Here is a 121282-nt window from a genome sequence, read left to right as displayed (position 1 = left end):
CTAATCAAAACAAAAGGTCCTTGAACGTGGGAATATGCCAGGCCTATTGGGCCAAAATCAAAGATGGCCTATTGTGTAGATAATAAAATAAAAATGAACAAAATGTTTAATGAGATCTGATTTTTAGTTTATAAATACTTTGCTACAATGACACACTTAGTTATCTACCCACCTTGTTCCTTTATTTTAGCATGTGCACGTATCATGCTGTTGGGATCTATTTCAATGTAAATAGTCCGGGTGGCCATTTTATTAATTATTCAGCAGTCTTATGGCTTGGGGGTAAATGCTGCTAAGGAGCCATTTGGACCTAGACTTGGCGCTCCGGTACCGCTTGCCGTGCGGCAGCAGAGAGAACAGTCTACAATTTGGGTGACTGGAGTCTTCGACAATTTTTTGGGCCTTCCTCTGACACCGCCTAGTATATAGGTCCTGGATGGCAGGAAGCTTGGCCCCAGTGATGTACTGGGCTGTACGCACTACCCTCTGTAGCGCCTTACGGTCGGATGCTGAGCAGTTGCCATACCAGGCGGGGATGCAACCGGTCAGGATGCTCTCGATGGGGCAGCTGTAGAACTTTTTGAGGATCTGGGGACACATGCCAAATCTTCTCAGTCTCCTGAGGGTGAAAAGGTGTTGTCGTGCCCTCTTCATGACTGGCTTGGTGTGTTTGTACCCAACAGTGATTGAGAAGTGATCATGTTATCAATGTTCTATGAATAATGAACCTTTCCTGCATTTCAAGAACAAGACGTTTCATTCTGTACTACTGAGTGAATACAATTGACTGTAATTGACGTACAGACAGAGTGTACTGTTCTTCTTATCCATGTGCGTCCCAAATGGCCCCCTATTTCCTTTATATTGAGCAAAGTAATACACTATATATGGAGTAAGGTGCCATTTGGCACACAGGCCATGTTTCATCTCCAGCTTTAATACCTCAAAACACTAATCCACTGTGTTGCTAGTCCAAGTGGCACAACATCAAAGCACTTTAATTACTGTTCTATTTTTCACACTTTCTCCACTAATATCTTAGTTGCCATATTTGATCATTAGGGCTTTTTTTAAACACAGTGGTCGGTCTACATTTTGTAAATATTGAACTACTGTGTTTCATCTGCATCTTCTTCGCTACTTCAGTGGCTTTCCATCTTTTCTCACCATGTTAGCTAAAATATGGTTATTATTAGCACTGTAGTTGTATTTGTTAAGATGACTTCTTCTTGTTTTTCATTTATTGACCCATGCTGTTGTCAGATAAAATGTCAGAGAGAGAGAGAGAGAGAGAGAGAGGGAGAGAGACCAATCTGGTCAACAAATTCAGAACTCACGTGGTCTTAAAATATTATCCAGTGTTAAGACAATTAGATCCGGAAGGTTGGAGTTAAGATCAGAATGAATGGTGGATTGGTCGCTGTAGGTGAAAGAAAGAAGAGCACTTGAGGAAATTAGGAATATGCTGTATGTATAATTATTTAACTACAGGTACCATAGATGTGAGTGAAAAAAACTGTAAGTAAACGTAGAAGTATTGTTGTCTGTTAGTTTACTCCAATCAGGGTAGGGATGGTAGGGCAGGAAAGGAAAGATGAAGAAAAAAGATTAGATCCTTCATACAGTATCTCCCTATGATCAGATAATGGTTGGCACCTTAACCCTGAGAATCTGCAGTACACAGATGTTAAACAGGGTTGTGTCCTAAATAGCACACTATTTCCTATAAGCCCTACATAGGAAATAGTGTGCCATTAAGGATACGGACTTAGTCGTATCATTATAATGCATAGCTAGGTGAGTCCTCATCATGGTGGATGTGTCGTGAGTAAGAGAGTCTCTGGTCTGGTGTCTTGTCAACCCCGCTATGTCAGACAAACACGCACAGTGGCGGATTTAAGTATAGGCGACATGGCCCAGGGTGGCATCTTGCCGGGGGCGGCACAGGGCGCCCGCACCAAAAAATTAGGAATGGTGACATTTGCGCGATCTGTTTTCTATCGCTCATTTGCACGTCACGTCAATGATATCATGTCACGGTGTGGGACTGTGGGTCAATTAACCTTGTCGGAGTGGGCGCCCTGATTCTAGTTTGGGAGCTAGACAGGCTACTGCCTGGGAAGGTCTCCCACTCAGAAGTACGAGATGGGGAGGGGGGCGGGGGGTAGGTTGACCTCAGGTCTCCCAACTGGAAGCCTGAGGTAGGGGGAGCGGGGGAATTGATCAAATAGAGCACCTCTAACTTTGTATAGTACTAATGCAATTAGTAAAATCAGTCACACTACGAAATGATACCAAATATTCATTCATAATACTGTGAATATATAGTTTCACAGACATATTGTTGCATTTTTTTCTGGTTTGTGCGAAATGGTTAAGAATAATATAAAACCAGTCAGCACACCACCAAGGTGAATTGGTTTAGTCTTGACTCTTGGTTGACAGTGTTGGGGGATGGGTAATGTATTGCTGCTCGAGTGCCAAATCAACACAAATTTGTTTCTATTTGTCTTTGCTACTTCTTTTTGATATTTATTTGTGTTATTTTTATATATATTTTTATACTTATATAGTTTTAAATGTTAGGATTATTTATTTGTGTTGTTCCAAATGTCTGAATAAAAATTACAGTTACAGGGGGTTCGCCCAGGGAGCCATACAAGCTAGAACCGCCACTGAACACGCATACACATTCTTAAGGGAGGAGCACAGCACAGTACTCTCCATGCATAATTGAAGTAACAGGAGACAGGTCAGGGCTAGCATGCTATGAAAACTCAACATTACACGAGGAGAAAATCATCTCCCAGCTACAATGTTATTCATCATGACAGACTGACCCTCTGTGTGTGGAGCGGTAGTGTATCGCTAATCCATTTCTTTGTTACTGCAGGGGGAATAGTCATCGTTACATAGCCAATGCGTATGAATTGGGGACAGAATACAGGTTGTTTCAGAGAAGAATATCTCACAATAAGATGGAAAACTACTTTGTAAGGTATAAAGAGGCTGAGCAAACAAAAACAATTATAAAATCTCTCTAAAAGAGATGAGTCACAAATTGCATTCTTTGATTGTGTTCAATCTAAATTCTCTCACTTTGGAGGCTATTACAGCGTTTTATCCATGCTACCTATTCTATTAAAAATAGAAAACTATTCAATAGAACACCCAGCCACTGAACCAACTCAGCTGTAGAAAAATCTGATGAAGATAATGAAAGACTGTCTTTTCTCTGCGATATGGAATGGAATGGGACACTAAAGTGTTTCCAATATAGTGCACTACATTTGATCACGGCCCTGGTCAAAACAAGGGCACTATTTACAATAATAATATTAATAATAATATTTTTGAGGGTGTTTATATTTGTCCTGTTACACACAACCCACTGGGCACACACTGGTTGAATCAATGTTGTGTCCACGTCATTTCAAGGAAATTACATTGAACCAACGTGGAATAGACGTTGAATTGATGTCTGTGTCCAGTGGGAGGTGTGTCATGGAAATATGGTTCTTGCATATCCCAACTCCCCCCTGAGACACTGCAGGAATTGGGGTCACGGCCAGGGTCATAAGGGTCACTTATTATAAGAGCTAACCTGATCATTGGTAAAACATTTATGGCAACTTTCTTGCATGCTACGTGCAAAAAAAAATGTTTAGTGCCTGAAGTGACTTCATAATATCTACAGATTTAAGTAGTCTCTTTCTCAAAAAAATATTAAAAGCTTCAGACAGTAATACTCCCAATCCATGTGGAAAGATTTAATTGGATCACAGATATTGAGGAATAGTGATTGAGTTTGCTCCCTGAAATCACATTCATGTTGATTCCATATCGTTCCAACATGAGAGGAAACGCCTGAATCTGAATGATAACCGTTAGATCTCTAAATTCTGTCTTTTCTTGTTAAATAAAGTTGTGCACTTTTTCAATTAATCACGATAAGAGGAGTGTTATCATATTTTCTTGTCAGTTTGATGTAAATGTACAGAAAGGATGATTGTCAGTGCTTCTACTATACAGTGAGGGGGAAAAGTATTTGATCCCCTGCTGATTTTGTATATTTGCCCACTGACAAAGAAATGATCAGTCTATAATTTTAATGGTAGGTTTATTTGAACAGTGAGAGACAGAATAACAACAAAAAAATCCAGAAAAACGCATGTCAAAAATGTTATAAATTGATTTGCATTTTAATGAGGGAAATAAGTATTTGACCCCCTCTCAATCAGAAAGATTTCTGGCTCCCAGGTGTCTTTTATACAGGTAATGAGCTGAGATTAGGAGCACACTCTTAAAGGGAGTGCTCCTAATCTCAGTTTGTTACCTGTATAAAAGACACCTACCTGTCCACAGAAGCAATCAATCAATCAGATTCCAAACTCTCCACCATGGCCAAGACCAAAGAGCTCTCCAAGGATGTCAGGGACAAGATTGTAGACCTACACAAGGCTGGAATGGGCTACAAGACCATCGCCAAGCAGCTTGGTGAGAAGGTGACAACAGTTGGTGTGATTATTCGCAAATGGAAGAAACACAAAAGAACTGTCAATCTCCCCCGGCCTGGGGCTCCATGCAAGATCTCACCTCGTGGAGTTGCAATGATCATGAGAACGGTGAGGAATCAGCCCAGAACTACATGGGAGGATCTTGTCAATGATCTCAAGGCAGCTGGGACCATAGTCACCAAGAAAACAATTGGTAACACACTACGCCGTGAAGAACTGAAATCCTGCAGCGCCCGCAAGTTCCCCCTGCTCAAGAAAGCACATATACATGCCCGTCTGAAGTTTGCCAATGAACATCTGAATGATTCAGAGGACAACTGGGTGAAAATGGTGTGGTCAGATGAGACCAAAACAGAGCTCTTTGGCATCAACTCAACTCGCCGTGTTTGGAGGAGGAGGAATGCTGCCTATGACCCCAAGAATACCATCCCCACCGTCAAACATGGAGGTGGAAACATTATGCTTTAGGGGTGTTTTTCTGCTAAGGGGACAGGACAACTTCACCGCATCAAAGGGACGATGGACGGGGCCATGTACCGTCAAATCTTGGGTGAGAACCTCCTTCCCTCAGCCAGGGCATTGAAAATGGGTCGTGGATGGGTATTCCAGCATGACAATGACCCAAAACAAACGGCCAAGGCAACAAAGGAGTGGCTCAAGAAGAAGCACATTAAGGTCCTGGAGTGGCCTAGCCAGTCTCCAGACCTTAATCCCATAGAAAATCTGTGGAGGGAGCTGAAGGTTCGAGTTGCCAAACGTCAGCCTCGAAACCTTAATGACTTGGAGAAGATCTGCAAAGAGGAGTGGGACAAAATCCCTCCTGAGATGTGTGCAAACCTGGTGGCCAACTACAACAAACGTCTGACCTCTGTGATTGCCAACAAGGGTTTTGCCACCAAGTACTAAGTCATGTTTTGCAGAGGGGTCAAATACTTATTTCCCTCAATAAAATGCGAATCATTTTATAACATTTCTGACACGTATTTTTCTGGATTGTTTTGTTGTTATTCTGTCTCTCACTGTTCAAATAAACCTACCATTAAAATTATAGACTGATCATTTCTTTGTCAGTGGGCAAACGTACAAAATCAGCAGGGGATCAAATACTTTTTTCCCTCGCTGTAAATCATGATTATTCCAACAGTGCAGAGCTTTAGGCTCAGCTCATTTTATAATCTCCTCGTCCCCCCTGAAATCTTCCCTTGATTGGTAGTCCATTCCCTGCATGCTCTTATTACTGCTACCCAGACATGAATAAAAGGCTGTTTACACATTTGCTGTCATCTTCAGCTTTTGAAATGTTCTTGACAGACGTTAATGTACCACAAATAAACCCTAGTAGAGTGCTTGTGTAAGAAGTGGTCCAGAACCATGCTTGCCTGATGACTAACCTTGCCAGAGATTTGAGGACTCGTATTAGCTCCCGTGAGCTAATGCCTAGGCTTCAGCTCAGCGGGCTAACTCAGTGTTGATGCTCAGAGGACTTGCCACTTACCAGTTAATTTGCATGTAAATGTTAAAGTTAATCATTGCAGATAGACATGGCCCTGAGCCACCTGTACCTCCCTCTTCAATCTGACTCATCCTCTGCCATTGGGCCACTTTGTCATTTGGCCTCAGATAAGAGCAACATTTTAATGGTTTTAAAAAAGCAATGACCTCCACTTCTCATCTCTGATCTTCAACTGGCAATCATTATTTATTGTCCTCTTTTATTATTTTCAATCTCCTCCGTCATGTCTTATTTTTCTATGATCTGTTTGCCAATGAGTATGTATAAGCCTTTCCACAAAAGTGGCATTTTAGTGGATCTATTTACCAAAACTAACATTTAGTCTTTTAGGGGAGAAAAAACACACCATCAGACGTAACAGAAATAAGGCACAGCCTTCAACCAAATGGAATGAACTGTGTTTTCAAGCTTAGTCAAGCTTAGTCCTCACAACAGAAGTCTCCAACGTGTTTCCTGAGCTTGTAATTCTTTTTATGGAAACCTTTCAATTAATCATAACTAGGGGATTAACTGTCATAAACACAGATATTGTGATTACACACACACACCAGAGAGAGAGAGAGAGAGAGAGAGAGAGAGAGAGAGAGAGAGAGAGAGAGAGAGAGAGAGAGAGAGATGCTTTGAGGTAATTATACTATTTTCTGGCTCTTGGTTTTTTCCAATGGTCTTTGCTTTGTCCCTCACTTAGACTTTTAACAGACTCCACTCTCTCTCTTTGCATTGGGGGATTTAGTATTGGCACACCACCACGTCTTATTGATGATGATGTCTTTTGGCTTGTTCCCTCGGCATGGAGGTGAAGATGGAGAGATGAGGAAAAGGTCATGCTGGAACAGAGGGAACGAAAGGAAAGGAAGGGAAAGCAAAAGGAAAGCAAATGAAAGGAAAGAATAGCAAGAAAAGGGAAAGGAAAAACCTCATTCCCTTTCTATTATTCCAGGTACAGCTAAAGTTCACACCCCTTGACTTTTTCCACATTTTATTGTGTTACAGCCTGAATTTAACATTTATTAAATTGATATGTTGTGTCACTGGCCACAATGTGGAATAATGTTTTTAGAAATGTTTGCAAATTCTTTAAAAATGAAAACTGAAAAGTCTTGAGTCAGTAAGTATTCAATCCCTTTTATTATGACAAGCCTAAATAAATTCAGGAATAAAAAGGTGCTTAATAACAAGTCACATAATAAGTTGCATGGACTCACTCTGTGAGCAATAATAGTGTTTAACATGATTTTTTAATGATTACCTCTTCTCTTTACCCACACATACAATTATCTGTAAGGTCCCTCAGTCGAGCAGTGGATTTCGAACACAGATTCAACCACAAAGACCAAGGAGGTTTTGAAATGATTTGCATAGAAGGGCACCTATTGGTAAAAATATAAAAGCAGACATTGAATATCCCTTTGAGTATGGTGAAGTTATTAATTTCACTTTGGATGGTGTATCAATACACCCAGTCACTACAAAGAGACATGCGTCCTTCCTAACTCAGTTGCCGGAGAAGAAGGAAACCTCTCAGGGGTTTCACCAGTCACAATGGTGACTTTAAAATAGTTACAGAGTTTAATGGCTGTGATAAGAGACAACTGATGATGGATCAACAACATTGTAGTTACTCCACAATACTACCCTAAATGACAGAATAAAAAAAAGGAAGCTTGCACAGAATGAAAAATATTCCTAAACATGCATCCTGTTTGTGGCAAATAAATTAACTTCATGTCCTGAATACAAAGCGTTATGTTTGGGGCAAATCCAACACAACAAATCACTGAGTACACTCTTTATATTTTCATGCATGGTGGTGGCTGCATCATGTTATGGGTATGCTTGTCATTGGCAAGGACTAGGGAGTTTTTTTAGGATAAAAATAAATGGAATAGAGCTGAGCACAGGCAAAATCCTAGAGGAAAACATGGTTCAGACTGCTTTCCACCAGACACTGGGAGACAAATTCACCTTTTAGCAGGACAATAACCTAGTTGCTTACCAAGACAACATTGAATGTTCCTAAGTGGCCTAGTTACAGTTTTGACTTAAATCATCTTGAAAATCTATGGCAAGACTTGGAAATGACTGTCTAGCAATGATCACCAACCAACTTGACAGAGCTTGTAGAATTTTTTAATAATAATGTGCAACTATTGAACAATAAAGGTGTGCAAAGATCTTAGAAACTTACCCAGAAAGACTCCCAGCTGTAATCGCTGCCAAAGGTGATTCTAACATAAGTATTTACTCAGTGGTGTGAATACTTATATGAATGAGATATTTCTGAATTTAATTTCCAATAAATGTTCAAACATTTCTAAAACATATTTTTACTTTGTCATTATGGGGAATTGTGTGTAGATGGGTGAGAAAAACAATCAATTTAATCAATTTTGACACAACAAAATGTGGAATAAGTCAAGGGATATAAATACTTTGTGAGGAAATGTACCCAAGGCTCTCTCAAGTCGGAGACTGTCTGTGATAATAATGAGATAATCTTTACGGCTCCTCTCTCAGGTATGTTGCTGTAATGATGAAAGGTGCATTGCCATAGCATCATTTACAGCACCTTCTTCAGGCTGGTCTCAGGTGTTCTGCTAATGAACATGTCAACATGCATGTTTTTGAAACTTCTCAGGTGTGCTGTGGGAAAATATCAGGTGTGGAAATGAAAACCAACTCAAGCTTTCAATATCAAGTCCTGAACATGGTTTGCACATAAACCAAACCAGGCCACAAAGTGTTAATTGCACTACTTCTGCTATACAATTGTTAGCAGCATATTTTGTCAAAATAACCTTGAGTTTACTATGAGGATATTATTGTGATATTACAGAGGAAATGTATTGTATACTGCAGCACTACATTATGTTGTGTGCTAAATCCCCAAAGTCACCTTAAAACCTGTTGGGGGTAGGGGGCAGTATTTGCATGGCCGGATAAAAAACATACCCGATTTAAACTGTTTACTACTCTTGCCCAGAAACGAGAATATGCATATAATTAGTAGATTTGGATAGAAAACACTCTAACGTTTCTAAAACTGTTTGAATGGTGTCTGTGAGTATAACAGAACTCATATGGCAGTCAAAACCCTGAGACAAATCCTAACAGGAAGTGGAAATCTGATGTGTGGAATCACTTCAAGCCTTTGCCATTGAAACACACAGTGAGTTAGGATTCATTTTTCACTTCCCAAGGCTTCCACTAGATGTCAACAGTCTTTACAAAGTGGTTTGAGTGTTCTCCTGTAAAAACTGACCGAACGAGAAGGCTGTAAACTAGGTCACAGGCGGATGGCCATGTCTACTATGACGCGCATGCGTGTGGGGACCCTTTCTTTCCAAAACGTTTTATAAGACAATGCAATCGTCCGCCTTGAATATTATTGAAGTTCTGATTGAAAAAGGCCTTAAAGATTTATGCTATACAACGTTTGACATGTTTGAACGAACGTAAATATAATTTTTTTTGCTCTTTCGTGGCGACAAGTCCCGCGCGCTTCGGTACATTTTGAGTAGCCTACAGAACGCGCTAACAAGGAGCTATTGGGACATAAATTATTAACTTTTTCGAACAAAACTACATTTGTTGTGGACCTGGGAATCCTGGAAGTGCCTTCTGATGAAGATAATCAAAGGTAAGTGAATATTTACAATAATATATTTGATTTTAGATGGTTCCAAGATGGCGCTAACCTGTATCGCCTTGCCTATTTTTCTGAGCATAGCACCTCGTTTATTGCAAAGTGTGATTTCCCAGTAAAGTTATTTTGAAATCTGGCAATGCGGTTGCATTCACGAGATGTTAATCTATAATTCTTTGAATGACAATATTATAATTTACCAATGTTTTCGAATAGTAATTTTGTAAATTGTAGCATTGATTCACCGGCAGCATTTGAGGGAAAATGTTTTCTGAATTTCACCGCCACTGTAAAATTCTGTTTTTGGATATAAATATGAACTTGATAGAACAAAAAATGCATGTATTGTCTAACATAATGTCCTAGGAGTGTCATCTGATGAAGATTGTCAAAGGTTAGCATTAGCATCATTTTAGCTGGTTTTCTGCTTTTGGTGACGCCTGTCTTTGCATTGAAAATAGCTGTGTGTAATGTTTTGTCAATGTACTGTCCCAACATAATCTAACTTTATGCTTTCGCCGTAAAGCCTTTTTGAAATCGGACAACGTGGTTAGATTAAGGAGATGTTTATCTTTCAAAGGGTGTAAGATAGTTGATTGTTTGAGAAATTTAAATTATTCGATTTATTCTGTTTTGAATTTCGTGCATTGTATCTTGTCAAGCAATCCCGTTAACGGGATCCGAACGGGAAGGGGTATCTCCAACAGGTTCCTTTACTAAGCAGTTCAAAGATAAAACACAGAGAGATGGAAAAGCTGCATTATTTTGAGTTCAAAGCAGCCTTGAGTAGCTTTCCCTTTTGTGTATAGTCAATGAGACATAACCCTGACTTCAAAAGCCGGCAGATTAATCTTCTCCCCTTGTTTCAGCGTTGAGTCATTTCTGCAAATATAAAAAATACTACTGGTGAGTAACTGCTCTCTTTTGGAGGAAAAAGAGCCACTGGTTTAACCCCATCTGAATACAAATAAGAAAGACACATCCATTCCCTCTGCAGTCGGACACACAGGTCTACACGAGCAATGCAGTAGCTGCTACCTGCCAACTTCTGACTTCCCTAAATAACATATTTTGCACGTTGAGTGGCTTGGCTTGAGTGAGGCTCACTGGTGGGACCTTGAGCAAACAAAAAAAGAATACATTTCTACACCCAGGCTAGTCCTTTGTGACCAGCTGATTAGATACAATGCGGCTAACGCCCTTATATTTAGACTGACACCAAGTCTGCATCGATAAATGGCTTTCCAGAAGGTGTATCCCCACTGCGGCTACCATCACATTAGGCTCGCTTGCTGCTTCGCGTCATGGGGAGGGAGTAGAAGAGAAGAGTCATAAAATGTTGATGATGAGCATCATCCCACAAATCATATAGTCACACTATATGTTATGTCTCTCCAGCTTGCTTTTACACTGGGTAAGGTGACAAACTCCAAACTTGAGTTTGAATGTTCTTCATAGCCACTGTGCGAGTTCTTCTCATTCTTCCTCCATTACAGCCATTCACTCAGAGGTTGAGTCCAAAATGGCACCCTATTTCCTACATAGTGCACTACTATTGAGCAGAGCCCTATGGTCAAAAGTAGTTCACTTTATAGAGAAAGGGGTGCAATTTGGGACGCACACTCATTCTGCTATGCTCTGCCACCCGGCACCCCCCTGCCACTCCTCCACTCTAGGGGCAGGCCACTGTCACTTACCCCTATACGTCGGTGCTGCCCATCTGGGCTTGTCAGAGCGCATCTCATCTCCCAAGCTAAGCTGGCAGAAAATAGCCCCGTGGAGAAGAGGGAAGGATGGGAGGGAAGAGAATGAGGGATGCCAGGAGCTGAATTGTCTTCCAAGGGAAATGCAGGTAGTCTACTTTTCATAGGACAATGTATGATGATGAGACCAAGAGTGCATGTACTCACTTTCTGTCTCAGATGTTTGTTATAATTACATTTTGATGCAGTACAGTTTGTTCTGGGGGGCATGTGTAACTAAAAAACCTGTATGTATGGCCAAAAATATCTTTAGAGCCCCAAAAAATGAACCAAGGCAATGCCCTTATTTAGAACCTAAAAATAAGCAGGTAAATACTGCTTTGAGTTTGACTCAGTCTAGGAGTATCAGTTATAGAAGTTATCTAGGTTGCTCTTCTTTTTCGTGTGTGCAATTTACTTCTCAATCAAAAATGATATTGATTACATGTGTAATATGAATGTAATTGCTTAGAATGATTATTCTCATGAGATGTTTTCCAGAGCTATGAAAAAGGACAAAATATACAGTACCAGACAAAAGTTTGGATACACCTACACATTCAAGGGTTTTTCTTTATTTTTACTATTTTCTACATTGTAGAATAATAGTGAAGACATCAAAACTATGAAATAACACATATGGAATCGTGTAGTAACCAAAAGTGTTATACATATTTTAGATTTTAGATTCTTCAAAGTAGCCACCTTTTGCCTTGATGACAGCTTTGCACACTTTTGGCATTCTCTCAACCAGCTTCACCTGGAATAATTGTCCAACAGTCTTGAAGGAGTTCCCACATATTCTGAGCACTCGTTGGCTGCTTTTCCTTCACTCTGCGGTCCAACTCATCCCGAACCATCATCTCAATTGGTTTGAGGTCGGGTGATTGTGGAGGCCAAGTCATGTATGCAGCACTCCATCACTTTCCTTCTTTGTCAAACCCAAAATCTCAAATGTGGACTCATCAAAGGACATATTTCTACCGGTCAAATGTCCATTGCTCATTTTTCTTGGCCCAAGCAAGTATTTTCTTCTTATTGGTGTCCTTCAGTAGTGGTTTCTTTGCAGCAATTTAACTATGAAGTCTCCTCTGAATAGTTGGATGTTGAGATGTGTCTGTTACTTGAACTCTGTGAAGAATTTATTCGGTCTGCAATTTCTGAGGCTGGTAACGCTAATGAACTTATCCTCTGCAGCAGAGGTAACTCTGGGTCTTCCTTTCCTGTGGCGGTCCTCATGAGAGCCAGTTTCATCATAGCGCTTGATGGTTTTTGTGACTGCACATTTTCTGGATTGACTGATCTTCATCTCTTAACCTCTTACATCTAGACGTTCCGCTAGCGGAACACCTGCTCCAATATCCAATGATGGGCGTGGCGCGAATTACAAATTCCTCAAAAATACAAAAACTTCAATTTTTCAAACATATGACTATTTTACAGCATTTTAAAGACAAGACTCTCCTTTATCTAACCACACTGTCCGATTTCAAAAAGGCTTTACAGCGAAAGCAAAACATTACATTATGTCAGCAGAGTACCCAGCCAGAAATAATCAGACACCCATTTTTCAAGCTAGCATATAATGTCACAAAAAACAAAACCACAGCTAAATGCAGCACTAACCTTTGATGATCTTCATCAGATGACACACCTAGGACATTATGTTATACAATACATGCATGTTTTGTTCAATCAAATTCATATTTATATCAAAAACCAGCTTTTTACATTAGCATGTGACGTTCAGAACTAGCATACCCCCTGCAAACCTCCGGTGAATTTACTAAATTACTCACGATAAACGTTCACAAAAAACATAACAATTATTTTAAGAATTATAGATACAGAACTCCTTTATGCAATCGAGGTGTCCGATTTTAAAATAGCTTTTCGGTGAAAGCACATTTTGCAATATTCTGAGTAGATAGCCCAGCCATCCCGGCTAGCTATTTAGACACCCACCAAGTTTAGCCCTGACCAAACTCCGATTTACTATTAGAAAAGTTTGATTACCTTTGGTGTTCTTCGTCAGAATGCACTCCCAGGACTGCTACTTCAATAACAAATGTTGGTTTGGTTCAAAATAATCCATTGTTATATCCAAATAGCGGCGTTTTGTTCGTGCGTTCAAGACACTATCCGAAGTGTAAATAAGGGTCACGAGCACGACGCATTTCGTGACAAAAAATTTCTAAATATTCCATTACCGTACTTCGAAGCATGTCAACCGCTGTTTAAAATCAATTTTTATGCAATTTTTCTCGTAAAAAAGCGATAATATTCTGACCGGGAAAGCGTGTATACGTACAAAGAGAGAGAAAATAAAAGCATGGGATCCCCTCGTGCACGAGCCTGAGTCTCACAGTACTGTGACCAGCCACTATCCAAACGCGCTAATGTTTTTCAGCCAGAGCCTGCAAAGCCACGATTCAGCTTTTTGCCGCCTTCTGAGAGCCCATGGGAGCCGTAGGAAGTGTCACGTAACAGCAGAGATCCCCTGTATTGGATAGAGATAATCAAGAAGGGCAAGAAATGGTCAGACAGGGCACTTCCTGTAAGGAATCTTCTCAGGTTTTGGCCTGCCAAATGAGTTCTGTTATAGTCACAGACACCATTCAAACAGTTTTAGAAACTTTGGAGTGTTTTCTATCCAAAGCTAATAATTATATGCATATTCTTTTTTCTGGGCAGGAGTAATAATCAGATTAAATCGGGTACGTTTTTTATCCGGCCGTGAAAATACTGCCCCCTAGCCATAACAGGTTAAAGTAATGATGGACTGTCGTTTCACTTTGCTTATTTGAGCTGTTCTTGCCATAATATGGACTTGGTCATTTACCAAATAGGGCTATCTTCTGTATACCACCCCTACCTTGTCACAACACAACTGATTGGCTCAAATGCATGAAAAAGTTAATTTGTGGAATTTCTTTCCAAGGCATACCTGTTAATTGAATTGCATTCCAGGTGACTACCTCATAAAGCTGGTTGAGAGAATGCCAAGAGTGTGCAAAGCTGTCATCAAGGCAAAAGGTGGCTACTTTGAAGAATCTCAAATATAAAATATATTTTTATTTGTTTAACACTTTTTTGGTTACTACATGATTCCGTATGTGTTATTTCATAGTTTTGATGTCTTCACTATTATTCTACAATGTAGAAAATAGTAGAAAATAAAGAAAAACCCTTGAATGAGTAGGTGTCCAAACTTTTGACTGGTACTGTATATAAAATAATGTTTAATTCAATAACTCACAATTACTCAATGCGCTTATTTTTTTATCATTATAGTAAACATAATACATGTACACTAGTTTCTGACACACTTCAGTCTTAGCAAATATAATTTATTTACTGGAGGTGGTATACACAACCTAACAAGCATTACAAACACACAAAACACAACATCACATTGAACAACAACAGTTCAAAATAATCTCTTGAATCCCAACATTGACAGAACTGCATTTGAGAACATATTCTTGAACAACAGTTCAAGTTTTGACTTTCAAACTGAAACATATCTCAATCAAAAAGGGACAAATTCCAGTTAATGAGGAATTTAGTTAAATCGGTAAGATACCTCAATGGGTACAGCACAACGGGTAGGATATTCACATACCAGCCAGTCAGTACTACATTTAAATCCCTTGATTATTATGACACCATTAATGTCCATTAAATTATTACACCAATACACGCATTGCAAAGTCCATGAATTGGCACTGGCAATCTATGTGTCACTCGTGCTGTTTTAGGGGAAGAGAGAAACCCAATCCAATACTATTGATTCACAGATTCCTGTCACCACTCTCAGTTGCCTCAAAATCCGTCAAACTAGTTTCAAACCTGTGACCTCTGCTGAAAACTCAACCCTGGAACAGAAAGATCTGGGGCCGCATGTTAAGTGTCTCAGAGTAGGAGTGCTGATTTAGGACAGTTTAACCTTTTCGATCACAATACAGTGCCTTCAGAAAGTATTTACACCTCTTGACTTTTTCCACATTTTGTTGTGTTACAGCCTGAATTTAAAATGGATTAAATAGAGATTTTTCCACTGGCCTACACACAATACAGCATAATGTCAAAGTGGAATAATGATTTTCAAAACATTTCTAAATTATACTGAACAAAAATATAAACGCAACATGTAAGGTGTTGGTCCAATGTTTCATGAGCTTAAATAAAAGATCCCAGAAATGTTCCTTCCAATTTTGAGCACACATTTCTTTAAGTCCCTGTTAGTGAGCATTTAACCTTTACCAAGATAATCCATCCACCTGACAGGTGTAGCGTATCAAGAAGCTGATTAAATAGCATGATCATTACACAAGTGCACCTTGTGCTGGGGAAATAAAAGGCCACTAAAATGTGCAGTTTTGTCACACAACACAATGCCACAGAGGTTTCAAGTTGAGGGAGCATGCAATGAGCATTCTGACTGCAGCAATGTCCACCAGAACTGTTGCCAGATAATTTCATGTTAATTTCTCTACCGTAAGCTGCCTCTAACATCATTTCATTTTTCAATTTGTCAGTATGGCCAACCGGCCTCACAACCACAGATCACATGTAACCATGCCAGCCCAGGACCTCAACATCCGGCTTCTTCACCTGCGGGATTGTCTGAGACCAGCCACCCGAACATTATGAAACTGAGGAGTATTTCTGTCTGTGATAAAGCCCTTTTGTGCAGAAAAATGTATTCTGATTGGCTGAGCCTGGCTCCCAAGTGGGTGGGTCTATGCCCTCCCAGGCCCACCCATGGCTGCGCCCCTGCCCAGTCATGTGAAATCCATAGATTAGGGCCTAATGAATTTATTTAAATTGACTGATTTCCCTGTACATCAGTAAAATTGTTAATTGTTGCATGTTGTGTTTATATTTTGTTCAATATCATTAAAAGTGAAAAGCTGAAATGTCTTGAGTCAATAAGTATTCAATCCCTTTTTTTTATGGCAAGCCTAAATACGTTTAAAAAATATATAAAATAAACAGACATTGAATATCCCTTGGAGCAGCTGTGAGAGGTGAAAACTGAGGATGGATCAACAACATTGTAGTTACTCCTCAATACTAACCTAAATGACAGAGTGAAAAGAATGAAGCCTGTACATAATTAAAATATTCCAAAACATGCATTGTTTGCAACAAGGCACTAAAGTAATACTGAAAAAATGTGGCAAAGCAATTCACGTTTTGTCCTAAATACAAGGTGTTACATTTGGGGCAAACCCAATACAACATATTACTGAGTACCACTCTCCATACTTTCAAGCATAGCGGTGGCTGCATCATGTTATGTGTATGCTTGTAATCGCTAAAGACTGGGGAGTTTTTCACGGTAAAATATAAATGGAATGGAGCTAGGCACAGGCAAAATCCTAGAGGAAAACCTGGTTCAGTCTACTTTCCACCAGACACTGGAAGATTAATTCACATTTCAGCTGGACAATAACCTAAAACACAAGTCCAAATCTACAGTCGTGGCCAAAAGTTTTGAGAATTACACAAATATGAATTTTCACAAAGTCTGCTACCTCAGTTTGTATGATGGCAACTTGCATATACTCCAGAATGTTAGGAAGAGTGATCAGATGAATTGCAATTAATTGCAAAGTCCCTCTTTGCCATGCAAATGAACTGAATCCCCCAAAAACATTTCCACTGCATTTCAGCCCTGCCACAAAAGGACCAGCTGACATCATGTCAGGGATTCTCTCGTTAACACAGGTGTGAGTGTTGACGAGGACAAGGCTGGAAATCACATGTTCATGCTGATTCAGTTCGAATAACAGACTGGAAGCTTCAAAAGGAGGGTGGTGCTTGGAATCATTGTTCTGCCTCTGTCAACCATGGTTACCTGCAAGGAAACACATGCCATCATCATTGCTTTGCACAAAAAGGGCTTCACAGGCAAGGATATTGCTGCCAGTAAGATTGCACCTAAATCAATCATTTATCGGATCATCAAGAACTTCAAGGAGAGCGGTTCAATTGTTGTGAAGAAGGCTTCAGGGCGCCCAAGAAAGTCCAGCAAGCGCCAGGACCGTCTCCTACAGTTGATTCAGCTGCGGGATTGGGGCACCACCAGTACAGAGGTTGCTCAGGAATGGCAGCAGGCAGGTGTGAGTGCATCTGCACGCACAGTGAGGTGAAGACTTTTGAAGGATGGCCTGGTGTCAAGAAGGGCAGCAAAGAAGCCACTTCTCTCCAGGAAAAACATCAGGGACAGACTGATATTCTGCAAAAGGTACAGGGATTGGACTGCTGAGGACTGAGGTAAAGTAATTTTCTCTGATGAATCCCTTTGTTTGTTTGGGACATCCAGAAAAAAGCTTGTCCGGAGAAGACAAGGTGAGCGCTACCATCAGTCCTGTGTCATGCCAACAGTAAAGCATCCTGAGACCATTCATGTGTGGGGTTGCTTCTCAGCCAAGGGAGTGGGCTCACTCACAATTTTGCCTAAGAACACAGCCATGAGTAAAGAATGGTACCAACACATCCTCCGAGAGCAACTTCTCCCAACCATCCAGGAACAGTTTGGTGACGAACAATGACTTTTCCAGCATGATAGAGCACCTTGCCATAAGGCAAAAGTGATAACTAAGTGGCTCGGGGAACAAAACATCTATATGTTGGGTCCATGGCCAGGAAACTCCCCAGACCTTAATCCCATTGAGAACTTGTGGTCAATCCTCAAGAGGCGGGTGGACAAACAAAAACCCAAACTCCAAGCATTGATTATGCAAGAATGGGCAGCCATCAGTCAGGATGTGGCCCAGAAGTTAATTGACAGCATGCCAGGACAGATTGCAGAGGTCTTGAAAAAGAAGGGTCAACACTGCAAATATTGACTCTTTGCATCAACTTCATGTAATTGTCAATAAAAGCCTTTGACACTTATGAAATGCTTGTAATTCTACTTCAGTATTCCATAGTTACATCTGACAAAAAAATCTAAAGACACTGAAGCAGCAAACTTTGTGGAAATCAATATTTGTGTCATTCTCAAAACTTTTGGCCACGACTGTACACTGGAGCTGTTTACCAAGTAGACAGTGAATGTTCCTGAGTAACCGAGTTACGGTTTTGACTTAAATCTGCTTGAAAATCTAAGGCAAGACCTGAAAATAGTTGTCTAGCAATGATCAACAACCAATTTGACAGCGCTTGAAGAATTTAAAAAAGAATAAGGGGCAAATGTTGCACAATCCAGGTGTGAAAAGCTGTTAGAGACTTGCCCAGAAAGACTCACAGCTGTAATTGCTGGCAAAGGTGATTCTAACATGTGTTGACTAAGTGGGTTGAATACTTATGTAATAAAGATATACTGTATTAGTGTTATTTTTTACAAATGTTAGTATTTTTCTTCCACTTGACATTACAGATTATTTGTAGATGGATTTAATTGTACATTTTTCCAACCATTTTAATCCCACTTTGTAACAACAAAATGTGGAAAAAGTCAAAGGGTGTAAATACTTTCTGAAGGCAATGTCTATACGCTTAGTAGAACAGGAGGGCTGCTGCTGATCCTACATCAGCACTCTTACTCTGGGGGCTTGCTACATACTGGGAAGCTAGTCATTACTTTAATTTTGCACACCACAAGGCAATGAAAAGTAACAGGCAGCTTTGCACACCATCATATAGACTTGGGCTGAGTCCCAAAATGGCACCCTATTCCCTATATAGAGCACTATTTTTAGGCTCAGGTCACCTTTATAGGTCTTGGTCAAAAGTAGTACACTATAAAGGGAAGAGGGTGCCATTTGGGATACAAACCCTGCATCACGTATGGTTAGCAGCACTGATGAGCCATAGAATGGGTTATTCCTCCAGCTTGATTTGGGGCAGAGCAGTAATTACCACCCTTTCAAATTAAAAGCATCACAGGCTAATTATAGCACAAGTTTATGCATGCATATAACCTGCGAAAAATGTAAATGATCACAATCAGAAATGGTACCCATTAATAGTAAGTAAGGAATTCTGATCATTTTCTGTAACTGTGTGGACTGAATAAAAAAAGAATAGGACAATTGAACTCAGAATTGCTGTAATGGGGACACTGAAGTGACATGAACCTTTTTGTATTTATCTTTTGACACACAGGGCAATGACAAAGAAACTGATTGAAGAAACTCCAGTTTTTCTGAAAGAAATAGAACTACCCTCGCATATCTAGTGACCGCACCGCATAGCAACCTTTCACATAAATACATGATAATAGATTCTCTTAATTGTCAGTTAGAGGAACCCTGTTCTTAAACGACTGCTACATTTGAATGAATAATGCATGTTTTAGTCAGCATCTTTAGAAAACTGCCAACATATTTTCCTGGACACACTCTTTGAAAGTTTTATCTGCCTTGAATTAATATCTCAAATAATCTAGAAGGGGAAGAATTAATTATCCATGGGCCACAATAGTTCAAAACGATAAATGGCAAATATTAAAGCCTCAATGAAGCACAAGATAATCCAAATCACAACTAATAACACATAATTAATGGTACTGTAGACTGGTGACCATATTTTCAAATTCACTTTGGTTTCTCTTAAAGGGATACTTCGGGATTTTGGCAATGAGGCCCTTTATCTACTTCCCCAGGGTCAGATGAACTCATGGATACCCTTTTTATGTCTCTGCGTGTGGTTTGAAGGAAGTTGCTAGCGCTACTAGTGTTAGCGCAATGACTGGAAGTGTATGGGTATCTGCAGCAAGCAGGCCTGGGCAACTCCAGTCCTCGGGGGCCTGATTGGTGTCACACATTTGCCCCAGCTAACGCACCTGACTCCAATAATCAACTAATCATGAGCTTCAGTTAAAAACGCAATTAGTTTAAATCAGGTGTGTTTGCTAGGGATGGGGGAAAAGTGTGACACCAATCAGGTCCCCGAGGACTGGAATTGCCCAGGCCTGAAGCAGATACCCAGCTAGCAGACACCCATAGACTTCCAGTCATTGTGCTAATGCTAGTTAGGATTGGCTCGCGAAACTACTTCTAACTTCCTTCATACTGCACGCAGAGGCATAAATATGGTACCCACGAGTTCATCTGACTCTGGGTAAGTAGAAAATTGCCAGAATCTCACAGTATCCCTTTAAGGTTTTGGCAACATTCTGCAATTATGTAAATTGCCAATTAGAAAGGCAACATGACAAAGCTACAACTTTGTGCAGGAGGGTAGGCTAAGCCACAAAGGTGTGATTTATCAGATAACTGTATAACAAATCACAAACCAATCAAATAAGTATGAAACCAAGACCAAGTCATCCTAAAGTCCCACCTGGGCTTTGCTGAAAACCTACATGACATACTCAAATAAGTACAGGTATAGATAGGTTCAGTGTTTAAGACTAATAAAAAAACATACATTAATTTATACTATACATTTTTGCTCAGAAATAAGTATATTAAAGAAATTCCTATATCTCAAAAATACATGTTGTATAGCACTTTCTGCAGGTACAGACAATGCATCCTTAAATCGTGACTCATGTATTCCTGCATCCCATGCTAAATGCCATTGAATGTCTACTGCATTCCACTCTCCTCTGTGTGAGGACATGGTTGTCTCATCAAACAGCAGTCTCTCATCCTAGATACAGATTACATCATATCAACTATCCTCAAATTGGAGACTATCCTCAATCACAGATGTTCCTTTTAAAAAGAGATTGAACAGGATCTTAAGCACTTACAAATTCGGAACATATCATACGAATTTCAGGAAACATACATTTATTGTGCAGGACGTAACATATCATACAAAATGAATGACGTCGTATACAATTGTGCACCATTTTCTGGGACCCATTTTGGCTCGTGAGCGCTACTTTCAAAACTACTGGCTGAAATTATACAGAACCTTTCTAGCATCACCTTCAATAATCCACAGCCCCAATATCTGATCATCCGGAACAAGCAGTCACATACTTCAAACTGTAAATATCAACTCAAATTATGTCCTGCACGTGAGTACATCTGCAAAGGGCCCCAGGAGGTTTTTATTAAAGATGCAGCGCACCCACACCAGGTACGTCGTAAAGGGTTTGATGTTTTCAGAAAAGGTATAGTTCTGGTGGGGGAGAATATAAGGCATGTACGTGTTCTCTCCTTGCTCCTGGATCCACACTTCATACTTCACCTCCCTGACCTTCAGGTACTTGAGGTTCCAGGGGATTTGCCACGACACAGTCAGCTTAGCCTCGTTGGTGGCCTGGACCGACGTCTGGCACTGGGGCTCTCTGACCTGGCCTGGGTGGACCGTGCTGGCAGGCTTGGCCTTCTTCAGGTTGGGCTTGGTTTTCACTGTCGCTCTGAGAGCCTCTAGTAAAGAAGGGATGTCCACTATGGTGTCCTGGTAGATGCGATAGAGCCACTCAGGGTTGCGGCAACACAGGTGTCTGGGCACTTCCTTACTGGCCAGGATGTGGTCCTGCTCTTCCTTATCCAGGTGGGCTATACCTCCCTGCTCCCAGGGCCTCTCTGGGTAGGCCACAGAGTTCTCCTCCACCATGTTCCTCCAGGCCACATACTGCAGGTCCATGCCTGGTAGAGAGGCCAGGGTTTTGTAAGGGGTGTACTGCTCTGGGTTGACCGCATAGGGGAAGAGCTCCACTACGATGGCCCCCCGTGAGAGGAAGAGAGAGGAGACCAGCTGGGCCCCGTGCATGCTGACCAATATGGAGGCCCCGCTGATGACCTTGACGATGCTGGGGAAGGTCTGCTCCTCCAGAGACACCGTCACAGCTCTCATCTGGAACTCCTGCGCTAACGCCAGGATCAGCTCTGCTTCGTTCAGGATGAGTCTGTTGATGGAGCGACTGAACACTACGATGTACTCATCCTTTTCCTCCACTGGGCTCTCCTCTCCTCCTAGCGTGGTGATATTGAGCTTCTCCATCAGCGATGAGGAAAACTGACGGATCTCGTTCCCAGAGACCAGGATGTTGGCTTTGGGGCCCTGTGGCTGGACAAAGCCGTACTGGTACCATGTGGTCATCTTGGACAAGCCCACGTAGGACTTTGTGAAGCACATAAGTTTGCCAAAGTTCCTCAGCTGTTCTTTGAGAAGTGGCTGCTTGCTGCTCAGCAGGCGGTAGAGGTCAAAGTGTGCGCCCTCACTCCAGCCCTCCATGAAGACCAGGCGGGCCTCATCGTCCAGGTCCGAGTACTGCTGCATGGTGTAGAAGATGGGAAGCAGGTCATCGTGGAACACGTGCATCAGATTATCCGGATTGAACCGGTTGAGGATGAGGGCGACGTCAGGGACGAACACAGGCTTGGGCATGAACTTGAGGGCAGCTGCGGGCAGTTCCAGGAAGTTGAAGTACTGGGTGTTGTGATCCTCCACAGAGGACAGGTCCAGCAGGGCCGGCTGGAAGCGCCGGGGCCCCAGGTTGGGCAGCATGAAGGAGGAGTTGCTGTGGAAGAAGACAAACTCTTCGGCCTCGGTGCAGTAGCACAGGTAATCGAAGCGGCAGATGCGATCAGTGTGCATCTTGCCGGTGCAGACCATACGGGTGCCATACTCTTGGAGGGCCAGCAGAGCAGTGTGGTAGTCTATCCGGGCCTGGGACAACTCCTGGGACTGGCGGGTCAGCTGCAGCTCCTCCTCCAGTACTGCAGCATGCTCGCTTAGCCTCACGTACTTCCAGAGCAGTGCTGCCACCACCGACACCAGTAGGCCGTTCAGAATGGCCGCCACATTCATCCTGCAGCTCGCCGCACGCATCACAGCTCCACGTTCAATTTGATCTCTGACCTCACACGCATGCTCTGTCTCCCGCTAGCCAGGTGCTGATACACCTGGAGAGGAGAGAGAGAGGGGGTGGGGGGAGAGGGAGAGAGATTATTTTTAGCATATTACTGATATCATGTTTCCAACTGAACATAATATATTTCAGACTTTCCAAATTCAAATTACATTCAAACTCAAAGTAATCATATAAATAATATCAAACAAAGCGCAAGACTATTATTTAAAGTGCTATTTATGAAGGTCTACATACCGGTAGAACAATTTCAATTTTAGGGATCAAAGCATGGCTCAGAGCCCCTTCCCTTGGAGAAGCCTTTGTCTGTGTCCCAAATAAAGGGATACTCTGGGATTTTGGCAATGAAGCCCTTTACTTACTTCTCCAGAGTCAGATGAACTCGTGGATACCATTTTTATGTCTCTGTGTGCAGTTTGAAGGATGTTTCTCACTAGCGTTAGCTCAATGGCTAACTAGCGTTAAGGCAATGACTGGAAGTCTATGGGAACTAACAACACTAGTTAACATTGGCTCGCAATACTACCTCTAACTTCCTTCATACTGGACACAGAGACATACAAATGGTATCCACAAGTTCATCTGACTCTGGGGAAGTAGACAAAGGGCCTCATTGCCAAAACCTCAAAATATTAATTTTAAGTGCACTACTTTTGACCAGGACCCATATGGCTCTGATCAAAAGTACTGCACTCTATAGGCTAGGGAAAAGTGTGCCATTTGGGACGTATCCTTTGTTTACCTTGGTGGATAAGCACAGGCTTTCCTAGAACCTCAAATCACACTCCCCTCCTGGTTATGTCTTGATGAATGACATTGTGAGGATAGAAAGGGGAAAAGAAAAGTTCCTCTTAAAACTACACTAATCTGCATATTGAGAGAACAAGTGAGTCATGTGGTGAGACAGACTCTCTGAGTCCCAAATGCTATTCATTAGTCCAGGACCCATAGGGCTGCAGTAAAAAGTAGTGCACTATCTTGGGAATACAGTGCCATTTGGGATCCCAAGCAGCTGCTTCCAGACTAAGGGGGTAAATAGTCATCTAAAGGTTAACTGCTACAAGAACAAATGTTTCTATAGGCTAGCCTCTGCCTGGGATACTATAAATATCACTTTTCATAATAGAGATAAAATAATAGAGATTAAAATAATATAATTATTCCAGTATAAAAAAATTGAGGGTGTGTAAATAACATACAGGTTTGAGACTTAAATAATTAATTAAAAATATGCTTTATATCACCATAACTTAGCAATACTCAAAAAGAAGAGTCAAGAGAGTTAGCGTAGTCATTGGCATCTATAATATGCATCAGAATCTACAGACTATCTCCCTAACCTTCAACTTTGGGCTGCAGACACTAAATACACTTCCTTCCTCTCCCTGGAGACAGAATGACTGTCTGCAGTAGGCTTGGTCAGTATACTGTATATGCCGTATTCCAGAGTATTTGGTAATAGCCACAGGATGGTTTTTCAATACCATTGAAACTATTTATTTTTAATATAAATTTGAATATTTTTAGCTACTTTAAGTAAATACCTGCAGTCAACTTGTGCAGTAGGTTAGGAAATAAAGCAGATCACGTTCTTCATTTCACCTGTCAGATTATTTTTCATTATGAAGTTTAGGCCTACCGGTAGTCCCCAGTCACGTTTGGTTACAAGCACACAACAAGAGATCGGAGCTTTGTGAGCACGCGCCAGGTGATCTAGTTAAAGTATGGAATTCACAACTAAATGTTTGCCAGCTAGATATCGTATAACTATTAAAGGACAACTACACCCAAAAACGATCTTTTGGTATTTGTTTCATTAGTCCATTGTTGATATAGTCCCAAAATGTTTTGCATGTCAGCGATCAAGGTTTCAAGATATGTAACTTTCAAAATACAGAAATCTGGCCCGTATGATGAATTTTGCATCATTTGATGCTGCGATTTGCAGCGCTAAATGCTCTACAGTTGTGCATTTGGTTTTCTAATTTAGTAGTTCGTTATCTATTAAAATGGAAGTATTAATGAACATGATTGTGGGAAATTAATTAATACTCAGTTTGTCAGGCGGGGTACCACGAACCGCTAGCAGCATTTTAGCCACAGACTTATGTGCTAGCCATCTAGTCTATGTTTTATAAATGTGCAATGAGCATAAAAATATGCATTTATATAAGGAATTGGCAACTCATTTTCATTCTGAGAATAGGCATCTTACAGGTAGGCCACTATTTATTATGATTTTTTTTATTTCAACATCTAAACTAAATGAACAGGATGTTGTTCAAACAGTTGGAGGCGGACAGGAGAGTGTATTCATAAAAGTTCAACTGTTCAACAGTGCCTTCGGAAAGTATTCAGACCCCTTGACTTTTTCAACAACAAAAAAATCCACATCAATCTACACACAATACCCCATAATGACAAAGCAAAAACACCAGTCTCAACGTCAACAGTGAAGAGGCGACTCCGGGATGCTGGCCTTCTAGGCAGAGTTGCAAAGAAAAAGCCATATCACAGACTGGCCAATATAAAGAAAAGATTAAGATGGGCAAACGAACACAGACACTGGACAGAGGAACTCTGCCTAGAAGGCCAGCATCCCGGAGTCGTCTCTTCACTGTTGATGTTGAGACTGTATGTTCATCTCTAGGAGACAGAACGCAACTCCTTCCTGAGTGGTATGACGGCTGCCTGGTCCCATGGTGTTTATACTTGCGTACTATTGTTTGTACAGATGAACGTGGTATCTTCAGGCGTTTGGAAATTGCTCCCAAGGATGAACCAGACTTGTGGAGGTCTACAATTTGATTTCTGCGGTCTTGGCTAATTTCTTCTGATTTTCCCATGATGTCAAGCGAAGAGGCACTGAGTTTGAAGGTAGGCCTTGAAATACATCCACAGGTACACCTCCAATTGACTCAAATGATGTCAATTAGTCTATCAGATGCTTCTAAAGCCATGACATAATTTTCTGGAATTTTCCAAGCTGTTTAAAGGGACAGTCAACTTAGTGCATGTAAACTTCTGACTAGAGGTCGACCGATTATGATTTTTCGGTACCGATTAAATCGGCCGATTTTTTTAAACATGTATTTATTTATTTGTAATAATGACAATTACAACAATACTGAATGAACAGTTTTATTTTAACTTAATATAATACATCAATAAAATCAATTTAGCCTCAAATAAATAATGAAACATGTTCAATTTGGTTTAAATAATGCAAAAACAAAGTGTTGAAGAAGAAAGTAAAAGTGCAATATGTGCCATGTAAAAAAGCTAACGTTTAAGTTCCTTGCTCAGAACATGAGAACATATGAAAGCTGGTGGTTCCTTTTAACGAGTCTTCAATATTCCCAGGTAAGAGGTTTTAGGTTGTAGTTATTATAGGAATTATAGGACTATTTATCTCTATACCATTTGTATTTCATATACATTTGACTATTGGATGTTCTTATAGGCACTTTAGTATTGCCAGTGTAACAGTATAGCTTCCGTCTCTCTCCTCTCCCCTACCTGGGCTCGAACCAGGAACACATCGAAAACAGCCACCCTCGAAGCATCGTTATCCATTGCTCCACAAATGCCGCGGCCCTTGCGGAGCAAGGGAACAACTACTTCAAGGTCTCAGAGCGAGCGCCGTCACCGATTGAAACGCTATTAGCGTGCACCCCGCTAACTAGCTAGCCATTTCACATCAGTTACACCAGCCTAATCTCGGGAGTTGATAGGCTTGAAGTCATAAACAGTCCAATGCTTGAAGCACAACGAAGAGCTGCTGGCAAATGCACGAAAGTGCTGTTTGAATGAATGCTTACTAGCCTGCTGCTGCCTACCACCGCTCAGTCAGACTGCTCTATCAATATCAAATCATAGACTTAATTATAACATAATAACACACAGAAATACGAGCCTTAGCTCATTAATATGGTCAAATCCGGGAACTATCATTTCGAAAACAAAACATTTATTCTTTCAGTGAAATACGGAACCGTTACGTATTTTATCTAACGGGTGGCATCCCTAAGTCTAAGTATTGCTGTTACATTGTACAACCTTCAATGTTATGTCATAATTATGTACAATTCTGGCAAATTAATTACGGTCTTTGTTAGGAATAAATGGTCTTCACACAGTTCGCAACGAGCCAGGCGGCCCAAACTGCTGCATATACCCTGACTGCTTGCACGGAACGCAAGAGAAGTGACACAATTTCCCTAGTTAAAAGAAAGCCATGTTAGCAGGCAATATTAACTAAATATGCAGGTTTAAAAATATATACTTCTGCATTGATTTTAAAGAAAGGCATTGATGTTTATGGTTAGGTACACATTGGTGCAACGACAGTGCTTTTTTCACGAATGCGCTTGTTAAATCATCGCCCGTTTGGAGAAGTAGGCTGTGATTCGATGAGCAATTAACAGGGACCGCATCGATTATATGCAACGCAGAACACGCTAGATAAACTAGTAATATCATCAACCATGTGTAGTTAACTAGTGATTCTGTTAAGGTTGATTGTTTTTTATAAGCTAAATTTAATGCTAGCTAGCAACTTACCTTGGCTTCTTGCTGCACTCGCGTAACAGGTAGTCAGCCTGCCACGCAGGCTCCTCGTGGAGTGCAATGTAAGGCAGGTGGTTAGAGAGTTGGACTAGTAACCGGAAGGTTGCAAGATCGAATCCCCGAGCCGACAAGGTAAAAATCTGTCGTTCTGCCCCTGAACAGGGCAGTTACCCCACCGTTCCTAGGCCGTCATTGAAAATAAGAATGTGTTCTTAACTGACTTGCCTAGTTAAATAAAGGTAAAAAAAATTAAATATTTAAATCGGCCACAATCGGTGTCCAAAAATGCAGATTACCGATTGTTATGAAAACTTGAAATCGGCCCTAATTAATTGGCCATTCCGATTAATCGGTCGACCTCTACTTCTGACCCACTGGAATTGTGATACAGTGAATTATAAGTGAAATAATCTGTCTCTAAACAATTGTTGGAAAAATGACTTGTGTCATGCACAAAGTAGATGTACTAACCGACTTGCCAAAACTATAGTTTGTTAACAAGAAATTTGTGGAGTGGTTGAAAAAGGAGTTTTAATGACTCCAACCTAAGTGTATGTAAACCTCCGACTTCAACTGTAGATATTCCATTTTTTTTAAAATCAGCCGTTTCCAGCTACAATAGTCATTTACAACATTAACAATGTCTACACTGTATTTCTGATCAATTTGATGTTATTTTAATGGACAAAATGTTTTGCTTTTCTTTTAAAAACAAGGACATTTCTAAGTGACCCCAAACTTTTCAATGGTAGTGTATGTAAACGTCATATTTCAGTTCATTTTTATTCTAAAAACCGTTTTTTTTTCTGTCATTATGGGGTATTATTGTGTGTAGATTAATGAGGAATTATTATTTTTAAATATATTTTGGAATAAGGCGGTAACGTAACAAAATGTGGAAAAGATCAAGAGGTCTGAATACTTTCTGAATGCACTGTAGATCCAAGTTGGCTGACTTTAAATATAAAAGATTCACTGGCTACTCACTAGCACGTAGGCTTGCGCTTTAGAGATTTTTTATGAAACCGTGTTAATTTTCTATAATGCCTGCTGCCTGCTACCAGAAGTTGGTCATTATTAGTGGATGTGCATTGTACATTATTCTGGTTAAATTTGTAACAAAAAGGGCATTTTCGCTTTGAAAGCCAGATCAGTGACTTTTATACCAAAAAAGCAGGTTAAACTATTTTGATAAATAAACCTACCATGCCTTCTAATATTCGTTTTGTGCGTGCAGAAAACTGTGAGTAGCATTTTTTTGTTACTTTTATAAAACTTTATGAGCTGTGATATCTGTCCTGCAAACAGTTTGTCAGAGACTGTATAAAATGTTTGCATGCGCTAGTTTGCATTTGACTAGCAATCGCTATGGTATTTTCCATGTACTTGTTAGCATTGCTAACCTTGGGATTAGAAGCTCGGTGGGGTTTGAAAATAGTGCCCCTTGTGTGCAGTGCCGGTATTACCGAATATCCCAGGATGGCACAAGGTTGGTTTGAAGGTAGGTCAATCTGGATACCACCCAAGTCTACCTTGCAGCCAAGCCTATCCATCCTTCAATCCCAGGTTAAGTAAAATAAGTTTAACCCTACCTCAATGCCTCTAATGCTTTGAGCAGCAGACATTATGGAGCACAAGATTCATACAGCAGACATCATGGAAACATAATGAACGGTCATTGCCACTTCCAACACACATTTGCACAGACACACATGCACCTCTGATTTCTTCATTTTTTCCTTGGGTCAAATTGCTCTATCCTAAAAACTCCTTGAGAATCCTCCTTTGCCACTAGCATCCCCAGAGAGTAGCCATCCCCCCACGGTCTTCCTGTCTCTCTCTCTCCTCTCCACACTGAGATCATAATGAACTCCTGTATCTCTGGCCTGACTGTCTAAATCCCAAATGGCACACTATTTTCTATTTAGTGCAATACTTTTGACCAGGGCCCATTGGACACAGCCAACCTTACACTCTCCTAAAGCCCCGGACTCTATCTCCTCTAACAGCCAGCCAAGCCAAGGGCCCTGGAGGAAGAAGCCAGACTGAACAAAGACATAATGGCTCCATCTCTCCCTCCCTGCTCTCTCTTTCACTCTCTCTCTTGCTGCTCTCATTCTCTCTTTCCAAATCTGCTCTCATATGCTGCAATAGAGGCAGGCTAAAAAGTCCTCAGGCTATTTTGACATCCAAATACCTAGGCTACAATATGTCAGTGGTAGTAGTAGGCTCAGTCTTTGTGGCAATACCCTGCAGTTTTAGCTAAGTTACAGGAAAAAGATCAGTTACACAAGAGCTTTTTCCACTTGTTTTCATAACGACTTGAGATTTAGTTTACCAAAAGAGCATGATACTAATTCAGGTGAGAAAAGTCTTGGGGAAGCCCTTATCTCCATCTATCGATACAATATGATAGCAATGCAGACGTACTGGTACTCATAATACTCATATGTGAACTGCACTACATTTGAAGTTAAACTGAGTGAAGCCCATCGTTCATTTGTCATCCAAACTCGGGCCTCCTTTTTTCTCCTCTCCTCAAATGTTTGACTTGGATCGCCATTCCCAAAGGGCACTGGCAGAGGAGACAGGTTTGGTTAACTCAACTTTGCCCACTGATCCATATTGTACTGACAGGGGGCTAAAGCCCATAATTAGACACTGCTGGTGACCTTGACAGTTGGGCCTATAGGCTTCATGACCTGGGTGTCATCAGGAGGACAAGGTTCTCCCAAATGGCACCCTATCCCCTTTACAGTGCACTACTTTTGATGTGACCTGATCAGAAGTAGTGCACTACAAAGGGAATAGGGTGCCATTTGGGAAGAAACCTCTGGCAGTCCCTAAAAAAATTAATTACCTACATGGTTCCTCTAAAGTTTGACCAAGCCCCCTACATGGGATTTAGGTCCAGAAATTACTTCTAAGATTTTAAATGTACCTGTATAGGCTGATAGCACAAACTCCTCAGCTTTCCCAAACCCCTCGGCTTTCCCTTTTAGCCTACCCATTTAACCAATTCCTACAAGTGTTTAAGTTGGTATGCCATTCAGACAATACCACTTCATTTTTCTAATAGGCTAATAGTGCTCAATGCATTTTTTTGCTGCTTAAATGTCACAGCATGAAGACCTAAAGCAGCATTGCCCTCCAATCCATGAGGACAAGGGCAATGGTGCCAGTGCCAGTGGTGAGCGTTAATTCTCCTCGATGCACACAGGCGGCCCACAGGGATACGTGCAGGGCCTATTGCAATTCCACTGTGCCAAGTACTGAAGGGCATTCCAAAGGTCAGCCTGCCTCTGTGATAAATTAGCAGGCAATTCCATGGCAGCATCTTCAGCTAACACTGCACCAAGCCGTTGAGGTTTCAGGCTTGAGATTGAACGTTTTTGTGAGCGAAAATGTGAATCAAACTCCACTGCTCAGCTCTCCAGTGTTCTCCCTACAGAGCAGGGATGCAATCGGGTGAGGGACATAAAAGTTTGTTTTTTTGGCACTGCTTGGGGGAAATGCAGGTTTTAACTAATTAAACAACAAAAGAATATGATCTACATGCTCATTCTGTGTGTGTAAAATAAAAAGTGGTTAATGTGAACCTAACTCACAGCAAAAAAATGTAAAGAAAGCAATCCAAGGTTATTTGTTGCCTAGACTTTACTGCAATGACACTCAAGTCTTGAGAAAAAAACAATACACTAATATTGCAGTTAGCCATGACAGCCTTTATAATAGAAGGCTTGTGACCACACACATCTAAATATTGCACTTGGGAAAACAACATCTTGAAGTAGAACTAGAATGAAACAAACAGGCATTCTATTTTTGCTCAAAAGAATTGCCCACTATAGTAGACATCGATCAAGTGCACAAGGCTACATGTGTGCAAAAATAACGTTCACTGAGTAAAACAAGTAATAATCCCCCTCACTCACACACACAAGTGTTACTGTAAAGTTCATCACAACAAAAGCAATATCTTTGGGCTACACTGCACATTATTACATTTTACACTTTCTGCTTTTGGACATCTGTTCTACAATGTGCCAGGAGAGCATAATACCCTTTGTTGGCATAATTGAGCTCTTTCAGGCAGAGAGTACACCTGGCATACCCCTTTTATCCACTGTATTGACGAAGTGAGAAAAAGGGAAAGTGTGTGGTGTTCCTTTCACCTCTATAGCGGCATCCAGCTTAAGCCAGGCCCAGCTCCAGCAACACTTGATCCCTGAATCCACTTGTTTAACAAGCAATGCCTCATTTTCACCTAATTCTCTCATTCTGAACATTAACCACATATTGTAGAGGGAAAACATTAGTTCACAGATAGTAGTTAGTTCATTAGCTTTGCCAGGGTCCAGTAAGCAACTAACGGGTTATAACTTCAGGAACAGTGTGCTGAAAAGCCCCCCCCCTGCCAGAATCCCCCCCCCTTCACATGAACACGCACACACTTAGTTCTTCATTGCTGCGACTTGCTTGCTAGTTGAGATTTCTGATCACGTTCGGCTGCGTTTCATTAAATTTTTTATGTCGGTTTGATCGCGGGGGAGGCACTAGTAATGTCTGCCGGTTTCAGTTTGGCTATTTGTTTCAAGTGTGTTAGTCTATAAATAAATCTCTGCCAAAATTTGTCATCTCTCCCATGTCTTATTCGACTAGTAGTTGTTCTGAAATGTTTATTTCTTGCCTACATTTTACTCCCTCCTCTATGTTTAATATAACACACATACATTAATTATTAATTGGGACTGCAAGGCCTGGCACACTTCAGAATCATTTTTGGTGACCTATCATGCCCTCTGATGTGTACCACAGGAATTATTAGACTCTAGTCACAAAAGGAAGTGATTATTTCAGCAATAATAGTTTTTCAGAGCCCTCTACTGTTCTCTCTACCCATCCCTCAATCCCCCATCCCATCGTGCTTTTCCCTCTTATGGCTTTTCCTACATTGTTTTAAACTTTTTCTGTTTTAGTTTTTAAGAATGTAGGTACAATAATAATAATACAATTTGTACTCTGCGCGAAAAAGTTCAAATATATAAGTCAACATGCATGCATAATCACAGTAAACTGTTAAAATAATAGAAAAAAAGAAAAAAGAATAAATGTATAATAATATAATAAACAAAACTATGACAATGTGCCTCCATGAAGAATCCCCTCCCCAGCACCTCCACCATCCCCATCAACCTCCCCCACCCCTCAACCACAATAATGATAATAATAGAAATTAAAAATATATATATACACATACACAGTACATATACATATGCACAGGACACTCAACGTATCTCTTATCTCTTTTCCTACATCAGATATACACGTGACATTTTCACCTGGATGACAGCACATAATCAGCAAGATGGAGATGCTCTTCATCCGAGGGAATGCCTGCCCATTCTCAGATGTTAGATAATGATGATCACATAATTTACATTCCAGCCCTTGTCAGCTCCAGATTTGACTACTTCAACTCACACCCTGCTGGAATCCCTGCCTTCTCAGATTCCCCTCTGTTATTAATCTCTATATTGTAATCAATAAAGTGTTCCAAAATGCTGTACTTTTATTAACATATATGTTCAGATCATTCCTGAGAGAGAAGGGGTGTAATATCTCCAGATGGGCATGTGGTACCCTTCCTCACCCATGCCAACAAGATGTTACTTCTTGTGGGGTCTTTGCCTTGAAAGTAAGTATGAGAGTATAAGTAATGTACAATTAACCTACTGAAAGTATACTGACTAAAAGGCAAAACAGAACTGTCAAATTATATTATAGCTGTGTCGTTGTATACTTGCGAATTAGAATCTTAAGTGTAACATAATTTTGTTGGGGAAAACTGAAATGCCCACCAAATTTTTTCCCCAGTATGCTGAATGTGTTCTGAAGGAGGAGTCGATTGTCTTTTCAAATATGGACAAAGATGTTAACATCATGAGAGACGAAATAGCAGTCACTCTCCTCCAAAACACCCATATGTTCAATTTCTAATTTAATATAATTGTAGATTTTAAAAAAACAACTTATATGGATCTTTCAAGGTTATCTGTGATCCAACTTCTGACTAGATGTCCACGAAAACACATGTATTTAAATAATTATTTTACAAGAAACCTACACTATTCCCTTGTTCCCGTTTTCTCAGAAAAATACATGTAAAGATGTATAGACTACTTGACATGTTTTGCTAGATGACCTGAGCCAACTGTGCCACTTCTGTGGGGAGGTGGACAATAATGAGAAAGACACTAACTGGGCAATTGATTGTTCACTTCTAAAGGCACATTTTTAGGAGTACAAATTTGTATAAGCAGTAATATTTCTAGAGGTAGCATCATCCACTTTGTCTGATAATGAAATAATTGTAATTCAAGAAAATGTATTTAATGTTTAATATATTTACATTTTTCATCCTAAATTTCAGATTGGTTGTGACCGCTGCCCACGATGGTTCCACCAGTCCTGTATGAAAACCATCCCATCATTGGAGGATTATGTCTGCACTGCCTGTCAGGACTCGATTAGGCTTGAGTTAAAGTGGACTAAATGTTCAGTCGAGCTGTTGCAGCTTTCCAATATTTGTTTGTTATTTGTCTTTTTATATTTGATTTATCATCATTTTATATCTTATTATGCAAATCGACATTTGTATTTGTTATTTAATGTTTGTTAACAAACTTACACATCAGAGTCAAATACTTTCTATAGAACAAACTTCACGTCAGGATAGACAACCGAAATTAATAATTAATATATGCGTGTTATATTAAACAGAGGAGGGAGTAAAATGTAGGCAAGCAATACATATTTCAGAACAACTACTAGTCGAATAAGACATGGGAGAGATGACGAATTTTGGAAAAGAGAAAACGGCAGACATTACTAGTGCCTCCCCCGCGATCAAACCGATATAAAAAAAAATATTAAACGCAGCCGAACGTGATTAGAAATCTCAACTAGCAAGAAAGTCACAGCAATGAAGATTTGAGCGTGTGTGCGTTCATGCGAGCTTTTCTGCACAAGGAGTCGTATGCCAGTTAATACTGTAATGACCTGACTAGATCATAAAGGAACAAGATTCCAGACAGAGGATTGAGTTTACGAATTTACGGTTTATTAACCCAACTTCACACAGGCTACTGTTTGGCCGTAGCCCACGCCAAATAAATGAAGGATACCATATAAAACAACCGTGACCTTCTCTTGTGACGGCGAGACCCGGTCTAAAACCCAATGCTCCATCCCCCTGCCCAACCCCCCTCAACGCCACTCCGCCAACCACCAGGATGCCCGGCATCAGAACATTCGAGGCATTCCCGTGATTGGCAGATAGCAGGTTGATTGGCATGTCGGACCCCGCGAACACTGGGTACTGGTAAATACAACACAACCAACCCATAGCCTAACACATAGCACACAGCTGTCCGTGAGGGTCGCTACAATACTATAGCGAATTGGTTAGGTTACTAATGTTAGCATATCTGATGGTGTAGCGTCAGCTGTCTGACTTTATTAGCTAGTTAATTTTCACACCATAAACTAAATTATTTGTTCAGTTAAGTTGGCTAATGTTGCTCAACATTTCTCTGGCCAGCTAACGGAGAATTCGATCCATCTAACAAGATAGCATTTTTAAGTAAAGTTAACAATACTTGTTCCACCACACTTTCTCCCTCACCTCAAACTTTCCAAATGCCAATCGTTTTTCGGTTACAGCTCATGAAGTACGCTTCCTCACCCCCATCTCCGTGGTCAGGTTTCTCACCTACCTCTTCGTTATCGTTCAAGGCCAGGGACACGCTGCTGTAAATTAACTGGCAGTCTGCCATTCCACTCTCCCGCAGTCTTTCCAGAGCGCGCGCTGATGCTGTATCTAGCACATTGGTTGTCTCTTCTCTCTTCAGTCGTGTGCAGCATTCTGTTGTTATGTGAATGATTGGCTGAGCCTCGGATACAGCCAGTATTGCTCCAAACACGCATCACTCGTTCGCATACAGCCAGTAGTCATCCAACGCCCCCCCCCCACCCCAAAACGTTTCTCATCGGATTGACACGAATCACGTAGGTCGCATATTTTGGATTCAAAACGGCGAATTTCGCCGAAAGATGACTAGTATGCATCCCTGTACAGAGGCGCCCCATGATGCTTTCCATATTAAAATATCCTTTTGTGTAATAGCTTATTTCAATTCTGAATTATACAGATGTATAAAAAAGTATGGTAGGATGTATTTGGAGATGCTAGCACTCAGGACAAAACAGAACACTGTCTCAATTTAAGAAATTGATTATTAATGATTACATAGCGTAATGGAAAGTCTGCAGTTTGACAATAAATCTGAACTTTCTAAGAACCGTGACCAGCATGCAGAAATTACAGAACAAGTTAAAAAGCTTGGTCATCCTGTTACTAGGAACACAGAACTAGAAAGAGATTCTATATAAGATTTGTTGCACAACCGTTCAGTCATAACCATTCAGGCACAATGACTTCAATTAGCCTACATTTTGGTGCTCCAGATAATATTGCGGTACACACACTACTAAGAGACAACCTTGAAGTCCATCAAATGTAGCTAAATACATGTTCTAATGTAAAGTGTTTTTGTGAACAACTGACAAAGTAGGCTATATCTAATCTAGCTAATCTGACTAAATTTTCAACATGGGGGGAGGGGTCTTTTGGGTGATTTTATGTGAAAACATATTTTATTAATGTCACTAGCTGCAACAGAATACCACCATGGCAGGGTTTCCGTTAGGAGAATGTGACACCTGACATTTTGACCCGCAGCATTTAAATCTACCGGAAATTTGAGAAATTTACCAGACCCATATGCATTGGGTGCGTAACCTGATATCAATGCTGAGAATGACAGATCACATTTAGATGATGGTAATTCATATTAACAGAACATGCAAGTCGAGGATGCAACAATGTGTGGTCCTTCTTACCTAATTCTGTTGCGCACTTTGAAGATGTTAGAATAACTGTCCAGGGCTGATATAAATACTATGCATGCCAGTCTCTCTTGTCTAAGAGTTGAGAGACTGACTACATCACTTATTTTTATAAGAAACATTCATGTGTTGAAAATCGCAAATTGTTTGCATAGTCAATTTACACACAGCTCTGACACACACACTTAGCCCACCACACATGCCACCAGGGGTCTTTTCACAGTTCCCAAATTCAAGAAAGCGTACAGTATTATATAGAGCCCGTATTGCATGGAACTTCCTTCCATCTCATATTGCTCAAATAAACAGCAAACCTGGTTTCAAAAAGCAGATTAAGCAACACCTTGTGGCACAATGCCTCTCCCCTATTAGTTTGTGTGTATCCATTGATATTGTGTGTATCCATTGATATGTAGGCTACATGTGCCTTCTAAAAAAATGTATGTAGTTCTGTCCTTGAGCAGTTATTGTTTATTGATGTTCTGTATGTCATTCTGTATTGTTTAATGTTTTGTGTGGACCCCAGGAAGAGTAGCTGCTGCTTTTGCACCAGCTAATGGGATCCTAATAAATACCAAAATACTACATTTACTTTTCCTCAACCAACAAGACAAGTAACGAACAGCAAAATCACTAGCCTATGTCAATCTACTATCCCCCATAGTAGAACAGTTTACCTATTCTATTGGTCAGCTTGTTGAGAAAGAAATAGCCTAATAGCGTGAATGTTTGTTCCATAATGCAATTAACAGGAAAACCTGTCAAAAGTGCTCTGCACATCCAAGCGGTTTCCTATGGCAGAGATTCAAATATCCATCAGAAATGTAAAAAGAGGGGAGATGTAATATGCAACAACTAGCATGGGCTGCCAATATGACTAGGATTGTGCCTTTGGCTATGGACAATGAAAGAAAGTTGATATAAAATAATTGCCTCCATGGATATGGTCTGATTTTGGCTAGGCTACTTTGAAGCAAGGTAAGACCTGCTCATCATAATATGTATTTAAACTTTCAGGTTTCAAACAATTAAGTATATATGTTTTCAAAATGCATACCGTCTTCAGCTCATTGCAAAGTGGTGTGTGACACGCTGATGAAGCCTGCCTTCTTTTGCCTATGCATTTGCTGTTTGAGATGCTGTAGCAGCAGCTCTCGCGCTGTCTGACAGATTTCCGCTCAAAGGCTCTGTATATGTATGCTGTACGAGTGTGATAAGATACATAACAAATATACTGTACACACGCCAATTTAATTCCACTAAATTATGCAAAATAACAGACCGATATGCATGACCAGTCAAATGTACACTGACCAAAAATATAAAATGCAACATGTAAAGTGTTGGTCCCATGTTTCCTGAGCTGAAATAAAAAAATACCCAAAATCTTCCATAAGCACAAAAAGCTAATTTCTCTCAAAGTTTGTGCACAAATTTGTTTACATCACTGTAAGTGAGCATTTCTCCTTTACCAAGATAATCCATCCTACCTGACAGGTGTGGCATATTAAGAAGCTGATTAAACAGCATTATCATAACACATGTGCTCCTTGTGCTGGGGACAATAAAATGTCACTTTAAAATGTGCAGTTGTTACATGACACAATACCACAGATGTCTCAAGTTTTGAGGGAGCGTACAATTGACATGCTGACTGCAGGAATGTCCACCAGAGCTGTTGCCAGATAATTTAATGTTCATTTCTTTACCATAAGCTGCCTCCAACTTCATTTTACAGAATTTGGCAGTACGTCCAACCGGCTTCAAATCAAATTTTATTGGTCACACACACATGGTTAGCAGATGTTAATGTGAGTGTAGCAAAATGCTTGTGCTTCTAGTTCTGACTGTGCAGTAATATCTAACAAGTAAACTAACAATTTCACAACAACTACCTTATACACACAAGTGTAAAGGAATTAATAAGAATACGTACATATAAATATATGGATGAGCGATGGCCGTGCGGCATAGGCAAGATGCAGTAGATGGTATAGAGTACAGTATATACATATGAGATGAGTAATGTAGGGTATGTAAACATTATATCAAGTGGCATTATTTAAAGTGACTAGTGATACATTTATTACATACAATTTTTACCCCGGTATGCGTTGGTGAGACCTCACTACCCTCTGGAGAGCCTTACGGTTATGGGCGGAGCTGTTGCCGTACCAGGTTGAGATACAGCCCAACAGGATGCTCTCGATTGTGCATCTGTAAAAGTTTGAGAGTGTTTTCGGGGACAAGCCAAATTTCTTCAGCCTACTGAGGTTGAAGAGGTGCTGTTGCGCCTTCTTCACCACGCTGTCTGTGTGGGTGGACCATTTCAGTTTGTCCGTGATGTGTATGCCGAGCAACTTAAAACTATACACCTTTTCCACTACTGTCCCATCGATGTGAATAGGGGGGTGCTCCCTCTGCTGTTTCCTGAAGTCCACGATCATCTCCATTGTTTTGTTGACGTTGAGTGTGAGGATATTTTCCTGACACCACACTCCGAGGGCCCTCACCTCCTCCCTGTAGGCCATCTCGTCATTGTTGGTAATCAAGCCTACCACTGTAGTGTCGTCTCAGTTGGACACATGCATGGCCACGCAGTCATGGGTGAACAGGGAGTACAGGAGAGGGCTGAGAACGCATCCTTATGGAGCCCCAGTGTTGATGATCAGTGGGGTGGAGATGTTTCCTTCCCTCACCACCTGGGGGCGGCCCATCAGAAAGTCCAGGACCCAGTTGCACAGGACGGGGTCGAGACCAAGGGTCTCGAGCTTAATGACGAGTTTGGAGGGTACTATGGTGTTAAATTCTGAGCTGTAATTGATGAACAGCATTCTTACATAGGTATTCCTCTTGTCCAGATGGGTTAGGGCAGTGTGATTGCGTCGTCTGTGGACCTATTGGGGCGGTAAGCAAATTGAAGTGGGTCCAGGGTGTCAGGTAGGGAGGAGGTGATATGATCCTTGACTAGTCTCAAAGCACTTCATGATGACGAAAGTGAGTGCTACGGGGGCGATAGTCGTTTAGCTCAGTTACCTTAGCTTTCTTGGGAACAGGAACAATGGTGGCCCTCTTGAAGCATGTGGGAACAGCAGACTGGGAGAGGGATTGATTGAATATGTCCATAAACACACCAGCCAGCAGGTCTGCGCATGCTCTGAGGATGCAGCTAGGGATGCCGTCTTGGCCGGCAGCCTTGCGAGGGTTAACACATTTAAATGTTTTACACACGTTGGCTGCGGTGAAGGAGAGCCCACAGGTTTTGGTAGCGGGCCGTGTCAGTGGCACTGTATTGTCCTCAAAGCGAGCAAAGAAGTTTAGTTTGTCTGGGAGCAAGACGTCGGTGTCCGCAAAGGGCTGGTTTTCTTTTTGTAATCCGTGATTAACTGTAGACCCTGCCACATACGTCTTGTGTCTGAGCCGTTGAATTGCGACTCTACTTTGTCTCTATACTGATGCTTAGCTTGTTTGATTGCCTTGCGGAGGGAATATCTACACTGTTTGTATTCGGTCAACTGTAGACCATGTGTAACCACGCCAGCCCAGGACCTCCACATCCAGCTTCTTCACTTGCAAGATCGTTTGTGCTGGGGAGTATTTCTGTCTGTAATAAAGCCCTTTTGTGTGGAAAAACGAATTCCGATTTTCCCCCACAAAAGTGCGTTATTACTTGGCTGCAGGGCCTAATGAATTTATTTCAATTGACTGATTTCCTTATATGAACTGTTGAAACTCAGTAAAATCTTTCAAATTGTCGCGTTTATATTCTTGTTCAGTATATTTCCATTGATTGGTATTTCCATCAATGAATAAGCTAAAAAGCATTACTTCGCAATGGGATTTTTTTATTCTTCTCCAGGATAATTGGCCGGCACCAATTTTAATTATCGCTTTTCTATTATTATTATGTTTTTTTGTTTTGAAATGGGCAAAAAGCCAGCTATTAACGGATAATGGAAACCCTGCGCCGTGGATACCATTTGTGCCTTAAGAAACTATTCAGACCCCTTGACTTTTTCCACATTTTGCTACGTTACAGCCTTATTCTAAAATGTATTAAAATTAATGTTTTTCCTCAATCTATACACAATACAATATAATGACAAAGCAAAAACAGGTTTTTAGAAATGTTTGCAAATGTCTAAAAAATAAAAAACTGAAATACCATGTTTACATAAGTATTCAGACCCTTTTCTATGAGACTCGAAATTGAGCTCAGGTGCATCCTGATTCCATTGATCATCCTTGAGATGTTTCTACAACTTGATTGGAGTCAACCTGTGGTAAAATAAACTGATTGGACATGATTTGGAAAGTCTATATAAGGGTCACACAGTTGACAGTGCAAGTCAGAGCAAAAACCAAGCCATGAGGTTGAAATAATTGTCCGTAGAGCACCGAGACAGGATTGTGTCAAGGCAAGGTCTAGGGAAGGGTATTACAAAAATGTTTGCAGCATTGAAGGTCCCCAAGAACACAGTGCCCTCCATCATTCTTGAATGGAAGAAGTTTGGAACCACAGGCTCTTCCTGGAGTTGGGCGAGCAATCGGGGAGAAGGGCATTGGTCAGGGAGGTGACCAAGAACCAGATGGTCACTGACAGAGCTCGAGTTCCTCTGTGGCGATGGGAGAACCTTCCAGAAGGACAACCAGCTCTGCACCACTCCCCCAATCAGACCTTTATGGTAGAGTGGCCAAACGGAAGCCACTCCTCTGTAAAAGGGAGCAAAGTACATTGAGATCCTTGATGAAAATCTGCTCCAGAGCGCTCAGGACTTCAGACTGGGATGAAGGTTCAATTTCCAACAAGACAACGACCCTAAGCACACAGCCAAGACAACGCAGAGGTGGCTTTGGGACAAGTCTCTGAATGTCCTTGCGTGGCCCAGCCCGGACTTGTACCCGATCAAACATTTCTGGAGAGACCTGAAAATAGCTGTGCAGCAACGCTCCCCATCCAACCTGAGACCTTGAGAGGATCTGCAGAGAAAAATGGGAAAACTCCAAATAAATCAAATTTTATTTGTCACATTCGCTGAATACAACAGGTGTTGACCTTACACTGAAATGCTTACTTACAAGCCCTTAACCAACAAAGCAGTTTTAATAAAATACCCCCCCAAAAATGTAAAAAAGTAAGATAAGAATAACAAAAAATTAAAGAGCAGCAGTAAATAACAATAGCGGGGCTATACACAGGGGGTACCTGTACAGAGTCAATGTGTCAATAAGCAGGGCACTGGTGATGTACTGGGCCATACGCACTACCCTCTGTAGTGCCTTGCGGTCGGAGGCCGAGCAGTTGCCATACCAAGCAGTGATGCAACCAGTCAGGATGCTCTCGATGGTGCAGCTGTAAAACCTTTTGAGGATGTAGGTGAAGTTATTAAAATGACTATGCATAGATAATAACAGAGTAGCAGCAATGCAAATAGTCTGGGTAGCCATTTAATTAGCTGTTCAGGAGTCTTATGGCTTGGAGGGTAGAAGCTATTTAGGAGCTTCTTGGATCTAAACTTGGCGCTCTGGTACCGCTTGCCATGCGGTAACAGAGAGAACAGTTTATGACAAGGGTGGCTGGAGTCTGCGACAATTTTTAGGGCCTTCCTCTGACACTGCCTGGTATAGAGGTCCTGGATGGCAGGAAGCTTAGCCCCGGTGATGTACTGGGCCATATGCACTACCCTCTGTAGTGCCTTGCAATCGGAGGCTGAGCAGTTGCCATACCAGGCAGTGATGCAACCAGTCAGGATACTCTCGATGGTGCAGCTGTAAAACCTTTTGAGGATCTGAGGACCCATGCCAAATCTTTTCAGTATCATGAGGGGGAATAGGTTTTGTCGTGCCCTCTTCACGACTGTCTTGGTGTGCATGGACCATGTTAGTTTGTTGCTCCACTACAGCCCCGTCGATGAGAATGGGGGAGTGCGCGGTCCTCCTTTTCCTGTAGTCCACAATCATCTCCTTTGTCTTGATCACGTTGAGGAAGAGGTTGTTGTCCTTGCACCACACGGTCAGGTCTCTGACCTCGTCCCTATAGGCTGTCTCATCGTTGTTGGTGATCAGGCCTACCACTGTTGTGTCATCAGCAAACTTAATGGATGGTGTTGGAGTCGTGCCTGGCCGTGCAGTCATGAGTGAACAGGGAGTACAGGAGGGGGCTGAGCACGCACCCCTGAGGGGCCCCCATGTTGAGGGAAATAGTACAAATAATACAAAACCCTTGAATGAGTGTGTGATATTTATACACACACACACACACACACTTTATTTTTTATAATACCATCTTTGAGAACTAACAATAAAAAAGCTATACAGCCAAGGAGAAAAGAAACTGGGCATTCTGGGCACATGCAAAATTCTCTACGCCGCCAAGATACCGTTCGAGCTAATAGACTATGTTAGTTTACATTTCCTCTTCCAATGAACTGTGGGGATGTCAAAACAATAACTGTCTACCAAATCTCTTCACTTTTAAAAATGTTGATTACTTCTACTTGCCATTATCATTCATTCACCTGATAAGACGTGATTTTATATTTTTGCTAACATATGATGAGGGTCCCTGGTTTGCCTGGCCGGGGGTCTCTGGGCAAGAAAAGTTTGAAAACCCCTAGACTAAATAATAAAAAAAATTATATATATATTTATATATACATACTATAGAACTACACTTCTACTAAACAAATGATTAGGCCTAAATAGACATTGACAGCCTAGGTTGTTTGAAAACGGATGTCCTCACATAGCAATAGAAGTTAGGCTATGGGGAATAACACAATCTGAATGGAGAGTAAACAGAGCGCTTTTTGCTTGACATTTTCTGTGAGAGGAAGTAAATGTTGCCTTAAGAGTAACATGATCCAATTGGAGAAAGGTCAGCATAGTTCCCATCATAATCATATGCATGCATGAACTCGGGCTACAACTGGGAATGCTTCACATTTAAATTATATTTCTGTCTGGCGTAATGTTACCGCTCCAGCTCCACTTCATCAGTATTCAGTCTCCCTAGAGCTCCCACCCACCCACCACATTTCTCAGTCAACCACCTCGCCCACATCCGCTTTCCCCTAATAGTCCCAAAATCTTTGTTATACTGAATACTGCTTATAAATAATGAAAAAAGCATTAAGAAAAGTAAATATTCCCTTAGAAGGCAGCAGGCAGGCAGTACAGTAAGTAAATATGCTATGGGTAGAAAAACTGTTAAACAAGCCAGACTGGACAACACATTTCTAGCCTGATGTTTCACCTGACTTCTCGCTATGCTTTTACAGTAAAAAAATGGCTTTCTGCTTTGTCTCTCTGAGAAGACAAAAAGCCTGGAGTAGTTCTGTCTTTTTGAGATGTCCCTGGGTGACCTAGTAATCCCAAGGCTCTTTCTCAATTGTCCTCCTGATTCCTCACATCCTCTCTCTTCACCTCCTCAAAATGCACAGAAGATCCTAGGTTCCTTTGTCTAATCTTCTCCTCCAATGCATTTTGAGGAGGCGAAGAGAGAGGACGTGAGGAATCAAGGAAAGACAATTGAAAAATAGCCCTTGTTTCACGGAAGCTGAAAAGGTCTTTCAAATAGTAAAGACAATTCAGCATCTGGGCAATTCCACAGTAGAGCTCAGTAGAGTACAGCACAGCAGAGTGCATTTGAGTACAGTACTATAGTGTATTTAACTCTAGTGTGCTCTACTGAACTATACTCTAGTTATTTACTGAACAGTACTGCCCAGTGCTATACTTTTCTGTACTCTACTTTGCTGTCCAAACTTGTGAACCCAACTGTGGTTTGTGACTATTATGATTTCCACCATTGTAGCCAATAAACTGCAGAAATTCAGTTAGTGAACAAGTTATCGTCACAATAATTCATAAACAAAATTGATATCAGTAAAACACTGACTAATTAATAGATCTACCTTTATTTGTTATTTCTGAACATTCATTATCCTCCCCTCCAAATGAGGGAGCGCAATTAGAAAAAATCTTAAATATATGTGGGTTTTTGGTAACAGAATTTTAAGGCACAAGGCAATTGTTCTTCAACATACAGAAGGCAGACAAATATATCCAAAACTAAATATAAAGTGTTGATATTTGTTGGCAAGGGGTCTTTTACTTCAATATGAGTGTTATGTATTTCTAATACCTTTAAAAACTATTTCTGGTAGATGTTTTCCAAAAAAAGACCCCTTTTCCATCTTTGCATATTCCTACATTTTAAGATGGAAAATTGTAAAAACAATTATATACCCCATAATAAAAAAAGACAGCTTAAATTTGACATGCTTCTATGAACTTCACGTTGCTGCTCATGGGTTCCTTTAGATGGAAATCACTATATCCTTTTCACATAGTCACCAATCTCTTACATCTATACATGATCACACCTCTGACATTTGTAGTGATGGGAGCAGGAGACAGTTTCCAAACTGCTCCTATATGGGTTTGGTTACAAAAGGGTGAGCAGTAGTAGCAGTAACCAAGGAGAATGTTATTAAGCCTCTCTCTGATGACATCACAGCTGTAGCAACTGAGCTAAGGCCGAGAGTGCCAGGTCTCTTCTATCAGGACTTGGCTGACAGGCCTTGCACGGCTCCCTAGTGTTTTGTATTGCCGTTTGCCTTGGAGACGATAAGCACCCTGATGATGGGGATGGGAGAAGTAGCGTAGAGCGGAGCAGCCTGGAGATTCTAATGCATTTTAATAAGGCTCCCGCTCCACAATAGGCAAACAGCGCTGTTAGTATCTTACTCTGGCATTTCTCCTCACTGCCTGTCGCTGGCTTGTCCCTTCAGGATCACCTTCGAGATTCTCTCCCTGCTCTGTATCCTCATCCTTTTGAAGGACAACTTGCTCACCTCTCCGCTCTCACAAAGAACCACTTAATAGCCCTCTCTTCTCGGCTGCTTTATTGCCTGTGTCCTCCAGGCTTGTTATTTTTATTCCTGGCCCAATTGTGGCATGTCAGGTTGGATCAAGCCTCCTAGCGCTCATGTTAGCTAGAGCTACAGCCCAATGCATAACATTAGTGGCTGTACCATACTCTCCCTCTCTTTCTCACTGCTGGGGACACACTGTCAGCCTGCCACAACAACCCAGATACAGTTAAAGCCACTGTAGTCTGTAAGGGTTCCAATCATTTAAAATGCACCCCTTGAATTCTAAAATAACTTATAGCCTAGATTATTCTCCTTAAAAAAAAAATCTTCCAGTTTCCTTAAAGTTAACAGTACTTTGTTTATTTTAGAGGTCAACCAATTAAATCGACATGGCCGATTAATTAGGGCCGATTTCAAGTTTTTATAACAAAATCGGTAAATCGGCATTTTTGGACGCCGATTATGGCTGATTACATTGCATTCCACGAGGAAACTGCGTGACAGGCTGACCACCTGTTACGCGAATGCAGCAAGGAGCCAAGGTAAGTTGCTAGCTAGCATTAAACTTATCTTATAAAAAAAACTATCAATCTTCACATAATCACTAGTTAACTACACATGGTTGATGATATTACTAGGTTAACTAGCTTGTCCTGCGTTGCATATAATCAATGCGGTGCTTGTTAAGTTATCATCGAATCTCAGCCTACTTCGCCAAACGGGTGATGATTTAACAAAAGCACAATCGTTGCACGAATGTACCTAACCATAAACATCAATGCCTTTCTTAAAATCAATAAACAGAAGTATATATTATTTTAAACCTGCAAATTCAGTTAAAATAAATTCATGTTAGCAGGCAATATTAACTAGGGAAATTGTGTCACTTCTCTTGCGTTCATTGCACGCAGAGTCATGGTATATGCAACAGTTTTGGCCGCCTCGTTCGTTGCGAACTAATTTGCCAGAATTTTACATAATTATGACATAACATTGAAGGTTGTGCAATGTAACAGCAATATTTAGATTTAGGGTTGCCACCCGTTCGATAAAATACAGCACGGTTCCATATTTCACTGAAAGAATAAACATTTTGTTTTCGAAATTATAGTTTCCGGATTTGACCATATTAATGACCAAAGGCTCGTATTTCTGTGTTTATTATAATTAAGTCTATGATTTGATATTTGATAGAGCAGTCTGACTGAGCGGTGGTAGGCAGCAGCAGGCTCGTAAGCATTCATTCAAACTTGACTGCGTTTGCCAGAAGCTCTTAGCAATGCTGTTAATGACTTCAAGCCTATCAACTCCTGAGATTAGGCTGGCAATACTAAAGTGCCTATTAGAACATCCAATAGTCAAAGGTATATGAAATACAAATGGTATAGAGAGAAATAGTCGATGCGTCATAATTCCTATAATAACTACAACCTAAAACTTCTTAACTGGGAATATTGAACCACCAGCTTTCATATGTTCTGAGCAAGGAACTTAAATGTTAGCCTTTTTTAAATGACACTTTTACTTTCTTCTCCAACACTGTGTTTTTGCATTATTTAAACCAAATTGAGCATGTTTCGTTATTTATATGAGACTAAATAGATTTTATTTATGCATTATATTAAGATAAAAAAAAGTGTCAAATTATTATAATTTTTTTAAAATCTTCCGATTAATCGCTATCAGCATTTTTGGTCCTCCAATAATCGGTATCGGCGTTGAAAAATCATAATCGGTTGACCTCTAGATTGTTTCCAGTCGTTGCCCCAGGGGCCCATGAGAAATGGGTGCTGATGCATCTATTCTGCAGGGGGTGAGGAGAAATGTCAGACACATGGGAGGACAGATCATCCTATGGAAATATTGCAGCATAGCACAGAATCCAGCCACATGAAGGCCAGAAAATTAAATGCAATAGTATGAAATAGTAGAGAAGAATATAAATCTTTTTTTTTTACCTTTATTTAACTAGGCAAGTCAGATAAGAACAAATTCTTATTTTCAATTGCAGCCTAGGAACAGTGGGTTGTTCATGGGCAGAATGTCAGATTTTTTCCTTGTCAGCTCGGGGATTCGATCTTGCAACCTCCCGGTTACTAGTCCAACGCTCTAACCACTAGGCTACCTGCCGCCCCATTTATAGGCCTAAGAGGAATTGTGTGCATTACACAGATCTTCCTAAAAAGCAGAAACTGAGTATTGTCAATAACACACCAACGAATTAGCTGATAGCAAATAGGCTACCTTGCTAATATTCAGATAGACACTCAGAGACACACACACACACCTCTCATAGACTCCCCCAGACTTCCACTTCATCTACCTCAACTACAGGCTGCCGGCTGAGCTCCCATTCATTATAGATGACCTTCCTAACAGAAGTGCCAAGGCATTGAAAATTAGGCATTCATATTTAGGACAGGTTGGCTGTTTGACACTACCATGCTCCCCCACTACATCATGATATGTAGGCTATAGCAGCACCCACTCATCTGAAACCAAGAGCAACTGGTGAAAGAGGTCCATATTGCAGAAGAAGTCACGATAGCCTACTTTTTTAAATAAATTAATCATTAATATTGTTGGCTAGGCCTATTTGCGAAACTATAAACTTCATGTGTATTCAAAAGGGGGATTCAAGTGGGTCTGGGCAGGTGTGATGTTTGTAGGATGTAGTCGTGTGTATGTGTTGTATTGTTTATAGGAGATCAAATAAAATCTCATAAAAATAAAGGTAGATTCAAAAACTATATGAAAACCTCAAGGTAATGCTCAGTCAACATGGATTTAGGTAATTCTTGAAAATCTAAGGGATTAATTACTTGGTGTGTGATTGTCCTAGTGTAGCTAAATCTCTCCAGGATGAATGATTTGAAGGAAAAACATTCAATCCCAGACAATACTACCTGACCAAACTGTGTTAGAAGTTACCATTTAAGTCATCCAGAATTGAGATGAACACAGATAACCCTTGTAAAGACAGATGAGTGTTTACTACTTCAGTCTTGTTTAGGCCTAGACAAAACTGTGTTCATGAACAATCGCGATTGATAACAATGTCGTGGTTCAGATTACCATAGTTATGATTGAACACGTATAGCCTAGCATTGTAGGAATAAGCTTGATTGATATTCATAAAGACTCCATGGTCTACTTAGACACAACAGGTCATGTTCATATTTGAAGCCATGACGTAATTTGTCAAGGCAAACTGTTAACGTTACATTCTTGCGTTAAAATAGTGTCATGCCCATGAGCAGAATGCATTGATACAGTAGCGTCAAGATCATTTGCCAAGAGTCACAGTGCTTTTGGATTCGAAACTTTGTCCTGAAACTAAAAGTTTTCAAACAAACACCACATTGAACACATGACATGCCCCAATAATAAAACGTCTTTATTATTCTTACCGGGGAGTTTCGATAAAACGGAAAGGTATTTTCTTCACTGCAGCTGAAATGTTTCAGCTAAGGCAGCATTACTAGCTCCAGAGCATACTCTCCGCAGAAACGTTCCAGAAGATTGACGTGATAGAATGAACCTCCTTAACGATATGCCTCAATGTAGGTGCAACTGTACGAAATACCAACGCATTCATTCAAGTTTAAAGTTGGACAGTATTTTTTTTAAAATGTTAGCTGTCAAAAGGGCGATTTCGATTCGACTTGCTATCCTGTCTCCACCCACTGCAATGTCAAATCCCATATCCAAACCTCGCGAGATGTTATCGGCGCTTTCTCCACACTCCCTGATGATGTGACCATAGAGATAACATAAGAGGATATAAAATGAGGTCCCAGAATTTGTACGATTTGATTGTATAATTTATGGCGAAAAAAGTATGTCAAATGAATCCTTCTCATTTGTATTATGTTTATCTTGCATAGACCACTAGTTAAAAAACAAACCCATTTAAACTGGTTACTACTCTTGCCCAGAAACGAGAATATGCATATTATTAGTAGATTTGGATTGAAAACACTCTAAAGTTTCTAAAACTGTTTGAATGGTGTCTGTGAGTATACCAGAACTCATATGGCAGGTACAAACCTGAGAAGATTCCAAGCAGGAAGTGGCCTGTCTGACAATTTGTAGTCCTTCTGTTGCATCTCTATCGAAATTACAGTATCTGTGCTGTACGTGACACTTTCTAAGGCTTCCATTGGCTCGCTAAAGCCTTCAGAAACCGGATTGACGCTTCTCGTGTCTCTGGGCGAATAACAGTAGCAGAGATTGTCAGTGGACTGCCTGGTGACAGAGAGACTGGAGATGCGCATTCACGAGACCTCGCCATTTTTTTCTTTCCCTCTTTGAATGAATACAACGTTGTCCGGTTGGAATATTATCGCTATTTTACGAGAAAAATAGCATAAAAATTGATTTTAAACAGCGTTTCACATGCCTCTAAGTACGGTAAAGGAACATTTAAAAAAAAATTGTCACGAAATGCGCTCGCGCGTTACCCTTTGGATAGTGACCTGAACGCACGAACAAAACGGTGGTATTTGGATATAACTATGGATTATTTGGAACCAAAACAACATTTGTTGTTGAAGTAGAAGCCCTGGGAGTGCATTCTGACAAAGAACAGCAAAGGTAATCCAATTTTTCTAATAGTAATTCTGAGTTTAGTGAGGCCCCAAAGTTGGCGGGTGTCTGAATAGCTAGCCTGTGATGGCTGAGCTATGTACTCAGAATATTGCAAAATGTGCTTTCGCCGAAAAGCTATTTTAAAATCTGGCATAGCGATTGTATAAAGGAGTTCTGTATCTATAATTCTTAAAATAATTATGTATTTTGTCAACGTTTATGATGAGTAATTTAGCAAATTCACCGGAAGTTTGTGGTGGGTATGCTAGTTCTGAACATCACATGCTAATGTAAAAAGCTGTTTTTTGATATAAATATGAACTTGATTTAACAAAACATGCATGTATTGTGTAACATAATGTCCTAGGAGTGTCGGCGTTCGGGCGCTTTCTCCACACTCCCTGATGATGTGACCATAATGATAACATAAGAGGATATAAAATGAGGTCCCAGAATTTGTTCAACAATTTGATTGTAAGATTTACGGCGACAAAAGTATGACAAATGAATCCTTCTCTTTTGTATTATGTTTATCTTGCATAGACCACTAGTTACAATTCACTCACGTGCAAACTACTTTGTTATTCAGGACAAGCTATATACACATATAACAAACTGCATGTAAAATGTTTATATAAGAAAACATTTGCACATACTGCATTTCTCCACTCTCCTCACAACTCCATATTACCTTTGGCATTTCATTAATCACAGCTTGCACCCTTCTGACTGGTGGTTAGGGGACATTACTTTTGCATTAATCATGCTCAATCTCTAAATAAATGGAATCTATGGATTTCACATGACTGGGAATACAGACATGCATCTGTTGGTCACAGATAACTTAGAAAAAAATAAAAGAGCACACTTTTCCAGTGTGCCAGTGGCCATCAAAGGTGAGCATTTGCCCAATGAAGTTGGTTACAATGCCGAACTGCAGTCAGGTCAAGACCCTGGTGAGGATGATGAGCACGCAGATGAGCTTCCCTGAGACGGTTTCTGACAGTTTATGTAGAAATTCTTTGGATCTGCAAACCCACATTTTCATCAGCTGTCCGGGTGGCTGATCTCAGACGATCCCACAGGTGAAGAAGCCGGATGTGGAGGTCCTGGGCTGGCGTGGTTACACGTGGTCTGCGTTTGTGAGGCCGGTTGGACGTACTAACGAGGGGAGAGTGAAACAAATGCTCAAGTAGGACTGCTTTCCTACGGCCATATACCATAATACATTGATCTCTGCCAGAAAAAGATCAATGAAAATAAAATGCAGAAACAAAACAAATCTGTAGTGGTGACATGATCAAATACAACGACATCCACAGATTCCACACATTCATCTCATATGTCAACATTGATTGCATTGGTCTCTCAAGCGAGGCCCTTCCCCCGGGGACAAAGCTCCACACACGCCCCACCCCGGCTCCCGATCCAGGCATTGAAGATGTTAATAAAATATCTGTTTGTTATCTGCCCACAGGTGGCACAGTAGGCTACTCTGGCGAATTTCAATGATGTCCTGTCTGTCCATCAAATTGTGCGGCGTTGAATGATCATTGAGAAGCAAAATAACAGTTGTATGTTGTTAATACGCACATTGTTTTACTCCAATGCAATGTGTAGACAAGACTGCACGTTAGGCTACACAGGTTGTCACGTAGGCAGTGTAGTGCTGCTGGAGCACACGTCAGCCAGGGCAAAACATATGACCCCTCAAGGAAGGCCCCAGCGTGATCTGAACTCACAACCCCCTGGTTTACAAGAACATCGCGCTAACCATTGAGCTATGGAGCCATGACTGAAGCCATAAAACCCAGTAACTCGCCACAAAAATTCTCTTCTGGATGTTCTTCTGGGTGTTGGTGTTAAATGGTAACATGTTAACCTGATAGATGTCATTTCTGTGCTGGCTGTTCTGTTGACACGAGACATAAGCTACTACAACAACAACATAATTCTTCACAAGGTATGTATACATTGGGAGCAGAATTGAACACACATCGGGATTGTACTGACCTGGATTAAAACATGTGACCCTTTAGTCAAGGCCCCAGCGAGAATTGAACTCGCGACCCCTGGTTTACAAGACCAGTGCTCTAACCACTGAGCTATGGAGCCTTACCTACTCACACCTTGAGACAACAGGTCATTTACATATCACAACTGGCTCTTGCCAATTCACAGACAGAAGGCCACACCTCATGCCACTCACTCCACCACACAGCTGCTAGGGCAGTCTGGCCCAACCAGCTAAACAGGCTGTTAGCATATGAAGCAAAGTCAACTACTCTAGGCTTGAGTGTCTGCTGGTTTTTAGTCTTCCTGTTACATCGTGATCTACATGAGATTTAGACCAGAGAAACACAATACACATTTTTACATGCCAATTGGACCTGCAATAAAACACACACACACACACACACACATCTGTGGCACTGCCAGGACTTGCCACTAGAAGGCAGCAACATACCATCAAATGCATTAACATTGACAGAAAACAGCCTACAACTGATCACTGCAATTTTATTGTCTGTTGCTGCGCTCTAGTGGCGAGTCCTAGCAGTGCCACAGAGAGTGTTTATTAGTCACATGCGCAGGGTTGCAGATGTAAATGCAGGGTACAGTGAATATCTTAAGCTACTACAGTACAGGTCAAAGGGAACTGAATCATACAATAGTAACATAATAATAATGACATATTTACAACTAACATGATAAATGTCCATTGGGTGGGGGGCACTATCTGGCAGCACTTCTACCCAAGATCTGCAGGGCAGCGGGAACAACTACATACACAAATCACAGCATCAGGACCACGACAGTCCAGAAACTGGTCAATGCTGGTTTAGATGCGACGGAGATTATGTCAGTGAGTGGGCGTCGGTACAGAACAAAAAGAGTGGGTCGCGTCCATAGATACAGAACAAAAAGAACGAATGACTGGGTCGCGTCTCTAGCAACCCTAGATTTGTGTCGGGACTATATCTTGTGGAAGGATGAAATAGTACGAATAAATTAATCAAAATAACATTTATAATGAAAATATGTCTAACATTATTTGAATATGTTTGTAACCCGTTGTATAAAAGTGATAATGTCCTCGAAGCCAGTGTTCGGCAGATATATTGGGACGGTTTGCCGGCCCGAGTCGAACACCCATGCCAATATATCCTCCAATCACTGGCTTCTCGGGCATTATCACTTAAATGTCCTACACAGTTTTCGTGTAATTTTATGATTTCATGTCTATTGGCTGTTTAGTGATGAACAAAACTGGAAATTGCTTCTCTGATGTTTTCAAGTAGCATCCCTGAGATGACTAATACAATAAATTATGGACAGTGTAGCTCACACATGCATAATCTATGAGAATTACTGCCTTACCTCAATTAGCCACAAAATCCCTAGTTTGAAAGCGACTGTTTTCTGGAAGCTGTGCCATTCCATTTTCCCTAGATTTTCCCCCCACGTGGGCCAGCCCCCTATCAATTCGTGTTCCAGTCAATGAGTTCAGCCCCTCGCTACTTGAGTGACAGCTAGCAAGAATCAGAGAAGAGCGAGAGAGACCGCAATGACGTGGTGCACACATGTGATGTAGTACGCAATTGTCGGGGACAACTTTTGGCTCATGAGCGCTACTTTCAGAACTACTGGCTAAAAACTAATCAAAGTACCGGAAAATCCCTTTAAACTACATGTACAGTAGCACCAAATGTTCCAATACAATAACATTCTAAATGTTGATACTGTCGGTGCTTTTTAAAATATTAAATCTCAATCTAGGTTGCCAAACTCACACAGAAACAAGCCTGGGCAGGATAACGAATAGCTTTAACACGGGAATAGTGTAAAACACAAAAACAAGTTGAATTTTACATCTAATGAAGGAATGAATGAGTCATGGGGGTTCTGGTCCTCAAGGAGGGAGCAGTCGTTTTCCCCCGTGTTGTCACAATTAACTGTCACAAATGTATTAACTCACGGCCTGTTTGCAATTATATGGTGTGGTTTAGTATGGGTATATATATATATATATATATATATATATAAGTGATTTACTGTCTACATTGGTCTGGGTTTAGTTCTGCTGTCCTGATGCACTTACCCAACATGACCACTAGAGGGTACCAAACATCCACAGGAGTGCCCGCTTTCTCCACCACACACTGAATACAGAAAACACAATGTTTTAGGTCTGAAAAATACAATTCTACCCCCCAGGGGGAGAAAAGTTGGAAACGCTTCCGGTTATGCGTGTCATCCTTGCGCTATTTGAAGGGCATTCTTCTCTGTTCCAAATGTTCTTAATTTTTCCAAATGTCTCCTCCAGTCAGAGCTTCAGCTTGTTTTAAATATGAGAAAGAGAGCAAAATCCACCAATGGAAGCCTAGCTTGTTCCAAATGTTTTTACCCAATCATCGTCCTACAAAGTTCTAGTAACGTCAACACATCACAAAAATCTTCATCTGGCAGCCATTGATTGATCATACCGAGTATCTGAGGTAATTTTACTTAATTTGCAGCCAAGTTAACATCAACGACTATAAATGTGGTGAAATATGACTATAACACGTGTAGCCAACCGATTTTTTTTTACTACAAGGGCTATCCGAACTGTGTAATTTAACAACGTCTGTAGATCGCTAGCTACTGTATCTATAGTATAGTGTGCTGAATGTTGCGCACAGACATTGATGATACCTGGTGAATATATGAGGGGATTGTGTGCTTAGTTGGCAAAGAAATAAAAATAATCGTCGAGTAAGTGTGGTGAAATATGACAACAAGTTTAGCCAATCGAATTGTTTGACTACAGGGGCTACCCGAACTGTGTAATTTAACAACGTCTGTAGATCGCTAGCTACTGTAAACAAGGTTTACAAAGCTCACAAACCTGTAAAATCGTAGCTAACATTTATATCAACTCAAAGTTGGAATTCTATACTATTTAATTGTCTATTTCCCTTCGTTTTTTCATGGCATGCGTTTGAAGTGTATGCAGTTGAATGCATTGTATGATATGTGTCTTTCTATGAATTTAACTCAACTGAATTTAAATGCATATGAGTGAATAATCAACCTAACCCTAAGCCGGCACCCCCCAAACCATACCACTGATATCATCCTATGCCCTGTCCTCCTCCTAGGAGACCTATCAAGCAAACGTAAGTTCCTTTATATGTATCTAATACAGTTATGCTGTCACTTGTCACTGCACTCATCAGTCATGATAATTGTTTTGTTTTTTCTTGCATCCTAAGATGGAAACTCCAAAGTTCCGGTTCACGCCCTCACAGGAGTTGGTCCTCAAGGCCACACCTCAGGCAGTGAAGGTGGCCGCTGACGGCCCCCTGCTTCGGGTGCTCAGGGCCCTCCTGTGAGGGCTAAGAAGTGGGAGGAAGTGGAGGCAGAGGCTCGAGCCCGCGTCATCTCCGAGGGAGGTGACCCCGGTGCAGAGATGGTCGTCCTGAGCCGGTGCACGGTTCAGTTCGGCAAGTACCGGGGTCAGACCTTCAAGTGGATGATGGAGAACGACGTGGGCTACATGGTGCACGTGGTAACAGTGCATCAGAAGGAGAGGGCGCGAGAGCGCAGTGTTTCCCAGCATCCCCTGATGGCCAACAAGGACGCCTTGACTCGCTACTCGTGCGCCTATCCGGCCTTCGATGAGATGGTCAGGTTCAACCGGGCGCACGAGGAAGCTAAAGTCCTGTCCTCCCAGCCAGGTGAGTTTGTTTAATTCTCCTCATTTTATGTAAGATGTAACTCTGTTGCTCTGACAGTTAATTGGTTCCCGTGCTGATTTCAGGCCAGGAGGGCAAGGCCCTTGTTGGCATCGGGAAGTACAAGTGGGACACGCTGCAGGACCTGTATGAGGCTACGGGTGCGGACAGGATAAAGTAAGGGGCGCGTGTCTTTTGTGTTTTCTATGTTCATCTCTTTATTTTTTATGCAACATTTTACATCTGAAACGTTCCCTCTGCTTTGTCTCACACACAGATATGTCAGGAGCATGAGGACGCAGACACCCCGTTATCCTGGGAGTGCGATGGCCGCCTTGATTAGCTACATCCAACGCAGAGACCAGGAGGGGGTAGCTGCTGTGGCCAGGCCCGCCGCAGCCAGCACCAGCCCCACCAGCACCACCCGGCCCAAGAGTGCGGCTACGTAAGTGTTACATATCATCTTAAAGGAAAATATAACTCTACTTGTTGCACACAGTTGGAAATGATGACATATTTGCTATGTTTTGTTTTCAAAGGCATCTTGGTCCTGCGATCTCTGCGTTCCTTTCAAGGCGCACTCTCGCCCCTGGTGAACTGCAGGCGAAGATGAAGAAACTTATTGCTTCTCAGCCTGCAGTTCAAGGTGAGTGTGAAGTTACACATGTAAGATAAATATGAACTTTTTGGATAAGCTGTGTAGCTCACAATCCTTTCTCTCTCTACGTGATATAGGGGTGTCTTTCCCTCGACCAGCACTGCCATCGACCGATCTATCGGACGCAGAGCTGGTCAAAGCAGCTGCTGACATAGACACATGTATGTTTTTACGCCACTATTAATTGACATAGGATATTCTGATACGTTTTGATAAGTATTCAGTTGAAGTTTGCCGACATATTAGTGTTTTAAATATTTTTTCCTATCATCAGCCCAAGGAAATGTATTGGTAAGAGTCATCTGGGTTTAGAGGAGAGTCACTGCATGTATGCACTATTTAATATCTTACCTTGTCATTGTAGCTGTCATCCTGCATGTAGCTGTCATTCTGTATGTCACTTAATCATGACTTCTCTTTCTCTTTTCCATTTTAATCACTAATTTCATTTCAGTTTTACACTCAAACTTGACCAACACTCATTTAATATTTTAACTGAATCACTGTTATCTACATTTGTAATATGTCTGTCAATTCATGCTTGCATTTATTTTATTTATTCATTCATTCATTCATTTAACCAATTTATTTCTGTGTCACTGCAAAAGCCGTAGCCCCACAGGTCCCCCGATCGCTCCCTCGGCCTCTGCCTCTAACTTCACAGGTCCCGGTCCATGCCCCGGTCCATGCCCAGAGCGAAGAGGAGGATTTGCCCCGGCAGTCCTTCCTGCCTCCAAGGCCCTCCTCAAAAAGTGCTGAGGTAAATTCATCAACTGTAATTACTCCACATTGTTAAGATATTAAACACTATGCCAAATTGGACACCAATTTGATTACCATCCCTTCTCCCCGCCCCATCACTCTCTCCTCTCACTCAGCTGCTGCTCCCAGAGAGTTGGCGTTCATCTCTCACCAAGGAGCAGCAGCGGTGGATCGGCCACACGCTGTTCACCAGGAACAGTTTTGGGAGGTCGACACTCGCCACCGACCTGGTCACGTGGTGGACGCCTCCCCAACCGCGGCCGATCTACAATCAGCCACCCGCATCCCCTGACCCCTTCTTCGCATGTCAGCTGTTCCTTTGGATGCCCGTACGTATATGGGCATACAAGCTGGCATGTCCCCAGTCTGGGTGCAGAGGCACACTCTGCAAGGCTGGGCTCTACAAGACCATCCGGAGGGTCTTGGACATCGACCGCTGGTATCTCATGGCCACTGAGTACCTGGAATGCGGTCGGTGTAAGAAGAAGGTCGCGGGGTGGTCACGGGACCTTGTCAGTCAGCTGGACGCTCGGCATCGCTGCCAGTTTCCAGCAATATTGACATACAAGTAAGTTCACAAGATTTTGTTAGTTAGTAATAAAGTAAAATGAATGCATGTCATTCATATGCTTTATATCTCTCTCTCTCTCTCTCTCTCTAGGCTGTCCTGTGACCTGCGGGTTGTGAGGATGCTGAGGTCGCGCACTTTGGGGAACAGTGCGTCACAGACCTACAGCAAGCTGTGTGAAAGTCACAGCGAGTCGTGGATGCGGAGTTGTATACGGTACCTCGGGGAGTGCGAGCAGTTTCTGGCCTTGAGCACTGGGCGGCAGTTCACTTATCCACCGGAGATGCCCCCGGTGCCCTCACCCGTCTGGCTGCTGACAGTCTACAGCCATGACGTGCTGTCGCGGCTGGACGAGGTGAAGGCCAGGGTCACCTCCATCTTTGGGTCCATCTTAAAGATGGACTCTACAAAGAAGGTGAGTTTTCACTTAGAAATGTAAAGATAAGTCATGTCTGATTTTGTGTGTGTGTGTGTGTGTGTGTGTGTGTGTGTGTATGTATATATATATATATATATTAATTAATTAATTAATTAATTAATTAATTAAAATAACGTCTTGACCTTTCTGTCTTTGTGTGTCTGTCTCCAGGTGACTAAAAAGCTTGCGGGTACCGCTGCAGACACGGCCGCCTGGGTTACCAACGTTGGTAACGAGCATGGGCAGGTCCTCGTCAGTGTCCTCACTGCTGGTGAGGGCGAGGGCCTGCTCCCCATGGCGGCTGGTCTCATGGAGCGGTACCGGCTCGCCGGGTGGCGCCCCCAGCTCATGTACGTGGACCGAGACTGCTGCTCCAGCTTCGGCGGATCAAAGACAGCTGCCATGTTCAATGAGTGGGACCGGCTGGTGGTTCGGCTGGACATCTGGCACCTGATGCGGCGGTTCGCGTCAGGTGTCACCACTGAGAGCCACCAGCTCTACGGTCCCTTCATGCGGCAGCTGTCAGTCTGCATCTTTGAGTGGGATGCAGGCGATGTCCGCAGACTGCTGGAGGCCAAGAGGTCTGAGCTGGAGGGGAAGCACGGGATGGTCGGCCTCACCGAGGCGGAGGTTTCGAGGAAGATCGGCAGGAAGGAGATGGCGCTTCACTGTCGGGCGTCGTGACGCGTGGGGCTGCGGCGACTGAAGTCCTTCTCCTTGACCTCCTCGAGACCTTCAACGGCGAGAAGGGGGTCGATACCCTGGGCATCCCGTTGCTGGACTCAATCCGCATCCAGGAAATCTGGAATGAGCAGAGGCGCCACCTCCACTGCATACAGGACCCACCCGGTGTACAGCTGTACACCGAGACTGGCAAAATCACCAAGGGCAGCGTGATTTTGCCGGTTTATCGCTGCGCACGGGGCTCCACATCCTTGGAGTCATTCCACCTCCACCTCAACCGGTTCATCCCAGGTAATTGTCATTGTGGAGCTTAATGTTTAATGTTAACAGCAACAGCTCTCCCACCCTAATCATGTATTGTTCTCTCAGGTACCAGGGCAAATGCAATGCATTTCCAGGCATTCCTGTTGGATGGACTGGTGAGGTGGAACGAGGACCGTGCGCAGACAGCAGTTGAGGGAAAGAACAGGCAGCCCCTGCTCTCCTACAGTGGCCACCTGCAGCACATCCTTAACCTTAGCAGCCAAAGGGTGCTTGGCAAGGAACAGGTTAAGGACTACTCCAAGCCTAGCAAGTACACGGGTAAGTCGAGTAAGAGAATGAACATTTACATCCCATTAACACTTCCCTACTCTGCTTTTGCCTGATTTTTTTTTAAATATATTTTTTGCTTTAATAGGGGAACTCCTCGGAGTGGAGTACCTGTACTCGCAGACTGGCAGAGTGCTGCAGGATGTCAGTGTGGACCCTGACTTTCCGGAAGAGGCAGCCGCCGTCGAGCTGCTCGACGAGGAGGACGAGGGGCTTTCAGGAGGATGTGGACCCGACGGTCCACATCCCTCATGTCACTCCCATGATCGCCCCGTCCTCCAGCTCAGCGGCACCTCTGTCAGGGGAACCCGCTGACGCACCCAGGTCTGGGCCATCCAGTCCCACCGCCCCTGAAGACGGAAGCTCTCCTGAGGCCCCTGATCAACACGGTTCTCCTCACCCTGAACACTCCTCTGATTCAGAGGTAATTATAATTGACCTTTTCTGGTGTTGAGAACAAAAATACATGCTATTGCAACCTCTTTGAAATGTGGAATTGAGACCTAAACTCCATTAATACTCACAGTAATCATTCAGTAAACAAACAGGGTTATTAATTTTTTTTAAACCTAGTTTAATTTCAAAATAATCCGTCAGTGTGATTTATCAGTTACACAATGTAAAATAACATCTATTTCCTTTGTAGAAACATCTTATGTGTGACATCGTCCTCATCGATTCTTTCATGTCTCTTTATCTTCAGGGGGAGACTCAAGGCCCTGATGCAATGCCGGGGTACCAGCATGTCCGCAGGCTTGCCAGGGCCTTGGTGGAGGTGAGGAGCCGTCAGGGGCTGTCGGACCGCAGGGTAGACGGTCTGGTGGCGCTGTGGCTGGCGCTGCCAGACTTTGACAAGCAACGTTTGATCTACCCTGCCCGGCACCAGGAGAGGATCGTTCAGGGGCGGTTCAAGGCATCGAAGGGGAAGTCGTCCATTATCCTAGGAAAAGACTCTCTCCAACGGTATGTTGTTAGTGTTCATGTCCTCCACCTTACTATTATATTGCCTGCCTTTACATTAAGGTTCATCATTTTTCAATGTTCTCTAATTATTTATCTCCTCTGTTTCAGTTGCCTTCTCGGACTCAACTCGGGCCCTGCCAATTGGCCAGGCACCAGCCGTTTGGTGGAGGCAATTTGCAGTCAGCTCTGCCAAATCCATCCCAGCGCCACGCAGTCTGCCGGCGTCCAAAAGAGCAGGTGGGCGCTCATTCTGGCTGACTACGTGGCCATCCGGGGAGGCAGTGCTGAACAGCCCGAGGTTGATGGCCCAGACCAACATTCAGCTCTTTGAGCTGAATCAAAGGACCATCAGTCAGTGGTAAGACATTAACTTATGGAAGACTTGTTACATAAAGCCATGTGACTAATGACAATCTGAGTGACAGCTTGCGTTTGTTTTCTCTACCTGTTTCAGGTACTCTCGGCGTCAGAAGGAGAGGGAGAGGATGGTGCTGCAGCAGGGATTGGGGCTCGCTGTTGCCCCCAGCGTCACCGCCCAGCCCCTCCCTGAAGCCAAGCCCCTCCACTACCAGCGGGAGGGGAATCCAGGCACCCTTCCCTTTCCCTACGCCGCCCCGGTCCCACGCCAGACCACCCAGCAAGGACAGCCCGCCCAAGCGCCCATTCAGCCAGCCCACCTGGAGCAACAACCCCCCGCACTTCCGGCCCCTCCCAAGCCCAAGGACAACATACGGGCCGCTCTTCACCTCCTCCAGTGCCAAGGACAACGGCTTGGAGGAGGAAGAGGATGGCGGACGACACAGAGGCGTGGCGGCCGGGAAGAGAAGGCAACGTGAGCATTACGTCTGCGCCAAATGCGGGTTGCCGAAGCGGCGGGAGACGGGCCACAGCCGCCCGGCGGCGTAGCGTTCTGCTCTGTGACTGCGGGGGTAAGACCGTGGCCCAGTGGCTGGCGGAAATGAAGGACGCTAAAGGGAGAGGTGAAGGACACTGAGCCACTGGCTGGGTGGTTGGACGTTTTTTTGTAAATAGTTCACTGTTCCCCTCTACCTGGACCGAGACCTTGAGCGCGGTGTAGAGGCTTGTGTGTTATGATGACCCTCAGAACTGCCTGTAGTCTATAAGACTACTGGTAGGGTCACCCATGGTAGGCAGTTATGAGGCGAGACACCAGACTAACATCGGTCCGTTCCCAAGCAAAATGCATGTTTTAATTAGCACATTAACATTTTATTTACATAGTTCAATTAAAGGACTGTATAGCAAAGACAGACAGACAGGATAGTGATGAACCTGTAAAAAAACTAGGATAGACATTAAAATATACAAATCAAACATGATTTATCAATACATTTTCAAGTGAAAACTCAACTTTTTGGTAGAGCTAAGCTAATGTTCTTTTTCTACAGCAGTAGCTATAACACATGAATAGCTTACCTTTTGCTAGTATAGACATTTCTGTCCACAGGTCGGGCCAAGATGCACTAGCGCCAATGTTATACATACACATGACTGTTAAAAGAAATAGATAGAGCCTGTATGAATGCACACACAATATAATATATATATATATACTGTAACATTACATTAATTACTGTGTGTTATTCGATTTGTAAAGATTGCTGACATTTGTTCATTGGATTTAAATTGCAATAATAATTGTCTTTCATTAAAACTCCAAGACTGGGCCTCTGTGTCTATTGTCATCACTGTTTAGACCTGGTGCACATGGCTACTTAATATGCATTGTTGACACACACAGCAGCTGCCAAACTCCTCCTCTCACCCAGCAAAACCCCCCCGTTTCCCTCCTCCTTGGACAGAGAAGAATGGGCAATATCTTAAGAGCGAAGATATTGCCCATTCTTCTCTGTCCAAGGAGGAGGGAAACGGGGGTTTTGCTGGGTGAGAGGAGGAGTTTGGCAGCTGCTGTGTGTGTCAACAATGCATATTAAGTAGCCATGTGCACCAGGTCTAAACAGTGATGACAATAGACACAGAGGCCCAGTCTTGGAGTTTTAATGAAAGACAATTATTATTGCAATTTAAATCCAATGAACAAATGTCAGCAATCTTTACAAATCGAATAACACACAGTAATTAATGTAATGTTACAGTATATATATATATATATTATATTGTGTGTGTGTGCATTCATACAGGCTCTATCTATTTCTTTTAACAGTCATGTGTATGTATAACATTGGCGCTAGTGCATCTTGGCCCGACCTGTGGACAGAAATGTCTATACTAGCAAAAGGTAAGCTATTCATGTGTTATAGCTACTGCTGTAGAAAAAGAACATTAGCTTAGCTCTACCAAAAAGTTGAGTTTTCACTTGAAAATGTATTGATAAATCATGTTTGATTTGTATATTTTAATGTCTATCCTAGTTTTTTACAGGTTCATCACTATCCTGTCTGTCTGTCTTTGCTATACAGTCCTTTAATTGAACTATGTAAATAAAATGTTAATGTGCTAATTAAAACATGCATTTTGCTTGGGAACGGACCGATGTTAGTCTGGTGTCTCGCCTCATAACTGCCTACCATGGTGACCCTACCAGTAGTCTTATAGACTACAGGCAGTTCTGAGGGTCATCATAACACACAAGCCTCTACACCGCGCTCAAGGTCTCGGTCCAGGTAGAGGGGAACAGTGAACTATTTACAAAAAAACGTCCAACCACCCAGCCAGTGGCTCAGTGTCCTTCACCTCTCCCTTTAGCGTCCTTCATTTCCGCCAGCCACTGGGCCACGGTCTTACCCCCGCAGTCACAGAGCAGAACGCTACGCCGCCGGGCGGCTGTGGCCCGTCTCCCGCCGCTCGGCAACCCGCATTTGGCGCAGACGTAATGCTCACGTTGCCTTCTCTTCCCGGCCGCCACGCCCTCTGTGTCGTCCGATCTCTTCCTCCTCCAAGCCGTTGTCCTTGGCACTGGAGGAGGTGAAGAGCGCCCGTATGTTGTCCTTGGGCTTGGGAGGGGCCGGAAGTGCGGGGGGTTGTTGCTCCAGGTGGGCTGGCTGAATGGGCGCGGCGGGCTGTCCTTGCTGGGTGGTCTGGCGTGGGACCGGGGGCGGCGTAGGGAAAGGGAAGGGTGCCTGGATTCCCGCTCTAGAGCGCATTCCTCCTCTGTTCCAATTGTCCAAATTGTTCCCATTACTCCTCTCCTCCAATCAGACGCTTCAGCTTATTCCAATTTAGAGAAAGAGAGCAAAAACCCGCCAATGAAGAGCCTAGCTTGTTCCAATTGGTTGTAAGCCAATCATCGCCCTCCGAAATTGTCGTAACGTCACTTCATCACAAAATCGTTTTTTTGGCAGCATTGACGATACCCGGTGAGTATATGAGAGAAATGTTCAGAATTTGCAATGGATGTAACATCGACGGCTATATGTGATGAAATATGACTATAACACATCTAGCCATCTGACTTATTTGACTACAGGGGCTACCAAAAATGTTTATCTTAATGATGTTAGTGGATCGCTAGCTACTGTAGATATAGTATAGGGTGACGCTGCGCAGGAAAGTTAGCATTGCCTAACAAGGTTTACAAAGCTGACAAAGTGTATTTGACCGCTGACAACCCTGTAAAACGTTAGCTAACATTTATATCAACTCAGTTGGAATTCTATACTATTTAATTGACACTTTTCTTTCGTTTTTTGATGGCATGCCTTTGAAGTGTATGTAGTGTCTTTCTTTGTAAACTGAATTAAACTGCATTTGAAGTAATAATCAATGCCCCCCCCCCCCCTTGCAGACCTATCAAGCAAATGTGAATTCCTTTATATGCATCTATTACTGTTATGCTGTCACTTGTCACTGCACTCCTCACTCATGATAATAGTTTATTCTTGCCTCCTAAAATGGAAAATCCTAGGTTCCGTTTCACCCCACACCCCAGGCAGTAAAAGTGGCCGCTGACGGCCCCCCTGCTTCGGGTGCTCAGGGCCCTCCTGTGAGGGCTAAGAAGTGGGAGGAAGTGGAGGCAGAGGCTCGAGCCAGCATCGTCTCCGAGGGAGGTGACCCTGGTGCAGAGCTGGTCGTCCTGAGCCGGTGCACAGTTCAGTTCAGCAAGTACCGGGGTCAGACCTTCAAGTGGTTGATGGAGAACGACGTGGGCTACATGGTGCATCAGAAGGAGAGGGAGCAAGAGCGCAGCGTTTCCCAGCATCCCTGATGGCCAACAAGGACGCCTTGACTCGCTACTGGTGCGCCTATCCGGCCTTCGCGGAGATGGTCAGGTTCAACCGGGCGCACGAGGAAGCTAAAGTCCTGTCCTCCCAGCCAGGTGAGTTTGTTTAATTCTCCTCATTGTATGTAAGATGTAACTCTCTTGCTCTGAGAATTAATTGGTTCCATGCTGATTTCAGGCCAGGAGAGCAAGGCCCTTGTTGCCATCGGGAAGTACAAGTGGGACATGCTGCAGGACCTATACGAGGCTAAGGGTGCGGACAGGATAAAGTAAGGGGCACGTGTTTGTGTTTTCTATGTTCATATCAGTGTGTTTTATGCAACATTTTACATCTGAAATGTTCCCTCTGCTGTGTTTCACAGATATGTCAGGAGCATGAGGACGCAGACACCCCGTTATCCTGGGAGTGCGATAGCCGCCTTGATTGACTTGATTGACTACATTCAGCGCAGAGACCAGGAGGGAGTAGCTGCTGTGGCCAGCCCCGCCGCAGCCAGCACCACCCCCGCCAGTAAAACCCGGCCCAAGAGTGAGGCTACGTAAGTGTTACATAACATCTTAAAGGAAAATATAATTCTACTTGTTCCACACAGTTGGAAATGATGACATATTTGCTATGTTTTGCTGTCCAAGGCATCTTGGTCCTGTGATCTCTGCGTTCCTGTCAAGGCGCTCTCTCACCCCAGGTGAACTGCAGGCGAAGATGGAGAAGCTCATGGCTTCTCAGCTTGCAGTTCAAGGTGAGTGTCTAGTTACACATGTAAGATAATGTTAACTTTTTGAATATCAATCATTGATAGGATGTAACAAAATAATGAAATGAGTGTTGGTCAAGTTTGAGAGTAAAACTGAAATGAAATTAGTGTTTCAAATGGAAAAGAGAAACTCATGATTATGTGACATACAGAATGACAGCTACATGCAGGATGACAGCTACAATGACAAGGTAAGATATTAAATAGTGCATACATGCAGTGACTCTCCTCTAAACCCAGATGACTCTTACCAATACATTTCCTTGGGCTGATGATAGGAAAAAATATTTAAAACACTAATATGTCAGCAAACTTTAACTGAATACTTATCAAATGTCCTATGTCAATTAATAGTGACGTAAAAACATACGTGTCTATGTCAGCAGCTGCTTTGACCAGCTCTGCGTCCGATAGCTCTGTCGGTGGCAGTGCCGGTCGAAGACACCCCTATATCACGTGGAAAGAGAAAGGATTGTGAGCTACACAGCTTATCCAAAAAGTTAACATTATCTTACATGTGTCAGCAATCTCTATACACAAAATAACACATCATAATTCCTCTCATGGGAATTAACATTACAACACCAACTAGGCGAATCACATAATAGTAATAAATGGTAGGGAGAAGTGGTGAAGTAATGTAAATACATTTTTGCAAGATTCTAAATTCAAATCTAAGGCTTTTATACAAAATAAGTGCTAGAACATGTTGAATTTAAAAAAGTCAACATATTCTACAATATATGTAATCTATGTTGAACATTGGTTGACATCAATATTTTAAGTATGATTCTTCAATGTTGACATCTGAGGTAAAGGTTAAGTACATCCCAAGGATTCCTTATAGCACTATAAGCTTGTTTTTTAAAACATTTAATTGTACTTTTATTTAACTAGGAAAATCAGTTAAGAATAAATTCAACGAAGACCTAGGAACAGTGGGTTAACTGCCTTGTTCAGGGGCAGAACGACAGATTTTGACCTTGTCAGCTCAGGGATTCGATCTTGCAACCTTTCGGTTACTAGTCCAATGCGCTGACCTCATATAACTCACCGGGTATCATCAATGGCTGCCAAAAAAAGTTTTTATAGGCAATGCCAACTTGCCAGCGCAGCAGCAGGCGTCACCCTATTCTATAGCTACAGTAGTTAGCGATCTACAAACGCTATTAAAATACACCGTTTGGGTAGCCCCTGTTGTCAAACACTTCGATTGGCTAGACGTGTTATTGTCATATTTCATCACATCTAGTCGTTGATGTTACATTCATTGCAAATTAAGAACTTTTCCCTCATATACTCACCGGGTATCATCAATGGCTGTCAAAAAAAGATTTTGTGATGAAGTGAAGTTAGACAATTTCGGAGGGCGATGATTGGCTTACAACCAATTGGAACAAGCTAGGCTCTTCATTGGCGGGTTTTTGCTCTCTTTCTCTAAATTGGAATAAGCTGAAGTGTCTGATTGGAGGAGAGGAGTAATGGGAACAATTTGGACAATTGGAACAGAGGAGGAATGCGCTCCATTGAGCTCTTCATTGCAACCCTGTTTAACTTTGATCTTCTCTTCTCTTACTCAAGAACACGTGCCTCTCCCACCTATTAGATATTCCTGACTCAAATAATATAACATCTAGCAGACGCTTTTATCCAAAAGAGACTTACAGTCATGTTTGCATACATTTTACGTATGGCTGGTCCCAGGAATCAAACCCACTCTCCTGGCATCGCAAGCGCCATGCTCTACCAACTGAGCTACAGAGAACCACATAATTTATACATGGGCATAACTGCATCCCAAGGATAGATGACATGGCATACTTTACACAGTGCACAGTCGGCTTTACTCTATTCCCTTCTATTGGCTGCTGCCTATATATAGGCTACTGTACATATAAACTCAGCAAAAAAAGAAATGTCCCTTTTCCAGGCCCGTCTTTCAAAGATAATTCGTAAAAATCCAAATAACTTCACAGATCTACATTGTAAAGGGTTTAAACACTGTTTCCCATGCAAATGTTAAGTTTGCTTAAAATAAACGCAGTTGACAGTGAGAGGACGTTTATTTTTTTGCTGAGTTTAGTAGAAGTGTAGTTCTATAGTAAACATATTTAAAAAATGTATTTAAATGATATAGCCTAGGGGTTTTCAAACTTTTCTTGCCCAGAGACCCCCGGCCAGGCAAACCAGGGACCCTCATCATATGTTAGCAAAAATATAAAATCACGTCTTATCAGGTGAATGATAATGGCAAGTAGAAGTAATCAACATTTTAAAAGTGAAGAGATTTGGTAGACAGTTATTGTTTTGACATCCCCACAGTTCCTTGGAAGAGGAAATGTAAACTAACATAGTCTATTAGCTCGAAAGGTACCTTAGTGGCGTAGAGAATTTTGCATTCTTGAAGGCGTTGACACAAAGACATACAGTGCATTCAGAAAGTATTCAGACCCCTTGACTTTTTCCACAGTTTGCTACAATACAGCCGTATTCTAAAATGTATTAATAAATCTTCTTAGGGCTAGGTGTCCCGCTAGCGGGACAACTTCCGTTGAAACTGGAGGGCGCCCAATTCAAATAAACAATCATAAATATTATGGATTTTAAACATGTATGTACATATAAGTGTCTTATATCGGCTGAAAGCTTAAATTCTTGTTAATCTAACTGCACTGTCCAATTTACAGTATCTATTACAGCGATAACATGCCATGGGATTGTTTGAGGATGGCGCCCCACATCAAAATATTTTTCCACCGGCACAGGTTTCATACATTCACATATAACAATTAAATATTCACTTACTTTTTGAAAATCTTCCTCTGATTTGTCATCCAAAGGGTCCCAGCTATAACATGTAGTGTCGTTTTGTTAGATAAAATCCTTCTTTATATCCCAAAAAGTCTGTTAGTTGGCGCCATCGATTTGAGTAATCCACTCGTTCAACTTGAAGAGAAAGGAATCAGAAAATCTACCCCTAAACTTTGTTTCAACAAGTCAAAATACGTTTCAATATACTCCACAGATACCCTAAAATGTATTCAAGCTATAATATTTATTTTGGAAATACATTTTAGAATAAGGCTGTAACGTAGCAAAATGAGGGAAAAAGTTAAGGGGTCTGAATACTTTCCGAAGGCACAAATGGTATCCACGGTGCAGGGTTTCCATTAACCGGTAATAGCTGACTTTTGACCGATTTTAATTAAAAATAATAATAATAATTAGAATAATAATAGAAAAGCGATAATTAAAATTGGTGCCTGCCAATTATCTGGGAGAGTAATAAATGTTGTTTAGCTTATTCATTGCTGGAAATATACTGAAGAATATAAACGCAACATGCAACAATTTGAAAGATTTTACTGAGATTCCACAGTTCATATAGGGAAATCAGTCAATTGAAATAAATTCATTAGGCCCTGCAGCCATGTAATAAAGCCCTTTTTTGGGGGAAAACGAATAAGGTGGGAGCCAGGCCCAGTCAATCAGAATGAGTTTTTCCCCACAAAAGGGCTTAATTACAGACAGAAATACTCCCCAGCACAAACGATCTTGCAAGTGAAGAAGCCGGATGTGGAGGTCCTGGGCTGGCGTGGTTACACGTGGTCTGCAATTGTGAGGCCGGTTGGACGTACTGCTAAATTCTGTAAAATGGAGTTGGAGGCAGTTTACGGTAGAGAAATTAACATTAAATTCTCTGGCAACAGCTCTGGTGGATATTCCTGAAGTCAGCATGTCAAATGCACGCTCCCTCAAAACTTGAGACATCTGTGGTATTGTGTCATGTGACAACTGCACATTTTAAAGTGGCATTTTATTGCCCCCAGCACAAGGGGCACATGTGTAATGGTAATGCTGTTTAATCAGCTTCTTAATATGCCACACCTGTCAGGTGGATGGATTATCTTGGCAAAGGAGAAATGCTCACTTACAGGGATGTAAACAAATTTGTGCACCAACTTTGAGAGAAATAAGCTTGTCGTGCATATGGAAGATTTTGGGGATTTTTTATCTCAGCTCATGAAACATGGGACCAACACTTTACATGTTGCATTTTATATTTTTGTTCAGTGTACATTTGACTGGTCATGCATATCAGTCTGTTATTTTGCATAATTTAGTGGAATTAAATTGGCGTGTGTACAGTATATTCGTTATGTATCTTATCACACTCGTACAGCATACATATACAGAGCCTTTGAGCGGAAAATCTGTCAGACAGCGCGAGAGCTGCTGCTACAGCATCTCATTCAGCAAATACATAGGCAAAGGAAGGCAGGCTTCATCAGCGTGTCACACACCACTTTGCAATGAGCTGAAGACGGTATGCATTTTGAAACCTGAAAGTTTTAATACATATTATGATGTGCAGGTCTTACCTTGCTTCAAAGTAGCCTAGCCAAAATCAGACCATATCTATGGAGGCAATTATTTTATATCAACTTTCTTTCATTGTCCATAGCCAAAGGCACAATCCTAGTCATATTAGCAACCCATGCTAGTTGTTGCATATTACATCTCCACTCTTTTTACATTTCTGATGGATATTTGAATCTCTGTCATAGGAAACAGCTTGGATGTGCAGTGCGCTTTTGACAGGGTTTCCTGCTAATTGCATTATGGAACAAACATTCACGCTTTCTCAACAAGCTGACCAATAGAATAGGTAAACTGTTCTACTATGGGGGAATAGTAGATTGACATAGGCTAGTGATTTTGCTACTCGTTACTTGTCTTGCACAACGTGAAGTCTATACAGAAATGGTTTGTCGAGATCGGTGTGGAAGAACTTGACTGGCCTGCACAGAGCCCTGACCTCAACCCCATTGAACACCTTTGGGATGAATTGGAATGCCGACTGAGAGGCAGGCCTAATCGCCCAACATCAGTGCTCTTGTAGCTGAATGGAAGCAAGTCAGCGCAGCAATGTTCCAACATCTAGTGGAAAGGGAGGACCAACTCCATATTGATGCCCATGATTTTGGAATGAGATGTTCAACGAGCTGGTGTCCACACACTTTTGGTAATGTAGTGTATATACGCAGGCCAGGATAGGGTTTAGAATGGAATAAACAACTGTAGGTAAATTTGCCCAGTTTATTGTTTTCTCTGATAGTAAACATTAGCTGATCTTGCGTTTTTCAGATTTACAAAGTCAACACATTCTACAATATTTTCCATCTATGTTGAAAATTGGTTGACATAATGACATCAATATTTCAGGTATGATCCTTCAATGTTGACGTCAGCCTGAGTGGTTGGAATACCGTTGTTTTTGCACGTTGCCTCTCTGGAAATGGCAGATAGAATATAGTATGGCGCACTGATATTAGAAACATGCCTCTAGAATCGCTACTCAAAAACGTTCTTCAAACCGTCTACCGTGGTTCTCAAACGTCATATCTGGAGTAACAACCACCACATTTTATTTTGTGTGTAGGCCTAGTGTGTACATGGATAGTTGCATAATGCATGCAGAGCAGGGTCTATTTCTTTCAACCATCTCCAGGAGTGTGTAGACAATTTGCGGCGATAGGGCGCCTCGAGCGTTGATTGGCGTTGAACTATGAAGAGCCATCTCTGATGAGAGCGCATTTGGGATACTGTAATCTATCGAAAATACGGGTTAGCAGCTACCAGAACCACACCCTGAAAGTTATATACTTGCTTGCGAAAGGTAAGCTTGAGTTGCTCTGGTTCTATAAAATACTTAATGTTATAGCTGCTGCTGTTGAAAAGTCAAAGTTAACTATGTTATGGCCACGCATTCCCTTCAGACATCGTCGACATCTCTAACGCGCAGATAACAGTTACTGGGGCACCTTCAGACTAGCTACACACGTTCCGCTGCACTTCGGTGTGAGTAGCTAGCTATAACTTGTTACTTACCACATGTAATTACCACCACTTTATTCAGTGCTGCTGCATTCTAAAGTGCAACCCATTTATATTAAAACTGTTTCACTCCCCTCCATTTTGGAGTTTGTCTACTTTGAACTTTGTCTTCTAATATATAGATTCCTCTGGGAAAACATGGTTGTTGTATTTTACCATTTATTCTAAATTGTAGAAATGTGTTGATGTCAAACGTGTGAAATTATTAAAATGTCCATCTGCTGTCAACAGACTTGACTTTCTGGCTGCTAGGTGGAACAGCGTTTATATCAGCCCTCTGCAAAGTCTTATTTGCTGTGGATGGAGCCCCATCTGGCGGACAGAATCAGTACTGCACCAGCGGACGTGAAAGAAGACTGGTTTAAAAAAAAGAATCCAAGATGGCGACTTGTGAGTGTATCACAAATGTCTTTAGTTTATCCCCTCCTTGTTGGTAGGAGTTTCTGCTGTTTACAGATGTGAAAGTGTTCAAAGCACACACACTAAGCCTGACCTGTCATAGCTCTATGTAAAAGCTGCCACTAGATACAGATTTAAGATAAGTTTAGTTTCTACTAGCCTAGCAAAGAGTGTTATGGGGGAATGGAGGGGGGATACAGCCTGGTTTTTGTCTAACGACACCAATCACAGCACAGCCCGCTACTCTACATAACCCCCAGCCTGCTCTCCGGGTCGGTGAAAGGCATCTGTTAGAATCTTTTAAATAGTATCTCCAAAAGTGCTGTGTGTGTATAGCGGTGGTTGACTTGTGTTTTAAGTAATTGTGAGTATCAGCGTGGTTCCAGAGATTAACCGTCAATGAGACTGCTAGAAGATATTGCCCATTCTTCTCTGTCCAAGGAGGAGGGAAACGGGGGTTTTGCTGGGTGAGAGGAGGAGTTTGGCAGCTGCTGTGTGTGTCAACAATGCATATTAAGTAGCCATGTGCACCAGGTCTAAACAGTGATGACAATAGACACAGAGGCCCAGTCTTGGAGTTTTAATGAAAGACAATTATTATTGCAATTTAAATCCAATGAACAAATGTCAGCAATCTTTACAAATCGAATAACACACAGTAATTAATGTAATGTTACAGTATATATATATATATATTATATTGTGTGTGTGTGCATTCATACAGGCTCTATCTATTTCTTTTAACAGTCATGTGTATGTATAACATTGGCGCTAGTGCATCTTGGCCCGACCTGTGGACAGAAATGTCTATACTAGCAAAAGGTAAGCTATTCATGTGTTATAGCTACTGCTGTAGAAAAAGAACATTAGCTTAGCTCTACCAAAAAGTTGAGTTTTCACTTGAAAATGTATTGATAAATCATGTTTGATTTGTATATTTTAATGTCTATCCTAGTTTTTTTACAGGTTCATCACTATCCTGTCTGTCTGTCTTTGCTATACAGTCCTTTAATTGAACTATGTAAATAAAATGTTAATGTGCTAATTAAAACATGCATTTTGCTTGGGAACGGACCGATGTTAGTCTGGTGTCTCGCCTCATAACTGCCTACCATGGGTGACCCTACCAGTAGTCTTATAGACTACAGGCAGTTCTGAGGGTCATCATAACACACAAGCCTCTACACCGCGCTCAAGGTCTCGGTCCAGGTAGAGGGGAACAGTGAACTATTTACAAAAAAAAACGTCCAACCACCCAGCCAGTGGCTCAGTGTCCTTCACCTCTCCCTTTAGCGTCCTTCATTTCCGCCAGCCACTGGGCCACGGTCTTACCCCCCGCAGTCACAGAGCAGAACGCTACGCCGCCGAAGCGGCTGTGGCCCGTCTCCCGCCGCTTCGGCAACCCGCATTTGGCGCAGACGTAATGCTCACGTTGCCTTCTCTTCCCGGCCGCCACGCCCTCTGTGTCGTCCGCCATCCTCTTCCTCCTCCAAGCCGTTGTCCTTGGCACTGGAGGAGGTGAAGAGCGGCCCGTATGTTGTCCTTGGGCTTGGGAGGGGCCGGGAAGTGCGGGGGGTTGTTGCTCCAGGTGGGCTGGCTGAATGGGCGCTTGGGCGGGCTGTCCTTGCTGGGTGGTCTGGCGTGGGACCGGGGGCGGCGTAGGGAAAGGGAAGGGTGCCTGGATTCCCTCCCGCTGGTAGTGGAGGGGCTTGGCTTCAGGGAGGGGCTGGGCGGTGACGCTGGGGGCAACAGCGAGCCCCAATCCCTGCTGCAGCACCATCCTCTCCCTCTCCTTCTGACGCCGAGAGTACCTGAAACAGGTAGAGAAAACAAACGCAAGCTGTCACTCAGATTGTCATTAGTCACATGGCTTTATGTAACAAGTCTTCCATAAGTTAATGTCTTACCACTGACTGATGGTCCTTTGATTCAGCTCAAAGAGCTGAATGTTGGTCTGGGCCATCAACCTCGGGCTGTTCAGCACTGCCTCCCGGATGGCCACGTAGTCAGCCAGAATGAGCGCCCACCTGCTCTTTTTGACGCCGGCAGACTGCGTGGCGCTGGGATGGATTTGGCAGAGCTGACTGCAAATTGCCTCCACCAAACGGCTGGTGCCTGGCCAATTGGCAGGGCCCGAGTTGAGTCCGAGAAGGCAACTGAAACAGAGGAGATAAATAATTAGAGAACATTGAAAAATGATGAACCTTAATGTAAAGGCAGGCAATATAATAGTAAGGTGGAGGACATGAACACTAACAACATACCGTTGGAGAGAGTCTTTTCCTAGGATAATGGACGACTTCCCCTTCGATGCCTTGAACCGCCCCTGAACGATCCTCTCCTGGTGCCGGGCAGGGTAGATCAAACGTTGCTTGTCAAAGTCTGGCAGCGCCAGCCACAGCGCCACCAGACCGTCTACCCTGCGGTCCGACAGCCCCTGACGGCTCCTCACCTCCACCAAGGCCCTGGCAAGCCTGCGGACATGCTGGTACCCCGGCATTGCATCAGGGCCTTGAGTCTCCCCCCTGAAGATAAAGAGACATGAAAGAATCGATGAGGACGATGTCACACATAAGATGTTTCTACAAAGGAAATAGATGTTATTTTACATTGTGTAACTGATAAATCACACTGACGGATTATTTTGAAATTAAACTAGGTTTAAAAAAATTAATAACCCTGTTTGTTTACTGAATGATTACTGTGAGTATTAATGGAGTTTAGGTCTCAATTCCACATTTCAAAGAGGTTGCAATAGCATGTATTTTTGTTCTCAACACCAGAAAAGGTCAATTATAATTACCTCTGAATCAGAGGAGTGTTCAGGGTGAGGAGAACCGTGTTGATCAGGGGCCTCAGGAGAGCTTCCGTCTTCAGGGGCGGTGGGACTGGATGGCCCAGACCTGGGTGCGTCAGCGGGTTCCCCTGACAGAGGTGCCGCTGAGCTGGAGGACGGGGGCGATCATGGGAGTGACATGAGGGATGTGGACCGTCGGGTCCACATCCTCCTGAAAGCCCTCGTCCTCCTCGTCGAGCAGCTCGACGGCGGCTGCCTCTTCCGGAAAGTCAGGGTCCACACTGACATCCTGCAGCACTCTGCCAGTCTGCGAGTACAGGTACTCCACTCCGAGGAGTTCCCCTATTAAAGCAAAAAATATATTTAAAAAAATCAGGCAAAAGCAGAGTAGGGAAGTGTTAATGGGATGTAAATGTTCATTCTCTTACTCGACTTACCCGTGTACTTGCTAGGCTTGGAGTAGTCCTTAACCTGTTCCTTGCCAAGCACCCTTTGGCTGCTAAGGTTAAGGATGTGCTGCAGGTGGCCACTGTAGGAGAGCAGGGGCTGCCTGTTCTTTCCCTCAACTGCTGTCTGCGCACGGTCCTCGTTCCACCTCACCAGTCCATCCAACAGGAATGCCTGGAAATGCATTGCATTTGCCCTGGTACCTGAGAGAACAATACATGATTAGGGTGGGAGAGCTGTTGCTGTTAACATTAAACATTAAGCTCCACAATGACAATTACCTGGGATGAACCGGTTGAGGTGGAGGTGGAATGACTCCAAGGATGTGGAGCCCCGTGCGCAGCGATAAACCGGCAAAATCACGCTGCCCTTGGTGATTTTGCCAGTCTCGGTGTACAGCTGTACACCGGGTGGGTCCTGTATGCAGTGGAGGTGGCGCCTCTGCTCATTCCAGATTTCCTGGATGCGGATTGAGTCCAGCAACGGGATGCCCAGGGTATCGACCCCCTTCTCGCCGTTGAAGGTCTCGAGGAGGTCAAGGAGAAGGACTTCAGTCGCCGCAGCCCCACGCGTACGACGCCGACAGTGAAGCGCCATCTCCTTCCTGCCGATCTTCCTCGAAACCTCCGCCTCGGTGAGGCCGACCATCCCGTGCTTCCCCTCCAGCTCAGACCTCTTGGCCTCCAGCAGTCTGCGGACATCGCCTGCATCCCACTCAAAGATGCAGACTGACAGCTGCCGCATGAAGGGACCGTAGAGCTGGTGGCTCTCAGTGGTGACACCTGACGCGAACCGCCGCATCAGGTGCCAGATGTCCAGCCGAACCACCAGCCGGTCCCACTCATTGAACATGGCAGCTGTCTTTGATCCGCCGAAGCTGGAGCAGCAGTCTCGGTCCACGTACATGAGCTGGGGGGGCGCCACCCGGCGAGCCGGTACCGCTCCATGAGACCAGCCGCCATGGGGAGCAGGCCCTCGCCCTCACCAGCAGTGAGGACACTGACGAGGACCTGCCCATGCTCGTTACCAACGTTGGTAACCCAGGCGGCCGTGTCTGCAGCGGTACCCGCAAGCTTTTTAGTCACCTGGAGACAGACACACAAAGACAGAAAGGTCAAGACGTTATTTTAATTAATTAATTAATTAATTAATTAATTAATATATATATATATATATATATATATATATATATATATATATATATACATACACACACACACACACACACACACACACACACACACACACAAAATCAGACATGACTTATCTTTACATTTCTAAGTGAAAACTCACCTTCTTTGTAGAGTCCATCTTTAAGATGGACCCAAAGATGGAGGTGACCCTGGCCTTCACCTCGTCCAGCCGCGACAGCACGTCATGGCTGTAGACTGTCAGCAGCCAGACGGGTGAGGGCACCGGGGGCATCTCCGGTGGATAAGTGAACTGCCGCCCAGTGCTCAAGGCCAGAAACTGCTCGCACTCCCCGAGGTACCGTATACAACTCCGCATCCACGACTCGCTGTGACTTTCACACAGCTTGCTGTAGGTCTGTGACGCACTGTTCCCCAAAGTGCGCGACCTCAGCATCCTCACAACCCGCAGGTCACAGGACAGCCTAGAGAGAGAGAGAGAGAGAGAGAGAGATATAAAGCATATGAATGACATGCATTCATTTTACTTTATTACTAACTAACAAAATCTTGTGAACTTACTTGTATGTCAATATTGCTGGAAACTGGCAGCGATGCCGAGCGTCCAGCTGACTGACAAGGTCCCGTGACCACCCCGCGACCTTCTTCTTACACCGACCGCATTCCAGGTACTCAGTGGCCATGAGATACCAGCGGTCGATGTCCAAGACCCTCCGGATGGTCTTGTAGAGCCCAGCCTTGCAGAGTGTGCCTCTGCACCCAGACTGGGGACATGCCAGCTTGTATGCCCATATACGTACGGGCATCCAAAGGAACAGCTGACATGCGAAGAAGGGGTCAGGGGATGCGGGTGGCTGATTGTAGATCGGCCGCGGTTGGGGAGGCGTCCACCACGTGACCAGGTCGGTGGCGAGTGTCGACCTCCCAAAACTGTTCCTGGTGAACAGCGTGTGGCCGATCCACCGCTGCTGCTCCTTGGTGAGAGATGAACGCCAACTCTCTGGGAGCAGCAGCTGAGTGAGAGGAGAGAGTGATGGGGCGGGGAGAAGGGATGGTAATCAAATTGGTGTCCAATTTGGCATAGTGTTTAATATCTTAACAATGTGGAGTAATTACAGTTGATGAATTTACCTCAGCACTTTTTGAGGAGGGCCTTGGAGGCAGGAAGGACTGCCGGGGCAAATCCTCCTCTTCGCTCTGGGCATGGACCGGGGCATGGACCGGGACCTGTGAAGTTAGAGGCAGAGGCCGAGGGAGCGATCGGGGGACCTGTGGGGCTACGGCTTTTGCAGTGACACAGAAATAAATTGGTTAAATGAATGAATGAATGAATAAATAAAATAAATGCAAGCATGAATTGACAGACATATTACAAATGTAGATAACAGTGATTCAGTTAAAATATTAAATGAGTGTTGGTCAAGTTTGAGTGTAAAACTGAAATGAAATTAGTGATTAAAATGGAAAAGAGAAAGAGAAGTCATGATTAAGTGACATACAGAATGACAGCTACATGCAGGATGACAGCTACAATGACAAGGTAAGATATTAAATAGTGCATACATGCAGTGACTCTCCTCTAAACCCAGATGACTCTTACCAATACATTTCCTTGGGCTGATGATAGGAAAAAATATTTAAAACACTAATATGTCGGCAAACTTCAACTGAATACTTATCAAAACGTATCAGAATATCCTATGTCAATTAATAGTGGCGTAAAAACATACATGTGTCTATGTCAGCAGCTGCTTTGACCAGCTCTGCGTCCGATAGATCGGTCGATGGCAGTGCTGGTCGAGGGAAAGACACCCCTATATCACGTGAGAGAGAAAGGATTGTGAGCTACACAGCTTATCCAAAAAGTTCATATTTATCTTACATGTGTAACTTCACACTCACCTTGAACTGCAGGCTGAGAAGCAATAAGTTTCTTCATCTTCGCCTGCAGTTCACCAGGGGCGAGAGTGCGCCTTGAAAGGAACGCAGAGATCGCAGGACCAAGATGCCTTTGAAAACAAAACATAGCAAATATGTCATCATTTCCAACTGTGTGCAACAAGTAGAGTTATATTTTCCTTTAAGATGATATGTAACACTTACGTAGCCGCACTCTTGGGCCGGGTGGTGCTGGTGGGGCTGGTGCTGGCTGCGGCGGGCCTGGCCACAGCAGCTACCCCCTCCTGGTCTCTGCGTTGGATGTAGCTAATCAAGGCGGCCATCGCACTCCCAGGATAACGGGGTGTCTGCGTCCTCATGCTCCTGACATATCTGTGTGTGAGACAAAGCAGAGGGAACGTTTCAGATGTAAAATGTTGCATAAAAAATAAAGAGATGAACATAGAAAACACAAAAGACACGCGCCCCTTACTTTATCCTGTCCGCACCCGTAGCCTCATACAGGTCCTGCAGCGTGTCCCACTTGTACTTCCCGATGCCAACAAGGGCCTTGCCCTCCTGGCCTGAAATCAGCACGGGAACCAATTAACTGTCAGAGCAACAGAGTTACATCTTACATAAAATGAGGAGAATTAAACAAACTCACCTGGCTGGGAGGACAGGACTTTAGCTTCCTCGTGCGCCCGGTTGAACCTGACCATCTCATCGAAGGCCGGATAGGCGCACGAGTAGCGAGTCAAGGCGTCCTTGTTGGCCATCAGGGGATGCTGGGAAACACTGCGCTCTCGCGCCCTCTCCTTCTGATGCACTGTTACCACGTGCACCATGTAGCCCACGTCGTTCTCCATCATCCACTTGAAGGTCTGACCCCGGTACTTGCCGAACTGAACCGTGCACCGGCTCAGGACGACCATCTCTGCACCGGGGTCACCTCCCTCGGAGATGACGCGGGCTCGAGCCTCTGCCTCCACTTCCTCCCACTTCTTAGCCCTCACAGGAGGGCCCTGAGCACCGAAGCAGGGGGGCCGTCAGCGGCCACCTTCACTGCCTGAGGTGTGGCCTTGAGGACCAACTCCTGTGAGGGCGTGAACCGGAACTTTGGAGTTTCCATCTTAGGATGCAAGAAAAAACAAAACAATTATCATGACTGATGAGTGCAGTGACAAGTGACAGCATAACTGTATTAGATACATATAAAGGAACTTACGTTTGCTTGATAGGTCTCCTAGGAGGAGGACAGGGCATAGGATGATATCAGTGGTATGGTTTGGGGGGGTGCCGGCTTAGGGTTAGGTTGATTATTCACTCATATGCATTTAAATTCAGTTGAGTTAAATTCATAGAAAGACACATATCATACAATGCATTCAACTGCATACACTTCAAACGCATGCCATGAAAAAACGAAGGGAAATAGACAATTAAATAGTATAGAATTCCAACTTTGAGTTGATATAAATGTTAGCTACGATTTTACAGGTTTGTGAGCTTTGTAAACCTTGTTTACAGTAGCTAGCGATCTACAGACGTTGTTAAATTACACAGTTCGGGTAGCCCCTGTAGTCAAACAATTCGATTGGCTAAACTTGTTGTCATATTTCACCACACTTACTCGACGATTATTTTTATTTCTTTGCCAACTAAGCACACAATCCCCTCATATATTCACCAGGTATCATCAATGTCTGTGCGCAACATTCAGCACACTATACTATAGATACAGTAGCTAGCGATCTACAGACGTTGTTAAATTACACAGTTCGGATAGCCCTTGTAGTAAAAAAAAAATCGGTTGGCTACACGTGTTATAGTCATATTTCACCACATTTATAGTCGTTGATGTTAACTTGGCTGCAAATTAAGTAAAATTACCTCAGATACTCGGTATGATCAATCAATGGCTGCCAGATGAAGATTTTTGTGATGTGTTGACGTTACTAGAACTTTGTAGGACGATGATTGGGTAAAAACATTTGGAACAAGCTAGGCTTCCATTGGTGGATTTTGCTCTCTTTCTCATATTTAAAACAAGCTGAAGCTCTGACTGGAGGAGACATTTGGAAAAATTAAGAACATTTGGAACAGAGAAGAATGCCCTTCAAATAGCGCAAGGATGACACGCATAACCGGAAGCGTTTCCAACTTTTCTCCCCCTGGGGGGTAGAATTGTATTTTTCAGACCTAAAACATTGTGTTTTCTGTATTCAGTGTGTGGTGGAGAAAGCGGGCACTCCTGTGGATGTTTGGTACCCTCTAGTGGTCATGTTGGGTAAGTGCATCAGGACAGCAGAACTAAACCCAGACCAATGTAGACAGTAAATCACTTATATATATATATATACCCATACTAAACCACACCATATAATTGCAAACAGGCCGTGAGTTAATACATTTGTGACAGTTAATTGTGACAACACGGGGGAAAACGACTGCTCCCTCCTTGAGGACCAGAACCCCCATGACTCATTCATTCCTTCATTAGATGTAAAATTCAACTTGTTTTTGTGTTTTACACTATTCCCGTGTTAAAGCTATTCGTTATCCTGCCCAGGCTTGTTTCTGTGTGAGTTTGGCAACCTAGATTGAGATTTAATATTTTAAAAAGCACCGACAGTATCAACATTTAGAATGTTATTGTATTGGAACATTTGGTGCTACTGTACATGTAGTTTAAAGGGATTTTCCGGTACTTTGATTAGTTTTTAGCCAGTAGTTCTGAAAGTAGCGCTCATGAGCCAAAAGTTGTCCCCGACAATTGCGTACTACATCACATGTGTGCACCACGTCATTGCGGTCTCTCTCGCTCTTCTCTGATTCTTGCTAGCTGTCACTCAAGTAGCGAGGGGCTGAACTCATTGACTGGAACACGAATTGATAGGGGGCTGGCCCACGTGGGGGGAAAATCTAGGGAAAATGGAATGGCACAGCTTCCAGAAAACAGTCGCTTTCAAACTAGGGATTTTGTGGCTAATTGAGGTAAGGCAGTAATTCTCATAGATTATGCATGTGTGAGCTACACTGTCCATAATTTATTGTATTAGTCATCTCAGGGATGCTACTTGAAAACATCAGAGAAGCAATTTCCAGTTTTGTTCATCACTAAACAGCCAATAGACATGAAATCATAAAATTACACGAAAACTGTGTAGGACATTTAAGTGATAATGCCCGAGAAGCCAGTGATTGGAGGATATATTGGCATGGGTGTTCGACTCGGGCCGGCAAACCGTCCCAATATATCTGCCGAACACTGGCTTCGAGGACATTATCACTTTTATACAACGGGTTACAAACATATTCAAATAATGTTAGACATATTTTCATTATAAATGTTATTTTGATTAATTTATTCGTACTATTTCATCCTTCCACAAGATATAGTCCCGACACAAATCTAGGGTTGCTAGAGACGCGACCCAGTCATTCGTTCTTTTTGTTCTGTATCTATGGACGCGACCCACTCTTTTTGTTCTGTACCGACGCCCACTCACTGACATAATCTCCGTCGCATCTAAACCAGCATTGACCAGTTTCTGGACTGTCGTGGTCCTGATGCTGTGATTTGTGTATGTAGTTGTTCCCGCTGCCCTGCAGATCTTGGGTAGAAGTGCTGCCAGATAGTGCCCCCACCCAATGGACATTTATCATGTTAGTTGTAAATATGTCATTATTATTATGTTACTATTGTATGATTCAGTTCCCTTTGACCTGTACTGTAGTAGCTTAAGATATTCACTGTACCCTGCATTTACATCTGCAACCCTGCGCATGTGACTAATAAACACTCTCTGTGGCACTGCTAGGACTCGCCACTAGAGCGCAGCAACAGACAATAAAATTGCAGTGATCAGTTGTAGGCTGTTTTCTGTCAATGTTAATGCATTTGATGGTATGTTGCTGCCTTCTAGTGGCAAGTCCTGGCAGTGCCACAGATGTGTGTGTGTGTGTGTGTGTGTGTGTGTTTTATTGCAGGTCCAATTGGCATGTAAAAATGTGTATTGTGTTTCTCTGGTCTAAATCTCATGTAGATCACGATGTAACAGGAAGACTAAAAACCAGCAGACACTCAAGCCTAGAGTAGTTGACTTTGCTTCATATGCTAACAGCCTGTTTAGCTGGTTGGGCCAGACTGCCCTAGCAGCTGTGTGGTGGAGTGAGTGGCATGAGGTGTGGCCTTCTGTCTGTGAATTGGCAAGAGCCAGTTGTGATATGTAAATGACCTGTTGTCTCAAGGTGTGAGTAGGTAAGGCTCCATAGCTCAGTGGTTAGAGCACTGGTCTTGTAAACCAGGGGTCGCGAGTTCAATTCTCGCGACCCCTGGCCTTGACTAAAGGGTCACATGTTTTAATCCAGGTCAGTACAATCCCGATGTGTGTTCAATTCTGCTCCCAATGTATACATACCTTGTGAAGAATTATGTTGTTGTTGTAGTAGCTTATGTCTCGTGTCAACAGAACAGCCAGCACAGAAATGACATCTATCAGGTTAACATGTTACCATTTAACACCAACACCCAGAAGAACATCCAGAAGAGAATTTTTGTGGCGAGTTACTGGGTTTTATGGCTTCAGTCATGGCTCCATAGCTCAATGGTTAGCGCGATGTTCTTGTAAACCAGGGGGTTGTGAGTTCAGATCACGCTGGGGCCTTCCTTGAGGGGTCATATGTTTTGCCCTGGCTGACGTGTGCTCCAGCAGCACTACACTGCCTACGTGACAACCTGTGTAGCCTAACGTGCAGTCTTGTCTACACATTGCATTGGAGTAAAACAATGTGCGTATTAACAACATACAACTGTTATTTTGCTTCTCAATGATCATTCAACGCCGCACAATTTGATGGACAGACAGGACATCATTGAAATTCGCCAGAGTAGCCTACTGTGCCACCTGTGGGCAGATAACAAACAGATATTTTATTAACATCTTCAATGCCTGGATCGGGAGCCGGGGTGGGGCGTGTGTGGAGCTTTGTCCCCGGGGGAAGGGCCTCGCTTGAGAGACCAATGCAATCAATGTTGACATATGAGATGAATGTGTGGAATCTGTGGATGTCGTTGTATTTGATCATGTCACCACTACAGATTTGTTTTGTTTCTGCATTTTATTTTCATTGATCTTTTTCTGGCAGAGATCAATGTATTATGGTATATGGCCGTAGGAAAGCAGTCCTACTTGAGCATTTGTTTCACTCTCCCCTCGTTAGTACGTCCAACCGGCCTCACAAACGCAGACCACGTGTAACCACGCCAGCCCAGGACCTCCACATCCGGCTTCTTCACCTGTGGGATCGTCTGAGATCAGCCACCCGGACAGCTGATGAAAATGTGGGTTTGCAGATCCAAAGAATTTCTACATAAACTGTCAGAAACCGTCTCAGGGAAGCTCATCTGCGTGCTCATCATCCTCACCAGGGTCTTGACCTGACTGCAGTTCGGCATTGTAACCAACTTCATTGGGCAAATGCTCACCTTTGATGGCCACTGGCACACTGGAAAAGTGTGCTCTTTTATTTTTTCTAAGTTATCTGTGACCAACAGATGCATGTCTGTATTCCCAGTCATGTGAAATCCATAGATTCCATTTATTTAGAGATTGAGCATGATTAATGCAAAAGTAATGTCCCCTAACCACCAGTCAGAAGGGTGCAAGCTGTGATTAATGAAATGCCAAAGGTAATATGGAGTTGTGAGGAGAGTGGAGAAATGCAGTATGTGCAAATGTTTTCTTATATAAACATTTTACATGCAGTTTGTTATATGTGTATATAGCTTGTCCTGAATAACAAAGTAGTTTGCACGTGAGTGAATTGTAACTAGTGGTCTATGCAAGATAAACATAATACAAAAGAGAAGGATTCATTTGTCATACTTTTGTCGCCGTAAATCTTACAATCAAATTGTTGAACAAATTCTGGGACCTCATTTTATATCCTCTTATGTTATCATTATGGTCACATCATCAGGGAGTGTGGAGAAAGCGCCGAACGCCGACACTCCTAGGACATTATGTTACACAATACATGCATGTTTTGTTAAATCAAGTTCATATTTATATCAAAAAACAGCTTTTTACATTAGCATGTGATGTTCAGAACTAGCATACCCACCACAAACTTCCGGTGAATTTGCTAAATTACTCATCATAAACGTTGACAAAATACATAATTATTTTAAGAATTATAGATACAGAACTCCTTTATACAATCGCTATGCCAGATTTTAAAATAGCTTTTCGGCGAAAGCACATTTTGCAATATTCTGAGTACATAGCTCAGCCATCACAGGCTAGCTATTCAGACACACGCCAACTTTGGGGCCTCACTAAACTCAGAATTACTATTAGAAAAATTGGATTACCTTTGCTGTTCTTTGTCAGAATGCACTCCCAGGGCTTCTACTTCAACAACAAATGTTGTTTTGGTTCCAAATAATCCATAGTTATATCCAAATACCACCGTTTTGTTCGTGCGTTCAGGTCACTATCCAAAGGGTAACGCGCGAGCGCATTTCGTGACAATTTTTAAAAAATGTTCCTTTACCGTACTTAGAGGCATGTGAAACGCTGTTTAAAATCAATTTTTATGCTATTTTTCTCGTAAAATAGCGATAATATTCCAACCGGACAACGTTGTATTCATTCAAAGAGGGAAAGAAAAAAATGGCGAGGTCTCGTGAATGCGCATCTCCAGTCTCTCTGTCACCAGGCAGTCCACTGACAATCTCTGCTACTGTTATTCGCCCAGAGACACGAGAAGCGTCAATCCGGTTTCTGAAGGCTTTAGCGAGCCAATGGAAGCCTTAGAAAGTGTCACGTACAGCACAGATACTGTAATTTCGATAGAGATGCAACAGAAGGACTACAAATTGTCAGACAGGCCACTTCCTGCTTGGAATCTTCTCAGGTTTGTACCTGCCATATGAGTTCTGGTATACTCACAGACACCATTCAAACAGTTTTAGAAACTTTAGAGTGTTTTCAATCCAAATCTACTAATAATATGCATATTCTCGTTTCTGGGCAAGAGTAGTAACCAGTTTAAATGGGTTTGTTTTTTATCCGGCCGTGAATATACTGCCCCCTATCCCAGACAGGTTAACGAGAGTCTTATCTTTCAAAGGTGTAAAATAGTCGTATGTTTGAAATATTGAAATTATTGCATTTTTGAGGTATTTGTATTTCGCGCCACGCGATTCCACTGGCTGTTGAATAGAGTGGGACGCTAACGTCCCACCTAGCCCATAGAGGTTAAGAACACATTATTATTTTCAATGACGGCCTAGGAACGGTGGGTTAACTGCCTTGTTCAGGGGCAGAACGACAGATTTTTACCTTGTCAGCTCGGGGATTCAATCTTGCAACCTTACGGTTAACTAGTCCAACGCTCTAACCACCTGCTTTACATTGCACTCCATGAGGAGCCTGCCTGTTACGCGAATGCAGTAAGAAGCCAAGGTAAGTTGCTAGCTAGCATTTAAACGTATCTTATAAAAAACAATCAATCAATCATAATCACTAGTTAACTACACGTTGATGATATTACTAGTTTATCTAGCCTGTCCTGCGTTGCATATAATCGCTTAGGTACACATTGCTCCAAAGTGTACCTAACCATAAACATCAATGCCTTTCTTAAAATCAGTACACAAGTATATATTTTTAAACCTGCATATTTAGTTAATATTGCCTGCTAACATGAATTTCTTTTAACTAGGGAAAATGTGTCACTTCTCTTGCGACAGAGTCAGGGTATATGCGGCAGTTTGGGCCGCCTGGCTCATTGCGAACTGTGAAGACTTTTTCTTTCTAACAAAGACAGCCAACTTTGCCAAACGGGGGATGATTTAACAAAAGCGCATTTGTGAAAAAAGCACAATCGTTGCACGACTGTACCTAACCATAAACAATGCCTTTTCTTAAAATCAGTACACAGAAGTAGATATTTTTAAACCTGCATATTTAGCTAAAAGAAATCCAGGTTGGCAGGCAATATTAACCAGGTGAAATTGTGTCACTTCTCTTGCGTTCATTGCACGCAGAGTCAGGGTATATGCAACAGTTTGGGCCGCCTGGCTCGTTGCGAACTAATTTGCCAGAATTTTACGTAATTATGACATAACATTTAAGGTTGTGCAATGTAACAGGAATATTTAGACTTAGGGATGCCACCCGTTAGATAAAATACGGAATGGTTCCGTATTTCACTGAAAGGAAAAACGTTTTGTTTTCGAGATGGTATTTTCCGGATTCGACTATATTAATGACCTAAGGCTCGTATTTCTGTGTGTTTATTATATTATAATTAAGTCTATGATTTGATAGAGCAGTCTGACTGAGCGATGGTAGGCACCAGCAGGCTCGTAAGCATTCATTCAAACAGTACTTTCGTGCGTTTTGCCAGCAGCTCTTCGCTGTGCTTCAAGCATTGCGCTGTTTATGACTTCAAGCCTATCAACTCCCAAGATTAGGCTGGTGTAACCGATGTGAAATGGCTAACTAGTTAGCGGGTGCGCGCTAATAGCGTTTCAAACGTCACTCGCTCTGAGACTTGGAGTAGTTGTTCCCCTTGCTCTGCATGGGTAACGCTGCTTCGAGGGTGGCTGTTGTCGATGTGTTCCTGATTTGAGCCCAGGTAGGAGCGAGGAGAGGGACGGAAGCTATACTGTTACACTGGCAATACTAAAGTGCCTATAAGAACATCCAATGGTCAAAGGTATATGAAATACAAATCGTATAGAGAGAAATAGTCCTATAATAACTACAACCTAAAACGTATTATTATTAATATTAACTAAAGATGCAGGTTTAAAAATATATACTTGTGTATTGATTTTAAAGAAAGGCAATGATGTTTATGGTTAGGTACACATTGGTGCAACGACAGTGCTTTTTTGCGAATGCGCTTGTTAAATCATCACCCGTTTGGCGAAGTAGGCTGTGATTCGATGAGAAATTAACAGGCACTGCATCGATTATATGCAACGCAGGACAAGCTAGATAAACTAGTAATATCAACCATGTGTAGTTAACTAGTGATTATGTTAAGATTGATTGTTTTTTATAAGATAAGTTGAATGCTAGCTAGCAACTTGCCTTGGCTTCTTGCTGCACTCGCGTAAAAGGTAGTCAGCCTGCCACGCAGTCTCGTCGTGGAGTGCAATGTAGTCGGCCACAATCGGTGTCCAAAAATGCAGATTACCGATTGTTATGAACACTCGAAATCGGCCATTCCGATTAATCGGTCGACCTCTAGTTGGGACAGCGTTGGTTTGGTCCACACACAGTACTCCTTACAGCACCTACAGCAGTAAAGAGTGTCATGTCTCTCCTTGATGGGTCACAGTAAATTTGAAAGTGTTAAATCAACACTAAGTGTTAAATTTAACACTGTCAGCGAGTACATAGGGTCCCACTCTACACAGAGTAAAACGTCTCACTGATGAAACTGTTACATTTCTAGTGTTGATTTAACACTTGAGTAATGCAAAAAGTGAACACTATCCTGGCCGGTGTTGATAAAATGTAACACTAAGAGGTAATCAACACTGAGTGTTATAGTGACACTCACTTGTGTTGATCTAGTGTGACTCCTATTAGAGTAAAAATCTATTCAGTGTTAATTTATTTACTCTTCCCCCATGTAAATGGAAATTATATTTTGTAAAAGCACTTGGAATTTCACAATAAACTCAAGAAAAGCTGTTTCAACATTCAGATATGTTTATTATGACCAAACCATAAGTCCCAGCCCTGGCTTAAACTGTTATCAAGTGAGAGTAGAATGTAGTCAAAAGAATCCCTGGCTCCATATGACATGAGCAAATCAATAGGTTTGTTGGAAAATGCTGACATTTACATTAAAAACAAATATGTTTCTCACAACCTAACCATAAGTTCCAGCCCTGGCTTAAATTGATCATGTGACAATGTAGTCAAAAAATCCCTTGCTCCATATGACATGAGCAAATCAAAAGGTTTGTTGTACATGTCATTTACATGTGTCACGAACCGGTTTGAAGTCCATAACAAAAAGGGAGACAATGTGGAGATAAGGAATAACAAAAATATATTTATTAACTGAAGTAACCTAAATACAATTAACAATGGTGTGTGTAGTCAGTAATCAGTAGTGAAAGTGAGTGGTTGCGTGCATAGATGTGTTGAAAGGTGCCAAAGCAAAAAAAAATGCCACAACCATAATCTAACAGTGTGTCTGCATGGAGAGAGTCTCCTCAATGAATGGGGAAGATGTGTATTTATCCCGGGACACACCCGAACCCAGTTGTGTCCCATTTCGCTGACGACCCTCCCAGCTCCACCCACCGACATCCTATTAAGGAAAACAAGCGCAAAGAGAGAGAATTTGATAGACAGAGTGGGACCCCCCCCATAAAACCAGGGACCAACAAGGACCCCGGAACACCATACCAGTCACACATAAACAAAATACTACCCTGGATCCAAATGACCCAGTCTGCGTCCCAAATGACCCAGCCATGCGTCCCAAAATGACCCAGCCCTGCGTCCCAAATAACCCCACTGCGTCCCAAATGACCCAGCCATGCGAGAGGTTGACAATGTCAGCGAAGACACTTGCCAGTTGGTCAGCGCATGCTCGATGTACAAGTCCTGGTAATCTGTCTGGCCCTACGGCCTTGTGAATGTTGACCTGTTTAAAGGTCTTACTCACATCGGCTGCGGTGAGTGCAATCACACAGTCTTCCGGAACAGCTGGTGCTCTCATGCATGTTTCAGTGTTCTTTGCCTCGAAGCGAGCATAGAAGTAGTTTAGCTCGTCTGGTAGGCTCGTGTCAATGGGCAGCTCTTGGGTGTGCTTCCCTTTGTAGTCTATAATGGTTTGCAAGCCATGCCACATCCGACGAGCGTCAGAGCCGTTGTAGTACGATTCGATCTTAGTCCTGTATTGATGCTTTGCCTGTTTGATGGTTCGTCAGAGGGCATAGCAGGATTTCTTATAAGCTTCCGGGTTAGAGTCCCGCTGCTTGAAAGCGGCAGCTCTAGCCTTTAGCTCACTGCGGATGTTGCCTGTAATCCATGGCTTCTGGTTGGAGTATGTACGTACGGTCACTGTGGGGACGACGTCATCGATGCACTTATTGATGAAGCCAATGACTGATGTGGTGTACTCCTCAATGCCATCGGAGGAATCCCGGAACATATTCCAGTCTGTGCTAGCAAAACAGTCCTGTAGCATCTGCTTCATCTGACCACTTTTTTTTATTGATCTAGTCACTGGTGCTTCCTGCTTAAATATTTGCTTGTAAGCAGGAATCAGGAGTATAGAATTATGGTCAGATTTGCCAAATGGAGGGCGAGGGAGAGCTTTGTATGCGTCTCTGTGTGTGGAGTAAAGGTGGTCCAGAGTTTTTTTTTTTCTACCTCTGGTTGCACATTTAACATGCTGATAGAAATTTGGTAAAACGGATTTAAGTTTCCCTGCATTAAAGTCCCCGGCTACTAGGATCGCCGCCTCTGGGTGAGCGTTTTCTTGTTTGCTTATGGCGGAATGCATCTCATTCAATGCTGTCTTAGTGCCAGCCTCAGTCTGTAAACAGCTACGAAAAATACAGATGAAAACTCTCTAGGTAGATAGTGTGGTCTACAGCTTATTATGAGATACTCCACCTCAGGCGAGCAATAGCTCGAGACTTCCTTAGATGTCATGCACCAGCTGTTATTTACAAAAATACATAGTCCGCCGCCCCTTGTCTTACCAGACGCCGCTGTTCAGCCACGACTCCGTGAAGAATAAGGTATTAGAGTTTTGAATGTCCCGTCGGTAGTTTAATCTTCCACGTAGGTCATCGATTTTATTCTCGAAAGATTGCACGTTTTCTAGCAGAATGCAAGGAAGTGGAGGTTTTATTCGATCGCCTATGAATTCTCAGAAGGCAGCCCGCCCTCTGGCCCCATTTTCTCTGCCTGCTCTTCACGCAAATCACGGGGATTTGGGCCTGTTCCCGAGAAAGCACTATATCATTCGCTTCGGGCTCGTCAGACTCGTTAAAGGAAAAAATGGATTCTGCCAGTCCGTGGTGAGTAATCGCAGTCCTGATGTCTAGAAGTTATTTTCGGTCATAAGAGACGGTAGCGGCAACATTATGTACAAAATAAGTAAAAAAAGTAAATTCCAAACAACGCAAATAAACAAACAAAAAAACACAATCGGTTGGGGACACGTAAAACGTCAGCCTTCTTCTCCGGCGTCATTTTTTCATATCTCCAGCAGACGTTTGGCATTGCACATGGTGATGTTAGGTTTGTGTGCGGCTGCTCAGCCGTGAAAACCCATTTCATGAACCACCCGACAAACAGTTCTTGTGCAGTGTTGCAACCGAGGACAGATCATTTTTTACGCGCTACACACTTAAGAGGAGAGGGAGAGAGAGAGAGACACAGCTGCATGTGAGCTCTCACATTTTTCAACATGTTTTTTGAGGTGGAGTAACCCTGCAAGATCACGGTCGAACCATCTGGGTCAGAGGGTGGGGGGTGGAGACAAGCACAAGTGAAACAGATCAGGGCGTGACAGGGGCAGCAATCTTAAAGAAGAAAGGGTCTAAACCATCTGACCCAGATGGTTCGACCGTGATCTTGCAGGGTTACTCCAGGGTTACTTGCAGGGAAAACCCATTTCATGAACCACTTACAGTTGACTGGGCAGCTCTAGCAGGGCAGAAATTTGACAAACTGACTTGTTGGAAAGGTGGCATCCTGTGACGGTCTAAACCCAGATGGTTTAGACCCTTTCTTCTTTAAGGTTGCTGCCCCTTTCACGCCCTGATCTGTTTCACTTGTGCTTGTCTCCACCCCCCACCAGGTGTCACCCATCTTCCCCAATTTCCTCTGTGTATTTATATCTGTGTTTTCTGTCTGTCTGTGCCAATTCGTCTTGTTTGTCAAGTCAACCAGTGTTTTGTCTCTGCGCCTGCTTTTTCCCATTCTCTCTTTTCTTGCCCTCCTGGTTTTGACCCTTGCCTGTCCTGACGCTGAGCCCACCTGCCTGACCCTGAGCCTGCCTGCAGTCCTGTACCTTGCCCCTACTCTGGATTACCGACCTCTGCCTGACCTGACCCTGAGCCTGCCTGCCGTCCTGCACCCATGCCACACTATTCTAGATTATCGACCCCTGCCTGCCTTGACCTGTCGTTTGCCTGCCCCTGTTGCCGTAATAAACATTTTTACTTCAACACAGTCTGCATTTGGGTCTTACCTGAAACGTGATAGCCCCTATCATCACCAAGCCTATCTCTGACGTTTTTAACCTGTCTCTCCTCTCTGGGGAGGTTCCCATTGCTTGGAAGGCAGCCATGGTTAGTCCTTTATTTAAAGGGGGAGATCAAGCTGATCATAACTATTATAGGCCTATTTCTATTTGGCCCTGTTTATCAAAAGTGTTAGAAAAACTTGGCAATAATCAACTGACTGGCTTTCTTGATGTCTATAGTATTCTCTCTGGTATGCAATCTGGTTTCCGCTCAGGTTATGGATGTGTCACTGCAACCTTAAAGGTCCTCAATGATTGATTCTAAGCAATGTTGTGCTGATATTTTTATTGATTTGGCCAAATGTTTTGATACGGTAGACCATTCCATTCTTGTGGGCCGGCTAAGGGGTATTGGTGTCTCTGAGGGGTCTTTGGCCTGGTTTGCTAACTACCTCTCTCAAAGAGTGCAGTGTATAAAGTCAGAACATCTGCCTGTCGTTCTTCTCAATTTACATCAACAACATAGTTCAGGCAGTAGGAAGCACTCTCATACCTTTATATGCAGATGATAGTCTTATGCTCAGCTGGCCCCTCTCCAGATTTTGTATTAAACGCTCTACAACAAAGCTTTCTTAGTGTCCAACAAGCTTTTTCTACCCTTAACCTTGTTCTGAACACCTCCAAAACAAAGGTCATATGGTTTGGTAAGAAGAATGCCCCTCTCCCCACAGGTGTGATTACTACCTCTGAAGGTTTAGAGCTTGAGGTAGTCACCTCATACAAGTACGTAAGAGTAAGGCTAGATGGTAAACTGTCCTTCTCTCAGCACATATCAAAGCTGCAGGCTAAAGTTAAATCTAGACTTGGTATCCTCTATTGTAATTGCTCCTCTTTCATCCCAGCTGCCAAACTAACCCTGATTCAGATGACCATCCTACCCATTCTAGATTACGGAAACGTAATTTATAGATCGGCAGGTAAGGGTGCTCTCGAGCGGCTAGATGTTCTTTACCATTCGGCCATCAGATTTTCCACGAATGCTCTTTATCGGGCACATCACTGCACTCTATACTCCTCTGTAAACTGGTCATCTCTGTATACCCGTCGCAATACCCACAGGTTGTTAATTATTTATAAAACCCTCTTAGGTCTCACTCCCCCCTATCTGAGATATTTACTGCAGCCCTCATCCTCCACATACAACACCTGTTCTGCCAGTCACATTCTGTTAAAGGTCCCCAAAGCACACACATCCCTGGGTGGCTTGTCTTTTCTGTTTGCTGCAGCTAGCAACTGGAACAAGTTGCTACAAACACTCAAACTGGACAGTTGTATCTCAGTCTCTTCATTCAAAGATTCAATCATGGAGACTCTTACTGACAGTTGTGGCTGCTTTGCGTGATGTATTGTTGTCTCTACCTTCTTACCATTTGTGCTGTTGTCTGTGCCCAATAATGTTTGTACCATGTTTTGTGCTGCTACCATGTTGTGCTGCTGCCATGTTGTGTTGCTACCATGTTGTTGTCATGTTGTGTTGCTGCCATGCTATATTGTTGTCTTAGGTCTCTCTTAATGTAATGTTATGTTGTCTCTCTTGTCGTGATGTGTGTTTTGTCCTATATTTAAAAAAGAAATATCCCCGTCCACGCAGGAGGCCTTTTGGTAGGGTTTCATTGTAAATAAGAATTTGTTCTTAACTGACTTGCCTAGTTAAATAAATCATGTATAAATACAAAAATTCAGCACTCTGCGATCCCGTTCTGTGAGCTTGTGTGGCCTACCACTTGTCAGCTGAGCCGTTGTTTCTTCTAGAAGTTTCCACTTCCAAAAAACAGCACTTACAGTTGACTGGGCAGCTCTAGCAGGGCAGAAATTTGACAAACTGACTTGTTGGAAAGGTGGCATCCTGTGACGGTGCCATGTTGAAAGTCACCAAGCAATTCATGTAGGCCATTCTACTGCTAATGTCTGTCTATGGAGATTTTATGGCTGTGTGCTCAATTTTCTACACCTGTCATCAACGGTTGTGGCTGAAATAGTCAAATCCACTAATAGCCGAATCCACTAACACCTACTCATTCAAGGGTTTTTCTTTATTTTTACTATTTTCTACATTGTAGAATAATAGTGAAGACATGAAAACTATGAAATAATATATATGGAATCATGTAGCAACCAAAAAAGTGTTAAACAAATCAAAATATATTTTAGATTCTTCAAAGTAGCCACCCTTTGCCTTGGTGACAGCTTTGCACAGTCTTGGCATTCACTCAACCAGCTTCACCTGGAATGCTTTTCCAACAGGTTTGAAGGAGTTCCCACATATGTTGAGCACTTGTTGGCTGCTTTTCCTACACTCTGCGGTCCAACTCATCCCAAACCATCTTAATTGGGTTGAGGTCGGGTGATTGTGGAGGCCAGGTCATCTGATGCAGCACTCCATCCCTCTCCTTCTTGGTCAAATAGCCCTTACACAGCCTGGAGGTCATTGTTCTGTTGAAAAACAAATGATAGTCCTACTAAGTGCAAACCAAATGAGATGGTATATCGCTGCAGAATGCTGTGGTAGCCATGCTGTTTAAGTGTGCTTTGAATTCTAAATAAATCACAGACAGTGTCATCAGCAATCCCCCCCACATCATCACACCTCCTCCATACTTCATGGTGGGAACCACACATGCAGTGATCATCTGTTCACCTACTCTGTGTCTCTTAAAGACACGGCGGTTGGAACCAAAAATCTCAAATTTGGACTCATCAGACCAAAGGACAGATTTCCACCGGTCAAATGTCCATTGCTCGTGTTTCTTGGCCCAAATAAGTCTCTTCTTATTATTGGTGTCCTTTAGTAGTGTTTTTTTTGCAGCAATTCGACCATGAAGGCCTGATTCACGTAGTCTCCCTTGAACAGTTGATGTTGAGATGTGTCTGTTACTTTAACTCTGTGAAGCATGTATTTGGGCTGCAATTTCTGAGGCTGGTAACTCTAATGAACTTATCCTCTGCAGCAGAGGTAACTCTGGGTCTCCCTTTCCTGTGGCGGTCCTCATGTGAGCCAGTTTCATCATAGCACTTGATGGTTTTTGCAACTGCACTTGAAGAAACTTTCAAAGTTCTAGACGTTTTCCGGATTGACTGACCTTCATGTCTTAAAGTAATGATGGACTGTCGTTTCTCTTTGCTTATTTGAGCTGTTCTTGCCATAATATGGACTTGGTTTTTTACCAAATAGGGTTACCTTGTCATAATACAACTGATTGGCTCAAAAGCATTAAGAAGAAAATAAATTTCACGAATTAACCTTTAATCAGGCAGACCTGTTAATTGAAATGCATTCCAGGTGACTACCTCATGAAGCTGGTTGAGAGAATGCCAAGAGTGTGCAAAGCTGTCATCAAGGCAAATGGTGACTACTTTGAATAATCTCAAATATAAAATATATTTTGATTTGTTTAACACTTTTTTTGGTTACTACATGATTCCATATGTGTTATTTCATAGTTTTTATGTCTTCGCTATTATTCTACAATGTAGAAATCGAGAAAATCCCTTGAAAGAGTAGGTGTCCAAACTTTTGACTGGTACTGTCTGGTGTATGTTTCTTGCTTTTATTATCATGGGATGTCATGGGACGGATGATTGTTTCCGCCAATCTACGAAAAAGTACAAAAATGTATGCACTCACTACTGTAAGTCACTCTGGAGAAGAGCGTTTGCTAAATTACTAAAATGTAATATATATATATATATTCCCAAAAGGGTGTTTTAACATAGTATTTGTTTGACTTTTCTGACTCATCAACAGCTTTTACATTTGTAAATGTGGCTTATAAGAAATCTCACATGAAGGTATAACATTTCTTTTTAGATGTTTTGCAATTTGAGGGAAAACAATGAGACGTTTTACAGTTTTGAGACTATGAAATATGTTTCAAAATGTGTTTCACCCAGTAAAATAGTACTAGAGTAAAAGTAAAAAAGTATTTGGTTTTAAATATACTTAAGTATCAAAAGTAAAAGTATAAATCATTTCAAATTTCTTATATTAAGCAAACCAGACGGCACTATTTTCTTATTTTTTAAATTTACGGATCTCTAACACTCAGACATAATTTACAAATTAGGCATGTGTGTTTAGTGAGTACGCAAGATCAGAGGCAGTAGGGATGACCAGGGATGTTTTCTTGATAAATGCATATTATGGACCATTATCCTGTCCTGCTAAGCATTCAAAATGTAACGAGTACTTTTGGGTGCCAGGGAAAATGTTTGGAGTAAAAAGTACATTATCTTCTTTAGGACTGTAGTAAAGTAAAAGTTGTCAAAAATATAAATAGTAAAGTAAAGTACAGATACCCAAAACAACTTCTTAAGTAGTACCTTAAAGTATTTTTACTTAAGTACTTTACACCACTGTGTGTATCTAATTCTATGGTTTCCGCGCATAGACATAAAGACCAGGTTCTGCAATTAAAAAACACGACTTAAAGTGCATTGAATCAAGCGGACCAATCGCAGCTTCGATCCGACAATCATGTGACACCGGTATCTTTGATGAGGTCATTTTCTTGCGACTATTGCTGACATCTCCATGTGAATGTCGCCTTCGTCCACTAGCTATCTAGCTTATTTATCAAGGTAAGAACAGTCCTTTAAAGATAGAAATGGCAGCTACATGTATTTATATGTCTCCACAAGACCCGTCACAGATGTACTTGTGAATGCAGAGAATGTTGCCAGTCTGTGAGTTTCATAATTGTAATAGCTAGAACGGCATAAACCCTAGTGTCGGCAAGGTCAGAATACGCTTGATGGCATCTCAGCTTTTGAGACAGAAATGTTGCTAGTAACGTTATTTCAGTTCAGTCTACTATGACTAGTTGCCACAACCGTGTCTATTCATTGATTTCCTGCAAGTGGTTTGCTTGTAGTAGTACAGGCTACACGATTGTTGACACAATGTTAAGTTACATAACACAATCCCCGCGTTACTAATTTCTAAAGCGTCTCAAGATAGCTAGGCTAAGCTTGTTGACAGCAGTCCGTGTCCGGCAGACTACGGAGAATAAGAATATATAGTCCATATCATAAAGTTGCACATTATGGGGTTGTTTGGGCATAGCAACATGTGATTGTAGGTTAAGAATCCCCAAAATAATGAGAACCACTGAGTGATATTCACTCTCTTGAATTAACTCTCTCGCTCTTTCTCTCTCTCTCAGGTGTTAGCATGGTGACTTTGGCTGCTGTGTTGTGAATAGGATTCTCGCTGCTCTCTGGTCTCGTGCTGCTCTCTCTGGTCTCGTGCTGCTCTCAATTCCTCCATGACCAACCGTCTGCTGGGCCGATGTGCCCGTCTCCTCCCCAGGGCCACCCCCCAGGCCTCAGCCACCGCTGTCCGCCTGCCTACCCCTGCAGCTGGGCCAGCAGAGCCGCTGTGGGCCCAGGCCTGGCGGCAGCCTGTGGTGAGAGGACTATGTGAGGGCAGGAGTTTGGTCAAAGAGGAGTATCCCATCGAGCCCAAACGCACCCAGCTGGATGAGCTCTTAGAGAGGGCCCAATCTCCACAGGATGTCCTGCAGGCATGGGCGGCACAAGGAGGAAAGGCCAATCAGGCAGCTAAGACTCTGGTTCAGCTTGTCAGATTGGCTGGTAGAGAGAAAGGTGGGGCTAAAATGGACCAATTTGAGCTGCTGAATGATCCCAGACTGCTGGATATAATGGACACAGTTACTGCACAGGTAGGAGAGGGTGTAGTAAGAAGGGACAAGTAGGATGAGGAAAGGTGAGGGTAGATAAGTGGAGGGTTGAGAGGGGATGAAGATGGGTAAGGAGGGGAGAAAGCAAGAGACATGGGGCAGGTTACACTGAGGGCGGCTCAAAATATTCACAAAAACCTTCGGTGCTCCGAGTTTCTTTTGAGTGTGTGTAAATTGACTGTCTCTTCCCCCAGGTAGCGTCAGTGTGGAATGGTACGCTGGTCTCTCTGCTGCGCTCCCTCTCTACTCTGGGTGTTCCTCCTACAGCTGCAGTACAACGCTCCATCCAGACAGAGGTGCTGTGGCGTGTACGCAGACTCTCCTACAAACAGCTGGCTTTCCTGGCAGACTGGGGAGCAGGGCGGAACGGTCAGATGGAGGTGTTGCTGGTGAGCGCAGCGCTGAAACAGCTGGAGCTCCGCTGGACTGAGATCGCTGATGCCAGAACAGTCAGTACCCTGATGGCTAGGGCTGGACACCTCAGTCCTGCACTGATGGACAGACTGGAGGATAAGGTAACGAGCACCTACAGTGGCTTGCGAAAGTATTCACCCCCCCTGACATTTTTCCTATTTTGTTGCCTTACAACCTGAAATTAAAATAGGTTTTTGGGGGGTTTGTATCATTTTGATTTACACAACATGCCTACCACTTTGAAGATGCAAAATATTTTTTTGTGTGAAACAAACAAGAAATAAGACAGAAAAAAACAGAACTTGAGCATGCATAACTATTCACGCCCCCAAAGTCAATACTTTGTAGAGCCACCGTTTGCAGAAATTACAGCTGCACAAGGAGGGAGGTAGTCTCTTTGGGTATGGCTCTATAAGCTTGGCACATCTAGCCACTGGGATTTTTGCCCATTCTTCAAGGCAAAACTGCTCCAGCTCCTTCAAGTTGGATGGGTTCCGCTGGTGTACAGCAATCTTTAAGTCATACCACAGATTCTCAATTGGATTGAGGTCTGGGCTTTGACTAGAACATTCCAAGACATTTAAATGGTTCCCCTTAAACCTCTTGAATGTTGCTTTAGCGGGATGCTTAGGGTCATTGTCCTGCTGGAAGGTGAACCTCTGTCCCAGTCTCAAGACTGAAAAGGGTTTCCACAAGAATTTCTCTGTATTTAGCGCCGTCTATCATTCCTTCAATTCTGACCAGTTTCCCAGTCCCTGCTGACGAAAAACATCCCCACAGGATGATGCTGCTACCACGATGCTTCACTGTGGGGATGGTGTTCTTGGGGTGATGAGAGGTATTGGGTTTGCGCCAGACATAGTGTTTTCCTTGATGGCCAAAAAGCTCAATTTTAGTCTCATCTGACCAGAGTACCTTCTTCCATATGTTTGGGGAGTCTTCCACATGCCTTTTGGCGAACACCAAACATGTTTGCTTAGTTTTTTCTTTAAGTAATGGCTTTTTTTCTGGCCACTCTTCCATAAAGCCCAGCTTTGTGGAGTGTACGGCTTAAAGTGGTCCTATGGACAGATACGCCAATCTCCGCTGTGGCGCTTTGCAGCTCCTTCAGGGTTATCTTTGGTCTCTTTGTTGCCTCTCTGATTGATTCCCTTCTTGCCTGGTCTGTGAGTTTTGGTGGGTGGCCCTCTCTTGGCAGGTTTGTTGTGGTCCCATATTCTTTCCATTTTTTTAATAATGGATTCAATGGTGCTCTGTGGGATGATTGAAGTTACAGATATTTTTTTATAACCCAACCCTGATCTGTACTTCTCCACAGCTTTGTCCTTGACCTGTTTGGAGAGCTCCTTGGTCTTCATGGTGCTGCTTGCTTGGTTGTGCCCCTTGCTTAGTGGTGTTGCAGACTCTGGGGCCTTTAGAACAGGTGTGTGTGTGTGTATATTATATATATATATGAGATCATGTGACATTTAGATTGCACACAGGTGGACTTTATATAACTCTTTATGTGACTTCTGAAGGTAATTGGTTGCACCAGATCTTATTTAGGGGCTTCATAGCAACGAGGGTGAATACATATGCATGCATATTTTGAGGATTTTTAAAAACCATTTTTATTTTTTTCATTTCACTTCTTCACCAATTTGGACTATTTTGTGTATGTCCATTACATGAAATCCAAATTTAAATTACAGGTTGTAATGCAACAAAAAAGGAAAAACGCCAAGGGGTTGAATACTTTTGCAAGGCACTGTATACTACTAACCCCACACTACGCTTATTAAGTTATCAAATAGACATACACTACTGTCTATGTATTTGGACAGTGAATACATTTAAATTGTCCCTATACTCCAGCATTTTAGATTTGAGACAGAATGTTTCATATTAGGCGACAGTAAAGAATCTTTTATTTTAGGGTATTTTCATACATAACTGTTTTACTGTTTAGAAATGAAAGCACCTTTATGTATCTAGTCCCTCCATTTAAAAAATGTATTAGTATTTGGACAAATTTACTTAGTGTATTAAAGTAGTCAAATGTAGTACTATTTGTCACGATATTCGTTGCACGCAATGATTAGGGATGGGCATTTTACATTTTTTTGACTGTTCGAATACTCGCATAATTTTGAGTACTCAAATTAATTTTTCTAAATATATTTTTAGAACACAAGGACCGCACTGGAAAGAAATGTGCGCATTTATCTATAGGCCTATGCCAACAGTGCTCGACAATGCCACATTTGTCATAACCATTACAGATAACAAATCCTAATTGCTAAATTGCTCCATATACACAGTATTCAGTCAATAAAAAAGCAAGTACCTTTTAAGATTCATTTATTGAAACCTTAATATCAACTAGTTATATTATATCATGGAACACGATCTTCAAAAATGCAGTAACCTCAGCAGTGGCGCTTACTTGTAGAAACATATCTCTGTGCAATGGCATAGGCTTGCTTTGTTAATTTAGCAGACAAAGATGCTATTATTTCCCGGGCCCTTATCACAGTCAAGACACCTATTTTATAGTAAAAAAAAAAACATGATGTAAGATAACAGAATAAAATTGAATAGAATATTTTTCCAAATGAAAAAAGTTGCCTTTGCGAAGTGATGTGCATCTTGGGATCAAGAACAGCTATTCTCAGTGATCATTTGAAGCCGGCTCAATAAATGTTTTCTAAATCTGTCTTTTCAATATACAGATGTTCTATTTAGTTTTTTTTGCCTGTTCTTTGTAATTGGATTAACAATTCCACATTGAACACTGCATGGTGAGGAATTACGGCCACCAGTTCTGTTTGGTGAGTAGGCCCGCTCTTTAACTTTATCAAACGAATGTTTTTGTGTATTTTCAGTGTGGAACCTGTCTATGTTTAGAGGGGTTATGGCTCAGGTTAAACAATTCTAAATGGCACTATCAGTTCACAAAGTAGCCTCAGCAGAAAATAGACGGGACACAATTATTCCAAAACTGCAGCTCGTTATTGAAACACATTTTCCAACATCAATCAACCAGTCCATTTTGAATATGTGATTAAACTGTCGTCCTTTGGCAAGGAATGTAGCTTGTGTATCCCATCAGTTAGATTTATTTTTTATAGAGATTTTTTTTTCTGTAGGCCTAACTGGAGCTTGTGCATACTCAGCACCCGTGTGTGTAGGGAGCGGTCGGAACACAAAGTGAATGAGACACGGTGGGGAAAGGGAATTTTGGGAGAGAACTGTGTGATGCTTGGTTTCTTTTTTATTATGCTCTGCAAATGCACGTACAAATGGAACATTAGAGTCAAAGCAAATTGACTGTCAAGAAAACATTTCAAAAAAGATTTGGGCCAAAATGTTACTTGCCTGTTCGGGCAGCCACAAAGCACATTCTATCATATAGTTTTACAGTATTAGATTTAAAAAAAATCTTTGGTAGAAGATCAAGACTTTATGTCCGTTTGAGTACTCGATTACTCATGCCCATCCCTAGAATATATCAAGCTTGTGACTCAACAACCTTGTTGGATGCATTTGCGGTTTGTTTTTGGTTGTTTTTTGCCCAATAGGAACTCAATGGTGAATAATATCTTGTGCCATTTTGGAGTCACTTTTTTATTACAAGTAAGAATGGATGTTTCTGAACACTTCTACATTCATGTGGATTAGAGGTCGACCGATTAATCGGAATGGCCGATTTTTTTAATTAGGGCCGATTTCAAGTTTTCATAACAATCGGTAATCGGTATTTTTGGCCGGCGATTTTATTTAAAAAATAATTTTGATTTTATTTAAAAATATTTTTTAACTAGGCAAGTCAGATAAGAACACATTCTTATTTTCAATGACGGCCTAGGAACGGTGGTTTAACTGCCTTGTTCAGAGGCAGAACGACAGATTTTTACCTTGTCAGCTTGGGGATTCAATCTTGCAACCTTATGGTTAACTAGTCCAACGCTCTAACCACCTGCTTTACATTGCACTCCACGAGGAACCTGCCTATTACGCGAATGCAGTAAGAAGCCAAGGTAAGTTGCTAGCTAGCATTAAACTTATCTTATAAAAAACAATCAATCATAATCACTAGTTAACTACACATGGTTGATGATATTACTAGTTTATCTAGCCTGTCCTGCGTTGCATATAATCGGTGCGCATTCGCGAAAAAGGACTGTCGTTGTTCCAACGTGTACCTAACCATAAACATTAATGTCTTTCTTAAAATCAATACACAAGTATATTTTTAAACCTGGATATTTAGTTAATATTGCCTGCTAACATGAGTTTCTTTTAACTAGGGAAAATGTGTCACCTCTGCAACAGAGTCAGGGTATATGCAGCAGTTTGGGACGCCTGGCTCGTTGCGAACTATGAAGACTATTTCTTCCTAACAAAGACAGCCTACTTCGCCAAACGGGGGATGATTTAACAAAAGCGCATTTGCGAAAAAATCACAATCATTGCACGACTGTACCTAACCATAAACATCAATCCCTTTCTTAAAATCAATACACAGAAGTATATATTTTTAAACCTGCATATTTAGCTAAAAGAAATCCAGGTTGGCAGGCAATATTAACCAGGTGAAATTGTGTCAGTTCTCTTACGTTCATTGCATGCAGAATCAGGGTATATGCAACAGTTAGGGCCGCCTGGCTCGTTGCAAACTAATTTGCCAGAATTTTGACATAACATTGAAGGTTGTGCAATGTAACAGGAATATTTAGACTTAGGATGCCACCCGTTAGATAAAATACGGAACGGTTCCGTATTTCACTGAAAAAAATAAACGTTTTGTTTTCGAGATGATAGTTTCCGGATTCGACCATATTAATGACCTAAGGCTCGTATTTCTGTGTGTTTATTATATTATAATTAAGTCTATGATTTGATAGAGCAGTCTGACTGAGCGATAGTAGGCACCAGCAGGCTCGTAAGCATTCATTCAAACAGTACTTTCGTGCGTTTTGCCAGCAGCTCTTCGCTGTGCTTCAAGCATTGCGCTGTTTATGACTTCAAGCCTATCAACTCCCAAGATTAGGCTGGTGTAACCGATGTGAAATGGCTAGCTAGTTAGCCGGGTGCGCGCTAATAGCGTTTCAAACGTCACTCGCTCTGAGACTTGGAGTAGTTGTTCCCCTTGCTCTGCATGGGTAACGCTGCTTCGAGGGTGGCTGTTGTCGATGTGTTACTGGTTTGAGCCCAGGTAGGAGCGAGGGGAGGGACGGAAGCTATACTGTTACACTGGCAATACTAAAGTGCCTATAAGAACATCCAATAGTCAAAGGTATATGAAATACAAATTGTATAGAGAAATGGTCCTAAAATAACTACAACCTAAAACTTCTTACCTGGGAATATTGAAGACTCATGTTAAAAGGAACCACCAGCTTTCATATGTTCTCATGTTCTGAGCAAGGAACTTAAACGTTAGCTTCTCCAACACTTTGTTTTTGCATTATTTAAACCAAATTGAACATGTTTCATTATTTATTTGAGGCTAAATTGATAGTATTTATGTATTATATTAAGTTATAATAAGTGTTCATTCAGTATTGGTGTAATTGTCATTATTACCAAAAAAAAAAAAGTTTTTTATTTGTAATTTTTTTATATATACATTTTTTAAAAAAAATTTAATTTTTATTTTTTAAATCGGTAGCGTCTTTTTTTGGTCCTCCAATAATCGGTATCGGCGTTGAGAAATCATAATCGGTCGACCTCTAATGTGGATGCTACAATGATTATGGATAATCATGAATGAATTGTGAGGAGGTTAGAGGCACAAAAATCATACCCCCTCAAAAAATGCTAACGTTAGAGGTTACTGTTCTTCCTTCAGACAAGCATGTGTCAAAGACATTGCAAATGAACAAAGTTATCGTTCACATCCGCTTGTAAATGTCCAAACTCACCAAAAATGACATTTCGGTAGCTCCTACCTATATACAGTGCCTTCAGAAAGTATTCTAAAATGGATAGAAAATACACTCTACCTTTCAAAAGTTTGAGGACACTTAGAAATTCCTTGTTTTTGAAAGAAAAGCACTTTTTTTCATTAAAAATAACATAAAATTGATCAGAATTAGTGTAGACATTGTTAATATTGTAAATGACTATTGTAGCTGGAAACGGCAGATCTTTTAAAAATGGAATATCTACATAGGGGTACAGAGGTCCATTATCAGCAACCATCACTCCTGTGTTCCAATGGCAAGTTATGTTCTCTAAGTTTATCATTATTAAAGGCTAATTGATCATTAGAAAACCCTTTTGCAATTATGTTAGCACAGCTGACAACTGTTCTGATTTTAAAGAAGCTATGAAACTGGCCTTCTTTAGACTAGTTGAGTATCTCGAGCATCAGTATTTGTGGGTTGGCTTACAGGCTCAAAATGTCCAGAAACAAAGAACTTTCTTCTGAAACTCGTCAGTTTATTCTTGTTCTGAGAAATTAAGGCTATTCCATGCAAGAAAATGAAGATCTGGTACGCTGTGTACTACTCCCTTCACAGAACAGCGCAAACTGGCCTTAACCAGAATAGAAAGAGGAGTGGGAGTCCCCGGTGCACAACTGAGCAAGAGGACATGTATATTAGTGTCTAGTTTGAGAAACAGTGACTTCAACTGGCAGCTTCATCAAATAGTACCTGCAAAACACCAGTCTCAACGTCAGAGTGAAGAGGCGACTCCGGGATTCTGGTTGAGTTCTGTCCAGTGTCAATTCTTTCGCCCATCTTAATCTTTTATTTTTATTGGCCACTCTGAGATGTCTTTATCTTTGCAACTCTGCCTAGAAGGCCAGCATCCCAGAGTCGCCTCTTCACTGTTGACTCTAGAGTTCCTCTGTGGAGATGGGAGAACCTTCCAGAAGGACAAACATCTCTGCAGCACTCCGCCAATCAGGCCTTTATGGTAGAGTGGCCAGACGGAAGTCACTCCTCAGTAAAAGGCACATGACAGCCCGCTTGGAGTTTGCCAAAAGGCACCTAAAGACTCTCAGACCATGAGAAACAAGATTCTCTGGTCTGATGAAACTAAGATTGAACTTTTTGGCCCGAATGCCCAGCGGCCCATCTGGAGGAAACCTGGTACTATCCCTACGGTGGTGGCAGCATCACGCTGTGGGGATGTTTTTCAGCGGCAGGGACTAGGAAACTAGTCAGGATCGAGGCAAAGATGAACGGAGCAAAGTACAGAGATCCTTGATGAAAGCATGCTCAGGACCTCAGACTGTGGCAAAGGTTCACCTTCCAACAGGACAAATACCCTAAGCACACATCCAACACAATGCAGGAGTGCCTTCGTGACAAGTCTTTGAATGTCCTTAAGTGGCCCAGCCAGAACCCGGACTTGAACCCAATCGAACATCTCTGACAGAGCTTGAGAGGATCTGCAGAGAAGAATCGGAGAAACTCCTTGTAGCGTCATACGCAAGAAGACTCGAGGCTGTAATCGCTGCCAAAGGTGCTTCAACAAAGTACTGAGTAAATGGTCTGAATACTTATGTAAATGTGATATTTAAGGGCTTGTAAGTAAGCATTTCACGGTAAGGTCTGCACCTGTTGTATTCGTGGGCATATGACAAATAAAATTTGATTTGATATTTCAGTTTATTTAAAATTATCAAATGTCAACCTGTTTTTGCTTTTTTTATTGTATGTAGATTGAAATATGATTTAATACATTTTAGAATAACATAACAGTGGAAAAATTCAAGGCATCTGAATACTTTCCGAAGGCACTGTATGTATAACTTTGAGCTGGATTGCCTGTCTTTGCAATTCATTTATTTTAGTTTGCGCTCGTTAGCATATTTGGCTAGCAGCCTCCATGGAAATTCTTGATTACTTGTGCTAATTCTGTTAGCATTCTGGTAATGGATGCCAATGGGCATTTTTGCGTTTTTCTTGCTCTGTTGTGTACTAAGCCGGTAATACCGTAAATCCCAGGGTGAGAAAAGGATGGTATGACGACATGAATCTGTATACTGCTCAACCCTTCCATCTGGTCCTGTGGCCTTGTGAATGTTAACCTGTTTTAAAGGTCTTCATCACATCGGCTATGGTGAGCGTGATCACACTGTCATCTGGAACAGCTGGTGCTTTCACGCATGGTTCAGTGTTGCTTGCCTGGAAGCGAGCGTAGAAGGCATTTAGCTTGTCTGGTAGGATCGCGTCACTGAGCAGCTCGCGGCTGGGTTTACCTTTTGTAATCTGTGATAGTTTGCAAGCTCTGACACATCCGACGAGCTTCAGAGCTGTTGTAATAGGATTCAATCTTAGTGCTGTATTCACGCTTTGCGTTTGATGGTTCGGCAGGCGTAGCGGGATTTCTTATAAGCATCCGGGTTAGTCTCCCGCTCCTTGAAACAGTAGCTCTAGCCTTTATCTCAGTGCTGATGTTTTCTGTAATCCATGGGATATGTACGTACGGTCACTTTAGGGACCACGTCATCAATGCACTTATTAATGAAGTGACGATGGAGTTTACCTCATCGGCTGAGTCCTGGAACATATTCCAGTCTCTGCTAGTGAAACAATCCTGTAGCTTAGCATGAGCTTCATCGGACCACTTCCATATTAAGCACGTCACTGGTTCTTCCGGTTTGAGTTTTTGCTTGTAAGCAGGAATCAGTTTCCGAGAAACATAGGATATTACAGTTCTTCAGGTCATTATCAGGATGAATTTAGTAGTGTTCAGAAACATCTTATCTACTCACTCAGACAGAAAATTACCATTCAGTTACTATTGGGCAAAACAAACCACAAATGCATCCAACAAGTTTGTAGAGTCACAAGCTTGATGAAGTCATTGCATTTAAGGAATATGGGACCAAATGCTAAACGTTTGACTGCTTTGATACACTACTGTATAAGTAAATTTGTCTAAACTTCTTCACATGGGCAGACTAAATACATAGTGCTTTCATTTCTAAACACTAAAACATATGTATGAAAATACCTCAAGGTATCTGTACTGTTGGCTCATATGAAAAATGGCACATCTCAAAATCTGAAATGCTGGACTATATAGCCATTAAAAAAAATATAGTTGCTTCACTATCCAAATATGTAACTAACTGCCACCATCAACAAATCTCTCAACCCAACGCTCCTTTTCGTTTCTCTCTGTTCCCACCCCAGGCGTTAGAGCTAGCTGAAGGGTTTGGGGCGGAGGATATCCGCAGGGTGTGTGTGTCTCTGGTGTCTCAGGGACGCCGTTCAGTGCCTCTGCTCAGAGCTCTGTCCTACCACCTCCTACAGAAACCCTCAACAGACCTTACAACACCGCTACTGTTGGACCTCGCCTACGCATATGGTACATACACTTGACTAAAATATTTCTCTTGTTGTGGATATTACATTTGTTTTATTTTATGACTGTTATTTCAAGTCATTTCATCTCCATAGAGCTGCTGCCTATGCTGTCTGACAATCACTATTGGGTAGTTCTTCAAAGTAAACAAGGCATACTGTTTTTTTCCCGCTAGTGACACTGTACGCATTGAGTTTCACAGAATTTTTTGAAAGTAATGGAATTCAAATAATTGAATCTATGTAGGTCGATAAGTTGTTTAAAAACCGAACAATAACCCAAATGTCTTAATTGCGGCAGTAATAATATATATATACACACACACACATAATCTGGAGATGTAAAAGGATGTGCCACAGGGTTGAATGCTGGTACCGGTGTTATCCTCCTCCTTTAACAATCTTCCTAACATCAAACTACCTGCGGTCATCTGATATTTCAGCTGTGAATTTTTCAGTTTTGCAACAGATTTAAAGGGGGTAAGTATATTAATATTTTCACACTGAGGTCGAAATAACACTCTGTAATTGTGAAAATGATGAAATGCCCTTTTTGTGTAAGAGCTGTTTGAAAAAAATGCCTGTGGCCTCATTTATCAAGGTGCGTGCACAAAAAAAGTATTTAACCTTGCGTGTGCCAGTTTTACCACAAAGGTTGGTATTTATCCATTTTGAACTTGATGGGAAAGTGTGTGCGTCTCCACGCAAATCTCAAACCATGCGTGCACACAACTTCTAGTGGTTCACACATGAGTAGCTCGGCAAACAATTCTGAAAGTACATGCTATTTTCACGTGCTTCACTGCAAATTTCTTCTGATGTAATTTAAGCATTGACATGGATTCTGAACATCCAATTTCGTTGGTTCTTTATGAACAATTGTAATTTTAAGAGTGAAAAATTAAACGGAACATAATTTGGGAAAATATAAAAATAATTGTGGGGAAAATGTCAGATTTTAGAGGGAAGAGGGAAGAGTTGCAGGATATCTTATAAGCGCCTGGATTAGTGTCCTGCTCCTTGAAAATGGCAGCTCTAGCCTTTAGCTCAGTGCGGATGTTGCCAGTAACCCATGGCTTCTGGTCGGGCTCCCGAGTGGCGCACGGTATAAGGCACTGCATCTCAGTGCTTGAGGCATCACTACAGACACCCTGGTTCGATTAAAGTTTAAATAAATAAAATATTAATAAATGTATGTCACTGGGGATGACGTCGTCAATGCACTTATTGATTTAGCCGGTGACTGAGGTAGTATGCTCCTCAATGTCATTGGATGAATCACAGAACATATTCCAGTCTGCTAGCAAAACAGTCCTGTAGCATCCGCGTCATCTGACCACTTCCGTATTGAGCGAGTCACTGGTACTTTAGTTTTTTTTGTAAGCAGGAATCAGGAGGATAGAATTATGGTCAGATTTGCCAAATGGTTTGCTAGGGAGAGCTTTGTATGTTTTTTTTGTGACATGCTGGTAGATATTAGGTAAAACAGATTTAGGTTTGCCACACTACTTGCCAAGAGTTTTCATCCATACTTTTTGTGGCTGTTTATTTACCAACACAGATGGATGCTGGCACTAAGACTGCACTGTCAGCTGTATAAGGAAATAAGCGAACAGGAAACTGCTCACAAAGAGGTGGTGCTCCTAGTGGCTGGGGATTTTAATGCAGGGAAACTTAAATCAGTTTTACATAATTTCTATCAACATGTTAAATGCAACCAGAGGGGAAAAAATTATAGATCACCTGTATTCCACACACAGAGATGCATACAAAGCTCTCCCTCTCCCTCTGGTAAATCTGACCACAATTCTATCCTCCTGATTCCTGCTTACTGCTTACAAGAAAAAATTAAAGCAGGAAGCACCAGTGTATCGGTCTATTTAAAAAAAAAAAAAAAAAAGTGGTCAGATGAAGCAGATGCTAAACTACAGGACTGTTTTGCTAACACAGACTGGAACATGTTCCAGGATTCTTCCAATGGCATTGAAGTACAACCACATCAGTCACTGGCTTTATCAGTAAGTGCATCTAGGACGTCGTCCCCACAGTGACTATACGTACATACCCCAACCAGAAGCCATAGATTACAGGCAACATTTGCACTGAGCTAAAGGGTAGAGCTGCCGCTTTCAAGGTGCGGGACTCTAACCCGGAAGCTTATAAGAAATGCTGCTATGCCCTCTGACGAACCATCAAACAGGCAAAGCGCCAATACAGGGCTAAGACTGAATTGTACTACACCGGCTCCGACGCTCGTCTTATGTGGCGGGGCTTGCAAACTATTACAGATTACAAAGGGAAGCACAGCCGCAAGCTAAATCACTTCCATGCTCGCTTCGATGCAAGCAACACTGAGGCATGCATGAGAGCATCAGCTGTTCCGGACGACTGTGTGATCACGCTCTCCGTAGCCAATGTAAGTAAGACCTTTAAACAGGTCAACATTCACAAGGCCGCAGGGCCAGACAGATTACCAGGATGTGTGCTCCGGTCATGTGCTGACCAACTGGCCGGTGTCTTCACTGACATTTTCAACATGTCCCTGACTAAATCTGTAATACCAACATGTTTCAAGCAGACCACCATAGTCCCTGTGCCCAAGAACCCTAAGGCAACCTGCCTAAATGACTACAGACCTGTAGCACTCACGTCCGTAGCCATGAAGTGTTTTGAAAGGCTGGTAATGGCTCACATTAACACCATTATCCCAGAAACCCTAGACCCACTACAATTTGCATACCGCCAAAACAGATCCACAGATGATGCAGTGTCTATTGCACTCCACACTGCCCTTTCCCACCTGGACAAAAGGAACACCTACGTGAGAAGGCTATTCATTGACTACAGCTCAGCGTTCAACACCATAGTTCCCTCAAAGCTCATCACTAAGCTAAGGATCCTGGGACTAAACACCTCCTGAACTTCCTAACGGGCCGCCCCCAGGTGGTGAGGGTAGGTAGCAACACATCTGCCACGCTGATCCTCATCACTGGAGCCCCTCAGGGATGTGTGCTCTGTCCCCTCATGTACTCCCTGTTCACCCACGACTGCGTGGCCAGGCATGTCTCCAACACCATCATTAAGTTTGCCGATGACACAACAGTGGTAGGCCACAACGACGAGACAGCCTACTGGGAGGAAGTCAGAAACCTGGCCGATTGGTGCCAGAATAACAACCTATCCCTCAACATAATCAAGACAAAGGAGATGATTGTGGACTACAGGAAAAACGAGGACAGAGCACTCCCCCATTCTCATCGACAGGGCTGTAGTGGAGCAGGTTGAGAGCTTCAAGTTCCTTGGTGTCCACATCACCAACAAACTATCATGGTCCAAACACACCAAGACAGTCATGAAGATGGCACAACAAAGCCTATTTCCCCCTCAGGAGACTGACAATATTTGGCATTGGTTCTACAGCTGCTCCATCAAGAGCATCCTGACTGGTTGCATCACTGCCTGGTACTGCAACTGCTCGGCCTCCGACCGCAAGGCACTACAGAGGGTAGTGCGTACGGCCCAGTACATCACTGGGACTAAGCTGCCTGCCATCCAGGACCTCTACACTAGGTGGTGTCAGGAAGGCCCTACATTTTTTTTAGAAGACCCCAGACACCCCGGTCATAGAATGTTCTCTCTGCTCCCGTATGGCAAGTGGTACTGGAGCGCCAAGTCTAGCACAAAAAGGCTTTTAAAAAATGTTTACCCCCAAGCCATAAGAATTCCTGAACAAGTAATCATTCTCTCCCCCCCCAAACCCCTCTTTTATGCTGCTGCTACTCTCTGTTTATCATATATGCATAGTCACTTTATACATTCATGTACATACTACCTCAATTAGCCTGATTATCCGGTGCCCCTGCACATTGGCTACCCGGACTATCTGCATTGTGTCCCACCACCTGCCAACCCCTCTTTTTCGCTACTGCTACTCTCTGTTCATCATATATGCATAGTCACTTTAACCATACCTACATGTACATACTACCTCAATTAGCCTGACTAACCGGTGCCTGTATATAGCCTCGCTACTGTTATTTTTCACTGTCCTTTTTACTGTTTTTGTTTCTTTACTTATCTATTGTTAACCTAATACCAATTTTTTTTTTACTTAAAAATCACACTGTTGGTTAGGGCCTCGCACGTGACAAACTTTGATTTGATGCTTGTGTGAGGATTCGTAGGCGAGTTAGTAAATCAACAAGGCACCCCGACCTTTGCCCACTGTATTTCCGTCTTTGCTTCACGCGAATGACCTCGGAGATGGTCTCGGAGAAGCAGTATATCCTTCAGGTCGGACTCATTTAAAGAAAAAATATTTGTCCAGTTCGAGGTGAGTAATCACTGTTCTGATGTCCAGAAGCTCTTTTCGGTCATAAGGGACAGTAGCAGTGACTTTATGTTAAAAATAAGTTACTAGCAAAATACCCCAGTTGGTTAGGAGACCGTAAAACACACCCATCCTCTCGGGCGCCATTATATGTGTTCAATGATTTTATATATATGAATGAAAACGTGTATATGTTGCTTGACTGTGACAGTTTGCTAAATCCAAATAATTTGACGTACATGCATATCCTAGAATCTCCAAGTACGCCAGAATTGAGAGAGAAATGTACACACGTTTGATGAATGAGGCCCCTGGAATTTCAGCCTGTTCTGGTGGGATGGAACTTTTGGCCCACATCATGATCTGATTATAATAGACCAATGATTGTTCATCTGGGTAAGTGGTGGGCTCTAGACCATCCTACCATCCTTCTAATGCTCACACAATCAGACATCATTTCAAGTGCCAAAGGAGGTTCAGGGAAATAAATTATAAAAAATATTTTCTTTCATTGAACAGTGATTTATTAGACTGTGATAATTTCAAAATAAAATTACAAAGACTGCATGGGGGCTTTAAATTTCTCTCTCTCTCTCCCAGGGAAGTTGAATTTCCACCACTCCCAGGTCTTCCAGCGATTGGCAGCCGAGTTGTTACCCAGAATGCCAGAGATTAGTTCTGCCGATGTCACTCGCTGCGCCAAATCACTAGCCTTCCTCAAGTGGCTCCATCTCCCATTGTTTGAGGCATTCGCTGAGGTCTGCACACACTCAGACACCGCTAAACACATCTTAAACTGATAGCATCATCTCCATAACCAATGTTGCTTAACTCATCCTCTCTTATTTTCTTCCTTTGTTTGATAAAAAAAAATATTCAGCACTACAGCGTGAACAGTCAGAAGTACAGCACACTGCAGCTTTGTAACCTGCTCATGTCATTGGCCAGGCTGAACTTCCAGCCCAGCAAGGGGGAGGAGTTCTACAAGAAGGTAAACAATGAGTAGCAATTTGTTTGTTTATTTACCTTATGCTGTATTTATTTATTTTGTAACCTTTATTTAACTAGGCAAGTCAGTTATGAACAAATTCTTATTTACAATGACAACCTACCCCGGCCAAACCCAGACGACGCTGGGCCAATTGTGCGCTGCCCTATGGGACTCCCAATCACGGCTGGATGTGATGCAGCCTGCATACTCAAGGATAAATGATGTGTAGAACAGACGGGGTTCTCAGTCATGTCAGTGTTGCTCATTACATTTCTATCAACTTTGGCTGATGAGGGGAAGAGGCTTTTGGCTAGAATACCTTCCCAGAATGTAGTCCGTGTTTATCATCTGTCTCCTTCTGTGTGTATGTAGGTCCACTCTGCCCTGGAGGGTGTTCTCCCGAGCCTGGAGGCGTTCCTGCAGACAGACGTGGTGTGGTCTCTGTGTGTGTTACAGCAGGCCAAGCCCCAGCACATTACGGCCCTCACTCAACACACACATGTTGCCAAACTCTCAGGTAAACACACACACACACACACTAGTACTGGTCCACCCCAGGAGATGGCAGCAGAGGATCGATCCACTGATGTTCTGTGTTAATAGCCCTGTACTTTCTCAGCTGTACAGACTTGGGTGATTCTGATGATTTTATGTTGCGTTGCTATATTGCTGTTTTACAGAAGGCAGTCAATCTCGAGTGGAGAACTATCGCCTGAAGCTCCTCCACATCATTGCTACCCTCAAGTTAGAACACCCAGAGTCTCTGTCCTCCACCCTGCCTACAGAGGCCATGTTGCTTCCCTCCACCCTGGGCCGGGACTCCCCCCTCTCCCCTCTACAGACTGGACTAAAGGGGGCCCTGGATAATCTGGTGGGGGGGAAAGCAGAGGCCCTACGTACCGGGGTCAACACTATATATGGCTGGACCATAGGTGAATACACGCGCACACAAACACTTTAAGCCTGGAACAACAGGTGACTGATGTGTTGTGTCCAATAAGATGGAGAGCTGGTGGTGGACAGTGACATTAAGCCAATGGACCTGGTGACCCTGACGGCCCCTCACCTGCCTGGAGGAGGCGGAGCCAAGTCCTTACCTGAGGGGGCATGCAGGTGAGAGAAGAAGGTTGTCTGTGTTGGTGGGTGTGTGTGCATGTGTTCTGACAGTCCTTCTCTTTGCAGGTTAGCATTCCTGACCTGGGAGTTTCCTAACTATGGCTCCAGGAGTAAAGATCTGCTGGGACGATTCACCATGATGAGACGGCACCTCAAACTGGCTGGCTTTATCCTTGTAGAGGTATGGAGGGATGACTAGGAGAGGGGGCGGTGGACTGAAAGAGAGAGTCTGGCAGTCATTACGACAGTCACTGTCCATTGCACACACAAACCCTAACCACAGCATACACATTTACATTTAAGTCATTTAGCAGACGCTCTTATCCAGAGCGACTTACAAATTGGTGCATTCACCTTATAATATCCAGTGGAACAACCACTTTACAATAGTGCATCTAAATCTTTTAAGGGGGGGTTAGAAGGATTACTTTATCCTATCCCAGGTATTCCTTAAAGAGGTGGGGTTTCAGGTGTCTCCGGAAGGTGGTGATTGACTCCGCTGTCCTGGCGTCGTGAGGGAGCTTGTTCCACCATTGGGGTGCCAGAGCAGCGAACAGTTTTGACTGGGCTGAGCGGGAACTGTGCTTCCTCAGAGGTAGGGAGGCGAGCAGGCCAGAGGTGGATGAACGCAGTGCCCTTGTTTGGGTGTAGGGACTGATCAGAGCCTGAAGGTACGGAGGTGCCGTTCCCCTCACAGCTCCGTAGGCAAGCACCATGGTCTTGTAGCGGATGCGAGCTTCAACTGGAAGCCAGTGGAGAGAGCGGAGGAGCGGGGTGACGTGAGAGAACTTGGGAAGGTTGAACACCAGACGGGCTGCGGCGTTCTGGATGAGTTGTAGGGGTTTAATGGCACAGGCAGGGAGCCCAGCCAACAGCGAGTTGCAGTAATCCAGGCGGGAGATACACACCACCTCCACTTTGGGTGCTGACCATTCTTGATACTCACAGGAAACAAAAAAGGAGGACCAAGGCACTCTTCATATAATTAATTAAAATGCCTTTATTTGTATGGCATGTTCAATGGAAACAAAGTTTAAAAACTCTGACGCGTTTCGGCTGCATGGCCTTTGTCAGGGAGTACTCACGGGAGACTGTTGAGTGTGGAAAAACCCAGCAGTTCTTGACGCACAAATTGGTGCACCTGGCACCCACTACCATAACCCGTTCAAAGAGACTTAAATATTTTGCACACATACACAATCCATGTTTCAAAGCTTAAAAATCTTTCTTTAACCTGTCTCCACCCCATCATCTGCACTGATTTGAAGTGGATTTAACAAGTGACATCAATAGGGGGTCACAGCTTTCATCTGGTCAGTCTGTCATGGAAAGAGGTGTTCTTAATGTTTTGTACACTCGTATAAAATATTGTGAATATAGCTTGGAAAATAGAATAATGGGACTCTGGGTGACGACATAATGATGTTTGTTTCCAACTTTAGGACAGTTTTTCTCAAGAAATTAACTCTAGTGGCTAACGCTGGCTAGCGGTGTACCGTATGATGCTAAAGTTGGCTAGCTAATGCTATAGAAAGCGATGTAATGCTGCATCATGCAGGGCCAGGTTGGTCTGTCCCTGAAGGATGCCAGTTATAAAAAGGCCTGATAGTCAGTCAGGAGCCTGGAGGATAGCAGCAGCAGCTCTCTCATCTAGGCCAAGCTCCTTAGCCAATCCCAGCTCTCTCTCTCTCGCTCTCATCCAGGACAATCGCGTTAGCCAATCTTACCGCTCTCTCTCATCTAGGCCAATTGCGTTAGCCTGAGAACACTGTGGTGCATGCTGGGTAAACTAGTAAACTGATGAGACTGTCCTTCTCCACTTGCACGTCATTAGGCAAATGACGTTTACAGTGGTGGATCCCAAAATAAATGTGTAAGGAGTTGTGCAAGACTTTTTATATATAAAAGAATAAGTAGCATATCATTTTTATTTATTATTATTTTTTTATATATATAGATATATAGTTTGGACACCTACTCATTCTAGGGTTTTTCTTTTGACTATTTTCTACATTGTAGAATAATAGTGAAGACATCAACTATGAAATAACACACATGGAATCATGTAGTAACCAAAAAAGTGTTAAACAGATTAAAATATATTTAAGTAGCCACCCTTTTCTTGATGACAGCTTTGCACACTCTTGACATTCTCTCCGGTCGCGGCCGGTTGTAACACAGCCTGGGATCGAACCCGGGGTCTGTAGTAATGCCTCAAGCACTGCGATGCAGTACCTTAGAATGCTGCGCAACTCGGGAGGCCCTATCGTATCGTTTTTAAACGTGCATGTTTTTCTCTACAGACGAAACAAAAGCTGTTTTAAAAAAAAAAATTTTAAGTATGTGTCAGATTTGAAAACTTTTCCGCGGTAGGATACACATGAGTATCCTCAATGAAAGGTGGCTATTGAGGAGGGTAGGACACTCTTCCTACTAATGAATTGACACACTCCTCGACCACTTATTGGTTTCTGGGGGACGGAGGACAGAAGACTGAGGATGGACTTTTGCCCAAATGAGAGAACCCTCTAGATTGTCTCCAAACCTGATTTGCATAAAAACACTACTGGGTGTATGTCAGCTATAGTATTGCAAGGTAAAGGGTATTATTGATAGACAAACCCCTGAATCTGTACTTTCTGTCCCTCTCTAGGTGCCATACTATGAGTGGCTGGAGCTGAAGTCTGATTGGCAGAAAGGGGCGTATGTGAAGGATAAGATGGGGAAGGCCATTGCTGAGGAAATGGCGAAGTGAACTAGGCCAAACTGCAGAAGTCTGGTTCAGTTCTAGACTCAACTGGACTGGAAAGAGGAGAGCCAGGATGCCAAGGACGGCTCACCAGAACCAATCTGGTCTCAAACAACTCTGAACAGCAACCACACACACACACTAATCAACCCACTCTAAAACAAGCCGCTTGGTGGAAAATCTCTTTTGGCGTTTTATCTTTGGATGCCTTGCCGATGCGTGGGGCTTTCCTTGTTACCATGGAGACGGCCCCTGAGAGTTCTGTATGCTGAAGAGAGCAAACAGAGGGAGAAAGAGGGCCCTACAGCAGAAAGCAAGGAAAGAAAGACCTCTGTTGCTAAGGATGTGTCCCTAAGTGACACTCAAAGAGAATAGAGAGCAGCATCATAGAATCAATGCCCCAATGAATGTTAAAAGCTGTGTATCACCTGTGAATAGTGATCTAATTAAATTATCAATATGAGCTTTGAGTGATTTGATTGAATAAATTATTTTACGTTTTAGTTTTGATATACATGTTCCACACACTGTCTTCCATGTTGGCACCAATGTTCCATGACTATAACATTGGCTGTATATGAGAGTATCAAATCTGTGATCCATTGTGGGTCAATTGTGACTGACTGATCTACAAATAATAAGTCGTTATTTATGATGCAAGGTTATTTGTAGATCAGTCAGACATCATCCACCTGCAATGTGGAACAAGCCCATTATCTATGGCTCTGGTAGGTCTTGACTTCGCTCACAGTGTGTTTAGAGAGGACATTGGGTTGGATGAGCTTCAATGGTATCATTGGCATCCTGATGGAGGTGTGGTATTCAGCCTGAGGATGCTTCTCTTCACAAGTTACAGCTAATATGTATTTATTATCAAACGTCATGGGTCAGCGGTGTGTGTTGTGGGGGGTGCTGAATGTATCCAAGAGGGATCGGCTCACACAGCTGTTGTTGTCTGTGCCGTACAGTGCCTTCAGAAAGTATTCATACCCCTTAATTTACATTTTGTTACAGCCTGAATTCAATCAAAACATGTTTACCCATCTACACACACTACCCCATAATGACAAAGTGAAAACATGTAAATAAATGTATGTCTCATTTACTTAAGTATCCACACCCCAGAGTCAATACTTTGTAGAAGCACCTTTGGCATCGAGTCCTTCTGGGTAAGTCTCTAAAGCCTTGTTTATACTGCAGGTCTTAATGCTCAAATCAGTTTTGGGATACAGACTGTCCAAACAGCAAGTTACAAGTGACCAAATCGTATTTGTGTGTGTTCAGACAGCAGTCGTTTGATGACATGGCTACACTAGTTGCCATAGTAATGGCGGGTGTGTGCACGGTAGTGTAAGCTGATTGGTGGTTGTGCTCATGCTTCCTATCATGCAGAAGTTATGTAGCAAGCTAAGGTGACAATGCTTGCAATTGACTATTTTCCAGTTGATTTGAATATTACAAATCCAAGTATAAGAGCACTTTTAAAGCCTCAAAGGATAATATTATCCAACTTTTGAAATTAGACCTTTTTGGCTAGCCAAGGCACTCCACTAGCTAGCTGGATAGCTCTTTAGCATTAGCACATTCACTCGTTTGTAAACAATTAACAAGCTAATTAGCTACCACGTGTTCCTGTCAAACTGTCAACAGAGTAGCTAGCAACAAGATATGCAAAATAACAGTCTAAAAAGCCACCTTGAGAGCAAATAAATCAGATTTGACATTCAGACACAAGTCACATGGCCAGGAATCAGATTTGTATCTGGCTTCAAACCACCTTACGAAGACATCATGTATGGCTAGATGCAGCCACCACCATGCTTGAAAATATGAAGAATGGTACTCAGTGATGTGTTGTTGGATTAGCCACTAACATAACGCTTTGTATTCAGGACATAATGTTTATTTCTTTGCCCCATTTTCTGATGTTTACTTTAGAGCCTTTATTGTAAACAGGATGCATGTTTTGGATTTTTTTTGTTAAATTCTTTGTCATTTAGGTTAGTATTGTGGAGTAACTACAATGTTGTTGATCCATCCTCATTTTTCTCCTATCACAGCCATTAAACTCTAACTGTTTTAAAGTCACAATTGGCCTCATGGTGAAATCCCTGAACGGTTTCCTTCCTCTCCGGCAACTGAGTTAGGTAGGACACCTGTATCTTTGTGGTGACTCTGTATATCGATACACCATCCAAAGTGTAATAACTTTACCATGCTCAAAGGGATATTCAATGTCTGCTTTTTTTACCCGTCTACCAATGGGTGCCCTTTTTTGCGAGACATTTGATAACCTCCCTAGTCTTTGTGGTTGAATATGTGTTTGAAATTCACTCGACTGTGGGACCTGTGGGACCTGTGATAGAAAAATTACGTATTTACCTGATCTGTTTGATATTAATAGTTAGCAATTAATATTTAATTAATAGTATGACATTTCTGTCCTGATAATGCTGTGTTTTTATGGTCTCCACTCTAGTCCCCTGCAGCTAATCTGGGCGTGTGGTCACTAGAGATGGCTTGAGCTGACAAATGAGTTAGACTGCATTACATAGACAAGATGTGGTGGGTGTAACCAAGATAGAGAGAGCCTGGAGCCTTGGTCTGCATGGGAGGGGTGGAACCAGCCATGACTAAGCATTGTTAGTGTGAGCTATATAAAGAGCTCAGCATTTCTGTACAGGTTAGGCTCTCGGCCGGCCAGTTTCATTATTGCAATAATTAATCAATATTAAATAAAGATGATTGTTTGAAGAAATGACAAAGTTTCTCTCAGAATTAATTTCCATGACAGACCTTACAGATAATTGTATGAGTGGGGTACAAAGATGAGGTAGTCATTCAAATATCATGTCCATGTAACTTATTGTGTGACTTGTTAAGCACATTTTTACTCCTGAACTTATTTAGGCTTGCCATAACAAAGTGGTTGACAATTTATTGACTCAATACATTTTAGCTTTTCATTTTTTATTAATTTGTAAAAATGTCAAAAAACATAATTCTACTTTGACATTATGGGGTATTGTGTGTAGGTCAGTGACACAAAATCTCAATGTAACACAACAAAATGTGCAAAAAGTTGATGGGTGTGAATACTTTTTGAAGGCACTGTATGTTGTTGCTAAGCGCTGATTTGAAACGTGTACTGACAGCTATAATGATAAAGCAGGATGTTTAAGATTCTGTTTACATGTATTGTTTCACCTAGAATCAGTGGAGGAAAAAGTACCCAATTGTCATACTTGAGTAAAAGTAAAGATACCCTAATAGAAAATGACTAAAGTTGAAAGTCACCCAGTAAAATACTAATTGAGTTAATGTCTAAAAGTATTTTGTTTTAAATATACTTAAGTATCAATAGTACATGTAATGGGGCGGCAGGTAGCCTAGTGGTTAGAACGTTGGGCCAGTAACCGAAAGGTTTCTGGGTTGAATCCCTGAGCTGACAAGGTAAAAATCTGTCGTTCTGCCCCTGAACAAGGCAGTTAACCCACTAGGCCGTCATTGTAAATAAGAATTTGTTCTTAACTGACTTGCCTAGTTAAATAAAGGTTATATAAAAATTACAAAAATATTAGTAAGAGTATAAATCATTTCAAATGTATATTAAGCTAACCAAATGGCAACATTTTAATTTACGGATAGCCAGGGGCACATTCCAACACTAAGACATTATTTACAAACAAAGCATGTGTGTTTAGTGAGTCTGCCAGATCAGAGGCAGTAGGGATGACCAGGGATGTTATCTTGATAAGTGTGTGAATTGGACGGTTTTCCTGTCTTTTAAGGAGGTAAGGCAATAAATAGGCCATAGTAGCGAAGTAATTACAATTTTGCAAATTAACACTGGAGTGATAGATGTGCAGATGATGATGTGTAAGTAGAAATACTGGTGAGCAAAAAGGTAAATTAAAACAATATGGGGATGAGGTAGGTAGTTGTATGGGCTAGTTACAGATGGGCTATTTACAGATGGGCTATGTACAGCTGCAACGATCGGTAAGCTGCTCGGATAGCTGATGCTTAAAGTTAATGAGGGAGATATAACTCCAACTTCAGCGATTTTTGCAATTCGTTCCAGTCATTGGCAGCAGAGAACTGGAAGGAAAGGCGACCAAATGAGGTGTTGGCTTTGGGGATGACCAGTGAGATATACCTGCTGGAGCGTGTGCTACGGGTGGGTGTTGTTATGGTGACCAGTGAGCTGGTCACCATAACAAAGACTTATAGATGACCTGGATGACCTGGAGCCAGTGGATCTGGTGACGAATATGTAGTGGTGACAAAACGGAGGGCACTGTGATAGACTGCATCCAGTTTGCTGAGTAGAGTGTTGGAGGCTATTTTGTAAATGACATTGCCGAAGTCGAGGATCAGTAGGATAGTCAGTTTTACGAGGGTATTTTTGGCAGCGTGAGTGAAGGAGGCTTTGTTGCAAAATAGGAAGCCGATTCTAGATATTATTTTGGATTGGAGATGCTTAGTATGAGTCTGGAAGGAGAGTTTACAGTCTAGCCAGACACCTAGGTATTTGTAGTTGTCCACATATTCTAAGTCAGAACCGTCCAGAGTAGTGATGCTAGTCGGGCAGGTGGGTGCGGCAGCGATCGGTTGAAGAGCATGCATTTAGTTTTACTAGCGTTTAAGAGCAGTATTTTTACTTAAGTACTTTACACCACTGCCTAGAATGTAACACATGACAGTAATTAGCTGTAGAATTGACATGAGAGAATCATGACTGATCTACATATTATATTTATCTAGCAGTTCCAACATATATGTAAATAACGTAAATATGTTATTATGAAAAAGGCTCAGATGGTTCCTTATGAACTCTGGCCCCATGAGTGTTGAGCTCATGTTGCGGTATAGAGAGTTCGCTGCTAAGTAACTCCATTGATTGGTTGGTTGATCATCACCGCTGAGCCCAGCCAGCCAGCAGTCCCAGTATTGACTGTTGTCATAGAGACCAGGTCCTGTCTGAGGGGAGTGTGTTTCCCTGTGTTGCTGACCTCAGGTGAGCGAGGAGCAGGGAAATATGAGTAAGCAGATGAGAGAGGAGGATATTACCGCTGATGTATGAATGCCAGCCGGGCTAGAATTGACAGAGAGAGGAGACGGGATTCTGTTGAGCTGGCAGAGCAGAGGCAGAAACCCCCTGATACACACATACTCACGCACCCAGCGTGGGAAGCGTGGGGTTGCCATGGAGACTGCCAGTGATCTGTGGGATTTGGGGGGAACAAATGGAAAG

General features: G+C 42.5%; 5 protein-coding genes, 4 long non-coding RNA genes and 2 other non-coding genes across 17 annotated transcripts; 6 read left to right on the top strand and 5 right to left on the bottom strand.

Moving 5' to 3' along the window:
- Positions 1–21156: 21156 nt before the first annotated feature.
- LOC106605419 (protein O-linked-mannose beta-1,4-N-acetylglucosaminyltransferase 2) lies at positions 21157–49317 on the bottom strand. 2 transcript variants are annotated; one of them, XM_014201055.2, is made up of 2 exons: positions 49038–49317; positions 21157–23243 (listed from the first exon to the last, which is right to left on the bottom strand). In XM_014201055.2, exon 2 carries the CDS (start codon positions 23167–23169, stop codon positions 21394–21396), a length of 1776 nt encoding a protein of 591 aa, XP_014056530.1. In that variant the 5' UTR covers positions 23170–23243; positions 49038–49317; the 3' UTR covers positions 21157–21393. The 2 variants fall into 2 exon arrangements, with proteins under 2 accessions (XP_014056530.1, XP_014056529.1); XM_014201054.2 differs by lacking the exon at positions 49038–49317 and adding an exon at positions 35557–35804.
- Positions 49318–52259: 2942 nt separating this feature from the next.
- On the bottom strand, positions 52260–52332 carry trnat-ugu (transfer RNA threonine (anticodon UGU)). The gene has a single exon. It is a non-coding gene; the product is annotated as a tRNA-Thr (tRNA).
- Positions 52333–54451: 2119 nt separating this feature from the next.
- On the top strand, positions 54452–55564 carry LOC123743139 (uncharacterized). The gene is made up of 3 exons (XR_006769937.1): positions 54452–54716; positions 55362–55379; positions 55476–55564. It is a non-coding gene; the product is annotated as an uncharacterized lncRNA (long non-coding RNA).
- A 4-nt stretch (positions 55565–55568) lies between these two features.
- On the top strand, positions 55569–60839 carry LOC123743043 (uncharacterized). Its single transcript, XM_045717738.1, has 15 exons — positions 55569–55940; positions 56024–56114; positions 56215–56382; positions 56477–56583; positions 56673–56756; positions 57204–57355; positions 57474–57925; positions 58019–58340; positions 58515–58973; positions 59075–59318; positions 59397–59609; positions 59707–59856; positions 59901–60007; positions 60322–60588; positions 60690–60839. Exons 1-15 carry the CDS (start codon positions 55673–55675, stop codon positions 60837–60839), a joined length of 3234 nt encoding a protein of 1077 aa, XP_045573694.1. The 5' UTR covers positions 55569–55672.
- A 927-nt stretch (positions 60840–61766) lies between these two features.
- Positions 61767–62411, bottom strand: LOC106608476 (uncharacterized). The gene is made up of 2 exons (XR_001329523.2): positions 62019–62411; positions 61767–61874 (listed from the first exon to the last, which is right to left on the bottom strand). It is a non-coding gene; the product is annotated as an uncharacterized lncRNA (long non-coding RNA).
- A 72-nt stretch (positions 62412–62483) lies between these two features.
- Positions 62484–63092, top strand: LOC123743138 (uncharacterized). The gene is made up of 2 exons (XR_006769936.1): positions 62484–62841; positions 62985–63092. It is a non-coding gene; the product is annotated as an uncharacterized lncRNA (long non-coding RNA).
- A 556-nt stretch (positions 63093–63648) lies between these two features.
- Positions 63649–83604, top strand: LOC106605421 (uncharacterized). 5 transcript variants are annotated; one of them, XR_006769934.1, is made up of 7 exons: positions 63649–64878; positions 64961–65051; positions 65145–65321; positions 65416–65522; positions 71667–71825; positions 72582–72656; positions 72801–72908. XR_006769934.1 is itself a non-coding variant. In XM_014201058.2 (6 exons), the coding sequence occupies exons 1-5, from the start codon at positions 64767–64769 to the stop codon at positions 71798–71800; spliced, it is 621 nt and encodes a 206-aa protein (XP_014056533.1). In that variant the 5' UTR covers positions 63649–64766; the 3' UTR covers positions 71801–71825; positions 83334–83604. The 5 variants fall into 5 exon arrangements, 4 of the variants coding, with proteins under 4 accessions (XP_014056533.1, XP_045574487.1, XP_045574486.1 ...); XM_014201058.2 differs by lacking the exons at positions 72582–72656; positions 72801–72908 and adding an exon at positions 83334–83604; XM_045718531.1 differs by lacking the exons at positions 72582–72656; positions 72801–72908 and adding an exon at positions 80337–83325.
- LOC123743042 (uncharacterized) lies at positions 74747–79129 on the bottom strand. The gene is made up of 12 exons (XM_045717737.1): positions 78775–79129; positions 78601–78691; positions 78333–78500; positions 78132–78238; positions 77960–78043; positions 77361–77512; positions 76791–77242; positions 76372–76693; positions 75983–76163; positions 75360–75860; positions 75069–75281; positions 74747–74973 (listed from the first exon to the last, which is right to left on the bottom strand). The coding sequence occupies exons 1-12, from the start codon at positions 79040–79042 to the stop codon at positions 74747–74749; spliced, it is 2766 nt and encodes a 921-aa protein (XP_045573693.1). The 5' UTR covers positions 79043–79129.
- On the bottom strand, positions 79142–80329 carry LOC123743137 (uncharacterized). Its single transcript, XR_006769935.1, has 3 exons — positions 80001–80329; positions 79336–79353; positions 79142–79239 (listed from the first exon to the last, which is right to left on the bottom strand). It is a non-coding gene; the product is annotated as an uncharacterized lncRNA (long non-coding RNA).
- trnat-ugu (transfer RNA threonine (anticodon UGU)) lies at positions 82374–82454 on the top strand. The gene has a single exon. It is a non-coding gene; the product is annotated as a tRNA-Thr (tRNA).
- A 12286-nt stretch (positions 83605–95890) lies between the features above and the next one.
- On the top strand, positions 95891–116488 carry LOC106605422 (FAST kinase domain-containing protein 4). Of its 2 annotated transcripts, none has more exons than XM_014201063.2 (11): positions 95891–95993; positions 96578–97096; positions 97309–97629; positions 106669–106843; positions 111770–111927; positions 112050–112160; positions 112533–112677; positions 112841–113092; positions 113162–113273; positions 113343–113457; positions 115930–116488. In XM_014201063.2, the coding sequence occupies exons 2-11, from the start codon at positions 96680–96682 to the stop codon at positions 116029–116031; spliced, it is 1908 nt and encodes a 635-aa protein (XP_014056538.2). In that variant the 5' UTR covers positions 95891–95993; positions 96578–96679; the 3' UTR covers positions 116032–116488. The 2 variants fall into 2 exon arrangements, with proteins under 2 accessions (XP_014056538.2, XP_014056539.2); XM_014201064.2 differs by lacking the exon at positions 95891–95993 and adding an exon at positions 96003–96098.
- Positions 116489–121282: the final 4794 nt, after the last annotated feature.

The sequence above is a fragment of the Salmo salar genome, chromosome ssa05 (genome assembly GCF_905237065.1).
Source record: "Salmo salar chromosome ssa05, Ssal_v3.1, whole genome shotgun sequence".
In the NCBI taxonomy this organism is placed as follows: Eukaryota; Metazoa; Chordata; class Actinopteri; order Salmoniformes; family Salmonidae; genus Salmo; species Salmo salar.
The sequence above is the reverse complement of the archived record's forward strand: the minus strand, read 5'-3'. Positions and strand labels throughout refer to the sequence as shown.

Excerpts from the sequence above, each read along its gene's own strand:
- LOC106605419 (XM_014201055.2), bottom strand. The coding sequence starts at position 23,169 with ATGCGTGCGGCGAGCTGCAGGATGAATGTGGCGGCCATTCTGAACGGC.
- LOC123743043 (XM_045717738.1), top strand. The coding sequence starts at position 55,673 with ATGGTCGTCCTGAGCCGGTGCACGGTTCAGTTCGGCAAGTACCGGGGT. Across the intron at positions 57,926-58,018 it reads CCAGCAATATTGACATACAA|GCTGTCCTGTGACCTGCGGG; the intron begins GTAAGTTCACAA and ends CTCTCTCTCTAG. Across the intron at positions 58,341-58,514 it reads AGATGGACTCTACAAAGAAG|GTGACTAAAAAGCTTGCGGG; the intron begins GTGAGTTTTCAC and ends GTCTGTCTCCAG.
- LOC106605421 (XM_014201058.2), top strand. The coding sequence starts at position 64,767 with ATGGCCAACAAGGACGCCTTGACTCGCTACTGGTGCGCCTATCCGGCC. Across the intron at positions 64,879-64,960 it reads AGTCCTGTCCTCCCAGCCAG|GCCAGGAGAGCAAGGCCCTT; the intron begins GTGAGTTTGTTT and ends TGCTGATTTCAG. Across the intron at positions 65,523-71,666 it reads TTCTCAGCTTGCAGTTCAAG|ACTTGACTTTCTGGCTGCTA; the intron begins GTGAGTGTCTAG and ends TGCTGTCAACAG.
- LOC123743042 (XM_045717737.1), bottom strand. The coding sequence starts at position 79,042 with ATGGTCGTCCTGAGCCGGTGCACGGTTCAGTTCGGCAAGTACCGGGGT. Across the intron at positions 78,239-78,332 it reads CGGCCCAAGAGTGCGGCTAC|GCATCTTGGTCCTGCGATCT; the intron begins GTAAGTGTTACA and ends TTGTTTTCAAAG. Across the intron at positions 77,513-77,959 it reads AGCTGCTGACATAGACACAT|CCGTAGCCCCACAGGTCCCC; the intron begins GTATGTTTTTAC and ends TCACTGCAAAAG.
- LOC106605422 (XM_014201063.2), top strand. The coding sequence starts at position 96,680 with ATGACCAACCGTCTGCTGGGCCGATGTGCCCGTCTCCTCCCCAGGGCC. Across the intron at positions 112,678-112,840 it reads ACATGTTGCCAAACTCTCAG|AAGGCAGTCAATCTCGAGTG; the intron begins GTAAACACACAC and ends GCTGTTTTACAG. Across the intron at positions 113,458-115,929 it reads CTGGCTTTATCCTTGTAGAG|GTGCCATACTATGAGTGGCT; the intron begins GTATGGAGGGAT and ends GTCCCTCTCTAG.